Raw genomic sequence first — 130,385 nt, forward strand, 5'->3', positions numbered from 1 at the left:
AAATCCCAAAACATTGTTCTGTCAGAGAGGGAGAATTTTTCAGCAAAAGCCGGATTACTGAAAAGAGCAAAAATGTCAATTGTTGGGGAAAAGCTGGGTTAAAAAGACTCAATAGACTTCGGGAAGACAGCACAAATCTGATAGATTCTCAGAAATGAAATTGGATGGGTTTCTTTTTTTCCACTTCCTCACATCTAGGTGTCATTTTCAGTCATTGTAAATGATTGTATAGAGACCCAGGTTTTCTCTTTTGAATTAACGAAATGATCCATTTTCTGGTTTTTCACAATGCCGGAGCCGCAAGCTGAAAGACCAAGGGAGTTTGCCCAGCAACTCATGCTACAAAACACACGGACGCACACACACACACACACACACACAAAACACACACACACACATTCTGAGCTTAGCGAAAGGTGTGAACAGAGTTGCTAGGATATGCTGTGGCAAAGTGGATTGTGTGACTTGAGCCTCTTGGAAGTTAGATGGCACCGCAACTCCATCCAAGATGCCTTTGATATATACTCGTGGTGTGGCAACAGTAAGAATAGAATAGAAGGATAGAATAGAATAAGAATAATCGAATAGAATAGAAGGATAGAATAGAATAAGAATAATCGAATGGAATAGAAGCATAGAATAGAATAAGAATAATCGAATAGAATAGAAGGATAGAATAGAATAAGAATAATAGAATAGAATAGAAGGATAGAATAGAATAAGAATAATAGAATAGAATAGAAGGATAGAATAGAATAAGAATAATAGAATAGAATAGGATAGAATAGAATAAGAATAATAGAATAGAATAGAAGGATAGAATAGAATAAGAATAATAGAATAGAAGGATAGAATAGAATAAGAATAATAGAATAGAATAGAAGCATAGAATAGAATAAGAATAATCGAATAGAATAGAAGCATAGAATAGAATAAGAATAATAGAATAGAATAGAAGGATAGAATAGAATAAGAATAATAGAATAGAATAGAATAGAAGGATAGAATAGAATAAGAATAATAGAATAGAATAGAAGGATAGAATAGAATAAGAATAATAGAATAGAAGGATAGAATAGAATAAGAATAATAGAATAGAAGGATAGAATAGAATAAGAATAATAGAATAGAATAGAAGGATAGAATAGAATAGAATAGAATAGAATAATGGAAGGGACCTTGGAGGTCTTCTAGTCCAACCCCCTGCTCAGGCAGGAAACCTTACACCATTTCAGACAAATGGTTATTTAATCTCTTCTTAAAAACTTCCAGTGTTGGAGCATTCACAACTTCTGGAGGCAAGTTCTGTTCCACTGATTAATTGTTCTCACTGTCAGGAAATTTCTCCTTAGTTCAAGGTTGCTTCTCTCCTTGATTAGTTTCCACCCATTGCTTCTTGTCCTGCCTTCAGGTGCTTTGGAGAATAGTTTGACTCCCTCTTCTTTGGGGCAACTCCTCAAATATTGCAAGACTGCTATCATGTCACCCCTGGTCCTTCTTTTCATTTAATCTAGACATACCCAGTTCCAGCAACCGTTCTTTCTCCGTTTTAGGCTCCAGTCCCCTCATCATCTTGGTTGCTCTTCTCTGCACTCTTTCTAGAGTCTCAACATCATTTTTACCTTGTGGCAACCAAAACTGGATGTGATATTCCAAGTGTGGCCTTACCAATGCATTATAGAGTGGTATTAACACTTTAAGTGATCTTGATTCTATCCCCCTGTTGATGCAGCCTAGAACTGTGTTGGCTTTTTTGGCAGCTGCTGCACACGGCTGGCTCCTATTTAAATGGTTGTCCACTAGGACTCCAAGATCCCTTTCACAGTTGCTACTATTGAGCCATGTACCACATATACTGTACCTGTGCATTTCGCTTTTCTTGCCTAACTTGATCCTTAACACCAATAAGGAGCTTATAGCTTCTTCGCCCATTCACAGACGACAGTCAGACAGACTTAAAAGGAAATAACTTTATCAGTCCTGGCTCACGCTGGCTGCGAGCCCAAAATAAACATAAATAAAGTCTCTGGCAAAAAAGGTTACGCAGCAGAATGCAAAAACAAGGAGCTCTTACAGCAAAACCAGGTTTACAGAAAGAAAGCAAATCACTTCTCCAAGTGTCTCTTTGAATCAGGGTTACAGAAAGCAAATCACTTATCCAAGTGCCTCTCACAAACAAACCACGGCCGATGAACGACGAACCACTAACGAACGTTGACTTCTGCAACCAGGGCATGGCACCATCAGTCCTTTTATCTCCAGAAGACGACACTAATGAGCAACAGCTGGAGCAATATTCCTGCATCCCGACTCAACTCACAGCAAACTTCTGCTGAGTCACAACAGTGGACTATAGAAGGACTAAATCAGACACCCAGCCCTTCCTTATCCATGGAGACCGAGTGGAGCAAGTGGCCAATTTTAGGTTTCTGGGTGTTATCATAAAAGAGGACCTGATCTGCGGCACTCACATCGCAGCACTAGTCAAAAGTAGAGATGATACGACCTGAGACTTCTCGGGAAACAACAACGGAATGAAAAACCGCTGGTGACCTTCTACCGCTGCACCGTAGAGAGTATTTTAACCTACTGCACCCATGTCTGGTTTGCCAATTGCACCGTGGCAGATAGGACAGCGCTCCAGAGGGTCAACGTCATTGCCCAGAGGATCATGGGTTGCCCCCTCCCCTCTTTGGAAGAGCTTTATAGCTCCCGCTGCCTTAAGAAAGTTCAAAACATCCTTAAAAATCCATCTCATCCTGGGCACCCTTTTTTTTTGAACTATTACCATCTGGCAGCCGGTACAGGGCAATAAAAACAAGGCTGAAAAACAGCTTCTATCCCAGAGCAGTAACTATGTTGAATTCTACTCTATAGTGCAATATGAAGGCAATCTCAGGGGGGTTTCAATTCAATTGTATAGAACGTGAAGGATGGGTATTTTTTGTTTAATTTTTATAGTTGTAATGTACACTGAAGATGGCATTTAATTTTGTTGTACGAGGTGCAACGACAATCAACTAAACTAACTCTACATCTCTTGCGACTGTGTTCCTAACTGAACAATTGCAGTGATTCGCTTAACAACGGCAGCAGGAAAATGGGACAAAAACCTCACTTAACCACCATCTCACTTAGCGATAGGAATGCAGGGCTCGGTTGTGCCAGAGTCTTACTGGAGTTCTCTCAGGGTCAAAAGAAGGAGCCAAGGTGGCGCAGTGGTTAAATGCAGCACTGCAGGCTACTTCAGCTGACTGCAGTTCGGCTGTTCAAATCCCACTAGGCTCAAGGTTGACTCAGCCTTCCATCCTTCCGAGGTGGATAAAATGAGGACCCGGATTGTTGTTGAGGGCGATATGCTGACTCTGTAAACCACTTAGAGAGGGCTGAAAGCCCTATGAAGCGGTATATAAGTCTAACTGATATTGCTATTGCTATACACATACACACTCACACATTTATGCATGCTACAGACACACACACACACACACACACACCACTGTTCATTTTGAATGCATAGTATTCATAGTGTAATGCCTTCTCCTCTAGGTTTCATCCCATCTGGGGAACCCTATGAAGCGGTATATAAGTCTAACTATCGCTATTAAAAGAACCCTCAATTTCTCTTGATTCTTTGCCCTGTTTTTAATTGGATCCCTTCTGGGCCGCCTGAATTCAGAAAGAGATTTCAGCTTCAAAACTGTGTCCGTTTTTTTTTTTTTAAACAATGCCGTCCTGAAAGATGGAAGATGGGCAGCACTGAGTCACTCCCAGCTCGGCAGCTATCCGTTAATATAATCCTACAGGCGTTTTTTGCCAACCTTGTGCAACGCACGCTTAACTGGATCACACAAAGGACTCGCATTTGACACCTTGTGCCAAGCGTGGTTGCTTGTGTCAACTTCTGCTCATTAGCCGCATTTCCAGGCCTAAATAGTTAAGTTAGTGGCCTGGGGTGCTACATAAACGCAGAAAAAAAAAAGATTAATACAGAGATGGACGCTTGGAAGGGGCTTCTTGAAATAAAGCAAGCTCTCTCCCCCACAGAGGAGAGGGGAGTCAAGCTATTTCCCAAGGCACCCGAAGGCCAGACAAGGAATAATGAATGGAAACTGACCAAGGAGAGATTCAACCGGGAAATAAGGAGGAATTTTCTGACAGTGAGAGCAATCAACCCATGGAACAGAAGTTGCCTTCGGAAGTTGTGGGAGCTTCATCCCTGGAGGCTTTCAAGAAGAGACTGGACTGCCACCTGTCAGAAATGGTGTAGGGTTTCCTGCTTGGGCGGGGGGCTGGACTAGATGGCCTACAAGGTCCCTTCCAACTCTTTTAATCTGAATCTGGGAGAGAATGTGGCTAGCTGGTATTCCATTTACACTGTATCATTATATCTAGATCTAGATCTATAGATCTATAGATCTATAGATCTATAGATCTATAGATCTATAGATCTATAGATATATAGATATATAGATATATAGATATATAGATATATAGATATATAGATATATAGATATATAGATATATAGATATATAGATATATAGATATATAGATATATAGATATATAGTGTTTTTATTTGTGCTGATAAATAAATAAAGGAAGACTAGTATAGATCTATTTCAAGCTATTTAGCTCTCATCAGCTAGCCATATCCTTACTTTAAGTATATAGATATATAGATATATAGATATATAGATATATAGATATATAGATATATAGATATATAGATATATAGATATATAGATATATAGATATATAGATATATAGATATATAGATATATAGATATATAGATATATAGATATATAGATATATAGATATATAGATATATAGATATATAGATATCAAAGATAACAAAGACAACAGTAAAAATATTGCGTTTCTGTCTGGATGGTCTCTTATGACGAGCCGATGGACAGAGAATGGAAGCAGTGAACCTCCTCCCATATTTGGGCATACCAGGGGTTGTGACTTTAAATATATACCTTTCTCCCTGGCTCAGCTGATAAGGAGAGGAACTCTGTGGCTTAATGGTTAACACATCTGCCTAAGATGCAATACAGCACAGGTTCCAATCCCAGTAAGGGTATGGCTAGCTGATGAGAGCTAAATAGCTTGAAATAGATCTATACTAGTCTCCCTTTATTTATTTATCAGCACATACAACATATATATATATATATAGATAGATAGATAGATAGATAGATAGATAGATAGATAGATAGATAGATAGATAGATAGATATAGATATAGATATAGATAGATAGATAGATAGATAGATAGATAGATAGATATAGATATAGATAGATATAGATATAGATATAGATATAGATATAGATATAGATATAGATATAGATATAGATATATATAGATATAGATATATGCATATAAAAACAGTTAGCTTCCTCCCATAATTGGGGCTTACCAGGGGTTGTGACTCACTCACTCACTCTCTCTCTCTCTCTCTCTCTCTCTCTCTCTCTCTCTCTCTCTCTCTCTCTCTCTCTCTCTCTCTCTCTCTCTCTCTCTCTATATATATATATATATATATATATATATATATATATATATATATATATATATATATATATATATATATATATATATATATACATACACACACACACACACACACACACACATACACACATACATACATACATACATACATAGTGAGCAAGCTCTTGATACAAATTCATATGACGATGTGAAAGATTTTGAAGATTAATGAAGAAATCTGAATTCTGATTATCGTGACTTTGGGGCACTGAAAACACACGGACGTTCGACTGATTTTTCTGGATGGTTAATTGCAGCAAGAGTATTATATTTTTTTAAAAATACTATTATCTCCACACTTTGCAGAAATGCTGAGGCTGACCTGTTTGGTCAAGGGGAAAATAATAATAATAATAATAATGAAAAGGTTTCAGAAAGACTCAAGCTCTTTTATTAACTTTTTGCTGAAGGGAGGAAAAAAATGACACAATGATTTATGGGTTTTCGAAAATAAGAAAGATGTAGATTAAACGAGAGGATGAAGGACTTTATGTAATCCCTACAACTTGCTATAAAATTGTACGTACAATATATGTCAAAAAAAGCAAAATGTTATCATACACATGATCAATTTATTTGGTTCCGCAAAAAATTTCCATGGTTTGGCATGAACTGGGCTGCCTCTCTCCAAGGTGCTGAATCTGGGAGCTGAAATCCAGTTTTTGCCTGTTTTGTGCGAAGCTGTTCAATTAAGTTTGGCCTCTGCCCGATGGCTCCTTGCACTGGCAAGGGTAGGATTGATGGCCTCTGGGTTCCCTCCCAACCCTCCAATCTTGTCCAATCTCCCTACAGGTCTTAAAATGGCATTCAGGAACTGCCATTTCCCAAGGGAGTTGATGGTATGCATTGACCTGACCCAAGGAAGCATCTGGCCAATGATTTAAAGGTGGGAGGGATGAGTGTGGGAGAAGTTAAGAGGGCTTGTTAAAAGGAAAAAAAATACAGATAGTCAGTTTATAGTTTATTAGGATTTGTATGCCGCCCACTGTCGAGAGACTCAGGGCGGCTTACAGATAAAGGCAGGAAGGGGGAACATATAAAAATTAAAAAGAACAGACATTAAAATTTCACAACATTCATATAGCTTAGAATGGGGCGGGATAAATCAACAGCCGCAGGCCTGCCGGAACAGCCAGGTCTTAATCGCTTTGCGGAAGGCCGGAAGGGTAGTAAGGGTCCGGATCTCCACGGGAAGATCGTTCCATAGGGCCGGAGCAGCTACAGAGAAGGCCCTCCCCCGGGGAGTCGCCAGCAGACATTGACCGGCAGATGGAATCCGGAGGAGGCCTAGTCTGTGTGATCTTAGTCCTTGACTTACAACCACAATTTAACCCCCAGGTTTCTGCCGCTAAGCGAGGTGGTTGTTAAGTGAACATCACCACCTTTTACGGCCTTTCTCACCACCGTTGTTAATCAAATCACCGCAGTTGTTACGATGGCTTCCTCGCTCACTTGTCAGAAGGTTGCAAAAGGGCAAACCGTCTTAACATACATGAATTTGGCAAGCGGCCAAATTTTGATCACGTGACCATGGTCGTAAGTGCGAAAAAACAGCCCTAAGTCACCTTCCCCCCCCCAGTGTAGTTGTAACTCGGAACGGTCGCTAAACGAAAAGTTGTAGGTAGTCCAGGATCGGTGTAAAAAAAAAACAGTTTAAATGTTTGTTCTGTCACATCTGACTGTATGATTCCCATTCTCTCAAAGGTTGATCCAATCTTTGGGGGGGATCCAGATCACAGGATTGCCTGGTGATATATAAAAGCTTTCAGATCAAAATAGACTTCCTGAATCCCATTTGCACAACAAGCATGCTGACGGGGAATTCTGGGAGTTGAAATCCATGCATCTTGAAAATATCTACAAACCTCTCACATCCTGGGCATCAATTGTTTCAACTTCTACCCTCAAAACGATGCTATAGAGCACTGCACACAGAGACAACTAGACACAAGGACAGTTCCCCCCCCCCCGTCACTCTGCTAAACAACTAATTCCTTCACCACATTTCCTTCACTAAGTCTGTATTACTATTACTATTAGTCTTCTCATCCTTCCTATCACCCATCTCCTCCCACTTAGGACTGTAGGACTGTAACTCTGCTGCTTGTATCCTTACGATTTATATTGATATTGGTTGTTTCCTGATTGCTTATTTGTACCCTGTGACTATGATTAAGTGTTGTACCTTAGGATTGTTGACGAATGTATCTTGTCTTATGTACACTGAGAGCATCTGCACCAAAGACAAATTCCTTGTGTGTCCAATCACACTCTGGCCAATAAAGAATTCTATTCTGTTCTGTTCTACATTCTACATTCTCCCTCTTTCTCTTTGCCCCTCCCCTGTCTCTTTTCTATCACTCTCTTCCCACCTCCCTCTCCTTCATCTATCCATCTATCTTTCCCTATCTCCCCTTCCTTATCTCTCCGACTCTTTCCCCTTACCTTTTCTTTCTCCTTTCTATCTCTTTCCACCTCCCTCTCCTTCCTCCATCCATCAGTCCATCCATCTTTCTCTTTCCCTGTCTCCCCTTGCTTTCTCCTTTCTATCTGTCTCTCTCTCTCTTCACCTCCCCTTCCTTCCTTCCTTCCTTCCTTCCTTCCTTCCTTCCGCCAGCCTTCCTGCCTGCCTGCCTATGGCACCAGCAACGGGTAGAGAAACACCATGAAAAATTGCCACCTTTTAGCCACTACCCCCTCAAATAAACGCTAGGACATGTCCCTTCACCCCAAACCCCAACCCTCTTCAACCTTGGAGACACGTCCCCGTCCCATCACATTTCTGAGTGAGTCAGAATTGGCCCAGGACGCACAGCCAGGGGTGCGTGCGTGCAAATAAACCAGCCGAAGCCGCTTTTAGCAATATTTCCTTTTTTTCCTTTCTGGCCCACCAGAACACCCAACGAGAAAACAGCCAGGTGCAAGGACGCTGCTTTGAAGGTGCGCCCCGCCAGCAGCAGAGATCCCTGCTACCTGTCCAAGTACCCGCACTGCATAACGGGGAGGGGGAGGGGGAGGAGGAGGAAAAGGGAGACGAGACCCTCTCCCTGTGAAAGTCCGGAGGGTGAACTGTAAGACTTCCAATCGGAGAATCTGCAATTATTCAGGGAACGTAGTCTTAAAAGTCCCCCCTGCCAGCCTCGGGGGGGGGGGGGGAGTGAAATTGGAGAGGGGGGGCAGCCAATGCGCCTCCTTCCTCTGCATATGATATCTCCCCCTCGCCGCTGCCGCCGCCGCCCCCCCCACCTGCAAAACGATTTACTGTATTTGCTTTGCCACTCAGGCTCTCGGTTGACCGCGGAAAGCGTGCGTGCAACCGTCGTGAGTCAACCGGAGCAAGGAAGCCAACGAGGAAAAGAGAAGCGAGGGGGGGGGGGGCAGAGGGAAGGGAAGCCTCCCCATCTCCCCTCCAGTCAGAAACCAGCCAGGAGATCCGTAAAAAGAATCGGGTTTGTCGTTGGGGATCTGGCGGCTGGAGAAACTTCTTCTGGGGCGGACTGGAGCCCTCGACGCCCCCTTACTCACCCACCCACCCCCCTGGCCTGCCTCACTGCCTACCTGCTGCTCCTCGCGCCCCTTTAAGGAACCGACTTAGAGGGATGTTTTTTTGGTGAGGTTGCGGAGAAGCGAGAAAGCTGCTTGCGACGGACTGGCGGAGGGGCTGCAGCTTGGGGCTGGAGACCAGGAGCGCCCCCTTCCCTCCCCCTCCACACACACACACGAGGGACCGGACCGGGCAGGCGCTGACTTTCTCCCGAGTTGTCATCCCCGGGAATTGGAGCCCGGGCTGAGCGGGAACAGTCGGAGGTCTCCGCGCCCTGGACTGTCTCGGTTTGCGGCACCGAGGCGCAGGGGAGGTCGAGGCCACCTCGCTCAACCGTCCACCTGGGGCGAAGGCGATGAGCTTCTCCTGTGCCACCGCTTCCAGCCTCCGATGTCTCTTCTGCGTCGCGGGGGTCGCTTTCCACGCGAGTTCCAGTTAGGACCCGCCGGCGCGTGGAGAGGGGGAAGCGGCGGGGACCGCTAAAGGAGCTTTCAAAGCCCCCGGGGTGGGCGATTAAAGGGGTCTCGAGGGGGAAATTGGGAGGATAACCCACCCTTCTCCTCTCGCACCCCCACCGATATTTCCCGGCTGCTTCCCCCCCCCCCCCCCCCGGCGTGGCATCCAGCTCGCTTCTTTATGACCTTTGGAACTAAAGTTTGGGCTTCTGCAAACCGCCAAGATGCCGTTCCATCCCGTGACGGCCGCTTTGATGTACCGGGGCATTTATACCATCCCCAACATTTTGGCCGCGAATCCCGACCCGGTGGAGATTCCCGAAGACGAATTGGAAGGTACCCAGGAAAGGGAAGGGGTGGGGGGGCGCGTGGAGTGGGCTGGAAAGAGGGAGAGGGAGAAAAAAGAGGCGCGCGTGGGGGGGGGGGCGTCCTTAAACCCAGGGGGAGGGGGAGGGAGGCAGCGGCTTTGGGGAAGGGGCGCGGGGTTGGGTACAGGAGGGGGACGTTCCTCCCTCTCACCCACCCACCCACTCACCCACCCCACCCATCCCGGGAAAGGGAAGTCGGTAAACAAGCTCAAAAAAAAAGTGGCGAGGTGTTTTGACGCGCGCGCGTGTGTTTAGGATGCCTGGCGGGGCTTGGCGCTTATGCCGCGGTGGAAGAAGGAGGAGAGAGGTCGGGGGAGAGGGAAGGAGGAAGTGAAAGGGGCGAGTAAGGAATTCTAGAGGTCCGTAGATGTGTGTCTGTGTGTTGATCTGGTCTACCTCGCAGGGTTGTTCGGGGGAGGAGAATGCCAGGCGACGAGGACCCCAAAGAGACAAGAAAGGGGGATATAGGCTTCCAAGCACACCACCCTCTCCCCGCGGGCATTATTCATCTCGGGGAACCTGAGATTGAAATTTGGGGTGCGTTGGGGAGAACGCGTGGAAATCCGCCTGGAAACCACCGCAGCAGCGTGTCTGTGTGTATTGGGGGAGGCAAGAGACCGGCTGGAGACGTGCTGGGCATTCCGGGTTAAAGTGAGCCCAGCAGGAGTCGTTGTCGCGGGGGGGTGGGGGTGTCGGCGGAGAGGAGCTTCCCGAGACCCCCTTCCCAACCCACCCTTTCTTTTTCCCCCCCCTCCGCTGTTTTTGCAACAGCAAGAGGCATTTCCTGCAGTCTGCGCGCGGAACAGGTAGCGGCGGGGGCGGCAGTCTCCTTCCAAGCGTGTGCGTGTGTGTGTGTGTGTGTTTGTGTGTAAGGGGGGGGGGTCACCCGGTGATATAAACACCCTCTGCGGCGCCTCCAACCCGGAGTTGCAACTTGGAAAGCCAGGAGCCCCCGTCGCCCCTCTCGTCTAGCCCTTCTTCTCTCCCTGGCCACCCACCTACCCCAGCCCCTTGAGGTCGCCGATCCTAACCGACCCACCCGTCCCCCCCCCCGGAGGAGAAAGAACTCTGCTCCCTCATCCACGCGGGCGGCGAGCCTCCTCCAGCCTCCGCGCGGCTGCATCGGTGCGCCAACAGAAAAACACGCAAGACTGGGTTATATTGAGTGAGGGGAGTCCTGCCGCTACCTCGGAAGGGGGGGTTGTGTGTGCTTAGGGGGTCACATTGGGTAGAGAGGAGTGGGCATCTCTCGTCTTCCTCTCTCTCGCTTCCTCTATCTCCCTCCCTTCCTCTCTCTCTCCCTTCCTCCCTTTCTCTCTCTCCCCTTCCCCACCGCGGCAGATTTTCCCGATGGCGTCTCTGGATTGGATTTTCCGAGGGGTCCACGCGGAATTGCGGAGAGGAGGGAGGGGGGAATGTCGAGCTGTCAATCTCTCTTTCTCCGCCTTGAATGCCTTTCTCCCCCCTTCTTCTACCCCCGCCTCCCCCCCCCCACTCCGCATGGATCGATCGCTGGCCAAAGTCACGCAGGAGTGTGTTTATACATATTTTAGAAGCGATCTCGGTTGATGAGATTGGCAGCGCCTTGTTTTTAAGATGGGAAGGGATTGGGGGGGGGGAGGGAGAGAAAACGGTGCGCCCAACCCGGGGCTCAACAGGTCCGCCTCGTAAACGGCCAGGCGAAGAGCCTTTGACCGTGTCCGTGGGTTCGTCGCGCCCCGTGGAAGCTTGCCGTGGGGTCTCTCCGATCTTCGGCGTAACCAAAGAGGAAAAAGTCGCCAGGATTCAACCGAGTGGAGTTGCCACTGGACCAGACTCAGTCCGCTGCGTGGGGATCTTCCTTCCACCCGCGTCGGGGGCCGTGTCTGACCCGGGTGGGAGCAACTGTGACCTGGGAACAAGGCGCTAAGGAAGGGGGAAGGGTCCCCGAAGGGCCAAAGCGCAGATCCTAAGAAACCCTCAATTCTGCAGAAAACGGCAGCTTCCTCCCCCCTCCCCACGCCCCCCCAGGGACCACAGAAAGAGTCCTCCTTGGTACTATTCCCCCCCTGGCACATTTACCCACCGCTCTATTTGGGACGCTGTCCCCTCCACCTGCTCAGAGGGGGCTTCAGCTATACAAAAACAGTTTTTTTCTCTCGCCCCCATTCAGAAACTGTCCAAGTGTGTCTAAAAACTCTTCGGCTTGAATTGTAAATAAAAAAAAACAAATAACATTGGGGGAGGGAGGAAAAAGTTTACTCCCCGGGGGCCCTCCAAAATGAACCGAATGGCCCAGTTGACAGATTAACAGAGTTTGAAGGGACCTTGGAGGTCATCTAGTCCAACCCCCCCCACCACCCAAGCAGGAGACCCTACACCATTTCTGACAGATGGCAGTCCAGTCTCTTCTTGAAAGCCTCCAGAGATGAAGCTCCCACAACTTCTGTTCCAAGGGTTGATTGTTCTCACTGTCGGGAAATTCCTCCTTATTTCCAGGTTGAATCTCTCCTTGACTAGTTTCCATTCATTCTTCCTTGTCTGGCCTTCGGGTGCTTTGGAGAATAGCTTGAACCCCCTTCCTCTCTGGGGCAGCCCCTCAAATATTGGAAGATGCTCTCCTGTCTCCCCTGGTCCTTCTCTTCACTAGACTAGCCATGCCCAGTTCCTGCAACCATTCGTCCTATGTTTGAGCCTCCAGGCCCCTCATTCCGGTTGATCTTCTCTGCACTTTTTCTAGAGTCTCAACATCTTTTTTATAATATGGGTACCAAACGTGGATGCATTGATGTATTCGAAGTGTGGCCTTACTGAGGCTTTGTAAAGCAGTAGTAATGCTTGACGGGAACCAGGTAACAAGAGGTCTGTCCTTCCAATTTTGAGGAAGTCAGGAGAAGATAGCCCTTTAGATATTGGAAGACTGCTATCAAGTCTCCCCTGGTCCTTCTCTTCCCTAGATTATCCAGGCCCAGTTCCAGCAACCGTTCATCGTATGTTTGAGCCTCCAGTCCCCTCATCATCTTTGTTGCTCTTCTCTGCACCCTTTCTCAATATCTTTTTTACATCGTGGTGACCAAAACTGGATGCAGGATTCCAAGAGTGGCATTAATGTCTCTTTATGTTCCTTCTAGATATTGATTCGGTAGTTGAGCAATTTGTGGGGGGCGGGGTATCGAACCTTGCAGAGACATAGAGTTGCTTGGCTAGACTGTCTGCACCCTGAGTAGGCCAATAAGATCACCCGGGGGTTGCTTTTGATGCAGAAGATCTCAGCTGAGTAGAGATTGTGGTGTCCATATTTTTCGAAAGATAATAAATTCCACTTTAACCCCTGATCTGCTCTGACAACCCCCCCCCCCTCTTTTGAGGCTCATCTCCATTTCAAAGCCAAAGAGCCAGCGCTGTCCGAAGACATCTCCGTGGTTATGCGGCCGGCATGACGCATCGCCGAAGCCACACGAAACGCTGTTACCTTTCTATTTTGGGTGGGTTTTTTTAACAACAGTTCTCTGCCCTAATGACCCGCTGGGTAGGCATTGCTAGGGTAGTCATGTGACTGGGTGGGAGTGAGTGATGTCAAGCTGGCCACGCCCACTCAGCTTTTGTGGCTCCCGGTGTGTTTTTTTTCCAGTGGGAAATAGGTCCAAATGTCTCTTTGAGTGTTCACCTCCACTAGAATTCCATCTGCCGGCCAGTGTCGACTGGCGACTACCCGAAGGAGGGCCTTCTTCTCTGTGGCTGCTCCGACCCTCTGGAACGAACTCCCCGTGGAGATTCGAACCCTCACCACCCTCCAGGCCTTCCACAAAGCCCTTAAAACCTGGCTGTTTCAACAGGCCTGGGGCTAAAGAGCTGTTGCCCCCATCTCGAATGGTATGACTGTTGTGTGTTTTTAAATTATGCATTTATGTTTTGTTTTATTTTTTGTCTGTACCCCTTCCCTGATTTGAATTGTGAGCCGCCCTGAGTCCCCTTCGGGGGAAAAGGGCGGCATACAAATATAATAAATCAAATCAATCAAATCAAGGGTGCAGATCCTCCAGCTAAGCAGACAGGTGCGATCATATCATAGCCTAAATCTCAAGAAACAAAAAAAAATTACAATTATTCAGTGTTCAAGCCAACCAAGCTTACTATACTGGGAGAATATCACAGCTATGTTTCTGAACTAACCTGGTTTGAAGGTCATCATGGACGATAGTGAAGGGGTGCATGAGAATGGCTGAGTTTCTTTCACGTGGCTCATGGAACCACAGATTAACCACCCACATTTGAGGACAGAGTAACGCGAGAGTCCAGCTTGTAAGGTTCGAGTTATCAGGCACGGATCGGTGCCTTGTGTGAATCAAGATAACGGAGTAACAAGGGCTAACACGAATAAAAATACTGTATTTTGTGTAAATATATGCCCGATAGGTCTCCAGTGGCTACTTTCTCCTTACCCTACGCAGAAACGTCATTTCATGGAGGTGTCCTCCAATTTTTGATCTAAATCGATTTCCCACAACACGCTTAACCCAACTTAACCTGAACTAACCCACTCTCGGGATTCCTACAAGACTCTGAACCACAGGCTGACTAAACCAATATGCGGCATATGTAGTTACACACTCCCAGAAAGTAACTCAACTTATCTCAACTGCGAAACCTGGGCCTTAATGTGTTGTGTGAATGGAGCTCCTTGGATCTTTCTGTGACCTTGGGCAGCAGGAGGTGGGAGAGACATTGTCACTTTGCAGCAGAAGTGGGTTCCTACCAGTTCGCACCTATTCGGTAGAACCGGTTCATCAAATCTACCCAACTGGTTAGAAGAGGTTCCACCAGTGGACCCGGAAAGCAGGCCACACCTACAGAAGAGGTTCCAAACTTTTTTGAAACCCACCACTGGTCCTTGGATAGGATTATTCTACACTATCATGCTCATATTTATAGAACTCAGTGCCTCTGTGAAAGGTAAGGATGACTACTGCGTTTGTGGTGCAATCAGAACATTGCGTGTGTTGAAGTTGTTTTAACGCAAACCAAAGATGCCTTTTAAAAAACAAGTTTACATCATATTCTTATGCATGCCAGTGCTGTGTGTGAGGTAAATTAAGGTGGTTCTGACAAGTGTCGTCGGCATCTTCATATCCGGTCACATGGGTGGCAAGCCACTCCCATCCGGTCACATGGGCAGCAAGCCACTCCCGCAAAGGAGGCCACACCCACAGAGTAGGTTCGAACAATTTTTGAAACCCACCACTGCTTTGCAGTATTCTGACCAGTTTTTGTTTTTAATTTATGCTTGCACTTCTAACTTAAAAGTCTGTAGAGATTCTCCATCATCCAGGTCATGGTTGTCCCAAAAGAAAAAAATTAAAAATAAACACAAAAGTCCAGTTGCCTCTTGAAAAAAAACACCCTTGGGACAACCATGATCTGGATGACTGAGAATCTCTACAGAGTTTTAGCTAGGCAATTTGGGATGGACACCCTTGGAATGGTTGTGGGAGCAGGACTGGATTTCCAAGGAAAAATTGCAGACTACAGGACGAACCATTCGCACCACTCAGGTGACCCTGAGGACACAGAGAAACCTCCAAGTAATCTCAATGATCCCCCGAAAGGATGCAAATGACCAGCTGTCTGCAAGGAATATCAATCCTTCCATGCCCCACCATCAAGTCAGAGCTGAAGAAGCTCCTTGGATGAGAAGTGAAAGGCCTTCAAAAGGAAACAAGAAACAAGAAAGTCCAGTTGCCTGCTGAAAAAGCACCTTTGGGGCACTTTGTGTGTGTGTGTGTATAGTTAGACTTATATACCGCTTCATAGGGCTTTCAGCCCTCTCTGAGCGGTTTACAGAGTCAGCATATTGCCCCCACGGTCTGGGTCCTCATTTCACTCACCTCGGAAGGATGGAAGGCTGAGTCAACCTTGAGCCGGTGAGATTGAACTGCAGATAACAGTCAGCTGAAGTGGCCTGCAGTACTGCACCCCTAACCACTGCACCATCTCGGCACTTCTAACTTTACTTAAAGCTTTGTTCCTGTTTGATGTTTGATTTAGATCTGTTTTTTTTTCATTTAGAAGACCAAGCGGGGTCCACAGCATATATCCTTCTCTTTTGCTCCACAGCAATCCTGTGAGGTAGGACAGGCTAAGGGAGAGAATTAGCTCAGCCAATCAGTTTCTATAGCTGACTTTGGGCTGGAATCTGGTCCTCTCCAGCACCCATCTGGCACCTTAACCACTACACCACACAGCCTCTGCCTTCTTAAAGTGCGGTCAGAGTGAGGCCCAAAACTATTTAGACTCAGAATAACTGTACTGTCCACTTAATCGGCACACATTAAAGAGAATTTTTGTTGCATTTGGCTCTCAAAGGGCCACCAGCTCCAATATGCACTACATACGTAAAGGTAAAGGTTCCCCTTGCACATACGTGCTAGTCGTTCCCGACTCTAGGGCGCGCTGCTCATCTCCATTTCAAAGCCAAAGAGCCAGCGCTGCCCGAAGACGTCTCCGTGGTCATGTGGCCGGCATGGCTCAACACCGAAGGCGCACGGAACGCTGTTCCCTTCCCGCCAAAGGTGGCCCCTATTTTTCTCCTTGCATTTTTTTTACGTGCTTTGGCAGAAGCTGGGACAAGTCACGGGAGCTCCCTCCGTTAGGGATTCGAACCGCCGAACTGCCGACCACCTTTCTGATCGACAAGCTCAGCGTCTTTAGCCCACTGAGCCACCGCCTCCCTCCAAGCCCCGCACGTTTAAAACCAAGGAAGGGCTTGTGCGCATTAGCCAAACGGGGTCCGCTAGAGCTTTCAATCAAGTTAAACATAGGCCGCCCGTTCGCCCATGCGGTCCGTAATTCGAAATGGATATGTTAATGCACTTTCTTGTTTGCATTAGGTCGCTCCGGCTGTTCTATCTGGGGGAACAGTTGGCTTTAAACAGCAGTCTCCCCTTTCCTAAATAAACATGGCTTGGCTACGTGGGGTTTTTTGGGGGGGGCGCTGTGCCCTCCACAGTCGAAAACGTGTGTGTTGTGCCACCGAGGGCCCAAACTGGAATCCATGTGCATGTAGCTAGCCGGTGCATGCATGCCTGTTTTTTTTGGCTCATTTTCAGGCCAAAAAATGCCCTGAAAAACGGCCCAGAAAATGCCCCCCAAACGGCCTGTTTTTGGCCTGTTTTTGGCAGCCTCTGGCTCACAAGCCATGCAATTCCATTAGAAGCCGGCTTACTAAAGCCACACATTCATTGGCTCTCTCTCTCCCCCACCCCACAAATATTTTCCCCTTGCCGTGCCGAACCCTTGTCACAGCTTTATTTTCCCCAAACCCCCTTTGGAAAAAAAAAAACAGCAGGTATGTCAGCATTCCTTCGGCTACACTTGAATTTCCCCATTTCCTTTTTTGTTGTTGTTTCGTTTCATTTCTCGTTTCAAAATATTCCAGCAGCTGAAATCTCAAACGGTGCCATTCGTTTTGAGTCTTAAGGAGGGGGGAAAAAAAAACTCTGCAGGTTTTTTTCCCTCCCCTGAGTAGGTTTACTGCAAAAATAATAATAATAATGAAGATGTACGGCAGCCCTCCGATTGTAGAAAATATTGTAAGCATGAATGCGTGGCTTGTCACCTTCCCATCAGGCGGCTGTGATTAGGGAAAAAAAAAACACAACGAAAGAACTTGCTTGTTATAGGATGGCATGGCTAACTGCAGCAGGGGTCGGGAAATTTATTTTGGGAGGTGCGTAAGTGATCTGACCTGCTTGCAATGCTATCCGAGCCAAGGCAAGCAAATCAGAATATTTTTTTTAATGAGATTAAATATGGGTTATGTAATCAAGGGAATGCAGTGCTTTCTGAAGCCTCCGGAGATGCCTTCCGTCTCCTTAACTTGCAAATAAAAAAATAATAAATAGAGAAAAGCCCTATGAAGGGGAGATACGACCTAGAAATAAGGAGACATTTCCTGACAATGAGAATCATTAATCAATTCTATTCCCTTCCAGTCCACTCCAGTCCATTCCATTCCACTCCACTGGCCTGTTACTCTATTCTATTCCATTACAGTCCAGTCTAGTCCATTCCCTTCCCTTCCCCGTCACTCCACTCCACTCTATTCTATCCCATTACAGTCCAGTCTAGTCCATTCCTTCCCTCCCCGTCACTCCACTCCACTCTATTCTATCCCATTACAGTCCAGTCTAGTCCATTCCCTTCCCTTCCCCGTCCACTCCACTCCACTCTATTCTACCCCATTACAGTCCAGTCTAGTCCATTCCCTTCCCTTCCCCGTCACTCCACTCCACGCTATTCTACCCCATTACAGTCCAGTCTAGTCCATTCCCTTCCCCGTCACTCCACTCCACTCTATTCTACCCCATTACAGTCCAGTCTAGTCCATTCCCTTCCCTTCCCCGTCACTCCACTCCACGCTATTCTACCCCATTACAGTCCAGTCTAGTCCATTCCCTTCCTTCTAGTCCACTCCAGTCCATTCCAATCCATATTTCTGTTGCAGATTCAATTAGCAATTAATCAGCGGAACGGTTTGCCTCCAGAAGTTACGGGTGCTTCAAAACTGGAGATTTTTAAGGACAAATCGGTCAACCATTTCTCTGCAATGGTATAGGGCTTCCTGCTTCAGTAGGGGGGGGTTGGACTAGAAGACCTCCAAGGTCCCTTCCCAATCTGTCGTTCTGGTTTCAGTCCAACCTGAGCAGGTTTGGGAAGAAGGTAGAAAAATGGTGGGACCGTTGTTGTTTTTTTTCCAAGACGGAAAAAACAATTCGGAACTGCTTCTGCAAACCAACCTCTTTTAGCTGGCTGATGTTATTATTATTTTTTCCCCAGAACAAGTCCCCAGTTCGATTTCTAAGCAGTTCTCATCCAAACATTGCCCTTTATTTCATCTGCTTTGGAAGTTGCTGTATGAAATAACTGGCATTTGAGGGCAAGCAAAGAAATAAAAAAAAACCACTGTCATAAGAAAATGATTTTCATTACAAAGCTAGAACAGGATTGTAAACAGAATTTAAAGTATATTTGGGGTGGGAACGGCCATTTTTTTTCGCCCCTGAAGCTGCACCATTGATTTAAGCTAATTTTTATTTAAAAGGGAAAAAAGCAGACTTTTTTTTTTTAAAGGTGGCTTTCGGTTTAAAAAAAAAATAGTTTTATTTTTCTCGCCATGTACATTTATACATCCAAACGAGACGGTATTGTTTCTCGGTGTCCTATTATATATGCGGGTCTGTGCATTATTTATTTATTTATATTTTTGTCGTGCTCATGTAGTGCATAAAGGAACACGGTAGCTCAGTGGCTAAGAAGCTGAGCTTGCCGATCCGAAAGGTCGGCAGTTCGGCGGTTCGAATCCCTAGTGCCGCGTAATGGAGTGAGCTCCCTGTGACTTGTCCCAGCTTCTGCCAACCTAGCAGTTCGAAAGCACGTAATAAACGCAAGTAGAAAAATAGGGAGCACCTTTGGTGGGAAGGGAACAGCGTTCCGTGCGCCTTTGGTGTTTAGAAGAGACGCCTTCGGAGAGCCCTGGCTCGTTGGCTTTGTAACGGAGATGAGCAGCGCCCCCTAGAGTCGGGAACAACTAACACATATGTGCGTGGGGAACCTTTACCTTTAGGCTTGGAGAGAGAAGTCCAGCTCCTCAGGACATATTGTTATATTGTGCACAGCCCGGAAGAAAATAAAACAAAAGGATGTGTTAATTGAGTAGCCAGGGGAAGAAAAACCGCCATTGCAGCTGTATTATAAAAGAGGTATATGTATTATACATATAGTGTATATGTATAGAGGTGGCGCAGTGGTTAAATGCAGCACTGCAGGCTACTTCAGCTGACTGCAGTTCTGCAGTTCGGCTGTTCAAATCTCACCGGCTCAGGGTTGACTCAGCCTTCCATCCTTCCGAGGTGGGTAAAATGAGGACCCGGATTGTTGTTGGGGGCAATATGCTGACTCTGTAAACCGCTTAGAGAGGGCTGAAAGCCCTATGAAGCGGTATATAAGTCTAACTGCTATTGCTATTATCCAGTTCCAACTTTACAACCCTCAAAATATTCTGCTCTGACTCCTTTTCCTCATTTTCCAACCATTGATGGTTCCAAATTTCATAATATTCCATCTCGTCTCTATTTTTGATTTCTAGTATCAGTCTGTCCATTTCTGCACAGATCAACATTTTCTTTATGACCTCTTCTTCGGTGGGGGCATCTCTTCCCCCCCCCCCCATTTTGTGCCTATACCAATCTTGCTGCGGTGATCACATGCCGCATTAAATATGTCATTCCTTTACTATATTTTTCTTTTATTATTCCAAAATAGGACTAGTTCTGGTTTTAAATCTGTCTTGTGGTCTGACATCTCTTCCAACCGTGCCTTTATCTGGCGCCAAAAATGATTCTATCCCTCTTTTTTGTTTAAAAAAAAATGTTTTATTGTTGGTGCATTTAAAATAGTGCAGCTCAGCGAAGCTGTTATGGCCATACAAACACAGTATAATGCACACAGTCTCATCCATTAGTTGTCAATTTATTTAATACATTATCCATCCTTCTATCCAATAACATTATTTACAGTTTGTTCCAGTCTTTTCACCTTGTCTTATACCAATAATAAAATCTGTCCCGACTCCCCTTTATTTTTTAATTCTACGGTAAGCCCATCTGCTTCCGCCCAGGCCAAAAATTTTCTAGTTATGTCTAACTTGGATGGGATGCATTCTTTTTCCCAATACTGCTCATAGGTTATTTACGCCGCAGTCAATACATGGACAACAAGTGGTGGGATTCAAATAATTTAACAACCGGTTCTCTCCCTAATGACTACCTGGGTAGGTGGGGCTCGGCGGTCATGTGACTGGGTGGGCGTGGCCAAGTCAATGTCACTCAGGTCGATGGGCGCTTCGCCTTAGCTGTTCCAATGTAATAAGGGTCAACCGGAGAGGCAGTTTCTGTAAGCAGGTCAATAAAGATTAGGCTAGAAACAACACCAGAATGTTCCCTTCCTGCCTTCCTTACAGGATTTTATCCCTGTAAAGTGGGAAAAAACAAAAGGAGATTTCTTCCAATAATCGGTTCTCTGAACTACTTAGAAAGTTACCAACCGGTTCTCCCGAATAGGTGCGAACTGGCTGAATCCCACCACTGATGGATAACTGAATAAAGCACATCCTTCTTATACCCCTCTGGTATTATGCCTAGGAGGAAAAATTCTGGTTTGAACAGAATTTGATCTCCCACCATTTTGTTCCAGCCATAATTGAATCGTTCTCCAATATCCTTTTTGCCTCATCGAATGTCCACCACATATGGAAAAAGATGCCTGGTGTTTTGGTTTTTTTTTTTGCACTTCCAACAATTTGGAGCCAATTTTTAAAAACATTTTGGAGAGCCGTGCTGGGGGAAGATGCCTTCTGTAGAACATCTTGTACAAGGGATTCGATCCTTCTCTTGATGCATCCTAGGACTTCCTTCGTCTTTTTTTGCTGTGTCTTTTTGGTATTCCGACAAGCTGCCTGGGGAATTAGCAATAGCAGTTAGACTTATATACCGCTTCATAGGGCTTCCAGCCCTCTCTAAGCGGTTTACAGTCAGCATATTGCCCCCACATTCTGGGTCCTCATTTCACCCTCCTTGGAGGGATGGAAGGCTGAGTCAACCTTGAGCCGGTGAGATTTGAACCGCTGAACTGCAGATAACAGTCATCTGAAGTGGCCTGCAGTACTGCACCCTAATCACTGCGCCACCTCGGCTCTCTAAATTCTGGGAGTTGAAGTCCACAGGCCTTCAAGTCGCTAAGGCTGGCTACCGCTGGTTACAGTGGTACAGCCTACAGTGGTGGGTTCCGGATCCTGTCGCAACTGGTACGCTGCGACGGGGTCGGGTGTCCACCATGGGCACGCACGTACCCACTGCCCGCAACGCTCCAGCTGCTCGGCGGAGCATCGTGCAGGCGCCGTATGCTCCATGCGGGTGTGCAAATGGCCCGGTTGGGTAAAATACAGATAAGGAAGGCGGGCAGGCCTTCCGGAGCACCGTACCGGAATGGTGCTCCCAGCAGGAACCGGTACACTCGTACCGGGGTGTACCGGGTGTAACCCACCACTGGCGGGAGGGTGGGCCCTCCAAAGCACCATTCTGGTACGGAGGCGGCTGCTTCCAGCTGCCACCGGTACACCCGTACCAGGGCGTACTGGCTGAAACCCACTACTGGTTTAGCTCTTATCTCTATGGCTCTTTTCTTTTTACCTTGACGTTCTCCCTGGCCAGGAGCAATGAATTCAGGAAGGCAGAATCTTTATCTCTCTTTATCTCCTTGCTTCTTCTAAGGGAGAGCTTGAGAAGGTGACAGACTCCAAGGACATCCCTGAATTGAGCCATCTCTAAATTGCCTTTCCAGGGGGTGGTGGAGCCGCCTCTCTCTCACTGATACCATCTGCCTTTGAATGAGTTTAACATACGGTTTTTTTCCCCTCCTGCCTTTCTTTCTTTATCTGTTTCGGGCTTTGTAGGGAGCCTGATGCCAGAAGGCAGGAATTAAACTTCTGAAATTAAAAAGGAGGAGGAGGAGGAGGAGGAGGAGGAGGAGGAGGAGGAGGAGGAGGAGGAGGAGGAGGAGGAGGAGGAAAAAACAGGCACAGCCATCCTTTGCAACCACTGCCTGGGTCTTCCAAAAAAACGCTGGCTGGCTGCTCCTGTTTGTGGAGGTTTCATTTATTTTCTCTTGTTGTCTTTCCTTTTTTGGAGGATAAGATGCAGGCAAGCAAGCAATCTTCAACATGACCAAAATGGAGCCCAAAATGTCAGTTGCTAAGATGACCCCTGTTTTGGGGGTCATCTCAGCTGCCTTAAGGACTTGGCGTTATTCTTCTCTAAAGCTGCCGACAGAAAACTTTGAGTTAACTTGGATTTAAATCACACGCACAGGGAGTCTGGGCAACTGAATGGTGCTAGCAGAGTGTTTTTCATGGCCGGACACATTACCTGTCACCAGTACGGAGTTACATTCAACAGATATATATTCTCATCATGCCCAGAAAGAGAAATATCTGCCTCTACCTAGGATTGAACTCACAGCCTCCCGATTGTGAGGCAAGAGCGCCACCTCTAGGCTTTCACTAGGGAAAGTCTGCCTCTTAATGACTGTGGCCACATCCTGTTGAAATCCAGATTCCCTTAAAGGGTCCCTGAAGCCCCCTCCCCAACATTAACTCGCGGATTGAATAGCAATAGCAGTAGACTTATATACCGCTTCATAGGCCTTTCAGGCCTCTCTAAGCGGTTTACAGAGAGTCAGCATATTGCCCCCAACAATCTGGGTCCTCATTTTACCCACCTCGGAAGGATGGAAGGCTGAGTCAACCCTGAGCCGGTGAGATTTGAACCGCTGACCTGCTGATCTAGCAGTAGCCTGCAGTGCTGCATTTAACCACTGCGCCACCTTGGCTCCACCTTGAACAACAAGGATGAATCCCCTCAAATTAAATTGCGCTTTGATTTTGATTTATAGCGGTGGTGTCCCCTTTGCTTCCCTGCACACCAATAAATCGGCGAATGTCATGCAGATGTGCTTTCTCTCGTTTTAGATTCCCCCTCCCTCTCTTTCGCCGCTGCGTAAAATGATCTCCCGCTCTTAGGGCGAAACAGCGGCATAATTCGGCTGAATTAATGCCTTTTCAAGAGTTTGCTAGTGGAAATTGCTTATTTAAGGAACAGGCTAATCAAGCGTAAATTCTTAAATGAACATTTTTTAAAAAAAACAACCAAAAAAACAGATTCATCTGGGTTGTTATAGCTCCGGAATGGACTCTCTAATTATTTCTTTTTTAATTAAAGGAGCTCATATCTTCATTGCCCTAAATTGTACAGGGATGCTTGCAAGTGTTAGAAGGAACGATGCGGTGACCTAGAGGTGGCGCTCTCACCTCACAATGAGGAGGGTATGTGAGTTAAATTCTAGGTAGAGGCAGATATTTCTCTCTATATATACTGTATCTGCTGAACAAAACTCCGCTCTGGCGACAGGGAAGGGCATCCGGCCAGTAAAACAGCTCCATTCAGTGCCCAGACTCTACCCGACAAAGGATTATGGGGTCGTTAAATGAAGGTGATGATCAGGAGTCATTATGAAATGACATCAGGAATTGTGGTGCGGTGGCCTAGAGGCGGAGCTCTCGCCTTACAATCAGGAGGCTGTGAGTTCAATCCTAGGTAGAAGGCAGATATTTCTCTCTCTGGGCATACGGAGAATATATCTGCTGAGCGAAACTCCGCTCTGGTGACAGGGAAGGGCATCTGGCCAGTAAAACATCCGCTAGCTCCATTCAGTTGCCCAGACTCTACCCCGCATGGAATTATGGCTCATTAAATGAAGATGATGATGATGTGTGCAGGTGTAGAAAGACATGGGCTCTGTATGTGTGTGTGTGTGTGTGTGTGTGTGTGTGTGTGTGCTTTAACTCAGGATATAAATGGAAGAGTCTGGACCAGAGGTGGGTTCCTACCAGTACGGTACGGTTCGGCCGAATAGATAGTAACTCCGGCGGACACGTGACTGTACAGTTTTATCCTCATCGGCGCCATCTTGATTTTCTGTTCTGCACACACACAGAACAATCTTCATTGAAAAAATATAATTTCCACCCCTTTTTTAATGCGCACATGCGCAGACTGTTTTAAGTGCAAATGCACATGCACGCAGAGCATGCACGCAAATTTTTTCGAGCACCAAATCGGTAGTAATGGCGGCAGGAACCCACCTCTGGTCTGGACAGTAAGGCGAGGGTGGGGGGTGTTACCGGCTGCGATTCATCCCTAGCAAGACGGAGGGGCTGTAGGTCTTTGTCAGATGTAAAGGATCAGGGCCATAAATTAAGTCACAGCACAGAGATTTTATTGGTTCGGGTCTATCCACAAAATCTAGTCAAGGACAGTATCAGTCAGCATTCAATTGGCACTAGATAAGGGTTGATTGTTTATGGCAGCGTAAGGATTCTCAGCTAATGGCATGTTTAACTCCGCCCTCTGCCGGCTCTTCTTCTACAGGTCTTTGGACCTCCAAGGTCAGGAGAAATGAGGCCTTTGACTCTGGGTGGGGTAGCACAACCCCAGACAAAATTAATTCTGTACACCCTGGAAGTAAGGAGAAATTTTCTGAGAGTGAGAACAATCCATCAGTCCAGAATTCACTGTCTCCTGGTTTCGAGCATGGTGCCTTAACCACTAGACCAAACTGGCCTTGTGTTGAGCTGGCTGGAAACAGAGACCACAACATCCACCAAATATGTCTATTTGGCCAGTGAGCAGCAAAATTAAAAAGGACAAAAAACACACACGAAGCGAAGCAAATAAATACATTAATGTACTAAACGGATATATTGAAAGGCACGTATCTGCTAGTCGTTCCCGACTCTAGGGGGCGTTGGTGCGCTCATCTCCGTTTCAAAGCCGAAGAGCCAGCGCTGTCTGAAGATGTCTCCGTGGTCATGTGGCCAGCATGACTCAATGCCGAAGGCGCACGGAACGCCGCTCCCTTCCCACCAAAGGTGGTTCCTATTTTTCTACTTGCATTTTTTTACCTGCTTTCGAACTGCTAGGTTGGCAGAAGCTGGGACAAGTCACGGGAGCTCACTCCATTACATGGCGCTAGGGATTCGAACCGCCCAACTGCCGACCTTTCTGATCGACAAGCTCAGCGTCTTCGCCCCCGAGCCACTGTGTCCCTTGTGTCATCATACAATAGGCTAGATATTAAGGAAAACAAAATTAAAATAACTCAGGGTTCAAGACAACCACGTATGATATTATGATATCCTATGATATTACGACGTGATATTAATGGTTAATAACCTAGCAGCTCGCAAAATAAATCACACAACGCAATATTCAAGCCTCTGTTGCAGTGTTAGTACAATTGCTACCCAGGAGAGAAATCTAAAGCACCGATAGATATGAAGTAAAAGGAAAAAGCTATAAATCCTCTACAATTAACGGTCGAGATATAAGAAACCAAGTCATATTTTAACGCAAAGGTAAATTTGTCTTTGGCCAATGATATCGGGCCTTCATCATAGTGACACAATGCTCAGCTGTTGCGCAAACAATGGATGGTTTTAAATCCCGAAGGAGAAAGTTTGTGTGAAATTTATTGGGCCTCCCAGGGAATTGATCTATATGAGGGGGCACACTGTAAATTGACCTTACGCCTCGGTTAAATTTACAATGAATGGAGTATTATTCCGTGGGTTTCAACCACCTCCAACACCAGATGGGCACATAGGCTCAGCAACAGGGATTTCACAAGGTCTGCCTTGAAGAAGTGTGGGTGGAAGAATTGGGAATCTTTTAAGAAGCTGTGTCTCCATTTAGGGAAGGACAGAGAGCACAGAAATGCCTGGAATTCTGTGTTAAAGGGTGTTTTTGGCTCAACGCTCAGGCTAAAATCTCAAAGATTCTTGGTTGAGCCCTCTGTCTCTCTCTTCCCTTCTCCTTCTCCTTCCCCCTCTTACTCCCTCTCTCTTCCTGTCTGCTCCTCCCATTTCTTCTCCTCTTCTCTCTCTCCTCTCCTTCTCTCCTCCTGTCCTCCCCTCCTGTTTCCTGTCCTCTCTCCGTCTCTTTCCCGCCTCTCTCTTCCTCTCTCTCCCTCTTTCCTCCTCTCCTTCTCTTCTCTTCTCCTCCTCCTCTCCTTCCCTCTCCTCCCTTCCCCTCTCCTCCTCTTCTCTTCTCCTCTCCTTCCCTTTCCTCTTTCCCTTCTCTTCCCTCTTCTTCTCCCTCTCTTGTCCTCCCCTCCTGTTTCCTCCCCTCTCTCCTTCTCTTTCCCCCCTCTCTCTTCCTCTCTCTCCCTCTTTCCTCCTCCTCTTCTCTTCTCCTCTCCTCCTCTTCTCCTCTCCTCCCCTCTCCTCTTTCCCTTCCCTTCCCCTCTCCTTCTCCCTCTCTCCTCTTGTCCTCCCCTCTTCTCCCCCTCTCCCCCACTCTATTCCTCTCCCTCTCTCCTCTTCTCCTCTCCCTTCCCATCCCCTCTCCTTCTCCCACTCCCTCTCTCCTCCTCCCTCCCCCTCCTGTTTCCTCCTCTTCCCCTTTCTCTTTCCCTCTCCCTCTCCTCTCCTCCCTCTCTCCTTCCCTTCCATTTCCTCTTCTCCCTCTCTCCTCCTGTCCTCCCCTCCTGTTTCCTGTCCTCTCTCCCTCTCTTTCCCCCCTCTCTCTTCCTTTCTCTCCCTCTTTCCTCCTCTCCTTCTCTTCTCTTCTCCTCTCCTCCTCTCCTTTCCTCTCTTCCCTCTTTTTCCTTTCCCTCTCCTCCTCTTCTCTTCTCCTCTCCTCTCCTCCCTCTCCTCTTTCCCTTCCCTTCCCCTCTCCTTCTCCCTCTCTCCTCTTGTCCCCTCCTGTTTCCTCCCCTCTTCTCCCCCTCTCCCCCCTCTATTCCTCTCCCTCTCTCCTCTTCTCCTCTCCCTTCCCATCCCCTCTCCTTCTCCCTCTCTCCTCCTGTCATCCCCTCCCATTTCCTCCTCTTTCCCCCTCTCTCCCTCTCTTCTCCTCTCCTCCCTCTCTCCTCCCATTTCCTCCTTCCCCCTCCCCCTCTCTCCCTCTCTCTTCCTCCTCCTCTCCCAACGGAGAAAGACATTCAGACAACATCCTACCTAACTTACCAGTATAAAAAGCGAGATAAGAACATTGAGATCTTCCCAAGACAGACCAGGCAGGAAACACAACCAGACAAGCTAATTATACTCTATTATTGTACGGCCAGGTTAACAGAATCTTCTGAAAGTACAAATCTCCCACTGTCTGTTTTATGGACTGAGAAGTCAGGGAGCTTCCTCATCTGCCCTTTATGCAGCTGCAGGCTCTCTTCTCTCTTCTCTTATCCTTCCCTTACAACCTCTCTTCCTGCCCAGCTCCCGAGGATATTCGCACCTACCATTGCATTAGCCACTAGGCCAGGGGTGGGTTTCTGCCGGCGTCGCTCCTGGTTCAGTGCGCGCAAAAATGTGTGCGTGTTCATTTGCAAAACACAAAAAAAAACTCTGTGCATGCGCAAAATGTTTTTTTTTTAAAGGAAAGCAATTAAATTGCTGATACGAAAATTGCTCTGCGCATGCGCAACATTGAAAATCAAGATGGCGCCGCCGTATGAGAACCGGTTCGGGGCCGTGACCCAGGCCGCCAAACCACTGCTGGTTTGGCTGAACCAGTCTGAACCAGTAGGAACCCACCTGAGAGACCGCCTCCTGACGATCACCTCCCATAGACCGATTAGATCTCACAGGTTAGGCCTCCTCCGGATTCCATCTGCCAGCCAATGTCGGCTGGCGACTCCCCGGGGGAGAGCCTTCTCTGTCGCAGCTCCAGCCCTCTGGAACGAGCTCCCCGTGGAGATCCGGACCCTTACTACCCTCCCGGCCTTCCGCAAAGCCACCAAGTCCTGGCTGCTCCAGCAGGCCGGGGGGGGGGGGGCTTGTGAAACATCCAGCCCCACGGAAACTGTGAATGTTGCGGTTTTTTTTTTAAAGTGTTGTCTTTGTCTATTTATCCCCCTTCCCTTGTCTATTGTGAGCCGCCCGGAGTCCTTCGGGAGTGGGAAGCTTACAAATAAACTAAACTAAACCTCTGTACTAGTCTCATGTACATCTGTCCGCTAGGCCAGGGCTTCCCAATTTCTCTCTCTCCTCCCTCTCATCATGCGTTCCTCAAGGAGCATCAGCCCAAGCTGAGTTACGAATAGTAGGATATTCCTTCTTCTCCGCGCTTTCTCAGACTCTGCAACAACAGATGACAGTGAATCACCCATTTTGGTGGGGGGGGGAGCGAGGGCTTATCTCTACACTGCATGTTGCCTCCTGTAAAACCCACCACATGGGACAAATGTCCCCACATCCCAGTGCTCAAAAGAGCCCTTCTCAGCTTTCGGCCCTGGCTGTGAATCGAGAGACAGATGGAGGCTGGATGGGAAGTGCGTTGCTACCTCTGCTGTTCCCCGAATAGAACTGCAGTAGCAAATCTCACCGTCGCAGCACAATTGAAAGATTTTGAGTGACTCTCCTTACTTCTAGGTTGGATCTCTCTTTGATGAGCTTCCACGTGTTTCTTCTTGTTCTGCCCTCGGAGAACAGGTCGACACCCCTCCCTCTCTTCTCTGGGACATCCCCCTCAACTATTGGAAGAGTTTTGTCAAGTCGCCCCTAGTCCTTCTCTTTGTTACACTAGACCAGGGATCGGCAGCCTTAAACACTCAAAGAGCCATTTGGACCCGTTTCCCACACAAAAGAAAACACCGGGAGCCACAGAAACCTTCCCATGCCTGACTATTTCCTGAGTGGCCACAAAACTAGCATATGTAGTTGAATTAAACATTCCGTTTTCTTCAGAAACTTTTCTTTTCTTGGATTTAACCATGATTGAGGTTGAAAAACTTAGTAAATCACCTGCCAGCGGTGTCGCACCCTGGGGGTGTAACACATATTTTGAGCAACAGGGAGCTGAAGCAGAGGGATGAAAGAGCCACATGTGGCTCCAGACCCCTGTACTAGACATATAGGTAGTGCTTGACTTACAACCACAGTGTTCCAATGGACGCCCTAATTAAATCATGAGCCTTGAGCCAATCTTCAAAAGAAACCCAGTTATTTATTAGGAGCAATGTGTCTGCACATTCCCAAGTGAAGACAGCTCTAACCCCACATCATTTACGGCCCCAATCATGACCCTGTTTCCCCCCCCCCCCCCAGGGTGTGTCATCAATCACATTCGCCAATGGGGGAATCGTGGAACAGCTTGCCTCCTGGAGTTTTGGATGCTCCATCATTGGACATAGACTGGCGAGCCATTTTTCTGGGATGATAAAAGGTCTCCTTGTTGGAATTCATTGTTGGAATGTATTTTTATGCAAAAGCTACAGTAGTATTTAGCCAGTAGACTGCAGTGTTTAGAAGTTTGGATCTATAGTATAATATGCTCTTTTGTTCTAAGTAGAGTTTCTTGTTTCCCTTTACAGTTATACAGTTGAGCAGTAAAGCACATGGTGACTGTGCTCCTTGTTTGCTCTGTGGTGCTGTAAATATACAGATTTTCTAACACTTGTCAAGAAAGCCGCAATTTGACACCTACCTTGACCCGGGGGTTTGACTAGAAGACCTTCAAGGTCCCTTCCAACCCTATGATTCTATATTCTGTGTACTATTTTTATCCTAAATAAGGAACAGCTCTTTGCAATACGGAACTAGTGGCAAGCATCTTTCCACAATGCGCCAAACTGTATAATTTTTTTGGGGGGGGGGGATTCACAAGAGCCGAGGCACGTTCGCAGTGCAAGTTAGATCCTAATGAATTAAACCACACTAAAGGGCTTGACGTGGTCTGATCCACCCCACTTGTAGAAACAACTGGCATCTCACAGTGTAATAAACCCGGTTTTATTCAGCCTCTTCTTTCGCCCTCTCTAATGAATTGCGACAGGCCCAGAAAATTAAAATTAAGAGTGAAGACTTTTCTTGCGAATACGAGGAAGAAAATGATGCTGGTTCTTATCTCTGCAGAAATGTGCGCAGGGAGCATTTCAGTGTGTGTGTGTGTGGTGGTGGTGGGGGTTTCCCAAACTGGTTTACGGTCATTTCCATTCTCATTAACAATACCTCTGGTTCTTATTCTCTGTTATTATTAACGGAACACAGTTGGAAGGGACTTTGGAGGTCTTCTAGTCCAACCCCCTGCCTAGGCAGGAAATCCTATACCATTTTAGACAAATGATTGTCCAACATCTTCTTAAAACCTCCAGTGTTGGAGCATCCACAACTTCTGTAGGCAACTTCTTTTTTTTTAAATTTTTATTTTAAACACATAAACACATCAACAGAAACAAACACATGACTTAAAACAACATAAGAACAATAAGTTCCATCATATATCATATAGCAGTTCCGTATCAGTTTCTTTACAGTTAGTGTTTTCCCTTCTATACATTTCTATCTTGCATTCATGGTCTCCTTATTCGTTATCCATTTTTATGTACAATTCTATATTTATTTATACTTAGCTATTTATAACCAAATATTGTTTACCTATATTGTGCCTTATATTTTTACTGTCATTTATTCTCTTACATACAATTATAGGTATACATTCACATGAATATTCTTTTTTTTTTGCCATTTTTATACTATTGTTATTCCATTTAAAAGGTTATAATATACAGTTTGGGTTGCTTTGTTTACCATCCCTGGAGCCTGTTATGACACCACCTTATTTTCTCTTTCTTTTCTTTTCTCTCTCCCTTCCTTCTCTACTTCCTTCTTTCCTCCTCTCCTTCTCCTTCCCCTTCTTTCTTCCCTTACCTCTCCCCTACTCCTACCCTCTGTCTTCCCCTTCCTACCCTCTCTCCTTCTCTTTCTCTCCCTTCCACCAACCTCTCCTTACCTCTTTCTTCTTCCCTTACCTCTCCTCCACTCTTCCTCTTCCTTTCCTACTATCTCTCCTTCTCTTTCTCTCCCTTCCACCCTCTTCTCCATTCCCTTCCTTCTTTCCTCCCTTCTCTACTTCCTTCCTCTGGAGGCAACTTCTGTTCCACTGGTTAATTGTTCTCAAGATCAGGAAATTTCTCCTTAGTTCTAAGTTGCTTCTCGCCTTGATTAGTTTCCACCCATTGCTTCTTGTTCTATCCTTAGGGGCTTTGGAGAATAGCTTGACTCCCTCTTCTTTGGGGCAGCCCCTGAGATATTGGAAGACTGCTATCCTGTCTCCCCTGGTCCTTTTTTTCATTAAACTTGACATACCCAGTTCCTGCAACCGTTCTTCATATGTTTTTAGTCCTCAGTCCCCTAATCATCATTTTTTTCTTTTTTCTGCTCTCTTTCTCGAATCTCAGCATCTTTTTTGTATCACGGTGACCAAAACTGGACACAGTTTTCCTAGGGTGGTCTTACTGTCCCTTTGGGCTCCTTCTAGATATTTATTCAGTGATTGAGCAATTTTGGGGTTGAATCTGTTGTGGCAGACAGTCGGACAGTGAAGAGGTTGGGGAGGAGCATGGGCCAGTCCTAGAGGCTGGGGAAGGCTCGGACGAGGGCTCTGCATCGGAGGCCATCTGGCAGTGATCAGGTGCGTACAGAGCTAGACAGCTGTGAGGCAGAGGAACAGCTGGAGCCTGTTCCCAGTGTGTGCATGCGCAGAGCTGCCAGAAGAAAAGTCAGAAATCAGGGTCGACTTGGGAATAAAGTCACAGGTGGAAGGTGATTGGTCCTTCCCATAGGAAATAAGAGACGGGCGAAAGGGGAGTGGGCTTTTGCAGGAAACAATTCCTTCGTTCGTTAGATTCGTTTCAGGAGTGTGAAGATCTGTCCGTGAATCTCAGAGACTCTGTGCCAAGTCTTTTCTTGCACAGCACCTCACTGGGAAAATATTTACATGGCAGCTTTCCAAGCTAGATAAGGTCTGTGGTCATAAATACTCCTTTGAAAGACTGTTTGGTTTTATGCAAGTCGAGGATAATTTACTTAAACAAATAAGAGATCAAAGTCCAATGCATATAATGAGATTATATAACGTACTAATACAAATGGACTCCGAAACAGAATTAGTTAAAGACTGTATGATAAAGTGGGCTCAAAATATTGAAGAACCAATAATGCTGGATACATGGGAAAGGATTTGGGTAAGAAACGTAAAATTTACACAAGCCCAAAACTTGAGGGAAAACTTTTCCAAGATTTTTTATAGATGGCACTTAGATCCTAAAAAGCTGGCTTCTATGTATCCGAATTTACAACCTAAATGTTGGAGATGTGATTCTGTGGACGCTACATATTTTCATATATGGTGGACCTGCAAAAAGGTTAAGGCATTTTGGATAAAAATATGGTGGATTATGCAAAATGTTCTTTAAAAAAGGATAAAGTTTACCCCCCCCCCCAGTTATTTTTGTTAGGTATAATTACTGATTGTACAGCTGTAGAGATTAATTTGATTTTGCACTTAATAACTGCAGCTAGATTGTTGGTGGCGCAACACTGGAAGAAGGAAGATTTGCCTACAACTCAAGAATGGACATTGAAAGTCACAAATTTAGCCAAGATGGCTAAAATGTCTGCATATCTTAAGGACTACTCAAATGAGAGATATAAACGAGACTGGGAAAAATGGATTGATTATACTCGAAAGGCTGTTTGCCAGGCCTTGGCTGAATGTGAATGAGGGGAATTCACATTCATTTCATAAAAGGGGTTTTGTCTGGACCAGGAATCTGCTTTGTGCTTTTGGGGGAAGCCTCGGTCAAAACAGAACCTTGCAGATACATAATTTGCTTAGCTAGATATTTCTGCACTCTTCTAGAGTCTCAACATCTTTTGTACGTCGTGGCAACCAAAACTGGATGCAATATTCCAAGTGTGGCCTTATCAATGTCAGGATACCAAATAGCATCCAAAAGTAAATCAGAGTCCAAGGCAAAACATTGCTCAAAGTTCCAATTTATTAAGAGAGACACGTTGGCACATCTGGGAAAACCCGAATCTGAAAGCTTCCTGGTTTCCCCCACCCAGTTGAAAGTTCAAGATCTTGCCCTCCCCCCACACCCACAAGTCCATCCCATGGTCCAATCTCCCACTGCCACGCTGGCAGCTTCCACCTATCCAATTCTGGTCAGTTGCAGAGGTGCAGAGACAAAAGATGACCTTGGCTTTCTAGAAAGAATGTTGTTATGGCTTCATAGCATCTAACTCCGTACAATCCCATTTTCCCACCATAGAAAATGCACAGTAGAATAATAGAAAGTGTGGCAGGCCAAAGATCCAAAAGAAAAGATGGCTGCAGGCTTGACAACCAAGGCATTAACCCTTCACGTGATCTTGATTCTATCGCTCTGTCAATGCAGCCTAGAACTGTGTTGGCTTTTTTAGCAGCTGCTGCACACGGCTGGCTCACATTTAAGTGATCGTCCACTAGGACTCCAAGATCCCTCTCACAGTTCTTATGGTTGAGCCCAGTACTTAGTCCAGAAAATATACGAAAGCCTAAAAATATACAAAATCTCTAATCCTAACAGGGTAGGCGTTTCATAATTAAAATAGATGAGAGTTTCAATGTTAGCCTTAGGAGAAGATTTTCTTTATCGGCTGCTGCCAAATATATCTCTAGGTTTCGCCACGCTAATTCCTGGCTAAGCCTCTGATTTGAAAAATGAAAAGGAAGCAGGCAATATTTCAAAGTCAGACCACCTCCGTCCCTTAAAAGAAAGAAAAATGAGACAATTACAAAGCGGTAAATATCTGGATAAACGGCGCAGATTAAGAGATTCTCCCGAATGGAGTTTTGGACCTCCCTAAGATAACCAAGAAAACAGAGGGGAATCGGGATTCTCTTAATTTTGGCAACGGGAATTTCTCCTGCAAAGCCATGGATGCAATCGAGGGAATTTCGAAAGAGGCAAGGTTGTCATTGATACTGTCCGATGGTATGGGAACAGAGGTGGATTGTTCCTGGTTCAGCTCGGTTCAGACAAACTGGTAGTAAAATAGCAATAGCAATAGCAATAGCAGTTAAGACTTATATACCGCTTCATAGGGCTTTCAGCCCTCTCTAAGCGGTTTACAGAGTCAGCATATCGCCCCCAACAACAATCCGGGTCCTCATTTTACCCACCTCTGAAGGATGGAAGGCTGAGTCAACCTTGAGCCGGTGAGATTAGAACCGCTGAACTGCAGATAACCGTCAGGTGAAGTGGCCTGCAGTACTGCACCCTAACCACTGCGCCACCTCGGCTCTTCAGACCTGGGTCGCAGAACCGGCAGCAACCCAGGTCTACCAATCTCCTGAACCGGTTCCCTCACCGCCGCTGGGCCACCGCCATTTTGTGCCTGTGCCGTTCACTTTAAATTGTTCTGTGCACGCGCGGAGAACAATTTACATTGAACAGTGCATGCACACGCAGCATGCGTCTGGTGCGCGCAGGGGTTGCAAACCAGTAGTAAAATTGGCAGCAGCCCACCTTTGGTATGGGAGGAATTTATTGATTGATTACATTTATATGCCACCTATCCAGGGGTGGGCTTCAAAAATTTTAGCAACGGGTTCTCTGCCCGATTGAGGGGGGCGGCCAATTGCACCACAGTGAGGGGGGCGTTTTCACCCTCCCTGGGCTCCGGAGTCTTTCTTCGAACCTCCGGGAGGGCAAAAACAGCCTCCCCTGGGCTCCGTAGGCCGGGAACAAGCCCATTTCTGGCCTTTCGGAACTTCCGGGAAGCCCGGTTTTTGTCCTCCCTGAGCCTCCACGCGGGCCCTGTACTTATCTGGCATTGCAATTTGCAATTTGCAATTTTAATAGATTTGTATGCCGCCCAATCCCGAAGGACTCCGGGCGGCTTACATTAAAAACAGTTTAAAAGCATTTAAAAAAGTTAAAATACAAAACAAAGATGAGTTAAAGGAGGGCACAACATACACTCGATCTTAATGGGGCTGAAGATGAGTCTAGATCAACAGCCCCAGGCCTGCCGGAACAGCCAGGTCTTAACAGACTTACGGAAGGCCGAGAGAGTGGGGAGGGTCCGGATCTCAGGGGGTAGATCGTTCCATAGGGCCGGGGCAGCTACAGAGAAGGCTCTCCCCCGCGGAGCCGCCAGACGGCACTGCGCAGTCGATGGTACTCGGAGGAGGCCCGCCCTGTGCGATCCTATTGGGCGCTGGGAGGTATGTTGCAGGAGGCGGTCACGGAGATATCCAGGTCCTAGGCCATGTAGGGCTTTAAAGGTAATAACCAGCACCTTGAAGCGTCTTCGGAGACCAATGGGGAGCCAGTGCAGTTCGAGGAGGATAGGTGTAACGTGGGTGTACCTAGGTACACCCAGTATCACTCGCGCGGCTGCATTCTGGACCAATTGTAGTCTCCGAACACTCTTCAGGGGCAGCCCCATGTAGAGTGCGTTACAGTAGTCGAGCCTTGAGGTGACGAGGGCATGAGTGATCATTTGGAGTGCCTCCCAGTCCAGGCATCCCAAATGGGCCGCGTGGGGACTCCTGGGAGGGGCGGGGCATGGTAGGCGGGGCCAACCAGGGGTGGGATTGGCGGGTTCTCCGAACTGGGAAGATTCTTAGCTAGAGGTTCTCCCGAATCCGTGCGAACCCGCAGAAGCTCACCTCTGCACCTATCTCATGCCAAGAGGTGACTCTGGGCGGCTTATTTGGGGCACAAAAAAATGGGAGACTATTCCCATTTTTTCCCCAGGGATGAAGTATCAAGCTTTTGATACCCCCTCTCTTCGATTGAAAAAGTTGCTTTGATGGCTGGCAGGGAAATTCTGGGAGTCCATGCATCTCGAAGTTATTGAGGTTGAGAAACGCTGGTTGACACTATACGAATAGTAATTACAGGTCGTTCTGTAAAACTCCAGGGTTGGAGCATTCACAACTTCTGGAGGCAAGTTGTTCCACTTGTTAATTCTTCTAACTATCGGGAAATTCCTCCTTAGTTCTAAGTTGCTTCTCTCCTTGATTAGTTTCCACCCATTGCTTCTTGTTCTACCCTCAAGGTGCCTTGGAGAATAGCTTGACTCCCTCTTCTTTGTGGCAGCCCCTGAGATATCGGAAGACTGCTAGCCTCTCTCCCTTAGTCCTCCTTTTCATGAAACTAGACATACCCAATTATCTGAAATATTCTTTTATTAATTCCTGGCTGCACAGGCTGGGGAAGGTGACTGCTATATTATTCCAAGCCAGGGACGGGGAAAGTTTTGCTACAGAGAGAGAGAAAAGGACATGTTCTTGGCAGGTCATTGTTGAAGGTGGCTTTTAAAATATTGCAAGATAATGATCAGACGGAGAGCTGGAGTTGAGACAAGATATATCTGCAGACGAAAAAAGACTCATCAGTGTCAGGTCTTGGCATGTGGTAACCTGGCAGGAAGGAAGCAGATGTGATATATTGGGCATCAACAGCAGCGCATAGATGTCTTAAAGGCGTTCTTGTTTTTTTCCACTGTCAATTCCGCATTTTCTTGCCTATTTCTATAAAACTGAAACAGAGGAGCAATAAAACGTTGGACGTTGGAGAGCCATTTGTCTGAAACGGTATAAGGTTTCCTGCCTAGGCAGGGGGTTGGACTAGAAGACCTCCAAGGTCCCTTCCAACTCTGCTATTGTATTGTATTGTATTGTATTGTATTGTATTGTATTGTATTGTATTGTATTGTATTGTATTGCAACGTGACCCGTCAAAACCGCGCTCGACTAAACCGCGCCCGATTAAATCGCGTCGCTGACGTCATCAACAGGGCGACAACAGCCAGCGCGGAGAAAGAAGGGCGCTTTAAATAGTGCTTTGAAAGCAAGCCGATTCAACTTAAGGTAAGGGTTAGCTTTAGGGTTAGCTTTAGGGTTAGGTTAAGGGTTAGGGTTAGGGTTAGGGTTAGGGTTAGGGTTAGGGTTAGGTTAAGGGTTAGGTTTAGGGTTAGGTTAAGGGTTAGGGTTAGGGTTAGGTTAAGGGTTAGGTTTAGGGTTAGGTTTAGGGTTAGCTTTAGGGTTAGGTTAAGGTTTAGGGTTAGGTTTAGGGTTAGGTTAAGGGTTAGGGTTAGGGTTAGGTTAAGGGTTAGGTTTAGGGTTAGGTTAAGGGTTAGGTTTAGGGTTAGGTTAAGGGTTAGGTTTAGAGTTAGGTTAAGGGTTAGGGTTAGGGTTAGGTTTAGGTTTAGGGGTTAATCTTAGGTTTAGGGTTTACAGCGTGCTTCTGTCTCCGCGCTGTTGTCGCCCTGTTGATGACGTCAGCTACGCTGTTTAGTCGGGCGCGGTTTAGTCGAGCGCGGTTTTGTGGTGGAACCGTATTGCAAAACCACCACTTCCTACATCCAGCCAGAGGTGGGTTGCTAATTTTTTTTTACTACCGGTTCAGGTGGCCTCCTGCGCCCGCTTGATGCTTCTGCGCACGCGCAGAAGCATCCGGGTGGCTGGGCAGAGCCTCCCACTGCCACTGCTACTACCAGTTCAGCTGATCCAGGCTGAACCAGCAGCAATCCATCTCTGCACCCAGCCCTTGCTTATCAATGGAGACCGAGTGGAGTAAACGGTCAATTTTAAGTATCTGGGTGTTATCATGAAAGAGAACCTCACATTGATTGCAGCCCTGGTCCAAAGGGCCCAGCAGAGATGATACGACGTGAGACTTCTCACAAAACAACAACTGAATGAAAAACCGCTGGTGACGTTCTACCGCTGCACCGCGTAGAGAGTATTTTAACTTATTGCACCCGTGTCTGGTTTGCCAATTGCACCGTGGCAGATAGGACACCGCTCCAGAGGGTCAACGTCATTGCCCAGAGGATCATGGATTGCCCCCTCCCCTCTTTGGAAGAGCTTTATGGCTCCCGCTGCCTTAAGAAAGTTCAAAACATCCTTAAAGATCCATCTCATCCTGGGCACCCTTTTTGTTTTTGAACTATTACCATCTGGCAGCCGGTACAGGGCAATAAAAACAAGACTGAAAAACAGCTTCTATCCCAGAGCAGTAACTATGTTGAATTCTACTCTATAGTGCAATATGAATGCAAATCTCAGGGGTTTTCAATTCAATTGTATAGAACGTGAAGGTGTTTTTTGTTTTATTTTTATAGTTATAATGTACACTGAAGATGGCATTTAATTTCATTGTACGAGATGCAACGACAATAAATGAAACTAAAAAAAAAACACTCCTTCAAAATCGCAGGTAATGCTCAACTTACCAGCACAATTGAGACCAGTGTCAATTCTTCTCCTGCCTTCAGGTGTTTCAGAAAATAAGTTGACCTCCCTCTTCTTGGTGGCAGCTTCTCCAATATTGAAACATTGCTATCATGTCACCCCTGGTCCTTCTTTTCATTAAACCAGACAACTGTTCTTCGTAAACTGTAGCCTCCACTGTCAGGGTTCCAAATAACATCCAAAATTAAATCAGAGTCCGAGGCAAAGGATTCCTCAAGGTTCCAATTTATGAAGAGAGCCACGTTGGCACATCTGGGAATAGCTGAACCTGAAAGCTTCCCGGTTTTCCCCACCCAGTTGAAAGTTCAAGATCTTGCCCCCCCCCTGCCCACGTCCACAAATCCATCCCATGGTCCAATCTCCCACTGCCACGCTAGCAGTTCCACTCATCCAGTTCCGATCAGGTGCAGAAGTGCAGAGACAAAGGATGACCTTGGCTTTCTAGAAAGAATGTTGTTATGGCTACATAGCATCTAACTCCGTACAATCCCATTTTCCCACCATAGAAAATGCCTAGTAAAATAATAGAAAGTGTGGCAGGGCAGAGATCCAAAAGAAAAGATGGCTGCCGGTCCGACATCCAGTCCCCTAATAATCTTTGGGGCTCTTCTCTGCACTCTTTCCAGACTCTCAGGCTCTTGTTAATCTTGTAACGACCGGTTGTTGTTAACGGCACATTGTGTTGCACAAAGGATTTATTTTTTTTGCCCTTTTCAATCATCTGAAATGTGATTATCCGCCGCACCTCCCTCCCTCCCACTCCCTCCCTCCCTGTAGTTGCTTTTCATCACACCTCTCTGTCTTGGATGCTTGCCAAATACATTATGCATTGGATTTTAGGAGTCTGACATGCAGCAACTCCAGCAGGTGGTGAGAGGCCCGTTGTATTCATCTCTGGGTCCTTTAATGGTCTTTGTCCTTGGGGTAAGCAAGGCACTGTCGCAACAAGAGAGGGGGTGAGCATTGTGAGACATTGGCATTTTTCAGCGGGGTGTGTGTGTTAAAGTCTGCAGAGGTGGGAAGGATAAGCTGGGGAAAAGGAACGAATGAGAAAGTTGTCATGCAGTATTCAGATAAAGGTCATCCTCAACTTACGACCACTTGTGTAGTGGCCGTTCAATGGGATAGAAATAGAAATGGCTCCTCTGCCCCAAGGATTTCCTCTCCTTTTACATCGGGCCACTCAAAGTCTAACAGCTTTAATCCAGAGCGTCAGGATATGAATCCCTAAGCTGTCAACATTCATCCGGCTTCGTATTCGAATGACAGCTCCCTTTTTAACCGCTGCCCGTTCAGGGACAGTTCTGACAGGATCCTGTGCCTGCTGCCATTATTTTTTTTTGCCGATTGAAGGAAGAGTCTTCTCGGCAGGGAATGAAGCCGACAACTGCAAACTTCTTGATTGTTGTCAGTTACAAAGTCATTTCCAACCCATCGCAACCCCATGGACCACGTTCCTCCAGGCCTTCCTGTCCTCTACCATCCTCTGGAGTCCATTGAAGCTCACGCCGACTGCTTCGGTGACTCCATCCAGCCACCTCCTTCTCTGCTGTCCCCTTCTTCTTCTTTTGCCCTCCATCGTTCCCAGCATGAGGCTCTTCTCCAGGGAGTCCTTCCTCCTTCTCATTAGGTGGCCAAAGTCTTTGAGTTTCCTCTTCAGGATCTGGCCTTCTAAAGAGCAGTCAGGGTGGATCTCCTCTAGGACTGACCGGTTGGATGGCCTTGCAGTCCAAGGGACTCAATGCAGGAGTCTCCTCCAGCACCAGAGTTCAAAGGCCTCCATTCTTTGGCTTCCTTCCTTCTCATTAGGTGGCCAAAGTCTTTGAGTTTCCTCTTCAGGATCTGGCAAGAGTCCTTCTCTTTCTTTCTCTTCCTCCCTCCTCTTCTTCTTTTTCTCTCCCTTCTACCCACCTTCCCTCTTTCTTCTTCCCTTACCTCTCCTCCACACTTCTTCTTCCTCTCCTACTTCCTCTCCTTCTCTTCCTCTCTCTTCTACCCTCCACTCCTTTCCTTTCCTTCGTCCCTCCATTCTCTACTTCCTTCCTCCCCTATTTTCCTTCCTTCTTCCCTTCCTTTCTTTTTCTATTGTTATAGGTGTCTCTTTCAGATCCCAGTTCATGTTTTCTTGGGAATGGTATTTCCACACACCCAACTTTGTAAAAACTCTTGTAGTCTTACCAAGGAATGTCACAATGAATTTGTAGAGAGAGAGTCCCTTGTGACTTTTGTATCCTTGTATCCAAGATCTCTGGCGTACGCCACAGCCTAGCTCATTTTCACCTCTACGGGAAGATCAACTTTGAAAGAGAAAGCTGGAGTCTGTCTATGAAAATGGGTTTAAAAATGGAAGGAAACGTTTGTTTGGTTTGCAATAGAATCATAACTCGGGCTGAACGGCCAAACCTTGAGTTTTGAATCGCACAAACGGAGCTTCGGTCATCGTTCACAAGTTTGCGTTCTTACCATTTAGCCAGGTAATTTGTCAACAACAATGTGCAATGTTTAGAGAAGCGTCAGGGAAAGAATTACCAGAAAACAATCTCCGCGATGCATTCTTTGAGAGAAAACTGTTTTCACAGAAAATACGGGCATTGTTATAAATTTAGAAGCATGCTTGAGAAATCGGGAACAAAAGCACTCCCAAATTAGAGAGCCAGCTTTTGTTTTGTGGGTAAAAAACCACACACACACACCAAAAAAATCCTTCAGATTGAACATATTTGCAAAAACGAGAATCTAAGCACAACGCCACATGCAGACACAAAGGAAAAAGAGAAATGGACAAGGATTGTGCATCTTTACAACTGCAGGGTTTCTTTCTAATTCCTCCACCAGAAAACTGTTTCTTTATTCCCGTTCAATGTGGCTTTTTCTTTCAGGATTCGTTAGAGCTTGACCCATGTGGTTATATTTTCATAACAATCCAGTGGATTGAACAATAAATGCAAAAACCGTGTGGGTGACCCCTGAGCGACAGGATGACATTGGAGATTCGGAAGATCTGAATTCACAATCAATAGTTTTGGAGATTGTGAGTTCAGACCCTTTGCAATAAATTACGGCTGTCGTCTAAATCTCCTATTTGGGTCCCGATTGGCTGGTCTCGCCTCCACCCTCCTTGTTTATTCTTAGTTTCCTTCCCCAAGAGCGAACCCAATATGATTTGGGTTTGTGATGTGCCTTCTTTGGCCATCTGCACTGGCTCATCCACTCCTTTGGTTTTTCTAGTGGCCTGTGTTGGATTAGCACTTCTGTGGGTTCCCAGCAGCTGTGTTATGGAAGCTGGCATACTTGGTAAGGAGGAGAATAGAATAGAATAACAGAGTTGGAAGGGACCTTGGAGGTCTTCTAGTCCAACCCTACACCACTTCAGACAAATGGTTAACCAACATCAGAAGAAGAAGAGGAGGAGGAGGAGGAGGAGGAGGAGGAGGAGGAGGAGGAGGAGGAGGAGGAGGAGGAGAATGGAATAGAATAAAATAGAATAGAATAACAGAATTAGAAGGGACCTTGGAGGTCTTCCAGTCCAACCCCCTGCTCAGGCAGGAAACCCTACACAACTTCAGACAAATGGTTAACCAACATCAGAAGAAGAAGAGGAGGAGGAGGAGGAGGAGAATAGAATAGAATAGAATAGAATAGAATAGAATAGAATAGAATAGAATAGAATAACAGAGTTGGAAGGGACCTTGGAGGTCTTCCAGTCTAACCCCCCGCTCAGGCAGGAAACCCTACACCACTTCAGACAAATGGTTAACCAACATCATAAGAAGAGGAGGAGGAGGAGGAGGAGGAGGAGAATAGAATAGAATAGAATAAAATAGAATAGAATAACAGAATTAGAAGGGACCTTGGAGGTCTTCCAGTCCAACCCCCTGCTCAGGCAGGAAACCCTACACAACTTCAGACAAATGGTTAGCCAACATCTTCATAAGAAGAAGAGTAGGAGGAGGAGGAAGAAGAAAGAAAGAAAGAAAGAAAGAAAGAAAGAAAGAAAAAATGAAGAAATGAAGAAATAAAGAAATAAAGAAATGTGAATGCCAAAAATGAAAACATTTTTTATTGATTTTAAATAATTCAATAGAATTGTTAAATTGTCCCGTAGCAAGTTGTCCTGTGACAAATTGGCTGTAGCAAGTTGGCCATGTCAAGTAGTTCCGTTCCGGGCTGTTCCTATCTTCAGAGGTCTCTGGAATGACGACAGAGAATCCAGGATCTTGCCAAAACCCAGCCTGGCTGTAAATATGTAAGACTCTGGGTTTTTTTTAAGGCTTAAACAAAACTAGAAGACACCTCTTACTTCTTGGGGAAGGGTCTTTGCTCGAGGCTGGCTTTAGCCGTGCCTTGGATTCTTCCAGCAGTCCTTTCCCCTTCCTCCTTCCCCCCTCCCAATGAATGGGAGAAATTATTTAACATCCCCAGGCGCATGTCACTCTGATGCACGAGGAAGAAATACGCTTTAGGGAGCCGTGTGATGACACCAATTTTCAACTCTTCATTAAATGGAGATGGGGGAAAAAGGGGTGGGGGGGCTCTGAACCAGGCCACTCATATTTTATTTCATGTTATTTAAAGCTGTCCCGGAGGCAGAGAGATTTGTTACGAGTTGGTTGGGAAACAAAGGGCAGAGGAGAATTAACTCGTTCCTGGTCTGCTCTCCCTTCCGCCCCAAATCCCCCTCACCCCCAAAAAAATATACAGCAGGGAAAAACAGATCTCTGCGGGCGTCTTGATGAACTCACAGAGTGGCTGGGCGCATGCCAAGAGGTCAATTAAAGAATTAGCAGATGCATTAACCTTGGTACGTCGGCAGCTTAGCTAAATTAAGCGTGGGATGTGAACTGAGCCACAGGGCTAAGTATCAAAGCAGGCGCCCATTCATAAGACCACGTAAGCAGGGGTGACAACTGCTTTGAGAACCGGTTCGCCGAGCGCGCGCTTCGCCCGATGCGCCTGATGTGCGCTGCGTGCGCAGTTCGCAAGAAAACAGGGGGAAAAAATCTTAGATCGTGCAGAGATGAAACAGGTTAACTTTGAGAATAAAGGATAGAGAGGAATCGGTGTACTTCAAGACGTGGGGGAAGATTTTATGATTGGTTAGAGAAAGGCAGCTAGAAAGGAAAGCAGAAGAGAGATACAGAGCCCAGTCGAGACACTATTAAGTGGAAAAGCGGGGTAAGAAAGGCGGAAAATAGAAAGTATTAATATATAAGTATACGTTCAAGAATGAGATACAGAGGGGAAAAATAGGATAGGACAATGAAGAAAAGGGAATAGGAAAGGATAATAAAATTATAACAGGGCTTGCCGGAATGCCATCCCGAAAATGCACCGTCATAAATATGAGACAGTTGCCGAGCATTTTGATCACGTGATCATGGGGATGGAGGCTGCAATGCTCAGAAGTGTGTGGTGGGGGGGAAAACGGTCTTGAGTCACTTTAAGTGAAAACTCACTTAACTGCTTCACTTAGCAACAGAAATCTGGGGCTCCAATGTGGTCATAAGTCAAGGACTATCTATGTCTGTATTTCTGAGAACCTTCTAGCTCCTTCAACCTTCTTTGAAGTTGGTCCATCAGACGGATCCTTCCTCTTTGTGCTCCTGAACGGCTGGTGGGTCCTTGCCCCCAACTCAGCTCATATTTCCTTGTGGCCAAAATGAAATCCGTTTGATGATGAGACTTTCGCAAATCGCTTGCTCTGTAAAAAACACTTTCCTAAATGTTCTGATAGATTATATTCCAACAGATTCCCCTCATCTGTTAATTTCACAGTGCTAATTTTAACGAGCCGCCCATTACAGCTTCCTTGGCGATAGTTGGACGCGCTCACCCATGGTGCTTAATTGCTTGAAAAACCATCTTGCTAAAGTTCTCCCTCTCGGATAGATTCAAATCACGAGCGGAAATGAGACGTGTCCATCAAACGTGTGCTTCTTCGGGAAAGTCTACCTGGAAACAGAGCTTGGGTTTAGTTGCTGGCAGAAGAAGAGGAAGGGGGTCAACCTATTCTCCAAAACACCAGATGGAAACTCGTCAAGGAGAGAGAAGCAACGTGGAATTAAGGAGAAACTTCCTATCAGTGCGGACAATTAACCAGTGGACCAGCTTGCCACCAGAAAGTTTGCGTGCTCCATCACTGGAGGCTTTTAAGAAGAGATTGAACAAATAACAATAACAAGAAAAAAAGAACAAAATTAGACACAGCTAAGTTTTAATTATTAGGGCGGGAAATGATGTGATATATCACATCAATGATGTGATATAGGATATAGTTAAATAAAGAAAGGATAATAATAATAAATTATATACATGCTATGAGTATAATATAAGAGAATTGGATGTAAATGGTAAACAGGAAATTGGAGAGGAGGATTAGAAAATTTTGGTATTAAATATTATGGATGTTTAGGTAGAACAGGATATGAGGATTTAATGTTAATGGAGGATTTTATAAATAAGTAAATGAAATGCCAGTAGGTGGTTATGTATTAAATCTTGGTATATTTTATGATGAAGGACGTTTAAATAATCATAGTCAAATAAAAGTGGAGGTATGATGATGGTAATATAATAAATATCCAAGTTAAGATATTAGAGTTAATATGAACTATATTTGATGACAGTGGAAGAGATGCACAAAAGCCTTTTGTAACCAACTGATACACTTTCTACAGTATGTAAAGAAGGAGGATGTGTATGTTTGTTTTGAAAATAAAAATATATATTTTTATATAGAGATTGAACAACCCATTTGTCTGAAATAGTTTTGGGTCTCTTGCTTGAGCAGGGGGTTGGACTAGAAGACCTCCAAGGTCCCTTCCAACTCTGTTATTCTGTACTTCTGCTTCTCTCTCAATTGAAAGCCACCCAAAAAATAATAATCATGAATACAGATGAAATTTCAGTCCTTAGGACTTGCCTTGAAAAACATGCCATAGAGCGTTGTCGTTTTTTTCATTTCAACTGATCAAACTCTTCACTAATTTGCAGCCTGTGTTTTGTTCTTTTTTCATTTTCCATTGGACTTTGGTCTTTTAAAGTACTTTTTTTGAAACAACCTCTTTCCCCAGTTACGATAGCTGAAGGAACAATATGTTATTCAAAGCCCCCCAGGCTGGAGCTCAAGAGGTTTTTTTTTTTAATACTTTTATTTTACCTGACACTTTTTGTTCACTTTATTTATATATTTTGCGATGTATGAAAAAAAGGAAAGTATCCCCGAAAACTCTATCTCAATGTATGTTTATTTAATGTTACCCAATTCAGTTATGAAACGGTAAGTTCGTTTAACAGTAAAGAGAATTAAGTAGATAAAGTAATATATTGAGCCCAGAAGGTCTAATTAGCCTTTCAGAGTAGAGGCTGGGGAGCCAAAAACAGAGTTTAAAACCTTTGATCCATTGTATAATTGTTGGAGAATGAATATATTTTACAGGGTTTTGGTTAGCAGCGACAAATGTAAGATATATCAGTTGTTTCGTTTGTAAAATCACCTAATGGCCTACTTTTCATGACTCTGCTAGTGGCTGAATGGCTAAGACACTAAGCTGGTCAATTAGAAAGGTCAGCAGTTCGGCGGTTCGAACCCCTAGCGCCGCGTAACGGAGTGAGCTCCCGTGACTTGTCCCAGCTTTTGCCAACCTAGCAGTTCGAAAGCACGTCAAAAATGCAAGTAGAAAAATAGGGACCACCTTTGGTGGAAAGGAAACAGCGTTCCGTGCGCCTTCGGCGTTGAGTCATGCCGGCCACACGACCACGGAGACGTCTTCGGACAGCGCTGGCTCTTCGGCTTTGAAACGGAGATGAGCACCGCCCCCTAGAGTCGGGAACGACCAGCACATATGTGCGAGGGGAACCTTTACCTTTAAGTAATCTTTACTTTAGTCGCAGACCATTCCTTAGAAGAAGGTTCCTAAAATCAAAAGGACTTCTTGGCTTTAGGGCTACGACCAGCGGAATTTAGAAAGATTAAATCTGGATTAACCGAAGTTTTTTGGGGGGGGGGATGCCTCCTGCGAATGAGCCTCAGCATCATTTCCCCTGGTTCTGCAAAACATAAAAACCACGCTGTTGACCTCTCCCCATTCCTAAGAGGTCCGTAAGGGCCGTGCATAAGCGCACCAGAATGCCTATCGTCCCTGTCCTATTATTCCCTTGTATTTGTATCCATTCCCTGTATTCAGAATCGTGTTTATACATATATCTGTTATCTAATTCGTGCTTGACGAAATAAAATAAAATAAACAGATAAATAGACATAGGAATGTTACGCTCTCGGCTGTAACTTATGTTTTCCTTGCTTTTTGCTCGTTTTTTTTTTCTAGTTAAGTGATGTTGATGTTTGCTATTGTTTAATAAATAAGATGAGTTGCCCGCCGAACGGAGTAATGCGCTCACTCTTAACCCAGTGTTTCTCAACCTTGGCAACTTGAAGATGTCCGGACTTCAACTCCCAGAATTCCCCAGCCAGCGAATGCAGAACAGAACAGAACAGAATAACAGAATTAGAAGGGACCTTGGAGGTCTTCCAGTCCAACCCCCTGCTCAGGCAGGAAACCCTACACCACTTCAGACAAATAGTTAACGGACATCAGAAGAAGAGGAGGAGGAGGAGGAGGAGGAGGAGGAGGAGGAGGAGGAGGAGGAGGAGGAGAATAGAATAAGAGTTGGAATGGACCTTGGAGGTCTTCTAGACCAACCCCCTGCTCAGGCAGGAAACCCTACACCACTTCAGACAAATGGTTATCCAACATCTTCACAAGAAGAAGAAGAGGAGGAGGAGGAAGAAGAGGAAGAAGAAAGGAAGGAAGGAAGGAAGGAAGGAAGGAAGGAAGGAAGGAAGGAAGGACTGACTGTGAGTGTGATAGAGGTATAGAGGGCAGAGCTATAGGGAATTCATCCATTGCTATTTTGCAACAGCAAAAAGGGGGATCCGGTGCCGTTGCGGTAAAATTGCGATTCGTTTTTGTCGCTTTTCTGCTCCACGCTTTCCAGTTCTTTAAAAAAAAAATTAAAAAGGCCCTGGGGAGTATTTTACATCTTATTTTGGCTTGTCTCTAGGGATCTAAAGAGAATATAGAAACCAGCAGGATTCCAATTGCCGGAGATGATTCTGTGTGTGTGTGTACACACACACACACACACACACACACACACACACACACACACGTTAGATGCCTGCTCGGTGAGTGCAAAGACCGCACGCTTTGCCCAGGAGAATTTCAACAAACTCTCTCTTCCTCCTCCTCCTCCTCCTCTTCTTCTAAAAAAATGGATTCTTTTCATTCATCTGAGAACTGGAAAGGAAGAGGCTCTTTTTAAGCCCTGCTCAGATTTGTTTTTATTGAATTCTTTGAGGGGTTTCTTTAAAAAGGGCTTTCATCTATCTATCTATCCATCATATATACGGCATTTATTTCTATATCTATCTCTCTATATCATCTATATCTATCTATCAAATCTATCTATCTATCTATCTATCTATCTATCTATCTATCTATCTATCTATCTATCTATCTATCTATCTAGCTATCAACATCTAGCTAGCTAGCTAGCTACATCTATCTATCTATTTCTATCCATCATCTACCTATCAACTTCTATCAACAGCTATCCATCAATATCCATCTATCTATCTATCTATCTATCTATCTATCTATCTATCTATCTATCTATCTATCTATCTATCTATCTATCTATCATCTATCTACCTCTCTCTCCATCTATCATTTATATTTATTTCTATATCTCTCTCTCATCTCTATCTCCTCCCTTCTCTGTGTGTCTCTATCAATTTCTTTCACTTCTCTTTATTTTTCTCTCTATCATCAGAGAGATTATCTCTCCCACTCTCATCTCTCTTGCTAATCTCTCTTTATCTCCTCTCTCTCTCCTTCCCCCTCTTTCTCTCATCTCTTTCCTCTCATCTCCTTTTATCTCCTCTCTCCTCACTCTCCCATCTCTCTTTTTCTCCACTCTCTCTCCTCACACTCTCCTCTCTCTATCCTTAATCTCTCCTCTCTCCTCTCTTTATCTTCTCTCTCTCTCTCCATCTCCCTCTTTCTTCCTCTTTCTTCCTCTCTCTTTCTCTCTCCTCCTTCCCCCTCTCTGTGTGAAAGAGAAAATGCAGAACTAGTTTAGATCCGTTCTCATTTTAGCATCCTTGCTTTAGACATGTACCATGGAAGCCTGTACTGAGTACAGATGGTCACGCTGGATGATACACAGCTATGAGATCGCCAGCAGGAATCCTCTGAATGTACTGCTGTATGTTCCCATACCCTTGTAAGCTAATTCTGTGCAAGGCATCAGGTTGGGATCTGGGGTTAATTGCCGTTGAGCTGATATGAACGGATGGGTGATGGTGGTCAGAGAATAGCTTGCAAAAGGAAGTGTCGATTTGCAAAAATGCAGAGATCAAAGCAATGGGGTGCTTAGATTCATGGGGAAGTGGGGAATTCCATATCCCAGTGTAACAGTTTGACCTTGAAAATGGAGTCTGCCTGGCATCTATAAGATTGGCAAAGATGTTTAAAGAAAACTCAGCTAAACGTTGGAAGTGCTACCACATACCTGGATCTTATTATCATATGTGGTGGGCCTGTGGAGAGGCAAAGAAATATTGGACAAAAATTAAGACATGGTTGGAAGAGATGATACAACAACGTATTGAGCTGAATCCGGAAACATTTCTGCTGGGAATTCTACCTGAGATTTATACTAAAGAGAATGCGTATTTAATTATTCATGTACTAACTGCAGCTAGAATTGTATTTGCACAACATTGGAAAAGTGTAGAGATCCCTATCGATGAGATAAGGAAAATATTAGAATGTGCAGAAATGAATAGACTAACATTAGCAATTAAAGAGAAAGAGCAAGCGGAATATTATATGATTTGGGAAGTATTTTACCAATGGAGAACAAAAAAAAGGAGTTTGGAAATGAAGAAAACTAAAAAATAAGACAATACGCTTAGATAAAGATATAAAATGGCTAGTATGTTTGTGTATGATAAGAATAATGATGTTTAATGTTGATATATTATTGCTAGAAGATAGTAAGAAGAAAAATGAAGAGTTTTATAATGTTTAAATGCTTAATTTATTATAATACTAAATTTAGGGAAATAAGGTTAATATGAACTTGAAAGATGTGGCAAAAGACGAACGATGTTGCACAGAGATATTTGTACCCAGACAACATACCGCATAAGCGCGAGCGATCGTGGGTGCACCTCGGTTCACCCACGTAACACCTATCCTCCGCGAGCTGCAGTGGCTGCCTGTTGATCTCCGGGTGCGATTCAAGGTGCTACTTATCACCTACAAAGCCCTTCATGGTATTGGATCTGGGTACTTGAGAGACCGCCTACTGCCAATTACCTCCACTAGACCGATACGATCGCATAGATTAGGCCTCCTCCGAATTCCATCATTTAGCCAGTGTCGACTGGCGACTACTCGGAGGAGAGCCTTCTCGGTGGCTGCTCCGACCCTCTGGAACGAACTCCCCGTGGAGATTCGGACCCTCACCACCCTCCAGTCCTTCCGCGCCGCCCTAAAGATCTGGCTGTCCCGGCTGGCCTGGGGTTAAGACTCTAACCCCACTCGAATTGTGTGGCTGTTGTGTTTTTTTAATATGTTGTATTGTCTGTATGTTGGAAACTGTTTGTCCTTCCCCCCCCCTTTTTTTTGAACTGTGAGCCGCCCTGAGTCCCCCCAGGGAAAAGGGCAGCATACAAATAAAGGGAAAGGAAAAAAAGGACGCTTATAATACACTCCATAAGGACGCAGTAACGCTCTCTACATGGGGCTGCCCTTGAAGAGCACTCGGAAGCTTCAACTGGTCCAGAATGCGGCTGCGTGGGTCATCATGGGGGCACCTAGGTGCTCCCATGTTACACCCCTTTTAGGCGGCCTGCACTGGTTGTCGGTTGTCTTCCGGGTGCGATTCAAGGTACTAATTATCACCTTTAAAGCGCTCCATGGCTTAGGCCCAGGGTACCTGCGAGACCACCTACTGCCACCAGTAGCCTCCCACCGTCCAGTGCGATCCCACAGAGTTGGCCTCCTCAGGGTGCCGTCGGCCAGACAGTGTCGGCTAGCGACCCCCAGGGGGAGAGCCTTCTCTGTGGGGGTTCCACCACAAAACCGCGGTGGACAAAAGGGCGCTCGACGAAAGCGCGTACGTGACGTCATCACAGTGCGCCGAAAACATCGCGCTGTGATCGGTAAATGTAAAAATAAAGCGAAAACCTTACCCTAACCCCCCCAAACCTAACCCTAAACCTAACCCTAAACCTAACCCTAAACCTAACCCTTAACCTAACCCTAAACCTAACCCTAAACCTAACCCTTAACCTAACGCTAAACCTAACGCTAACCCTTAACCTAACGCTAAACGTATCCCTAACGCTTAACGTAACCCTAACCCTAACCCTAAACCTAACCCTTACCTTTATGTGAATCGGCTTGCTTTAATTTTATTTTTATGTCAATTTTTAATTTTTTTCGTCGCGCTGTGATGACGTCACGTACGCGCTTTCGCTGAGTGCGCTTTTGTCGACCGCGGTTTTGACGGGTCACGCTCTGTGGGAGCGCCTTCCCTCTGGAACGAGTTGCCCCCGGAGCTTCGTATAATTCCCCGACCTCCGGTCCTTCCGACGCGCCCTAAAAAGTTGGCTTTTCCAGCAAGCCAGCCTGGCCTGAACAAAACAAAAATAAATTATTGATCACTGTTAATTTTAATTCGATTTTTTAAAAATGTCATTGTAAATTTTAATTGGGTTTGGGATATTCTATTTAATTTTTTAAAAAACTTTTGTATTATGTGTTTCTTTTAATGTTGTACGCCGCCCTGAGTCCTTGGGAGAAGGGCAGCATATAAATTTAATAAACCTAAACCTAAGAAATGTTTATTTTTGTAATTGAAAAATAATAAAACTCTTAAAAAAGAAAGAAAGAAAATGGAGTCTGCCAATATTTGAGGGGCTGCCCCAAAGAAGAGGGAGTCAAGCTATTCTCCAAAGCACCTGAGGGCAGGACAGGAAACAATGGGTGGAAACTAATCAAGGACAGAAGCAACCTAGAACTAAGGAGAAATTTCCTTACGGTGAGAACAATTAATCAGTGGAGCGACTTGCCTCTAGAACTTGTGAATGCTCCAACACTGGAGAGGCTTTTAAGAACAGATTGGACAAGCATCGCTCTGAAATAGTATAGGATTTCCAGTCTCCTGCTTGAGCAGGGGGTTGGACTAGAAGATCTCCAAGATCCCTTCCACGTCTGTTATTCTGTTATTTATATTTCCAATATTGGTACCTGCCTTGGTTAGTTTCGAATCCTGTTGAGTGCTGCCCAGATTGTCCTTGGTTAGATCAAAGCAGGAGGGGCGTTATAGTGGATCGGACGCTAAATGAATCAGACCTGGGTTAGAAGTTGCCCAATCCTGGCTCCATGCAACCTCAATATCAAAGCCAAAGTCTTCTGGCCTTGCTGAGCTGTTAAAATATTCATGACTGGGAGAGACATGGGAACAAGGTCAGCCAATGAATAGGCGTAGCAACTAAGCCAGCCAATGGGAGCTTAAACAGATTTGAGTCTGTGCAGAGAATTGAAACAGAAACTTAAGCAGTCCGCTGCTCTGAAAAGTAAACTAGCAGCCTGTCTGGGCTTGTCTGCTGAAATGAAGCTAACTGCTTGTGTTTGCCTGTAACTCTCCTGCTTCGTGTTTACTTGGAAGAACCACCTGTTGGTATTGTACATTTATTATATCTATCCTTATGTCTATAAAGAAGTTAACGAATCCTGCTGCATCAGTTATCTGCGTGCTTCTAGATTTGAATTTATGCAACAAACTCTGACATGAGCTTCCCTTCTTCTTGTTCTCTCTGCAGAGATCCGTGAGGCCTTCAAAGTCTTTGACCGAGATGGCAACGGCTTCATCTCCAAGCAAGAACTCGGCACTGCCATGAGGTCTCTCGGCTACATGCCCAATGAAGTGGAGTTGGAAGTCATCATCCAGAGGTTGGATATGGATGGTAAGGTTGTCTGGAGATGGTAAGACAGGACAGACCCTTCCTTCTTCTCCCCACCTTCCCCTTTGGATGTTGTTGTTTCTCCTCATCAACCTTCTTCATCTCCAGTACTTCTTCATTCTCTAGTTTTGGGCCGACTCTGGTGGCTGGGATTGTTGGAAATCATAGCCCAACTTATCTGGATGGTGGTGTGAAGAAGCCTCCATTTCCTTCCTTCCTTCCTTCCTCCCTTTTCCTTTCTCCCTCCCTCTCTCCATCTCTCCCTCCTTTTCCTTCTTCCCTTCCTCCCTCTTTTCCTTCCTTCCTCCCTTCCTTTCCTTCCTTCCTCCCTCCCTTTTTCTTTCTCCCTCCTTCTCTCTCCCCCTCCCTCCTTCCTTTTCCTTCTTCCCTTCCTCCCTCTTTTCCTTCCTTCCTCCCTTCCTTTCCTTCCTTCCTTCCTCCCTCCCTTTTTCTTTCTCCCTCCTTCTCTCTCCCCCTCCCTCCTTCCTTTTCCTTCTTCCCTTCCTCCCTCTTTTCCTTCCTACCTTCCCCTTCCTGTCAAGATGGTGCAATGGTTAGAATACAGTACTGCAGGCTGAACTCTGCCCACTGTCAGGAGTTCAATCCTGGCCAGCTCAGGGTTGACTTCCATCCTTCTGAGGTTGGTAAAATGAGGACCTGGATTGTTGGGGGCAAGATGCTGACATTGTAAATCCCTCCCCCCCTCTCTCTATCTTTTTCTTTCTTCCTTTTTTTCTTTCTTTCTTTTCTTCCATCCTTCCTTCCTTTCCCATGGACACTGCAACCATCATGAATACATGCTTATGGCCAAGCACCCTAATTTTGATCACATGACCCTGGGGATGCTGTGATAGTCCTAAGAGCAAGGACTGGTGGTCTGTCCTTGTTAAGTAAGCTCCCTGTTCGGAGAGCGAGTGCGTTCAGAGAAGCATTGTGAGAGTTGTGTTGGATAACACACAAACCAGCATACAGAGACACTGCAGTTTAAATAGGCTTTCACTTTCGTGGAAATAGAGGTATCAGAGTCCATCAAACAGTCCAAGTCATACACGGATAAGACAGTCAGTCATCAACGTCTTTCAGTTAAGGGATAATCCAAATAACATAGACCAGTATCATACAATCAGTTCAGAACTCAAAGTTTGCTAGCAGTTGCAAAACGTACAATAGCTCACGGCACTTTCTAACAGCCAGCTTCCAAAACACTCAGATCAGATCAGCCCAGCATCTAACGAACAGGGAGAGAGCTAACAGTCATTCTGGCTCCCTCTTGTGGCCGATTGAGGAAAAACAGCAACCAATCACATTTTACAGTATGCTTTAAAGAAACAGGTACAACATTGTTAACATGATTTATATATTGTCAACCCAACTGTTAGAATTATATTCCTAACAGTCTTTTTTTTTCCCGGTGGTCTTCTTGTGATTTTGAACGGTCACTAAACGAATGGCCATAAGTCAAGGAGTGCCCGTATCCTCTTTCACAAATAAGTGACTCTTCAACTGGATGCTTCCTTCAGATCAAATGCCATTGCTCCTCTCGTTTCTAGGCGACGGGCAAGTGGACTTTGAAGAGTTTGTGACGTTACTTGGACCCAAACTTTCCACATCCGGCATCCCCGAGAAATTTCATGGCGCTGATTTCGACACTGTGTTCTGGAAGGTAAGGAGGGTCCCCATTCCAGATCTCTGTTACCCTCTTCTTAGGTTCCTTGCAGATGTTGGTACTCCAGGTATATATTTTATTATTTTTTTGCATTTTCCCTGAAGGTAGAACACCTTCGTGTCTATGGAGAGTCTCAATCATCCAGGTCATGGTTGTCCCAAATGTGTCCACCACCACCACCACCCCCAAAAAAACCAATGGGATTTTCTTGGTGTTTTTCTTTGGAAGCGTTTCACTTCTTATCTAAGAAAAGTTTGTTCAATAATTGGGAGGAAATGGAAGTCTGAAGATGTTGGGTTCTTGATGTTCTCTGAGTTTGCAACACCATGAACCCATCCACTCCACATCTAGATAGCTTCTTTGAAGGACTAAAGAGTGAAAATGTTGGGTTCTTGATGCTCTCTGAGCTTCCAATACCATGAACCCATCCACTCCATATCTAGATAGTTTCTTTGAAGGACCAAAGAGTGAAGATGTTGGGTTCTTGATGTTCTCTGAGCTTGCAACACCATGAACCCATTCACTCCACATCTAGATAGCTTCTTTGAAGGACCAAAGAGTGAAAATGTTGGGTTCTTGATGCTCTCTGAGCTTCCAATACCATGAACCTTTCCACTCCATATCTAGATAGCTTCTTTGAAAGATCAAAGAGTGAAGATGTTGGGTTCTTGATGTTCTCTGAGCTTGCAATACCACGAACCTTTCCACTCCATATCTAGATAGCTTCTTTGAAGGTCCAAAGAGTGAAAATGTTGGGTTCTTGATGTTCTCTGAGCTTGCAACACCATGAACCTTTCCACTCCATATCTAGGTAGCTTCTTTGAAGGACCAAAGAATGAAGATGTTGGGTTCTTGATGCTCTCTGAGCGTCCAATACCATGAACCTTTCCACTCCATATCTAGATAGCTTCTTTGAAGGACCAAAGAGCGAAAATGTTGGATTCTTGATGTTCTCTGAGCTTGCAATATCATGAACTCATCCACTCCATATCTAGATAGCTTCTTTGAAGGACCAAAGAGTGAAGGTGTTGGGTTCTTGATGTTCTCTGAGCTTGCAATACCACGGACCTTTCCACTCCATATCTAGATAGCTTCTTTGAAGGTCCAAAGTGTGAAAATGTTGGGTTCTTGATGTTCTCTGAGCTTGCAATATCATGAACCCATCCACTCCATATCTAGATAGTTTCTTTGAAGGACCAAAGAGTGAAGATGTTGGGTTCTTGATGCTCTCTGAGCTTCCAATACCATGAACCTTTCCACTCCATATCTAGATAGCTTCTTTGAAGGACCAAAGAGTGAAGATGTTGGGTTCTTGATGTTCTTAGCTTGCAATACCATGAACTCATCCACTCCATATCTAGATAGCTTCTTTGAAGGACCAAAGAGTGAAGATGCTGGATTCTTGATGTTCTCTGAGTCTTACAACACCATGAATCCATCCACTCCATATCTAGATAGCTTCTCTGAAGGATCGGAGAGTCAGGCTTTGCAGTGTGGAAAGCAAAGAGCGGGTTCACCAAGAAAAAAAAATCCCGACAGGTTCTCCGTCCAATATTTTTGGCACGTGCCTCCTCGACCTCAAGCTCGCCGATGGCATCGGAAGCCGTGCAATGCTCTCCCTTCCCTCTGCAGTGCGACATGCAGAAGCTGACAGTGGACGAGCTGAAACGGCTGCTGTACGACACTTTCTGCGAGCACCTCTCCATGAAGGACATCGAAAACATCATCATGACGGAGGAGGAAAGCCACATGGGAAACGCGGAGGAGTGTCCAGTCGACGTGGAAAGTAAGTGGACTTCATCTTGGGGCTCAGATCACTGGGGGGGGGTGGGGGGGGAAACAGAGACCAATTGGCCATCAAATCTCTGTTCCTCAAAAGCCCCAAAGACGCTTCTACCTTCTAGTTCAACGGGTGCCCAACCTTGGCAACTCTCCAACCAAGGGGAGTTGGTGGACTTCAACTCCCACAATTCAAAGCAAAGCTGGCTGGGGCCTTCTGGGAGTTGAAGTCTTTTGAGGAGCAGGGATTTGACGCCCTCGTCACCTCAAGGCTTGACTACTGTAATGCCCTCTACATGGGGCTGCCCCTGAAAAGTGTTCGGAGACTACAACTAGTCCAGAATGCAGACACGCGAGCAATACTGGGTGTTCCAAGATACACCCACATTACACCTATCCTCCGCGAGCTGCACTGGCTCCCCATTGGTCTCCGAGCATGATTCAAGATGCTGGTCATTACCTTTAAAGCCCTACATGGCCTAGGACCCGGATATCTGCGAGACCGTCTTCTGCCGTATACCTCCCAGCGGCCGATAAGATCGCACATGGTGGGCCTTCTCCAGGTGCCGTCAGCCAGACAATGTCGGCTGGCGGCTCCCTGGGGGAGGGCCTTCTCTGTAGCCGCTCCGACCCTATGGAATGAACTACCCCCAGAGATCCGGACCCTACCCACTCTCATGGCCTTCCGAAAGGCTATCAAAACCTGGCTGTTCCGGCAGGCCTGGGGCTGTTGACCTCATGACCGAGGTCCAGCCCCGATTAGATTGAGCGCATGATGTGGTTTTTCTTTTAATTTGTTTCCTCTGTCTTTTAACTCTTCACTTTTTAAAATTTTTACTTTCTGCAAGCCGCCCAGAGTCCTTCGGGATTGGGCGGCCTATAAATTTATTAAATCAAATCAATCAATTAAATCAAATCAAGTCCAGCCTTCTTCGACATGCCGAGAAACACGGCGATAATCTCTTCTGGTTTCTTCCTCTTCCCCGCCTTTCTCTCCCTTTCTCCTTCTCCTCTCTCTCTCTCTCTCCCTTTCTCCCCTCTTCGTCACGGCCTCGCCACCGTTCTCCTCCCTCATCCTTCCCACTCCCTCCCCAGCCTGCTCAAACCAACAGATCAGGCAGACATGCGTCCGGAAGAGCCTCATCTGCGCCTTCGCCATCGCGTTCATCATCAGCGTCATGCTTATCGCCGCCAACCAGGTTCTGAGAAGCGGGATGAAGTAGTTTCTGGGGAAGGAAACCCACGCCTGGGGTTCACGGACCGTTGGACTTCCCTGAAGAACCCAAGGGAGAAAATGATAAGACCATCTATAAATTCTCTTTGAGCCGCCAGGAGCCGTGGCTGGGAAGGGGAACTGTCCTTTCCACCATGGCAAAATTGTGTGCGTACCACACACCGACGCAAAGTCACCTTCTTCCCTTCCGCCTCTCTCGGGGGGCTTTCCCTCCACCCCCACCCCCAACTGGGGAGGCAGCTATCTTCTGAAGAGATAGCATGGTTTCCCCCAGGCAGGGTCCCCACTCGGCCAAACCGACGGCCCTTCTCGGGGGCGCGCATGGTGAACTTTTTCCCGCCCCGACAACAACATTGAAAGCATGTTAATGTGCATGGAGACCGTTTTTCCAGCACTCCCTCCCTGATCTGAGTTAATGCAATACCTTGTGCTTTTATAACCCGATAGTAGGATCCTACGAAATATATAAAATATTCTCTCTATATAAATATAGCATATATATATATAGATATATATATATTTATGATAAACCGAATAATCAGTTAAGCAATATATACAACACGCGTCAGGATTTTCTATCCAAGATTCAGGCATTTGCATGACCATCAACACAACAAGGGCTGGACTGCAAATCGAAATCGGTTTGTAGCCTCCTCCTCCTCCTCCCTCCTCTCGGGAGGCTTTTCCCTCCCCCCACCCCAGCATCTATGCACTTTTTTCTTCTGGGGTGGGGTGGGGTGGGAAGGAGGGGGTTTACAGGAGCCTGTTGAATGTCGATCCAGGGTTGTTTGGATGGAAGGCAACAGGAATGTTGGCTTCGGAGGAGTTGTTGGAGGAGGAGGAAGAGAAGTTGGAGGAGGAGGAGCAGTTGGAGGAGTTGTTAGAGGAGTTGTTGGAGGAAGAATTGGAGGAGGAGGAGTTGTTGGAGGAGGAGGAGTTAGAGGAGGAGATATTGGAGGAGTTGTTGAGGAGGAGGAGTGGTTGGAGGAGAGTTTGGGGGAGAAGGAGTGGTTGGAGGAGATGTTGGAGGAGTTGTTGGAGGAGGAGTTAGAGGAGATGTTGGAGGAGGAGTTAGAGGAGGAGATATTGGAGGAGTTGTTGGAGGAGGAGGAGTGGTTGGAGATGTTGGAGGAGTTGTTGGAGGAGAAGGAGTTAGAGGAGGAGATGTTGGAGGAGAGAGGAGGAGATGTTGGAGGAGGAGTTAGAGGAGGAGATGTTGGAGGAGGAGTTAGAGGGGGAGTTGTTGGAGGAGTTGTTGGACGAGGAGGAGTTAGAGGAGATGTTGGAGGAGGAGGAGTTAGAGGAGGAGATATTGGAGGAGTTGTTGAGGAGCAGGAGTGGTTGGAGGAGAGTTTGGGGGAGGAGGAGTGGTTGGAGGAGATGTTGGAGGAGTTGTTGGATGAGGAGGAGTTAGAAGAGATGTTGGAGGAGGAGTTAGAGGAGGAGATATTGGAGGAGTGGTTGGAGGAGGAGGAGTGGTTGGAGATGTTGGAGGAGAAGGAGTTAAAGGAGGAGATGTTGGAGGAGAGAGGAGGAGATGTTGGAGGAGGAGTTAGAGGAGGTGTTGGAGGAGGAGTTAGAGGGGCAGTTGTTGGAGGAGGAGGAGTTAGAGGAGGAGATATTGGAGTTGTTGGAGGGGAAGGAGTGGTTGGAGGAGATATTGGAGGAGTGGTTGGAGATGTTGGAGGAGCTACTGGAGGAGTTGTTGGAAGAGGAGGAGTGGTTGGAGGAGGAGTGGTTGGAGTAGTTGTTGGAAGAGGAGTGGCTGGAGGAGGAGTTGGAGGAGGAGACTGACCCACTCGGGGGTAGCCTTAATGGAGCCTTCATTACTGGTGGACTTTCCACGGCAAGCCACACAAGATGTGGAGAACGTCTGAAGTGGCCCATGGGGGGACTCTGTTACTGAAGATCTCGCCGCCTCCACTTCTGACGGAGCCTTCTACCTTCCCTTCACAACCTCAGCGGAAGCCAACATTCCTCAGCTTGGAGACTCCTCCCAACGACCTGGGACCTTCAACCCAACCGTTCTCCTGCTGGCTGAGGGACGCAGAGAACTTTGAGGTCCACGCCTCTGGACCGTTGAACCAGGTTGAGCCAAGTTGCAGCATTGTACATAAAAGATCCCAGGGCCTCCCCCCGGAGTCATTTCTTTTGCCCATCTTTAAGCCCAACATAGCGCGGTTCTGGCTAGGCCGGGGGTGTTTCTTGCGTAACCGGAGGCTTCGATGTGATGGAGGAGTTTGATCCCCTTGCTGTATCCTGGGTCCCAAGTGGGTGAAACCTTTCGAACGGACGAAACTAGCTATTGTGCCTTATTTCTCAATGGACTCGGTGCGACGTCGAATTTGCAAGCGGTTGGTTCATGTACTACTTACTAACTGTGGCCAGATGAAAAGAGACAACTGACACAATCCCCATGCTTTCTCGCCATGAATGTATCGTTGTGCCACAATGAATCAATTGTTAAACTGGAAAAAAAACAAAAAACTTGCTGATCCGAGTTTGTTTCTTAAGTCTGTCTCTAGCTCTTCTCAAATTTATTATTATTTTAAGAACGAGGGCACGAGAAACAGATTGAGGTGCGTCTAACAGCTACCACCTATGAAAACCTTCTTAAGAAAAGGAGGGCTCAGGGCTGAGCTTGTCGGTCAGAAAGGTGGGCAGTGCGGCGGTTTGAATCCCTAGCTCCGCGTAACGGAGGGAGCTCCCGTGACTTGTCCCGGCTTCTGCCAACCTAGCAGTTCGAAAGCACGTAAAAAATGCAAGTAGAAAAATAGGAACCACCTTTGGTGGGAAGGGAACAGCGTTCCGTGCACCTTCGGTGTTGAGTCATGCCGGCCACGTGACCACGGAGGCGTCTTCGGACAGCGCTGGCTCTTCGGCTTTGAAACAGAGATGAGCAGCGCCCCCTAGAGTCGGGAACGACCAGCACATACGTGCAAGGGGAACCTTTGCTTTTACCTAAGAATAGTCAAATCTCTTTCCTACCAATTTCTTGGTTACAATCACCTTAGATACAGGTAGTTACAGATTAAGAGAGTAGGGAGGGACCTTGAGGGTCATCTAGTCCAACCCCCCACCCGAGCAGGAGACCCTACACCATTTCTGACAGATGGCAGTGCCAGGAGGCTAAGAATCACGAAAATACACCAAAAGACGGCAAAATGTGGTTCGCTTCGTACATGTGCCCAGTTCACTGTAAATTGTTCTGTGCATGTGCAAAGAATGTGAAAAACTACTATAAAACATGCCAGCAATGGCTGCGGTGACTGCAAAACTAGTTTGGGGTGTGTGGCCAGTCTGGGTCGCTGCCGATTCTGCGGTCAAGGCCAAATTACCACTACCGGTTCGCCCAAACCAGTGCGAACCGGTAGAAACCCACTGTCAGGGTTCCAAATAACATCCAAAGTGAAATCAGAGTCCAAGGCAAAGGATTCCTCAAAGTTCCAATTTATTAAGAGAGCCATGTTGTTGCATCTGGGAAAACCCGAATCTGATAGCTTCACGGTTTTCCCCACCCCGTTGAAAGTTCAAGATCTTGCCCCCCCCCACCACCACACCCACAAGCCCATCCCATGGTCCAATCTCCCACTGCCACGTTGGCATCTTCCACCCATCCAGTTCCGGTCAGGTGCAGAGGTGCAAAGACAAAGGATGACCTTGGCTTCCTAGAAAGAATGTTGTTATGGCTACATATCATCTAATTGCGTACAATCCCATTTTCCCACCATAGAAAATGCCTAGTAGAATAATAGAAAGTGTGCCAGGCCAAAGACCCCCCAAAAAAGATGGCTGCAGGCCTGACACCCACCACTGCCCGAGTCCCGTGTCTGGAGAGTGATGGATGAGGGGGGCACAGGGCCATCTCCATCGCTTGGGGCTATTCCTTTTCCTTCTATCGCTTCTCCAAGCACGCGGCGCACCGATGCTGGGAAGCAATTCACAGAAATGACAAGGCATTTAAAAGAATGGGTGCAGGCACAAGATTTATGGGAAGACCAAGCCTGTGCATTATGCACGAGCTTTTTTTTTTTTAAAGGAAAATTTTTGTGTGTGTTGCTTGAAATGCACCCGATAGAGTACATAGGCAGAGCACAATGTTCCATTGTTATAGTCAAGGGACGGAATTGCTCAACAGCATTTATAATAAAAAGGAATAAATCATTCCCTTTTATGTCCTTCACACAAAACTCGGGGTCCTTCCTCCAAATTACTAAGCGCTGATTATTTTGGTCACTATTGCTCCCGTTCTGAAAAAAAAAACAAGACGCCTGTCAATCTTATAACCGAGCCGAGGTGGCGCAGAGCGTAGAGTGCAGTACTGCAGGCCACTTCAGCTGTTATCTGCAGTTCAGCGGTTCTAATCTCACCAGCTCAAGGTTGACTCAGCCTTCCATCCTTCCGAGGTGGGTGAAATGAGGACCCAGACTGTGGGGGCGATATGCTGACTCTGTAAACCGCTTAGAGAGGGCTGAAAGCCCTATGAAGCGGTATATAAGTCTAACTGCTATTGCTAATCTGATGGGCAGAGGCTGCCTGGGAAATGGGACTATAGGTAGTCCTTGACTTACGATGAAAATGGACAGCATGAACCTTCCGCTGCTAAGCGAGGCGGCGGTTAAGCGACTTTGGCCCCATTCTACAAACTTTCTTGCCGCATGAATCGCGGCTGTTGTTAAGTTCAATGAATCCGGCTTCCCAGTGGATTTCACTTGTCCGGAGGTCGCAAAACGAGACCCCGGGACACTTCAGCTGTCGTAAGTACATGCCAGTTGCTACGCCTCTGAATTTTGATCATGTGACCATGGGGGGAGGGAACGCTGCAATGGATGTGAGTGCGAAAAACAGTCGCAAGTCACTTTAACCAGAGTCGTCGTAACTTCAGTCACTAAATGAATTGTTGTTAAGTCGAGGACTCCCTGCCCTGTTTCTGAAGTCTGTTTCTGGGCCTGGCCCACCTAAAGAGTTAACCACATTAGTATCCACGCAGTTTGAGAATATTTTAGAGGCTCCATTAAATAAATCTATCTATCTAATCTATCTATCTATCTATCCATCCATCCATCATCTATCTATCCATCCATCCATTATCTATCTATCCATCCATCCATTATCTATCTATATCTATCTATCTATCTATCCATCCATTATCTATCTATCTATCTATCCATCCATTATCTATCTATCCATCCATCCATTATCTATCTATCTATCCATCTATCTATCTATCCATTATCTATCTATCCATCCATCCATCATCTATCTATCCATCCATCCATCATCTATCTATCCATCCATCCATCCATTATCTATCTATCCATCCATCCATTATCTATCTATATCTATCTATCTATCTATCTATCTATCTATCTATCTATCTATCTATCTATCTATCCATCCATCCATCCATTATCTATCTATCTATCCATCCATTATCTATCTATCCATCCATCCATTATCTATCTATCTATCCATCTATCTAGCTATCCATCCATTATCTATCCATCCATCCATCATCTATCTATATCTATCTATCTATCTATCCATCTATCTATCCATCCATTATCTATCTATATCTATCTATCTATCTATCTATCTATCTATCTATCTATCTATCTATCTATCTATCTATCTATCTATCTATCTATCTATCTATCTATCTATCATCTATCTATCATCTATCTATCCATCCATCCATCCATCCATATTTCTGTGTTTATCAATTTTATTTATTTGCTCGCTTGTTCGTCCTTTACGCCGTCGCAGTTCTGGGAAATTCTAAGCGGGCTGCTTTCTCTTATTTTCCGTGAAAAGGAAGGGAAAAAAATCATGCCTATCGCGGAAAGAAGCGGGATCGATAACAAGCAAAGGTCCCTGCATTTTGACGCTCGGTTGATGCTGTTGTCTTTATTTGAACTCCGGTACAATCGATTGGCTTAGCATAATAACAAAGTCACCTCCGAGCCAAGTGCAGATTCCGCCAGAGAAAAACTGCGGTGTGTTGCAAAATATGGGGTGTGTGTTTGTGTGTGTGTGAGAGGGAGGCTTCTATTTTGGACCAATTTCTCCCCAGACCTCTGTATTATATTGCAGATTTTTTTTTTTTACGCTGCTAAAAATAATAAAATATACAAGTGGGTTCACTTTTCAAGGCAACCCCCCCACCCCCCCCACACACACTATTTGCACCCTCAATCACTCTCGGCACCGATCCCCGCCACATCTTGGAGATAGTGAAGGGCTTATCAGTATTGTGGGCGGCCAGCGGAGCTGGTGGCAGATTCGGGCCGGAAAAATGTCTCGAAAAGAAGCCAAAAAAAAGGCCCAAAAACGGGGCATACGGAGGCCGAAAAGAGGTCAGCAGGTGGGTGGGGCAATATTCAGTCTATAAGACACACAGACATTTTCACCCACTTTGGGATGACAAAAAAGTGTGTCTTATAGTCCGGAAAATACGGTAATCCTCATTAATACGTAATTTCTCGGTCTATAAGACACACAGACATTTTCACCCACTTTGGGGTGACAAAAAAGTGTGTCTTATAGTCTGGAAAATATGGTAATCCTCATTAATACGTAATTTCTCGGTCTATAAGACACACAGACATTTTCACCCACTTTGGGGAGACAAAAAAGTGTGTCTTATAGTCTGGAAAATACGGTAATCCTCATTAATACGTAATTTTCTTTTGACGGTGCTTAAATTGAGCAACTCCTGGGGGGATGGGGAGGGGACAGAGAGGTTGCCGGGCAATAAAACACCCATCGAAAGCTACCTCTTGATAAGTGGGATTTCGGAGACGGTCCTTGATGGCTCTGGCTCAGCACCGCACATCGAAGGAAGCCCCCCGGCGCTGGGAGTCATTCACGGAGACCATTTAAATAAATTATCCTCCTGTTTGTTTCAGTCCTTTCTAAATTAGCCGGTGGGGCAGGAATTTCTGGAAACGTGTTCGGCTAAGTTGTCTCTTTTCTCCAGGGGCAGGCCGAGAATCCGCGGCCTGAAACGGCCCATCGTTTCATCTCCCGCCACTCTCAGCCCCAGTGGAGACCTGGGGGGATCGTCCATCCGCCAGGAGGGGGTGCTCTCAGGGAAGGCGGCAGTTCCTGGACCGGGGGCCAACCAGGCGGGTACTGGAAAACCAATTCTTCTTCGGGAAGAGGACTAGGGAGGGAAAACAAATGTTTTCACAACGCCATTCTTTACGCTTTGAAGCACACAAAATTTCTGTTGCTGGGCAGAACGGTTGCTAAGCGAGTCCTGTCCCACTTTATGACCTTTCTTGCCACCATTGTTAAGTGAATCGTTGCAGTTGTTCGGTTAAGTAACCTGGTGGTCCCCAAGAATGATCCCCATGATCTTGTGACACTGCAACCGTCATAAATAGGAACCAGTTTTTGAGCGTCTGAATTTTGATCATAGGATTATGGGGCTGTGAGTGGTGCGGTGGCCTAGAGCTCACCTCACAATCAGGAGGTCTGTGAGTTCAATCCTAAGTAGAGGCTGATATTTCTCTCTCTGGGCATAGTGAGGATAAATCTGCTGAACAAAACTCCGCATTGGCGACAGGGAAGAGCATCCGGCCAGTAAACACTCAGTTCCATTCAGTTGCCCAGACTCCGCCCCGCAAGGGATTATGGGGTCTTTAAAAGACGATGATGATTATGGGGCTGCTGCTAAGGTTATAACTATGAAAAAGGTTGTAGGTCCCTTTTTCCTGTTGTAACTTTGAACAGTCACTGAGTGAACGGTTGTAAATCAAGGACTACTTGTATACCATCCAACAATAAAGCCAAGTTCTGAAATTTCTTGCAGTATCCATTTTGTGGAGCTGGGATACCTCGAAAGGCTGGGCAACCTTCGGCTTCCCTTGCCGATGGCGGAGAACACATACCTGTCTGTCTCAGCTGCCCGTCGCCGTTTGGCGTGTTTCTCCAACCATTCTTCGACCGTGCCCATCGGGAGCGCCGTGCCATCCTGCTGCCCCTCTTTTGCTCTCCTCTCCTCTGTTTGGAGGATAAGGGGAGAAGATTAGATTAGATTAGAATAGGAAAGAACAGAACAGAAATTAGAATAGAATAGAATTTAGAATAGAACAGAATAATAGAATAGAATAATACAATAAAATAGAACAGAATAATAGAATAGAAGAGAAGAGAATAGAATAATAGAATAGAATAATAGAATAGAACAATAGAATGGAATAGAACAGAATAATACAATAGAATAGAACAGAATAATAGAATAGAATAATAGTATAGAATAGAATAATAGAATAGAAGAATAGAATGGAATAGAACAGAATAATACAATAGAATAGAACAGAATAATAGAATAGAACAGAATAATACAATAAAATAGAACAGAATAATAGAATAGAATAGAAGAGAATAGAATAATAGAATAGAATAATAGAATAGAATAATAGAATAGAATAGAATAGAATAATAGAATGGAATAGAACAGAATAATACAATAGAATAGAACAGAATAATACAATAGAACAGAATAATAGAATAGAATAGAATAATAGTATAGAATAGAATAATAGAATAGAATAGAAGAATAGAATAGAATGGAATAAAATAGAATAGAATAATAGAATAGAATAGAATAATAGAAAGAATAATAGAAAGAATAATAGAATAGAATAGAATAATAGAATAGAATAGAATAAAATAGAATAGAATAATAGAATAGAATAATAGAATAGAATAGAATAATAGAATAAAATAAAATAGAATAATAGAATAGAATAATAGAAAGAATAATAGAATAGAATAATATAGAATAGAATAATAGAATAGAATAGAATAAAATAGAATAGAGTAATATAATAGAATAGAATAATAGAATAGAATAATAGAATAGAATAATAGAATAGAATATAGAATAGAACAGAATTAGTTGAAAGGGACCTTGGAGGTCTTCTAGTCCAACCCCCTGCTCAGGCAGGAAACTCTGTGCCAGTGATGACTAACTTTTTTGTCGCCGCGTGCCAAAAGCACGCCCCTCCCTCCCTGCGTATGCGCACACTCCCCTGCGCTCTGGTTCAGCCCTAGCAAACCTCCCTGCAACCTTCTGGGACCAACAGGCCGCAGGGGGGAATGCACCGCCCTTCCCTCACCCCTGCGCATGCACGCGCCACCCCCCCCCCCATAGAGTCTTTCTCGCCTTTGCAATCGTGGTCCGTTGCAATCGTGGTCTGTTACAGAAGCTCCCTCCCAGCTGCTCCCTGCCTGCACTTGGGGAATAAGAGGGAGGTGGGCTTTGCTCCTGGACGGGACCAGAGTCCAGAAGAGCCCCAAAATTAGTCCCTAAGGTGGGACTAGAATTCACCCTCTCCTGGTCTTTAACCCAAAGACACCCAATTAGCTTTCAGGCCCAAGAAAAGGACTAGAATTCACCATCTCCTGGTATTTGGCCCAAAGTCACCCAGAAGCTTTCATGCTTAAGGCAGGACTAAAACTCACCGTCTCCTGCTTTCTAGTCAAGCGCCTTAACCACTAGGCCATCTGTCTCCCCCTTTCCCAACTACCAAAGTTCGGCTCGCATGCCCACTCTCAGTCTGTGTATGTGTGTGGGGGGGGGGTTCCCCTCTCCTCTTCACCCCCCCTCTTTCTCTGCCTGCCGAAGTCTGCCCACCTCCCCAATATTCCAGCCACCTGTCCGAGCCCAGCCAGGCCTGGATGTTGAAAAAATGGCAAGCATTTCCCGACAGGGTGTGAAATTAACACCGCTGTTCAAGCCCAGTGACGGATTGTGCCGGTTTGACAGTGGCAGCCAATTCATCTTCTTGCCCGTGGAATAATAATGAGAGCCAGGCACCGGGAGATCACTAGCGTGCCAGAACCCGGGAGAGGTTTTGATGGAGGAGCCAGTGGCCAGGCAGAAGTGAGGCTGAAACAGCTTTCACGCTAGAAAGTCAGGGATTCCATTCCTTGAGAGTCCTTCGGATTACGACTCCCATGGTGCTTCTCCACAGACTAGGGGTGATGGGATCTGACCCCGCATTTGCCTTCGGACCAGGATCTGGTAAAGATAAACGTTCCCCTCGCACATATGTTGCTAGTCGTTCCCGACTCTAGGGAGCGGTGCTCATCTCTGTTTCAAAGCCGAAGAGCCAGCGCTGTCCGAAGACGTCTCCGTGGTCATGTGGCCGGCGTGACTCAACGCCGAAGGCGCACGGAACGCTGTTCCCTTCCCACCAAAGGTGGTCCCTATTTTTCTACTTGCATTTTTTTAACGTGCTTTCGAACTGCTAGGTTGGCAGAAGCCGGGACGAGTCACGGGAGCTCACTCCGTTTTGCGGCGCTGGGGATTCGAACCACCGAACCGCCGACCTTTCTGGTTGACAAGCTCAGCGTCTTAGCCACTGAGCCGCCGCATCCCTTAATCTAGCAAAGGTGGGATGGGGAAGATCCCAAGGGGGCTGGGGGGGTTATTGCAAAGTTCTAACACCAATTGAAATACACCTTGTATTTCATTCCAAAACTCCATGGTTGTTATTCAGGTTGGTTTCACGCGATCAAAATTTCAGAGGCTTGGCAACTGACTTGTTCTTACGACTGTTGCTGTGTCCTGAGGTCCACATCATCTCCTTTTGCAACCTTCTGACAAGCAAAATCTGTGGGGAAGCCAAATTCGCTTAACAACCACATGACTGGACCTATCAACTGCAAGAAGGGTCATGAAACAGGGGGCAGACTCACTTGAGTTTGAGTTTGAGTTTATTGGGATTTATAGGCCGCCCTTTTCCCTGAGGGGACTTAACAAACGTCTCGCTTAACAACCAACATTTTGAGCTCAGTTATGGTCACAGGCTGAGGACTATCTGTAATGAAATAAAACAATATAAAATAATAAAAATGAATGGCTACAGTGGTGGCTCAGTGGGTAAGACGCTGAGCTTGTCAATTAGAAAGGTCGGCGGTTCGAATCCCCAGCGCCGCGTAACGGAGTGAGCTCCCGTGACTCGTCCCAGCTTCTGCCAACCGAGCAGTTCGAAAGCACGTTAAAAATGCAAGTAGAAAAATAGGAACCACCTTTGGTGGGAAGGGAACAGCGCTCCGTGCGCCTTCGGCGTTGAGTCATGCCGGCCACATGACCACGGAGACGTCTTCGGACAGCGCTGGCTCTTCGGCTTCGAAACGGAGATGAGCACCGCCCCCTAGAGTCGGGAGCGACGAGCACATACGTGCGAGGGGAACCTTTACCTTTACAGGGGTGCAACTTCATAGTAAAGCCTAACCTTCCCCCCCCCCCTGTTTTTCTCAGGAGAAATTCTATCTGCTTCTTAGTGGGCTAGGGATTAGGGGAAGGCGAACCAGCGTGTCTCTGTTTTAATGACTGCCACAGTTTTATCGATTTCTGTTCTAGCAACAGTTCCCTGGGTGGCTTGCAACCCAGAGCCGTAAAAATTAAAATGCAACCATCAATCAGGGGGGGAAAAAAACACACACACACACGCAGCCTATAAATTGTTAGCAGCAGGCAGTAAAATCAAGCCATCGAAACCACCTTCCTGGCCCAGAGGAGAAATAAAAGCAATGGGGAAAAGAACGAGGGGAAGAAGGAAGCTTAGCTGCTTAAAAACTGGAAGAGGTTTGAAGAGTAGATAAGAAACGAGTCAATCTAGATTAAAACCATTCGGGAATGTAAGTTTGTCCGTGATTTAAAGCAATCTCCTTCCCAATGATTTCTGATATTATATTAAGTGAGTGGTTCCTAGGTGGCGCAGTGGTTAGAGTGCTGTACTGCAGGCCACTTCAGCTGATTGTTATCTGCAGTTCAGTGGTTCTAATCCCACCAGGCTCAAGGTTGACTCAGCCTTCCATCCTTCCGAGGTGGGTGAAATGAGGACCTAGACTGTGGGGGTGATATGCTGACTCTGTAAACCGCTTAGAGAGGGCTGAAAGCCCTATAAAGCGGTATATAAGTCTAACTGCTAATATATTTTAACATGCCATGTAAAATATTAACGGTTCAAAGGTAGGCTCTGAGTGAGGCAGAAGAACAGCTGGAGCCTGTTCCCAGTCTGTGCATACACAGAGTTGCCAGAGGAAGGGAACAGCTGAGAGACCGCCTCCTGCCGATTACCTTCCAAAGACCGATTCGATCACACAGGCTCGGCTTTCTCCGGGTCCCCATCTGCCAGCCAATGTCGGCTGGCGACCCCCCTGGGGGAGGGCCTTCTCTGTTGCTGCTCCGGCCCTCTGGAACGAGCTCCCCGTGGAGATCCGGACCCTCACTACCCTCCCGGCCTTCCGCAAAGCCACTAAGATCTGGCTGTTCCAGCAGGCTGGGGGCTGTTGAAATAGCCAGCCCCGCTCCATTTGTGACTGTTGTTTATTTTAATACGTGGCACGACAAAACCGCACTCGACTAAAGCGCGCCTGATTAAACCGCGTCGCTGATGTCATCAACAGGGCGACAACAGCGAGCGCGGAGAAAGAAGGGCGCTTTAAATAGCGCTTTGAAAGCAAGCCGATTCAACTTAAGGTAAGGGTTAGCTTTAGGGTTAGGTTAAGGGTTAGGGTTAGGTTTAGGGTTAGGTTAAGGGTTAGGTTAAGGGTTAGGATTAGGTTAAGGGTTAGGTTAAGGGTTAGGGTTAGGTTTAGGGTTAGGTTTAGAGTTAGGTTAAGGGTTAGGGTTAGGTTTAGGTTTAGGTTAAGGGGTAGGATTAGGTTTAGCGTTAGATTAAGGGTTAGGGTTAGGGTTAGGTTTAGGATTAGGTTTAGGGGGGTTAGGTTTAGAGGTTAATTTTAGGTTTAGCGTTTACAGCGTGCTTTTTTCTCCGCACTGTTGTTGCGCTGTGATGACGTCAGCTACGCAGTTTCGTCGAGCACCCTTTAGTCGAACGCGGTTTTGTGGTGGAACCATTTTAATATTGTTTGTATTGTCTTATTTATCTCCTCCCCCGTTTTATTGTGAACCGCCCGGAGTCCTTCGGGATTGGGCAGCATACAAAACCAATAAACGACGACGACAAACGACAGCTAAAGAACAGGGGTCGACTTGGAAGTAAGGCCGCAGGGGGACGATGAATGTCCCCTCCCAAAGGGAATAAAAGAGGAGCGACAGGGGAGTGGAGTTTGCAGGAGACCATTAGTTCGCTTCATTGGTTCGTGACTCTCCAAGACTCCTTGAGAAGTTTTGCAGAGATCGGCCTGACAGCTCTCCAAGCCAGATAAGGTCTGTGACTGTAAATCCTCCCTCGAAAGACTTCGCTGGATGTGAATGAGCGGAATTCACAGCCAATTAATAAAAGGGGATTTGGCAGGACGAGGCGTTTGCTTCAGGCTCTCGGGAAGCCTTGGTCAGAACATACTGTGGGATAGCGGGGAGGGTTTAACATTGGACTGGATTAAAATATAAAGAATGAAAACTTTCACTTGGAATGCTGCGACCAGTTTCAATCAGTGCGATATAAAAACGATGTGGAGATTCTGGAAAGAGTGCAGAGAAGAGCAACAAAGAGGATTAGGGGACTGGAGGCTAAAACATATGAAGAACGGTTGCAGGAACTGGATCTAGTGTGATGAAAAGAAGGACTAGGGGAGACATGATAGCAGTCTTCCAATATCTCACGGGTTGCCCCAAAGAAGAGGGAGTCAAGCTATTCTCCAAAGCACCTGAGGGCAGGAGAAGAAGCAATGGGTGGAAACTAATCAAGGAGAGAAGCAACTTAGAACTAATGAGAAATTTCCTGACAGTTATAACAATTAATCAGTTGAACAATTTACCTCCAGAAGTTGTGAATGCTCCAACAGTGGAAATTTTTAAGATGTTGGATAACCATTGGTCCGAAGTGGTGTAAGGCTTCCTGCCTAAGCAGGGGGTTGGACTAGAAGACCTCCAAGATCCCTTCCAACTCTGTTATTCTGTCACGTGTTTCTCGCTTCACCTTCTCTTACCTTGTACATGCATGTTCAGCTTCTCGAGATCCAACCCCGTCATGTGAGAAAATCTACAGTTGGAGCCAAAATCGCAGTGGCCTGCAAGGAAGCGATGAAGGGAAGCCTTAAGTCCTTCTCAAACTTTTGCCTCCATTAACCTCAAATCACTTATCAAAAAATCTTATCAGACTTGAAGGACTGGTAAGCACCTTCCTTCAGCCCCATCGAAGACCACATCTTCTATATATATAAAAATGGCTTTGTTTATGTTCCTCTGGAACACCTCAAGCATTTTCAACCAAACTTGGTACACAGATTACTTACTCTCTGGCGACAAATACTGTGGGGGGTAACACACCCCTAATACCCCGCAGGGTGGTGGTGTTCTGTTAAGATACATCCTGTTGTGCCTTAAAATGGCTTTGACTGTACTCCCGTAAAATGGCTTCTACTCTACAGCGCGGTGGAGGTGCCATGGTAACGGCTTCACAGCCCTCCACAAATAGGCTCCCTCTGGTAAAGGGAAAATCCAACATTATAAATAATATTTGGTCCAGGCATTTTCCCCGTATAAATAAATACTTGGGTTATCAGGTGGGGTATTATAAAAAAAAAAGACGACAATCAAAAAAAATTCAACTGTTAACATGACATTATCTCGTTCTGCATATCCCAAGTGTTTTTTTGTCAAGGGGCATAACTGGATTTTCTGGTTTTGAAGACATTTCATTTCTCATCCAAGAAGCTTCTTCAGCTCTGACTTGGATGGTGGGGAATGGAAAGATTTATACTCCTCGCAGGCAGCTGGTCATTTGCATCCTTTGAGAGGGTCATTGAGGCCACTTGGAGGATTTATACTCCTTGCAGACTGCTGGTCATTTGTGTCCTTTTAGAGGGTCATTGAGGCCACTTGGAGGATTTATATTCCTTGCATGCAGCTGGTCATTTGCATCCTTTGAGAGAGTCATTGAGGCCACCTGGAGTTTTATACTCCTTGCAGACTGCTGGTCATTTGCATCCTTTGAGAGAGTCATTGAGGCCACTTGGAGTTTTATACTCCTTGCAGACTGCTGGTCATTTGCATCCTTTTAGAGGGTCATTGAGGCCACTTGGAGGATTTATATTCCTTGCATGCAGCTGGTCATTTGCATCCTTTGAGAGGGTCATTGAGGCCACTTGGAGGTTTTATACTCCTCGCAGGCAGCTGGTCATTTGCATCCTTTTAGAGGGTCATTGAGGCCACTTGGAGGTTTTATACTCCTTGCATGCAGCTGGTCATTTGCATCCTTTGAGAGGGTCATTGAGGCCACTTGGGAGGATTTATCTGTGTCCTCGGAGGATTAGAATCTCCATAGACCCTTTCTTGGCATACCTGTTTGCAAAAATTTCCGACAGGGTTTTTTCATCTGTTCCTCCTGTAAGATGGTTGCAGCATCTGTAAAGAATAAAAATAATCAACAAGAGGAGGAGGAGGAGTTTACTTGGGTTAAAAAATAAAAGTCAAGAAAACAACTGTGATTCCTAGGACAAACTCTCATGGCCTTCAGGAAAGCCGTTAAAACCTGGCTGTTCTGGCAGGCCTGGGGCTGTTGACCTTAGTGTTAAGGTCCAGCCCCAATTAGAACGTATGTGTGTTGTGAATGTTTAAACTATTTTTTACTTATTTTGCTTTTCTTTTTTTCTTCTTCTTTCGTTGTAAGCCGCCCGGAGTCCTCCGGGATTGGGCGGCCTATAAATTTAATAAATGAAATGAATTCTCTTTCTGGGTGTAAAAGCAGGGGGAGTTACACACCGTTGTAAGTTCAGGGCTACAGGTAGCCCTCGACTTACAACTCTGGAATCCCAAATCCCCGTTGCTAAGTGAAACATTGGTTGAGTTCTGCCTCGTCTTACAACCTTTCTTGCCAGAGTTGTTAACAAGAAACGCTGCAGAGGTTCAGTTAGTCACATGTTGGATAAAGTGAATCTGCCTTCACTTGACTTGGCTTGGCAATATGGTTGCCAAACAGGATCGCGGAAACTTGGGGGTTGTAGCCAGAAGATTCGGACAGTGAGGAGGGTTGGGGAGGAACCTGGGCCAGTCCTGGAGTCTGGGGAAGGCTCGGACGAGGTCTCTGTGTCGGAGGCAGAGATGGGGCCAGGGCCGTCTGACAGTTATCAGCTGCCTTCAGAATCAGATATCGGTGAGCAATAGCAGTAGACTTATATACCGCTTCATAGGGCTTTCAGCCCTCTCTAAGCGGTTTACAGAGAGTCAGCATATTGCCCCCAACAATCTGGGTCCTCATTTTACCCACCTCAGAAGGATGGAAGGCTGAGTCAACCCTGAGCCGGTGAGATTTGAACCGCTGAACTGCTGATCTAGCAGTAGCCTGCAGTGCTGCATTTAACCACTGCGCCACCTTGGCTCTTAGTGAGGCAGAAGAACAGCTGGAGCCTGTTCCCAGTGTGCTCATGCGCAGAGCTGCCAGACGAAGGGAACAGCCAAAGAACAGGGGTTTGATTTGGGAGTCAGGCCACAGGTGGACGGTGAATGGCCCCTCCCAGAGGGAATAAAAGAGGAGCGAAAGGGGAGTGGAGTTTGCAGGAGACAATTAGTTCGCTTCATTGGTTTGTGACTCTCCGAGACTCCTTGCCAAGTTTTGCAGATATCGGCCTGGCAGCTCTCCAAGCCAGATAAGGTCTGTGACTGTAAATCCTCCCTTGAAAGACTTTGCTGGAGGTGAATGAGCAGAATTCACAGTCAATTAATAAAAAGGGGTTTTTCTCCTCTGGCCTCTCCCAGAGGGAATAAAAGAGGGGAGAAAGGGGAGTGGAGTTTGCAGGAGACAATTAGTTCGCTTCATTGGTTCCTGACCCTCCGAGACTCCTTGCCAAGTTCTGCAGATCTCGGCCTGGCAGCTCTCCAAGCCAGATAAGGTCTGTGACTGTAAATCCTCCCTGGAAAGATTTTGCTGGATGTGAATGAGCAGAATTCACAGTCAATTAATAAAAGTTTTTTTTTGTCGGGACAAGGAGTTTGCTTCAGGCTCTCGAGAAGCCTCGGTCAGAGCACTGGGACACTGCAAACCTTCATAAATATGAGTCAGTTGCCAAGCGAAGATGCTGCAATGGTGTGAAAAACGACGTCGTGTTTCTCAGCGCTGCTGTAACTTTGAATGGTAACTAAACGAAGGATTGCAAGTTAAGGACTCTCGGTACCTGTACATCCAATATTTTTTTTATTATGGGGAGGGCTGCACGCCCTGCCTCCCAGTTGCAGGAGAAGGATGCATGGCTATCCCGTCCCACCACCACCATCCGGTTCCTACTGACAAAATCTGCTGAGCCAGATGTCTGTACGGAGAGACAAGAGAAGAAGGAACATCTGGAGCACCCAACAGCTCTCCTTCAACCCCCGCAGCTCTCCTTCTTCTGCCAGAACGAGAGAAGCTGTTCGGTTCCTTACCTCGGAAGAGATCGTACCAGACTTTCTTGGCTCTTAAATGCTGCACCCCGTTCAAGTGTTTTTTCCTGTTGTGAAGATTGTCCTGGAAGGTCCGGTTGCAGTAATCGCAAAAGTACCGCTTCCCCATTCTGAATCTGTGAATAGCAATAGCCCTTAATCTGGGTCCTCATTTGACCTACCTCGGAAGGCTGAGCCAACCTTGAGCCTGGTGAGATTTGAACTGCCAAATTGCAGGGAACCAACAATCAGCTGAAGTAGCCTGCAGAACTGCACTCTAACCACTGCGCCACCATGGCCCTTCCTTCCTTCCTTCCTTCCTTCCTTCCTTCCTTCCTTCCCACTTAAACTTATATACCACTTCACAGTGCTTTCCAGCCCTCTCTAAGCGGTTTACAGAGTCAGCCTCTCTTTCCCCCAACAATCTGGGTCCTCATTTTACCCACCTTGGAAGAATGGAAGGCTGAGTCAGGAGAGAGAAAGAAAGAAAGAAAGAAAGAAAGAAAGAAAGAAAGAAAGAAAGAAAGAGGAAGGAAGGAAGGAAAGAAGGAAGGAAAGCCAATAGCAATAGCACTTAGTCTTATATACCACTTCATAGTGCTTTTACAGCCCTCTCTAAGCAGTTTACCGAGTCAGCCTCTCTTTCCCCCAACAATCTGGGTCCTCATTTTACCCACCTTGGAAGAATGGAAGGCTGAGTCAGAAGAAAGAAAGAAAGAAAGAAAGAAAGAAGGAAGGAAGGAAGGAAGGAAGGAAGGAAGGAAGGAAGGAAGGAAGGAAGGAAGGAAAGAAAGAGAAAGGAAGGAAGGAAGGAAGGAAGGAAGAAAGGAAAGAAGGAAGGAAAGCCAATAGCAATAGCACTTAGACTTATATACCACTTCATAGTGCTTTTACAGCCCTCTTTAAGCAGTTTACAGAGTCAGCCTCTTGCCCCCAACAATCTGGGTCCTCATTTGACCCACCTCAGAAGGAGGGAAGGCTGAGTCGACCTTGAGCCTGGTGAGATTTGAACTGACAAATTGCAGGCAGTTAGCTGGCAGTCCGCAGAAGTACCCCGCAGTACAGCACTCTAACCCCTGCACCATCGAGGCTAAAGAAAATATACCATGGGAAAAGTGTCTTTTCCAACCGCACCAGCTTTTAAGATGGACTTCGACTCCCAAAAGTCAACATTTTAAGCTTTCTTTCTTTCTTTTTTCCTCATTGCCTATCTGTGTGTTTTTTCTACCTGTACACTTTGATTGTAAAATTCTGATAGAATTTTTTAAAAAAAAGTCCACACAAATACGGTGGCTCAGTGGCTAAGATGCTGAGCTTGTCGATCAGAAAGATCGGCAATTCGGCGGTTCGAATCCCTAGTGCCACGTAACGGAGTGAGCTCCCATTCCTTGTCCCAGCTTCTGCCAACCTAGCAGTTCAAAAGCACATAAAAAATGCAAGTAGAAAAATAGGAACCACCTTTGGTGGGAAGGGAACAGCGTTCCATGCACCTTTGGCGTTGAGTCATGCCGGCCACATGACCACGGAGATGCCTTCGGACACCGCTGGCTCTTCGGCTTTGAAACAGAGAGGAGCACACTCCTCCCCCTAGAGTCGGGAACGGCTGGCACAGATGTGCGAGGGGAACCTTTATCTTTACCTTACCCCACAAATGCATTCAACCAGTTTTGGCTGCCTCAGCTCGGAAATCATTAGCTAACCCAAGTGTGATTGTGCTCCAATTTGTTGGGTTTTGATATAAGTGGCAAGTCTGGGATTTGAAGTGTAGGAAGGTTGCTCCTAATTGACTGCAGCGCAGAGAAGAATTTTTCGCTAACCACCTGCAGGGCTGAAAATTGAATCTGGAACTTCCTGCAGGCAAAAACGAGGAACTACATAGAACTCTTTGTCAGGATGACATGTTAACAACTATTCCTGTGAACGGAGGCCCTGTTTTGCTTTCACTAAGCATTTACCGCATGTGTCAGTTAGCTTGGTGCAAAAGGTAAGTAGAGCGGATAGTTTTGTATTATCATCCTTTTTTTCTAATTGTTCGGAGAATTTACGGTGTGTATTATAGCAGCCTAAATTTCAATTTGATGGGTAAATAAAGACAATGGTGCATTTCAGCCCTGACGCTGCTCCTATTTAATCACTGCATCCAAGTGGAGACTTGCAGAAATTAATATGGATTGGGCAAAAATATAAAACAAGCAGATCCATAGGTCAAGAATTCAATGAGCACCCAGGACCCCACAGTCCTCCTCCTCCTCCTAGCACTGATGACGTTATCTAGTTGGGTCATGAAACATCTGCAAGAAAACAGCCTAGCTTAAAGCGCATCCAGGACCTCGCAGTCCTCTTCCTCCTCCTCCTTCTCCTCTTATATAATAGTCTTTATTGTCATTGTACAAAATAATAGCAATAGCAATAGCAGTTAGACTTATATACCGCTTCATAGGGCTTTCAGCCCTCTCTAAGCAGTTTACAGAGTCAGCATATCGCCCCCAACAATCCGGGTCCTCATTTTACCCACCTCGGAAGAATGGAAGGCTGAGTCAACCTTGAGCCGGTGAGATTTGAACCGCCGAACTGCAAGTAACAGTCAGCTGAAGTAGCCTGCAGTGCTGCACTCTAACCATTGTGCCACCTCGGCTTGTGTTGTAAATACAACACAATTGGTTTCTTCTTCTTCTTCCTCCTCCTCCTCCTCCTCCCCGCAGAGGAGAGCATCCAGGACCCCACAGTCCTCCTCTTCCTAGCACTAATGTTGCCTAGATGGGCCATGAAACATCTGCAAGAAAACCCCACCAAGCTCAGAGAGATCAAGGACGCCCCCCCCCCCCCAGTCCTCCTCCACTCTACAAACCTCACTCCCTACTAGCACTGATGATGTTATCTCCTATGGGTCGTGAAACGCCTGCAAGGAAACTAGCAAGCTCAGAGAGCACCCAGGACCCCCCCACAGTCTTCCTCCCCTCTGCTCCCTTCTAGCACTGATGATGTTGTCTAGCTGGGTCATGAAACGTCTGCAAGAAAACCACCAAGCTCAGAGAGCATCAAGGACCCCCCCCCCACAGTCCTCCTCCTCCTAACCCTGATGATATAACCTAGCTGGGTCATGAAACGCCTGCAAGAAAACCCCACCAAGCTCGGAGAGCATCCAGGACCCCAGTCCTCTTCCTTTCTGCAAACCCCACTCCCTCCTAGCACTGATGGTGTTACCTAGTTGGGTCATGAAACGTCTGCAAAACAAGCCCACCAAGTCAACCCTGAGCTACTCATATTCTCCTTAATTAATGATGGGGACTGTAGTACCTGCCCTGCCTCTCCCCAGGACCCTGGATAACCCACAAAGGGGGTCGCCCAAGCAGCAGCAGCCCCAACTCACCCTCTCGCCCTGCGCTCCGCATTCCTCCCTCCGCCCGTTTCAGGAATTCATACCTCAAGCCTCCCAGAGGCCTCCGCGGTCGGGCCTGAGAGCCAACGGGCGGCGGGGCATCTTGGGAAGCGTAGTTCAGCGCCCCTAAGGAAGAGCGCGCCGCCTGCCGGCACCCGGACTTCAAAGCCCAGAATTCAGCGCGGCGCAGAGGACGCTTCTGTTTCCCTCCCGCCCCACCGAAGGCAGCAGCGCGCCTGCGCGGTAGCCTCAAGCGTCCAAGATGGCGTTGGTGCAGCAGCTGTACCGGTTCGTCTTCCGCCGCACGTCCACGCTGGTTCTCACGGTCGTGGTGGGCGCCGTGATCTTCGAGCGGGGCTTCGACCAGGCCACGGAGGCGATTTTCTGCCGCCTCAACGAGGGGGTAAGTCGGCCCCGGAGGGCGCGCAGGCCCCAGCCGGGGACTTGCGTGAAAGGCGGCCGGGAGTTAGTTGAAGGTCAGGCGGGCTGGCGCCCCACTCGAGGCCGCGGCTTCGGCCTGCCGCGCGGCTTCTAGGTAGAGAGGGCAAACGCGCCTTTTGGAAAGCAGGGGCTTCGCTGCGGCCTGCCTTTCTGGGCTTGCCAAGCTGTTCGGCTTTGGGCTCCTGCAGCCCGCATTGCAAACCTGCGGAGGCCGGGCGTCTTGGGGTGAAACGGGGCATGGGTGGGTATCACCTCTGCGCACCCAGGACCTCCACAGTCGTCCTCTAAGCACTGATGGGTCATGAAACGTCTGCAAGAAAACAACCAAGGTCAGAGAGCACCCAGGGTCCTCCTCCTCCTCCTCCTAGCACTGATGATGTTGCCTACCTGGGTCACGAAACGTCTGCAAGAAGAAGCTAGAGCCGAGGTGGCGCAGTGGTTAGGGTGCAGTACTGCAGGCCACTTCAGCTGACTGCTATCTGCAGTTCAGTGGTTCAAATCTCACCGGCTCAAGGTTGACTCAGCCTTCCATCCTTCCGAGGTGGGTGAAATGAGGACCCGGATTGTTGGGGACAATATGCTGACTCTGTAAACCGCTTAGAGAGGGCTGAAAGCCCCATGAAGCAGTATATAAGTCTAACTGCTATTAACTGCTATTAAGCTCAGAGAGCACCAAGGACCCTTCACTTCAACCCTGAACTACACATATTTTCCTTGATCGGAGATTGCTTAGCTATGGCTCTGCGGTTTTTTTGGCAAGATTTCGAATTGCCTTGCTGTTGCCTTCTTCCTGAGGTTAAAAGAAAGTCGCTGGCTGGAGGTCACCCAGCTGACCTTGTGCCCGAGGCCGAATTAGAACTCATGGCCTCGTTCGTTTTAAAGCTGGGTGCTTTAACTGGCTCTCTCTCTCACATACGTACACACAGATACACAACAATGTAGTATATGTGCACGTCTGAAATGGTATAGGGTTTCCTAAAAGCCTGAGCCAGAGGGTGGACTAGAAGACCTCCAAGGTCCCTTCCAAGGAATTCTATGCATGCGTATATAGATGTACCGAAATGCACCTAGACTGTACATATACACACTCGCCCATAATCTTTTTAACCTTGAAGGTACTTTCCTCTTTTAGGTACCTGAAGAACTTTGGGGGAGGCAATGAATTCTATTCTGCGTCCTGAGTGGGCTGCTATGCAGGAATTACGTTTTTGCTTAGTTATAAGCAAGCATTTCCCCACGTGTCCTCCGTATCTTAACTCCATGCTTGTTCGTGTCTCTCGCCCTGCAGAGACTGTGGAAAGACATCAAGCACAAATACGAAATCAAGCAGGACTGAGGCGCAGCAAGCAGAGCCTGGATTCCGGTCGGATCCTCCTGCATCTTCACCCAACAGCCCCTTTTGGTTTGTGGCCAGCTGTTTGTCTGTCTGCCAGATGTTCATCCTTGGACGATGGCCCGGCGTGCGCTACTCCCAAGTGATGAAAAGATTCAAAGGACACTTTTGTTTCGGCTGAAAAACCGCTTAATAAAATGCACTCTCTAAGACAAGTCTATGCTGAACTCCTCTGCTTGGTTGTGGGGTTTGTGTGGGGTTACTTGAGAGACCGCCTGCTGCCAATTACCTCCCAAAGACCCATTAGATCACACAGGGTTGGCCTCCTCCGGGTTCCGTCTACCAGCCAATGCCATCTGGCTACTACCCAGGGGAGGGCCTTCTCTGTGGCAGCTCCAGCCCTCTGGAACGAACTCCCTGCAGGGATTTGGACCCTCGCCTCTCTCCAGGCCTTCCGAAAAGCTGTCAAAACCTGGCTTTGCTGGCAGGCCTGGGGTTGATGAGTTCCCCTCCCCTCTCGGCTTGTGTGGTTGTGTGATTCTTGGTTATTTTAATTACTTGTATTCTGTTCTATGTTCCCCTTTTCCCCTTTTGAGTTGTTCGCCGCCCTGAGTCCCTCCCAGAGAAGGGCGGCATACAAATAATAAAATTCAATTCAAGTCCCCCCCCCCCTTTCAATCCAGTCATCCTGCACTCAAGTTGTAGCCCAGGATGCCACAAAAGTTATCCTATGTCTTGCTTACAGCTTTGGGTTGGAATGGCAGCGAGAGAGAACCCCACTGGTCATACCACATTTTGATTTGATTCACTTTAGGGTCACAGGTAATCGTCAACTTGCAACTGATTTGTTTAGTGACCCAAATTACAACGACATGCCGGGGGGGTGGGGTGAGGGGGGAAATAACTTAAGCCAGTTTCACCCCCTTAATAACTTTCGTAGCATCTCCGTAATCGTGATCAAAATCCAGGTGCTTTAGCAACTGGCATGTTTTTTTTAATTCAGTGACGGCGAATCTTTCCGGCCAAAATGGCCCTGTGTGCATCGCAGCACCAGACAGCTGCATTTAATAGCAATAGCAATAGCAGTTAGAGTTATATACCCCTTCATGGGGTTTTCAGCCCTCTGAAACATAGTCCTCAGATGCTAATAAATTCTGTGTAGTTTGGGTGGAAGATTAGGAAAGATCGGCCCTCGTATGTGTTACTAAGAACCCCAAATCAGTAAGTCCGCGTCACTTTTGAGGACCTTTGGCCCCTGGGTTTTCAGTTAGGTTGCAGGAGGATGTGCAGTGAAGCAAAGATAATCTCCAGAAGGGAATTGAATGCAATTTGCTTGTTGGGAAGCCATTTGAGCCAAGGGAAACACATCCCCATCCCACTCATGATCACAATGTTTGAATGTATTTATTTACTCACCTTAGGGCTTACAAATGTGGCCACCAGAAGCCAAAATGTTGCAGTGCGATATCAAGTTAAGTGGAAGTTTCACTCTGCTAGAAAAGACACACACAGGCGCGCGCACACGCAGGAAGAAAAATGATTCAGCAAAGCAGTTGGCTGCTGAGCGGGAGTGGTACCTTGCTGGCGTCCTGCCGTCAATCGGGGACGGGAGGGCGGGGGAACAAATGGGCAACAAAGCTGTATGATTATGACGATGGGAAATGTGGGAAGTGGGGTTGACAGTTGAGGAAGAAGAGAGCAGTTTGGGATCTGGTTCGTGTTGGCACACTGGCATCTTCAAGGATTCAAGAATTTCACCAGCCCAAACACCTCAGTGTTTCCCAAAACATCTCTGGGTTGGCTACACAGAGGTGGACTGGGGATGGGGGGGAGGGTTAGGGGGAACTAGGGGTTTCTATATCGGCTCACGGGAACTTTAGGTTCCGCCTGACTCTGCTGCCATCAGCATCTCTTCATAAAAGAGCCTTTCCACTTCTATCAAATGGGAGTCGAGGGTTTCACTTTCCTGGGAGACCAGACTGAGGTGGGTCTGACAGTTGAACGTATAAGGACAACTCAAAACAGCAAAGGTTTCCAGAGGAGCGATTTAAAAGAAAAGCATTTTTCAACACCACACAATTTCCACAACCCAGCCCTATTGCAGGTCTGTAATCCTTTGTTCTTGTGTGTAGATTTGTGCTTTCCTAGGAAACTCCTTTACAAAAGGCAAGGTGCTTTCTCTCTCTGTCTCTCTCTCTCCTGGGAGGAGGGGGACACAGGCCTCCCTGGCGCACCACTGTTTCAAGACGGAATCATGCCCTTGTTGCGCTTCCGGTCGGCCATTGCGCGTCTGTTGTGGTTCGCCCTCGCCCCTTTGCTGGCTTCTTTCTTCCGTCTCTCCTGCACGGTCTCTCGGCTTTGGCCACGGCCCTTGGCAGCGCCCGTCACGGCTGCTGAAGTATCTGGCTTTTGCCTGGAAGAGAAAACCGGGGAAAGCTGGTTAACTTCAACCAGCGAACTTTCACTGGGCTGACATGATAGCAGCATTCCAATATTTGAGGGACTGCCACAAAGAAGAAGAGAGAAGAGATAATAGAAAAGAATAGAATTAGAATTAATAGTATTAGAACGGAAGGGAAGAGAAGAGGGGAAGGGAAGAGAAGAGGGGAAGGGAACAGAAGGGGAAGCGAAGAGAAGAGGGGAAGGGAAGAGGGGAAGGGAAGAGAGGAGAAGAGGGGAAGGAAAAGAGAGAGGAAGGAAAGAGAAGAGGGGAAGGGAAGAGAGGAGAAGGGGAGAGATGAGGGGAAAGGAAGAGAAGAGGGGAAGGGAAGAGGGGAAAAGAGAGGGGAAGAGATGAGGGAAATGGAAGAGAAGGGAAGGGAAGAGGAGAAGGAAAGGGAAGAGGGGAAGGGAAGAGAAGGGGGAAGAGATGAGGGGAAGGGAAGAGAAGGGAAGGGAAGGGAAGAGAGGGGAAGGAAAGGGAAGGGAAGAGAGGGGAAGAGATGAGGGGAATGGAAAAGAAGGGAAGGGAAGAGAAGAGGGGAAGAGAGGAGAAGGAAAGGGGAAGGGAAGGGAAGAAGGGAAGAGATGAGGGGAAGGGAAGAGATGAGGGAAAGGGAAGGGAAGAGGGGAAGGGAACAGAAGAGAAGAGAGGGGAAGGGAAGAGAAGAAGGGAAGAGAAGAGAAGGGAATTCTTTATTGGCCAAGGGTGAATGGGCCCAATCCCTAGTATTCCATGATCTAAATATCTGGTGCCCTCTAATTTGCGTGGGAACCGCTCCTCCGAGCCAGCTTGGCAAATCGCAATCCTTGGCTGGACGCCTGGAACACGGCGCGAAGGTCAGGAGAGGGTGGGGTGGGGGGCTCTTGGGGGACCCTTACCCTTTTCTCGCCAGGAAGGTCGCCCGCCTGGCCTCAGCTCGCTCCCGCAGCACTGCTGGGTCTTGAACGAAGTGATCCTGTTCACAAAGGAAAAGAAAGAACATTGAGAAGCTTTGAGGCTCCTCTCCCTCCAATGTCCAAGGAAAAGATCGGGAGTGTTTCACGGTTTGGGACAGTGGCGCCATCCTGAAGGTGAGGATAGGGCGGGAATCTTGAGGCATTGATACCTGAAAATCGGTCATGGTGCATATTTCACTTGACTGCATCTCTGGATCTGGGTTCCTATCTGTAGACCAGGGATCCGCAACCTTTCGGACCTCAAGGACCACGAAATTCATAATTTTAAATCCCGCGGACCACTAATAGGATCTGCCGAATGACCAGGCAGGTGGGCGTGGCTAGGTGGTCATGTGACTGGGTGGGTGTGGCCAACTCGCTGTCACTCACATCGAGGGGCGCCTTGCCAGCCTCTACTGGCCCCTCCCCTCCCAGCCACTCCTCGCCTGCCCTCCTGGCCTCCTTAGGGCCCCCAACAGGGAGCAGTTGCTGGAGCTAAGCAGCCCCCAGGAGAAAGAGTTGGCAAAACAGCTCAATTCACATTGGATCTGACCAAGAAGGAGGCTCAGCAGAAGCACCTCACTGAGGACTAGGAGCATAGGCCTTCCAAGCAGAGGGAAGACCTGCGGGAGGGCAAGGCCAGGTGCCGGCGCCTGGAGGCTCAGCGGGCTGAGATGGTCAGCCAGTTCCAGGCCAGGATGCAGTCCCATTGGAACGAGGCCCTCCGGCTCTTTGCCATCAGCAATGCTTCCCTCCAGCCTTTGCCCAAAGCCCCCCAACAGGAGGCCAAAGCAGAACCCAAATTGGAATTCCTTCCCCCCTCCGACCCACACAAAAAGACCCCAAAGGGGGAGACTCCCTGCAACAACACAAGCGTTCATTGCACGTATCCATCCCAGGGGCCGCAGTTTGAGGACCCCTGATTTAGTGCAATATAAAAAAACGCAAATAATTTTTCTGCGGAGCACCAAACTTTCTTTTTCGTATCTACCGGTTCCTCCAGAGACATAGCAATCTTGAGAACAGGGGACTTGGTAAAATGTTAAGTGGCAGCCTTTGAGTGTCTACCATTAAACATTCTCCCTCCACGGATTGGAGCTGTCAACTCCATGGCATGTGGACACCTGACACCGGGACCCAAGGGACACCTGTATGGCCACCCACTGAGCCAGCTGCCTCGCGTTCTGGAAATGCAAACTTTCCCCAGGCTGATGGCACCGGAGGTTTCGTTCTGCAAGAGGAAACACCTTGACGACGGCTTTGTCAGGCTGGCCACCAGAGACAGGAGGGGGAAAACAGACATGGGGAACCAGGTATGTTCTGACCGAGGCTCCCCGAGAGCCTGAAGCAAACTCCTGATTGCAACGAAAAACCCTTTTATTAATTGACTGTGAATTCTGCTCATTCACATCCAGCCAAGTCTTTCGAGGGAGGATTTACGGTCACAGACCTTATCAGGCTTGGAGAGCTGCCAGGCCGATCTCTGCAGAACCTGGCAAGGAGTCTCGGAGAGTCACGAACCAATGAAGCGAACTAATGGTCTCCTGCAAACTCCACTCCCCTGTCGCTCCTCTTTTATTCCGTCTGGGAGGGGCCATTCATCGTCCACCTGTGGCCTGACTCCCAAATCAAACCCCTGTTCTTTAGCTCTTTCCTTCGTCTAGCCGCTCTGCGCTTGTGCACACTGGGAACAGGCTCCAGCTGTTCCTCTGCCTCACTGATGTCTGACTCCAAAGGCAGCTGATAACTGTCGGACGGCTCTGGCCCCCTCTCTGCCTCCGACACAGAGCCCTCCTCAGAGCCTTCCCCAGACTCCAGAACTGGCCCAGGTTCCTCCCCAACCCTCCTCACTCTCTGACTCTGCTGCCGCTGGCAGGCCACAACAGGGTCTTTCAATGCTCCTCCTTGTATGGTCAGGAAAGTTTCAGCCATGTCCCAAGTTATTCCTACTGCCAAGCTCCTGCCTTACCAGGGTCCAGTAAGGATTTTGTGCTGTGGCTACTTAAAAGAGACCCTAACGAAAGGGAAGAGGACCATTCTTAGAACATGGGGAAAGGCTCCTCATTTTGGAGTTCGCCAAAGTTCTCGCTCCAAATAAACCTCCGTTCTCGTCCGATCTCTCAGCGTCCGCCTCTCCTTTTTCCCGTCCAAAGAGCGCAGGATTGCTCCGTCACCTCCCTCCCTCCCTCCCGAATTCCAGACCATCACCTTGGTCGCCTCTTTGTCCTCCACCTCCTCTTCTTCCTCCTCCTCTTCCTCCTGCTCCTCCTCTTTGGGCCTCAGGACTTGAGGAATGGTGAACGGCCTTCAGGAAGATGGGAAGAACCCGCACCGTTAGACTCATCGCGAGCGGAATGGGAGATGACGCGCCGCGGCCCATGAGCCACAGCCAGTTTGCCACGAGCCGCCTTGTGCTGGGACAACCCGCCGTGCGACAATTCAACAATTTAAAATAGTTTTTTAAAAAATATTTTCACTTTTGTCGTTCCCATTTGGCTTCCTTTCTTTAATGGTTCTTTTACAGCATTTCTAATATTCCAGTACTTCAATATTAGTGTAATTCTTGTCCTGTGGCGAATTGGCTGTGGCAAATTGTCATAGAAACACCCCTCCCCCACACACACACCAACCCCCCCCCCCATTCATTTCTACTCCACATTCTTGGCTTTGTATGGCTAACTTGGCAAGGAGCCTCAGAGAATCACGAACCAATGAAGCGAACTAATGGTCTCCTGCAAACTCCACTCCCCTGTTGCTCCTCTTTTATTCCCTCTGGGAGGGGCCATTCACCGTCCGTCTGTGGGCTTACTCCCAAGGCAACCCGTTCTTTAGCTCTTCCCTTCGTCTGGCAACTCTGCGCATGTGCACACTGGGAACAGGCTCCAGCTGTTCCTCTGCCTCACTGATGTCCGACTCCGAAGGCAGCTGGTAACTGACATACGGCTCTGGCCCCCTCTCTGCCTCCGACACAGAGCCCTCAGCAGAGCCTTCCCCAGACTCCAGGACTGGCCCAGGTTCCTCCCCAACCCTCCCCACTGTCTGACTCTGCTGCCACAACAGTACGTGGCACAGATAGTCCCTCGCTTACCTTCTGCTGATCAGCTCATCGTCGGAGTCCACGTCATTTGCTCCCACCTGGTTGCCATCGTAGGTGTCATCGTATTCGTCCTCGTAATCCTCCTGGGAGAAGAGGCGGCCCCCGCTCGGTTCGGGGACCTCCTCGACCACCACGGAATATTGGCTGTAGCGTTCCCTCTGCTCCTGCACCAGGCGCTTGTCATTCAACAAGCTTTTTGTGGTGGCTTTGTCGCTCCTGGAAAAAAAACAGGAGAGGAATGCGAACAAAACTCGGATACAAAACTTGGGGGGACGAAAGGCCTCCTTTTATTTAAACATCTGACTTCTACCAACTGGAAAAGAAGAGCTCAGGGTTGAACTATGGGCTCCTTGGTGCTGTGCTGAGCTTGGTTGTTTTCTTGCAGATGTTTCGTTGCTCAAATTAGGCCACATCATTAGTGCTAGGAGGGAGTGGGGAGGGAGTGAAGAAGAGGAGGAGGAGGAGGGCTGTGGGCTCCTTGGTGCTCTCTGAGCTTGGTTGCTTTCTTTCAGGCGTTTCATTACCCAACTAAGTAACATCATCAGTGGTAGAAGGCAATGAGGTTCGTAGAAAAAAGGAGGAGGAGGAAGAGGGAGGACTGTGGGGTCCTTGGTGCTCTCTGAGCTTGATGGTTTTCTTGCAGACGTTTCATTACCAAATTAGGTAACATCGTCAGTGCTAGGAGTGGGGAGTGAGTGAAGAGGAGGAGGAGTATGGGTGTGTCTAGTCTGATGAAAAGAAGGACTAGGGGAGACATGATAGCAGTCTTCCAGTATCTCAGGGGCTGCCCCAAAGAAGAGGGAGTCAAGCTATTCTCCAAAGCACCTGAGGGCAGGACAAGAAGCAACGGGTGGAAACTAATCAAGGGAAGAAGCAACTTAGAAATAAGGAGGAATTTCCTGACCGTGAGAATAATTAATCAGTGGAACAGAATTTGCCTCCAGAAGTTGTGAATGCTCCAACACTGGACGTTTTTAAGAAGAATGTTGGATAACCATTTGTCTGACGTGGTGTAGGGTTTCCTGCCTAAGTGGGGGGGTTGGACTAGAAGACCTCCGAGGTCTCTTCCAACTCTGTTATTCTATATTCTATCTGTGGGACTTTGGGATTCTGGGAGCTGAACCTCCCCCTATCTGGATTGGATGGGAAACAGCGCAAAACTCACCTTTTGCCTTTCTGGATCCGAGAGACATCCACTGCGTCCTTGCTGAAAACATCAAACTCATCATCCTGGAACACGTTACATCGGGAAGTGACAAGCGGAGTCGGGTCTGGTTTCACAGGCCTGGCAGAAAGAGATTTTTTTAAAAAAAAGAAGGAGGAGGAAAAACAGCAGCAAAAGCCTTTCTTTTCCAGAAATACAAGACACGAATCTCTCAGGAAACACACTGCCGTTTTAGGGGTGCAAAACAGGTCCCTGAACGGGAGCCTGTGAGATGGAGTGCCGTAAGGAGGTGGATCTGCATATCCAAGAGAGGAAGAGGCAATTCAGCTGAGATATCAAGTGTGTGAGACAGAGGGAGAGGACAGTTCCTCCTCAAGAGTACCCAGAGTACCATATTTTTCAGCGTATAAGACGCACCAGAGTATAAGACGCACCAAGATTTTGAAGAGGCAAATTTTAAAAAAAAAAAGGTTTTGCACTCTGCAGACCTCCCGAAGATGGGCCCATTTTTTGTCAAAAAAAGGTCATGCATAGCCTTTAGGAGGCTTATAGAGTGCTCCTGAGGTCTGCCCCCCCCCCAAAACGAGCAAAAAAACGGCCCACTTTTTCACTTGTTTTTGCCCTCCCCAGCCCCCAGGAGCACTCTGGAAGCCTCCTAAAGGCTACGCACGGCCATTTTGCAAAGGGGGCGGGGTTTCAGGAGGCTAAAAATGCTGTTATCAGTCTATAAGACGCACCCAGATTTTCAACCTTTTTTGGGGGGGAGGTGTGTCTTATAGCAGTAGACTTATATACCGCTTCATAGGGCTTTCAGCCCTCTCTAAGCGGTTTACAGGGAGTCAGCATATTGCCCCCAACAATCTGGGTCCTCATTTTACCCACCTCGGAAGGATGGAAGGCTGAGTCAACCCTGAGCCGGTGAGATTTGAACCGCTGAACTGCTGATCTGCTGATCTAGCAGTAGCCTGCAGTGCTGCATTTAACCACTGCGCCACCTCAGCTTATACTCCGAAAATTACAGTAAGTTCTCATGTGTGGACAGGATGGGAGAAAGGGCTTCCTCAACATGTTCCAATGGGAAGACATGAGTTCTAATTGGGACTCTGTAGTTTCCTTCATCCTGCCCGCCGTTACTAGCAGATCCATTGGCTAAACTGTCCTAAGATTCCTTTGTATAACGACCGGGTTGCGATGCTAAGGAGCTCGAGGTTTGCCTGCTGCTGTCTCCGCTCTTGGCCGGAGTAAGTGTTAAGGAGCTCGGCTTGGAAGAATCACCCTGTGTGCTTCTTGGTTTGGGGACTGACACATGGGGGACTGAGGAATCCTGGGTGTTTGAAGTCCACACATGGCAGCTGAAGAATTTTGGGAGTTGAAGTCCACCCATGATGTGATGGAATGTGTTAAGGAGGTGGATCCCCAGGAAGGAGGGGCTGCATTCCAGAGGAGGAAGAGGCAACTCAGTCTGGATATTATGTGTGAGAGAAAGAAGGTGAGGGCAGCTCCTCCTCAAGAGTTCCCAGTGCATACTGTAGATGCAGAGAATAGAACTCTCCGTCTGGCAGGGATTCTGCCTACAGGTGTCAAACAATAAAGTGCCTGTTGATGAACACCAACTAGTAGTCAGAAGACATGATGAAATCTCCTTGATTTCACAACACATGGACAGACTCAATTGTAGTTTCCACTGGGAAACTGAGACCAGCCTAGATCAAACCAAGTCCGAAACCTTCAGAGAATTGCTGGAGGCCTGGCGTTCAGACAAATTCGTTTCGTTTCGTTTCCGTTTAATTTATTTGTATGCCGCCCTTTTCCCTGAAGGGACTCAGGGCGGCTCACAACTCAAAAGGGAGGGGAAATACAAACAGAGTAACAAAACATAAAACCATACATAGTTAAAAGCACAACAATCATACCATTCGAAGTGGGGCAACGAGCCTTTAGCCCCAGGCCTGTCGGAACAGCCAGGTTTTAAGGGCTATGCGGAAGGCCTGGAGGGTGGTGAGGGTACGAATCTCCACGGGGAGTTCGTTCCAGAGGGTCGGAGCAGCCACAGAGAAGGCTCTCCTCCGGGTAGTCGCCAGTCGACACTGGCCGGCTGATGGAATTCGGAGGAGGCCTCCGAACAGGCACACAGCCATCAACAGGCACACAGAGATCAAGGACATCTCCATGCTACTCAAAAGAGATTCACATCCTTGAATTAAAACAAACGACGCCCTTCCAACTTTACCGAGGCATGGTTCTGTCGAGCGTCTGTAGGGAGGCCGCCAACCTGTCCTCGAGAAGGTTGTTGATGACGTGCTCCACGTTGTAGCTGTACTCCTCCAAGCAAGCCAGGACAAAGCCTTCTCCAAGGTCAGGGAGCAGATCCTTCACCTGAGAGATCAGGGAATCCAGCTCTACGCCAGAGACGGTGGCGACGGGAGCTGCGGCTGCTCCTGCACACTAGAGAGATCAAATCAATAAGCCACGTTACATACACAAAGAGGATGAAAAAGTCCAACCGAGAAGCACCGGGAATCCATCTAAATCAAATGCAGCAACCATCCGCTACCACAAATTCTGATTTTCTGCCCCACTGCAAACCAGCGTCCATCCTTGGATGGACTTTTTCGCTCCGTAAAGTTATGGTAGATGCCTTCAGGGAGAAGGCATGCATTATTTCCTCTAAGACCCACACAAACTTTCATATATATTTCAAGCCTCCTCCTCTGGCCTGGCATCCTGTTCGAAATGGCCCTTCCAAAATTCTCAGTTGGCCAATGGCTGGCTTAGATAGGTCTCCTCCCTAGGTAAAAGGTTCCTCTCGCACATATGTGCTGGTTGTTCCTGACTCTAGGGAAGGATGTAGCATCAAGAGAACCACATCTCCAACATTTGGGTTGTAAATTCGGATACACAGAAGCCAATTTACTTGCATTTTTTACGTGCTTCCGAACTGCTAGGTTGGCAGAAGCTGGGACAAGTCACGGGAGCTCACTCCGTTACACGGCGCTGGGGATTCAAACAACCTTTCTGATTGACAAGCTCAGCGTCTTAGCCCCCGCCTCCCAAGGAGAAGGGCCTAAACCATCCATCTTTCTTGTAGGCTGATGCTCTGCTCCAAACAACTTACCTCCAAGTTATCCAGTTCCTCAAATTGTTCCGTTCGCTCTGAGGCCCCGGGGAGTGTAACGGTCCCGGATGTGGATTCAGAGATGGGTGGGTCTTGGGCCGTTTTTCTCCTCCTACCAGTTTTATCCCAGGCACTTTCCACGGCTTGCAAAATGTAAGAGGTTCGAGTTTCATCTCTGTCCAATGGCGTCAAGGGCAGATTCCTGATTCTCCATAGACACAGAACGTCCTATAGCCAATAGCGCTTAGACTTATATACCACTTCGCAGTGCTTTTCCAGCCCCTCTCTAAGTGGTTTACAGTCAGCCTCTTGGCCCCCCAACAATCTGGGTCCTCATTTGACCCACCTCGGAAGGAGGGAAGGCTGAGTCAACCTTGAGCCAGTCAGGATCGAACTCCTGGCAGTGGGCAGAGAGCCTGCAATACTCCTTTCTAATTACTGCATAGGAAGGAAGGGAAGGCGGGAAGGAAGGAAGGAAGGAAGGAAGGAAGGAAGGAAGGAAGGAAGGAGGGGAAGGCAGGAAGGAAGGGAAGGTGGGAAGGAAGGAAAAGGAAAAAGAAGTGCAAAGCAATAGCACTTAAACTTATATACCGCTTTACAGTCCTTTCCAGCCCTCTCTAAGCTATTTACAGAGTCAGCCTCTTGTCCCCCAACAATCTGGGTCCTCATTTGACCCACCTCGGAAGGAGGGAAGGCTGAGTCAACCTTGCACTGGTCAGGATCAAACTCCTGGCAGTCGGCAGAGTACGTCTGCAATACTGCATTCTAACAGGAAGGAAGGGAGGGAGGGAGGGGAAAGGAAAGAAAAGGAAGAAGGGAGGGAGGAAGGAAGGAAGGACACCCAGATTTATACACCGCTTCACAGTGCTTTCCAGCCCTTTCTAAGCGGTTTGCAGAGTCAGCCTTTTGCCCCCAACCATCTGGGTCCTCCTTTTACCCACCTCGGAAGGATGGAAGGCTGAGTCAACCGGAAGGAAGGAAGGGAGGGAGGGAGAGAGGGAGGGAGGGGGTGAGGGAGAGAGGGAGGGAGGAAGGACAATAGCACTTAGACTTATATATCACTTCACAGTACTTTCCGCCCCTCTCTAAGCAGTTTACAGAATCAGCCTCTTGCCCCCAACCATCTGGGTCCTCATTTTATCCACCTCGGAAGGACAGAAGGCTGAGTCAACCTTGAGCCGATCAGGATCAAACTCTTGGCAGTGGGCAGAGTTAGCCTGCAATGCTGCATTTTAACCACTGCCCCACCAAGGCTTCAATAGTAGCTCTGTTGCTACAGGTAGCTCTCGACTTAACAACTGTTCATTTAGTGACCAACGTTACAACAGCACAAAAGAGACTTATGACCGTTTCCCCACACTTATGACCACCGCAGCATCCCCATGGTCACGTGATGGAAATGGACAGAGCTAAGCATTCACATCCGTGCCAAAGGATACAGGGCTGAAGAGGCTTGTTGGAGGAGGCTGACATCATCTGCCAGAGGGAACATCTCATCATAATCTCGGAGGAATCTGAAATAGCAGAGTAACAGAATAACAAAAGGGATCATAGAGACTTTCTACTCCAACCATATGTCCTTTCAGACAAAGGGCTGTCCAATCTCTTCTTAAAAACCTCCAGTGTTGGACATCCACAACTTCTGGAAGAAAACCATTCCACTGATTTAACTGATTTCTCCTGAAGTACACTGAGAGCATCTGCACCAAAGACAAATTCCTTGTATGTCCAATCACACTTTGGCCAATAAAGAATTCTACTCTTTCTAATTCTGTTCTTATTCTATTCTATCCCATTCCATTCCCCTTCCTTCTTTCCTTATTCTATTCTGTTCTATTCCTATTCCATTCCATTCCATTCTGTTCTATATCTATTCCATTCCATTCTCCTTCCTTTTTTCCTTATTCTATTCCGTTCAATTCTCCTTCTTTCCTTCCTTATTCTATTGTATTCTGCTCTGTTCTGTTCCATTCCATTCTCTACTTTCCTTATTCTATTCTATTCCATTCTATTTTCTTTCCTTATTCTATTCCATTCCATTCCATTCTCTTATTTCCTTATTCTATTCCATTCCATTCTTTCCTTATTCTATTCTATTCTATTCTATTCTATTCTTTCCTTGTCTTCTCTTCCATTCTCTTCTTTCCTTATTCTATTCTATCCCATTCCATTCTATTTTCTTTCCTTATTCTATTCTATTCCATTCCATTTTTTCCTTATTCTATTCTATTCCATTCTATTTTCTTTCCTTATTCTATTCCATTCCATTCCATTCTCTTATTTCCTTATTCTATTCCATTCCATTCTTTCCTTATTCTATTCTATTCTATTCTTTCCTTGTCTTCTCTTCCATTCTCTTCTTTCCTTATTCTATTCTATCCCATTCCATTCTATTTTCTTTCCTTATTCTATTCTATCCCATTCCATTCTATTTTCTTTCCTTATTCTATTCTATTCCATTCCATTTTTTCCTTATTCTATTCTATTCCATTCTCTTCTTTCCTTATTCTCTTCTCTTCCATTCCCTTCTTTCCTTATTCTATTCTATTCCATTCTATTCCATTCTCTTCTTTCCTTATTCTATTCTATTCTATTCCATTCCATTCTCTTCTTTCCTTATTCTCTTCTATTCCATTCTCTTCTTTCCTTATTCTCTTCTCTTCCATTCCATTCTCTTCTTTCCTTATTCTCTTCTATTCCATTCCATTCTCTTCTTTCCTTATTCTATTCTATTCCATTCCATTCTTTCCTTATTCTATTCTATTCTATTCCATTCCATTCTCTTCTTTCCTTATTCTATTCTATTCCATTCTATTCCATTCTCTTCTTTCCTTATTCTCTTCTCTTCCATTCCATTCTCTTCTTTCCTTATTCTATTCTATTCCATTCCATTCTTTCCTTATTCTATTCTATTCTATTCCATTCTCTTCTTTCCTTATTCTATTCTATTCTATTCTATTCTATTCCATTCCATTCTATTTTCTTTCCTTATTCTATTCTATTCCATTCCATTCTCTTCTTTCCTTATTCTATTCTATTCCATTCTATTCCATTCTCTTCTTTCCTTATTCTCTTCTCTTCCATTCCATTCTCTTCTTTCCTTATTCTATTCTATTCTATTCTATTCTATTCACTGGCTTTTTTGAGTGGAGTGTGGCTTCTCATGTTTTATGAACTCAGCCTTTTTTAATTCATCGGTTTGCACACATTTAAGAAAGGGATTCATTTAAGGATGTGGCATATACAGGGTCATATTAATCTCCCGAGACCGAAAGGGCGGCACGGCAGAAAATTTGCAGTTAAACAATGTTCCAGAGTTGCATCCAGATCTCTCACCTCGTCTCCTGAAGCACGGAGGTGAAGATCTGCAGGAACTCTTCAATGTACGCCTGGATGTTGTCACAGCTGTAAGAACAAGGTCCATGGGGGCAGATAATCGGTTAAAATGATCCAGGCAGAGAATTCATGTTGACCTACTTCTAATGCTTGAAGCAAAGTTAACGGTTCCCCTTGCACATATGTGCTAGTCATTCCCGAATCTAGGGGGCGGCGCTCATCTCCATTTCAAAGCCGAAGAGCCAGCGCTGTCTGAAGACGTCTCTGTGGTCATGTGGCCGGCATGACTCAACACCGAAGGCGCACGGAACGCTGTTCCCTTCCCACCAAAGGTGGTCCCTATTTTTCTACCTGCATTTTTTACGTGCTTTTGAACTGCTAGGTTGGCAGAAGCTGGGACAAGTAACGGGAGCTCACTCCGTTACGCGGCGCTAGGGATTCGAACTGCTGAACTGCCGATCTTTCTGATCGATAAGCTCAGTGTCTTAGCCCCTGAGCCCCCGCGTCTCATTCAGAGGTGGGTTCCTACCAGTTCGCACCAGTTCGATAGAACCGGTTCGTCAAATCTACCGAACCGGTTAGAAGAGGTTCCACCAGAAAGCAGGCCACACCTACAGAAGAGGCTCCAAAATTTTTTGAAACCCACCACTGACGCGCACACACACACACACACACACACACACACACACATAGACAGACACACAGAGAAAGAGAAAGAAAGGAAGAAAGAAAGAAATAAAAAAAGAAAAAAGGAAGAAAAAGTGAGAGAGAGACGAAAGAAAAAAAGGAAAAAGGAACAGAGACAAAAGGAAGAGAGAGAGAGAGAAAGGAAGAAAGAAATAAAAAAAGAAAAAAGAAAGAAAAAGTGAGAGAGAGACGAAAGAAAAAAGGGAAAAAGGGACAGAGAGACAAAAGTAAGGAAAGAGAGAAAGAGAAAGAGAAAGAAAGAAATAAAGAAAAAAGAAAAAGTGAGAGAGAGACAAAAGAAAAAAAGGAAAAAGGGACAGAGAGACAAAAGGAAGGAAAGAGAGAGAGAGAAAGCGAAAGAAAGGAAGAAAGAAACAAATAAAAAAAGAAAAAAGAAAGAAAAAGTGAGAGAGACAAAAGAAAAAAAGGAAAAAGGGGCAGAGAGACAAAAGGAAGGAAAGAGAGAAAGCGAAAGAAAGGAAGAAAGAAAAAAAGAAAAAAAGAAAGGAAAAGTGAGAGAGAGACAAAAGAAAAAAAGGAAAAAGGGACAGACAAAAGGAAGGAAAGAGAGAGAGAAAGAGAAAGAAAGGAAGAAAGAAAGAAATAAAAAAAGAAAAAGTGAGAGAGACAAAAGAAAAAAAGGAAAAAGGGACAGACAAAAGGAAGAAAAGAAAGAGAGAGAGAGAGAGAGAGAGAGAGAGAGAGAGAGAGAAAACACATGGCCGGCAAGCCACTCCCACCAGGTCACATGGCCAGCAAGCCACTCCCACAAAGGAGGCCACACCCACAGAGTAGGTTCGAAAAATTTTTGAAACCCACCACTGGTCCCATTGCTTTAAGGAAAAGGGGATTCTAAAACGGAGGTCAGTGCAGCTCCTGGTTTTGGTTTTTTCACCCTGACTGCTAAACTAATCCATGAAGTTACTTAAAGCCACGACTCCCAGAATCCCCAGCTGCGCTGTTCGTCATAGGATTTATCCTCCAGACCCCTTATCCTCTTCATTCCTCTCCTCCGCACTCTTTCTGGGGCGTCAACATCTGCTTCGTATCATTTCGTGTTGCTTCTTCGACGGGGGGAAAAGGGGACATCCCCCAACTTCGGGGCGAGTTTCGGCGAGGTGGAATACCTGCTTTCCAAAATGGGCTGGAGGCACAGCTGGTGGATCACCAGGTGAAACATCTCCACCATCTTCTTCCGTGAGTGAGACAGCCTCCTCCATAAATCCGACAGTGTCCTGTAAAGGGCAGAAATGGCTCGGTTGTTGTTGTTTTTTTGGCAGGCGTTTCATCACCCAACTAAGTAACGTCATCAGTGCTAGAAGAGAATGGGCAGAGAGGAAGAGGGAGGAGGAGCAGGAGGAGGAAAAGGATTGTGGGGGACTTAGTATTCTCTGAGTTTTCTTGTTTTCTTGCAGATGTTTCTTCACCCAACTAGGTAACGTCATCAGTGAGAACACCTCCTGATGTTACCTAGGTGGGTGATGAAATCCTTGCAAGAAATGCACTAAATTCACAGAGCACCAAAGGGTGGGGAGGAAGAGGAGGAGGAGGAGGAGGAGGAGGAGGAGGAGGAGGAGGAAGAAGAAGAAGAAGACTAGAGTCCTCATTGCTCTCTGAGCTTGGTTCTTTCACCATCACTGATCTAGACAGTCATGGACATGACTCCAAGACCTTCGAGGCTTTAAAAGGTAGGAGAACCGGATCAAAATGTGTGCCCCAAAACCCACCCCCCACCCCCAAGCTGGCTCAAACACATCCCCGGTACCCTTCAAAGCCGGGCAGAGCGAAAAACGACAGGGAAGGATGAAAAACGAGGCTGTTGCGCCCAACCACGGACCTGATATTTTCAGGGTGCCGTTTCTTGATAGCGGATTCCAGCTCGGGGATCACCAGCTCGTAAAAAGCAGCCAGCCTGCCAACACAAGGAACGAAGGAGGCTTTTAACGAACGGCCAATCGAATGGCCAGAGGTAGGTGGGGTGGGGGGAGGGGAGATGGGGAGGGGGAATGTTATGATGGATCTCAGAAGATTCCAGAGAAACCAAGAGCACTGTGCCCTACGGGCAGCAAAGTTCAGATTCAACTCCAAAACATAAAAAAATAAAGCTGCTGGTTCTGTTCTACAGAGGAAGGATTGAGTCTCTCATCTGCACCTCTAAAACTGTCTGGTTTGGCTCTGCAACCCAACAAGACAGACGGAGACGTCAGAGGAGAATCAGAATGGCAGAAAGAAACAATGGCTGCCAACCTGCCTTCTGTTGAGGACCTGCGCACTGCAGGAGTCAAAAAGAGGGCTGTGAAAATATCTACAGACCCCTCGCATCCTGGACGTAAATTGTTTCAACTCCTGCCCTCAAAATGATGCTATAGAGCACTGCACACCAGAACAACTAGACACAAGGACAGTTTTCCCCCGAATGCCATCACTCTGCTTAACAACGAATTCCCACAACGCTGTCAATAATTTACTATTCTTCTCTCCCTTCCTGGTATCTATCTGTCCCCACTTCTGCCTATAACCATGTTGCCTGAAACCATCTTTCAATTTATATTATTTGTTTCCTGGTAAGATTTGATAGCTTATTACTAACCTTGACTATCACTAAGTGTTGTATCTTTTTATTCTTGATGAATGTATTTTTATTCGCCTTATGTACACTGAGAGCATCTGCACCAGAGACAAATTCCTTGTGTGTCTAACCACACTTGGCCAATAAAGAATTTTATTCTATTCCATTCCATTCTCCTTCATTCTATTCTATTCTATTCTCCTTCTTTCTATTCTATTCTATTCTTTTTCTATATTCTATTCTATTCTATTCTTTTTCTATATTCTATTCTATTCCATTCTATTCTGTTCTCCTTCATTCTATTCTATTCTATTTCTATATTTGATTCTATTCCATTCTATTGTTCTCCTTCATTCTATTCTATTCTCCTTCTTTCTATTCTATTCTATTCTTTTTCTATATTCTATTCTATTCCATTCTATTCTGATCTCCTTCATTCTATTCTATTCTTTTTCTCTATTCTATTCCATTCTTTTCTGTTCTCCTTCATTCTATTCTATTCTTTTTCTATATTCTATTCTATTCCATTCTATTCTGATCTCCTTCATTCTATTCTATTCTATTCTATTCTTTTTCTATATTCTATTCTATTCCATTCTATTCTGTTCTATTCTTTTTCTATATTCTATTCTATTTCATTCTATTCTATTCTCCTTCATTCTATTCTATTCTTTTTCTATATTCTATTCTATTCTTTTTCTATTCTATTCTCCATTCTATTCTATTCTATTCTTTTTCTATATTCTGTCCTACTCCATTCTATTCTATTCTCCTTTATTCAATTCTATTCTTTTTCTATATTCTCTTCTATTCTTTTTCTATTCTATTCTATTCTTTTTCTATATTCTATTCCATTCTATTCTATTTTCCTTCATTCTATTCTATTCTAAAAAAGAAAAAAGTCGCTGTGGATTGAGACCAACCAGCCCAAGGAGGTCTGTTTCCCCTCAAATGAAAACCACCCCACTTTGAAAAGGGGCTCCATACAAAAGGCTTCAGAGGGACATATGGGAACCCCACGGCTTGGATATTTCTCAAACCGGCCTTTTCTGCCGAAAGAAAGAAACACCCCCGAGGCAGCCTAACAGAATACCTGAAACAGAAGTCGTGCTTCTGGAAAGTCTGGGAAGCCGAGGGAAAGATATCGAGAAAGGCCCACAGGGTGATGCAGCTGTCGCACACGTAGAGGATGATATCTTTCAGCTCCTAGGAGGGGAGAGAGAGAGAAAAAGGGCATTTCCTGAATTTGGGCTCCAAATAGAAGGGAACAGGACTGGTGTTCACTTACCTTCCCCGACGGTTTGCAAATGGGAGGGCACATCCCCACGTCCGCACATGCGCTCAGCCTTCCACGCATGCACTTTGGCTAAAAAAGGGGCTTGAATGGGATGGCATAGAGCCGGGGCGTACAGCATCCTAAAAAGCAGAGACATCCCCCTGCCAACACAAGTGCGTCTATTCAAGGCTGTGGTTTTCCCTGTTGCAATGGATGGCTGTGAAGGTTGGACCCTAAGGAAGGCTGAGCACCAAAGAATGGAGGCCTTTGAGCTCTGGTGCTGGAGAAGAAGACTCCTGCACTGAGTCCCTTGGACTGCAAGGCCATCCAACCGGTCAGTCCTAGAGGAGATCAACCCTGGCTGCTCTTTAGAAGGCCAGATCCTGAAGAGGAAACTCAAAGACTTTGGCCACCTAATGAGAAGGAAGGAAGCCAAAGAATGGAGGCCTTTGAACTCTGGTGCTGGAGAAGACTCCTGCATTGAGTCCCTTGGACTCCAAGGCCATCCAACCGGTCAGTCCTAGAGGAGGTCAACCCTGGCCGCTCTTTAGAAGGCCAGATCCTGAAGAGGAAACTCAAAAGACTTTGGCCACCTAATGAGAAGGTGGAAGGACTCCCTGGAGAAGAGCCTCGTGCTGGGAACGATGGAGGGCAAAAGAAGATAGATAGATCACAATGGACAACAACATAGGAAAGATGAGATGATAGATAGATAGATAGATAGATAGATAGATAGATAGATAGATAGATAGATTAGATGGAAAGAAAGAAAGAAAGAAAGAAAGAAAGAAGAAAGAAAGAAAGAAAGAAAGAAAGAAAGAAAGAAAGAAAGAAAGAAAGAAAGAAAGAAAGAAAAAAAGATGGACTGCAAGGCCATCCAAGCGGTCAGTCCTAGAGGAGATCAACCCTGGCCGCTCTTTAGAAGGCCAGATCCTGAAGAGGAAACTCAAAAGACTTTGGCCACCTAATGAGAAGGTGGAAGGACTCCCTGGAGAAGAGCCTCGTGCTGGGAACGATGGAGGGCAAAAGAAGAAGAAGGAGACGGCGGAGAAGGAGGTGGCTGGATGGAGTCACCGAAGCAGCCAGCTTGAGCTTCAATGGACTCCAGAGAATAGGAGAGGACAGGAAGGCCTGGAGGAACGTTGTCCATGGGGTCACGATGGGTCGGACACAACTTCACAACTAACAACAACAACATAGAAAAGATGAGATGAGAAGATAGATAGATAGATAGATAGATAGATAGATAGATAGATAGATACATACATAGATAGATAGAAAGGAAAGAAAGAAAGAAAGAAAGAAAGAAAGAAAGAAAGAAAGAAAGAAAGAAAGAAAGAAAAAGAAAGAAGGAAAGAAAAGAAAAGAAAAGATGGACTGCAAGGCCATCCAACCGATCAGTCCTAGAGGAGATCAACCCTGGCTGCTCTTTAGAAGGCCAGATCCTGAAGAGGAAACTCAGATACTGGATGTATTTGGGGGTAGAAAGGAAGACGGCCCTCACCTGCAAAGGGAGTCCCTTGGGAGTCATCCTGACTCTCTCCTCCAACTTCTGTGGACTAGCTGAAGCTCCTTCGCCTTGCAAGCCACAGGCACTCTGGATGTTGCTGAACACCTGGAAGGCAAAGGACAAGTGGGTCACGAGAGAAAGAGAATATGGGTAGCTGAGGGTTGAACTGTGGGGTCCCTGGTGTGCTCTGAGCTGGGTGGTTTTCTTGCAGATGCTTCATTACCTTGCTAGGTAATATCATCAGTGCCAGAAGGAGGAGGAGGAGGGGGAGGAGAATGACTGTGGGGGTGCTCTCTGAGCTTGGTTCTTTTTTGTGTAGATGTTTCATTACCCTGCTAGGTAACATCATCAGTGCTAGGAGGAGGAGGAGGAGGAGCCATAAACAGCAGGTATTATATATTGTCTCTGAGTAGCTCTCAAATATCCCCAGAGAAGCCAACTAACCTGAAGAATTGTAGGCATGGTTTCATCCAAATCACTGAAGTAACTTGACTGTTGGTTAAAGATGTTTCCTGTGAACAGGGTGGAGAGGGAGAGGGAGGGAGGGAGGGAGGGAGGGAGGGAGGGAGAGCGAGAGAGCGAGAGAGCGAGAGAGCGAGAGAGAGAGAGAGAGAGAGAGAGAGAGAGAGAGAGAGAGAGAGAGAGAGAGAGAAAGGCTGCTCATTCACATCCAGCAAAGTCTTTCCAGGGAGGATTTACGGTCACAGACCTTATCTGGCTTGGAGAGCTGCCAGGATGATCTCTGCAGAACTTGGCAAGGAGTCCCAGAGAGTCACGAACCAATTAAGTGAACTAATTGTCTCCTGCAAACTCCACTCCCTTTTCGCTCCTCTTTTATTTCCTCTGGGAGGGGTGCGAGGGTCTTGTAACTTGACAGCTTTAAGACTTGCGTGTTTCAAATGCCAGAGTTCCTGAGACAACATGACTGGAGGAGGAATTCTGGGAGTTGAAGTCCACAAGTCTTAAAGCTGTCAACTTTGAACACCCCTGGGGTGTGTTTTTTTCTAAAGGGTTAGGGGTGCAAGGATCTTGTAACTTGACAGCTTTAAGACCTGCGTGCTTCAAATACCAGAGTTCCTGAGCCAACATGACTGGAGGAGGAATTCTGGGAGTTGAAGTCCACAAGTCTTAAAGCTGTCAAGTTTGAACACCCCTTGCGGTTTTTTTTTCTAAAGGGTTAGGGGTACAAGGGTCTTGTAACTGGACAGCCAGAGATCCTGAGCCAACATTTTGGTTGCTAAGAAAGAGCGTCGTTAAGTGAGTTTCACCACATTTTACAAGTTGGCCACGCCCACCCAGTCACATGGCTGGCAAGCCACTCCCACAAAGCAGGTCACAACTACAGAAGAGGTTCTAAAACATTTTGAAACCCACCACTGGCCTACGCTGACTTCCCAAAATGAGCAACGTTATCCGATGTTCGACGCATGACTGAACAGTACCTTGAAAAGGTCGGTCAGTATTAATTCTCTTTTGAAAATCATCTCCAGGTAGGGAGCCAAACTAATAATTGAAAGAGGTGGTTCCTTTAGTTCAGTGAGGGATATTCAAATATTCCGTCTCATTGAATTGAATAATCATGCATTTCGCTGAGCGATAGGTGGTGTGTGTGTGTTTTAATGATGCCTGGGTTTAATTTTCATCAGGATATTCCAGAAGGTGTACAAAATCCTTATTAAACTAAGCAAATATTCACTGGGCCAACGTATTCCAGGCAAGAAGCTGCCTTCCATGATCAGTACAGATATGTACGTAAAACTATAATTACACTGTGTTCTTTTTTTAAACAATCATCTCAAGATAGGGAGCCAAACAAATAATTGAAGAAGAGTAAGGTAGCTACTTTAATTCAGTGAGTGATATCCAAATATTCCGTCTCACTGAACTGAATAATCATGCATTCCGCTGAGCGATAGGTGATGTTTTTAAATGATCCCTAGGTTTAATTTTCATCAGGATATTCCAGAAGGTGTACAAAATCCTTATTAAACTAAACAAATATTCACTGGGCCAACGTATTCCAGGCAAGAAGCTGCCTTCTGTGATCAGTACAGATATGTACATAAAAATATAACTATACTATGTTCTTTTTGAAAAATCATCTAAAGATAGGGAGTCAGACAAATAATTGAAAAAGGGTAAGGTAGCTACTGTAATCTAGAAAGACTCTAGACTCTAGAAAGAGTGCAGAGAAGAGCAACAAAGAGGATTAGGGGACTGGAGACTAAAACATATGAAGAACGGTTGCAGGAACTGGGTAGGTCTGGTTTAATAGAAATAAGGACTAGCGGAGACATGATAGCAGTCTTCCAATATCTCAGGGGTTGCCACAAAGAAGAGGGAGTCAAGCTATTCTCCAAGGCACCTGAAGGCAGAACAAGAAGCAATGGGTGGAAACTAATCAAGGAGAGAAGCAACTTAGAACTGAGGAGGAATTTCCTGACAGTGAGAACAATTAATCAGTGGAACAGAAGTTGCCTCCAGAAGTTGTGAATGCCCCAACACTGGAAGACTTTAAGATGATGTTGGATATCCATTTGTCTGAAACGGTATAGGGTTTCCTGCCTAGGCAGGGGGTTGGACTAGAAGACCTCCAAGGTCCCTTCCAACTCTGCTATTGTATTGTATTGTATTGTATTGTATTGTATTGTATTGTATTGTATTGTATTGTATTGTATTGTATTGTATTGTATTGTATTGTATTGTAAAACCACCACTTCCTACATCCAGCCAGAGGTGGGTTGCTAGCAGAGTTGGAAGGGACCTTGGAGGCCTTCTAGTCCAACCCCCCGCCTAGGCAGGAAACCCTACACCACTTCAGACAAAATGGCTATCCAACCTCTTCTTAAAGACTTCCAGTGTTGGGGCATTCACAACTTCTGGAGGCAATTTCTGTTCCACTGATTAATTGTTCTCACTGTCAGGAAATTCCTCCTCAGTTCTAAGTTGCTTCTCTCCTTGATTAGTTTCCCCCCATTGCTTCTTGTTCTACCCTCAGGTGCCTTGGAGAATAGCTTGACTCCCTCTTCTTTGTGGCAGCCCCTGAGATATTGGAAGACTGCTATCATGCCTCCCCTGGTCCTTCTTTTCATTAAACTAGACATACCCAGTTCCTGCAACCGTTCTTCATACGTTTTAGCCTCCAGTCCCCTAATCCTCTTTGTTGCTCTTCTCTGCACTCTTTTTAGAGTCTCGACATCGTGGCGATGTAATGCCTTGTGTGTGTGTGTGTGTGTGAATTTGTTACACAAAGGCTGTTGCTGACTGCTACTTCGTAGTACAGGAGGATTAAAGCTGCAAACTGCTTTGACAAACGAGGGTTTTAAAAAAAACCAAATATATCTAGTATCTTTTGGATAGATCGGGCCTGTTTTAAGAGACAGTCCCCTTCCCATAGACTTTCGCCCTTGTCCCCCCTTCCCCACCACCCGCTAAATCCTGTGAACCAACCAATCATCTTCTGCAGCAGGGAACCATTGCCTTTCCCAAACAGCACGCAGAGATCCAAGATCTTGGGGATGTCGAATAAGAAGTTGTTGTAAAGGACCTCACCAAATACCGACGGGGTGATGAAATGATCCTGCAGGAGAAAGGAATAGCAATAGCAGCTAGACTTATATACCGCTTCATAGGGCTTTCAGCCCTCTCTAAGCGGTTTACAGAGTCAGCATATCGCCCCCAACAGTCTGGGTCCTCATTTTACCCCGTGACCCGTCAAAACCGCGGAGGACAAAATCGCGCTCGACGAAAGCGCGCATTTGACGTCATCACAGCGCGACGAAAAAAATTAAAAATTGAAATAAAATTAAAATTGAAGCAAGCCGATTCACATAAAGGTAAGGGTTAGGGTTAGGTTAAGGGTTAGGGTTAGGTTTAGAGCGTTAGGGTTACGTTTAGCGTTAGGTTAAGGGTTAGCGTTAGGTTTAGCGTTACGTTAAGGGTTACGTTTAGGGTTAGATTTAGGGTTAGGTTTAGGGTTAGGTTTGGGGGGGTTAGGGTAAGGTTTTCGCTTTATTTTTACATTTTTCGATCACAGCGCGATGTTTTCATCGCGCTGTGATGACGTCAAATGCGCACTTTTGTCGAGCGCGATTTTGTCCTCCGCGGTTTTGTGGTGGAACCATTTTACCCACCTCGGAAGGATGGAAGGCTGAGTCAACCCTGAGCCAGTGAGATTTGAACCACTGAACTGCAGCTAACAGTCAGCTGAAGTGGCCTGCAGTACTGCACTCTAACCAGAGCGCCACCTCGGAAGGGAGGGAAGGGAGAGAAAGAGAGATCGGAAAATAAAAAAGTAGGAGATGTTGTAATATAGTTCCTTGTGTAGGTGTAGCTGTCACCCATGGCCCAGTGGATAACGGGGCATGCAGAGCCACGCTGAACCACACAGGAGAAAACAAACTCCTAAAACTCCATAACATCCTGATAGTGCATAACATAACATTCTGAGATGTGCCCTACCATTGACGTCCAGGATTTAACCATATATAGACTGAGCAGTAGATTAGAAATTGTACTTTTACAGGCTGTTTTTAACCACATGCTATTGCTCCTCCTGCCTTTGTCCTATCTCAATAAAAGGGGCTACCAGACCCCCAATCTGGGTCGCTCCATCCCGAGAAAGGTTGTCTCCTGTCTTTTCTCAACATTGGCCTCATGGGCGAACCATGGGAACGTTACATTCATCCATTTATTCATTATTCAATATCATAATATACACTTCTGGTATAAGTGTAAAGTTTCTTTCTGTCTGTCTTTCTTTTCTTTTTCTTTCTTTCTCTTTCCTTCCTTTCCATCTGTCTGTCTTTCTGTCTTTTTCTTTCTTTCTCTTTCCTTCTTTTCTTCCTTTCTCTGTCTGTTTGTCTTTCATCTGTTGTAATATAGTTCCTTGTGTAGGTGTGTGTCCCCCATGGCCCAGTTCATACTAGGGCTTGCAGAGTCACGCTGAACCACACAGGAGAAAACAAACTCCTAGAACGCCATAACATCCTGATAGTGCATAACATAACATTCTGATATGTGTCCTACCATTGACGTCCAGGATTTAACCATATCTAGACTGAGCAGTAGATTAGAAATTGTACTTTTACAGGCTGTTTGTAACCACATGCTATTGCTCCTCCTGCCTTTGTCCTATCTCAATAAAAGGGGCTCTCAGACCCTCAATCTGGGTCGCTCCATCCCGAGAAAGGTTGTCTCCTGTCTTTTCTCAACATTGGCCTCATGGGCGAACCACGGGAACGTTACAATCAACAGCTACAAAAATGGCCTCTGTTGTCGTGATCGGGGCAGGAGGATGTCTGCTCAACGGAAGGGAATATTTGTAGCTCGGGGGGGTTGAACTGTGGGGTCCTCGGTGCTCTCTGAACCTGGTGGTTTTCCTTGGGGACATTCCGTGACCCAACTAGGTAACTTCATCAGCGCAAGGGAGGGTGGGGCTTGCTCCTGAGCACTGTCTGCAAAACAGCCACCAAACTCAGAGAGAACCGAGGATTCCGCAGAGGGGAATATCGGTAGCTCCGGGTTGAACGGTGGAGTCTTTGGTGCTCTGTGAATTTGGTGCATTTCTTGCGAGGATTTCATCACCCACCTAGGTAGCATCAGGAGGTGTTCGAACTGATGATGTTACCTAGTTGGGTGACGAAACGTCTGCAAGGAAACAAGAAAGCTCAGAGAGCACCAAGGACCCCACAGTCCTTTTCCTCCTCCTCCTCCTCCCTGCCCCATTCTCTTCTTGCACTGATGACGTTACTTAGTTGGGTAATGAAACGCCTGCAAAAATAGAACCAAGCTCAGAGAGCATCAAGGACCCCACAGTCCCCCTCCTCCCTGTAAACCCCACTCCCCTCTAGCACTGATGATGTTACCTAGTTGGGCGCTGAAACATCTGGAAGCAAACAACCAAGCTCAGAAAGCAACAGTAAACCGTAACAGTGTTGGAAGGGACCTTGGAAGTCATATAGTCCATCCCCTTGCTCACGCAGGAGACCCGTGCGAGGGAAGGCACATGGAACGCTGTTTCCTTCCCACCAAAGGTGGTTCCTATTTTTCTACTTGCATTTTTTTTAACGTGCTTTCGAACTGCTAATGTTGGCAGAAGCTGGGACGAGTCACGGGAGCTCACTCCGTTACGCGGCACTGGGGATTCGAACCGCCGAGCTGCCAACCTTTCTAATTGAGCAGCTTAGTGTCTTAGCCACTCAGCCACTAGCAGGAGTCATGAAAAGTAGGCCATTAGGTGATTTTACAAACGAAACAACTGGTATATAGAGCCGAGGTGGCGCAGTGGTTAGGGTGCAGTACTACAGGCCACTTTAGCTGACTGTGATCTACAGTTCAGCGGTTCAAATCTCACCGGCTCAAGGTCGACTCAGCCTTCCATCCTTCTGAGGTGGGTGAAATGAGGACCCGGACTGTGGGGGCAAGTTGCTGACTCAATTTGCTAAAAAATTTGTAAACCGCTTAGAGAGGGCTGAAAGCCCTATGAAGCGGTATATAAGTCTAATAAATAAATAAATAAATAAATAAATATATCTTACATTTGTCGCTGCTAACCAAAACCCTGTAAAATATATTCATTCTCCATCAATTATACAATGGATCAAAGGTTTTAAATTCTGTTTTTGGCTCCCCAGCCTCTACTCTGAAAGGCTAATTAGACCTTCTGGGCTCAATATATTACTTTATCTACTTAATTCTCTTTACTGTTAAACAAACTTACTGTTTCATAACTGTATTGGGTAACATTAAATAAACATACATTGAGATAGAGTTTTCGGGGATACTTTCCTTTTTTTCATACATCGCAAAATATATAAATAAAGTGAACAAAAAGTGTCAGGTAAAATAAAAGTATTAAAAAACAACAACTCTTGAGCTCCAGCCTGGGGGGCTTTGAATAACGTATTGTTCCTTCAGCTATCGTAACTGGGGAAAGAGGTTGTTTCAGAAAAAGTACTTTAAAAGACCAATGTCCAATGGAAAATGAAAAAAGAACACGGGCTGCAAATTAGTGGAGAGTTTGATCCGTTGAAATGCAAAAAACGGATTCGAACCGCCAAACTGCCGACCTTTCTGATCGACAAGCTCAGTGTCTTTAGCCACTGAGCCACTTAGTCAGGACCCCACAAGGGAACAAGGCTGGGCTGAGTCAGCCACTGTAGCTAGAAAGCATCTTAAGGCCCAAGGCCGGGGATCTCTCAAAGGATTCTGTGAATCCGAGGACTCTTCCAGGGCAACCTTTTGATCGGAACAAAATAATGCTCCGGACTCTTCCGGGGGTTGATTACCACGGGATTTGCAAATGACATGCTTCCACATGCCTCTGAAAAAGAGTCCTCGGGGCGGTTCGCGGGCATGACTAATCCATAAAACAATAACCGACAGAGATGTCAAACATGTGACGGGCCGGTTGTTGGGAGTATACTCCTAGTGTTGGGTAGGCAATATTTATCTATCTACAACAACAAATGGTCGTTGTTGCTTTAAATGAGTGGATGTACTTATCAGGTGTAATTAACTTTACTATAAGGAGGAGTCGAGAGAGCTCACTCCCTCTCTCTGCTTGTCCTGGTTCCACCACAAAACCGCGTTCAACTAAACCGCGCTCGACGAAACCGCGTAGCTGACGTCATCAACAGGGCGACAACAGCGCGGAGACAGAAGCACGCTGTAAACGCTAAACCTAAAATTAACCCCTAAACCTAAACCTAACCCCACTAAACCTAATCCTAAACCTAACCCTAAACCTAACCCTTAATCTAACCCTAAACCTAACCCTAAACCTAACCCTTAACCTAATCCTAACCCTTAACCTAACCCTAAACCTAACCCTAACCCTTAACCTAACCTTAAACCTAACCCTAACCCTTAACCTAACCCTAAACCTAACCCTAACCCTAAACCTAACCCTTACCTTAAGTTGAATCGGCTTGCTTTCAAAGCGCTATTTAAAGCGCCCTTCTTTCTCCGCGCTCACTGTTGTTGCCCTGTTGATGACGTCAGCGACGCGGTTTAATCGGACGCGGCTTAGTCGAGCGCGGTTTTGTCGTGCCACGGCTTGTCCTATGCTTGATGACTTGATAACTGGAATGTGAACTGCGACTGTAAGCTATTGTTTGTTCTTTGAATTGTCTCTGGACTAATATCTACTATCACTGCTTGTGAAGCAATTATCAGTAGTAAAGCTACTTGATTTTACTAGCAGTGTCTGAAACTCTATTCGTGTGCTTCTACTAGCAACATTCTTTCTCTCTAGCTGCAACATTCCGCTGCACTACTTTCTGTCTCCCAACGGAGATACCCCTAAAACGGTCGTGGGAATGTGGGCCTTTCGACTTTTCCCAAACGAGGCTGGACTCCGCAAGGGAGGACTTTTGAGAAGGGCAAACAGAAAAACTGTCCTTCCTTCCCCCCTTCTTCCTCCTCTCCACCCTCTTTATCCAAACAGAAGCATCCCTAGCTCTTTAAAAAGAAAGAAGGAAAAGGAAGTTGCATTTACTCTGGATTCCTTGTGGGTGGACATTCGGAGGAAGGTCAGGAAAACGCTCCGATGGAGACGCTTCTCCAGGTCTTTCACCTCCGCAGGGAGGTCCGTCCTGGTGTCGAACTTGCGCGGGGCGTAGCGGAGGTACGAATCCAGGCATTTCTGGAGCGACTCGTCAAAAATGACCTGTTGGGAGAAAGCAGATGTTTTCTGACTGATGCTTCCCGAGAGCAGGAAGCCAACTCCTTGTTCCGACAAAAACCCCTTTTATTCATTGACTGTGGATCCTGCTCATTCACATCCAGCAAAGTCTTTCGAGGGAGGATTTATAGTCACAGACCTTATCTGGCTTGGAGAGCTGCCGAGATCTGCAAAATGTGGCAAGGAGCCTCGGAGAGTCATGAACCAATGAAGCGAACGAATTGTCTCCTGCAAACTCTACTCCCCTGTCGCTCCTCTTTTATTCCCTCTGGGAGGGGCCATTCACTATCCACCTGTGGCCTTACTCCCAAGTCGACCCCTGTTCTTTAGCTGTTCCCTTCGTCTGGCAGCTCTGCGCATGCGCACACTGGGAACAGGCTCCAGCTGTTCTTCTGCCTCACTGATGTCCGACTCTGAAGGCAGCTGATAACTGTCGGACGTCCCTGGCCCCCTCTCTGCCTCCGACACAGAGCCCTCATCCGAGCCTTCCCCAGACTCCAGGACTGGCCCAGGTTCCTCCCCAACCTCCTCACTGTCCGAATCTGCCGCCAGCTCCACTGGACGCTGGCAGGCTATAACACAAAATCTTCCAGGGAATTTGGCCAGGGAGCAAAACAACAACAACAACTAGCCAAGTGAGGTTCCCATCTTGAATCTCCCTTCCTCCTTTCGTGTCACTGATTAACTTGCCTCTTTCGTTCTATCTGAAAATCCTCCCTAACCCACCTTTCTTCATTTACAACAAAGAGGAAAATAGTACCTGGCACCAGAATTTATCATGAGGCAGGGCCAGCAGCCAATCCAGATCGCCCGCAATAAATCTGGCTCGTTCCGAAAACTCCTCCACCAAGGCTGGATCTTCGGCGCTCGGGAGGGGCTTGTACACCAGAAAAGATCGCTCTGTTTTATTTCGGGGATGCTGAAAGACAAAATGGTATTGTGTGGGTGTCAAGAGCCCTCAAGACAAAACAGTAGTCCTTGAACTTGTGCCAGGGTAAAGATTTTAAGAGCTGCCCAGCTGCTACAATGATGTAATGCTGAGAATGAGTCAGCAAGGTTTTTGGGCTCATATCACTTTAAGAGCCTGTAATAAGAAGAGGCCCTGCTGGGCCATATCTCCCTCTCTCCTTGTGTGCCTTCCTGCTGTAATTGCTGATTGTTTGAGATGCTGACTAAAGAATGTGTATGTATATATCCTCTGTGGATAAAACCACTATTTAAATACAGATCTCTATTTGCTGTATTTGCTCCTGGGTTGACTCATAGTCAAACTGTGCGCACTCTTGCTTTCTCAGAGAGCTTGTCCGCCAAGGATAGTTTGCATGTTTGCAGGAAAATTTGGCCGGGTTTAGGTTAACCAGCAATCTGGTGTTTGGTCTTTTTGAGATGCTGGCAAATACTGCCTTTCAGCCTCATCCCAAGGGCCCTGCTGATTAGCACTTTAAGGTGACAGATTAACAGAGTTGGAAGGGACCTTGTAGGTCATCTAGTCCAACCCCACGCCCAAGCAGGAAATCCTACATCATTTCTGACAGATGGCAGTCCAATCCTCTTCTTGAAAGCCTCCAGGGATGAAATTCCCACAACTTCTGAAGGCAACTTCTGTTCCATGGGTTGATTCTTCTCACTGTCAGAAAATTCCTCCTTATTTCCAGGTTGAATCTCTCCTTGGTCAGTTTCCATCCATTATTCCTTGTCTGGCCTTCGGGTGCTTTGGAGAATAGCTTGATCCCCCCCCTCCTCTCTGTGGCAGCTCCTCAAATATTGGAAGACTGGTCTCATGTCTCCCCTGGTCCTTCTCTTCTCTAGACTAGCCATGCCCAGTTCCTGCAGCCGTTCTTCATATGTTTGAGCCTCCAGGCCTTTGATCATCTTGGATAGATTCAGATTAACAGAGTTGGAAGGGACCTTGTAGGTCATCTAGTCCAACCCCCCACCCAAGCAGGAGACCCTACACCATTTCTGACAGATGGCAGTCCAGTCTCTTCTTGAAAGCTTCCAGGGATGAAGCTCCCACAACTTCTGTTCCATGGGTTGATTGTTCTCATTGTCAGGAAATTCCTCCTTATTTCCAGGTTGAATCTCTCCTTGGTTAGTTTCCATCCATTATTATTTTTTCTCTGTCATGTTGCCAAAATACAGGCAGTCCTCAACTTACAACAGTTTGTTTATTGACCATTTGAAGAACTGAAAAAGGGACTTATGACCGCTTTCATACTTACGCCCATTATAGCAGTCCCAGTGATCAAAATTCAAACACTTGGCAACTGACTCAGATTTATGATGGTAGAAGCGTCCCGGGGTTATGTGATCTCCGATAAGCGAAGTCAATAGGGAAGCCGGATTCACTTAATGACTTAACAACAGCAGTGATTCACTTAACAACCATGTTACTGACTTAACAACCCTGTCGAGAAAGGCTATAATATGGAGCAAAACTCCCTTAACAATGGAACAATAGAAATTTTGTGACCAACCACAGTCGTAAACCGAGGACTACCTGTGTTTATGTCCAGGAACACCACAAAACCCGGTTCCACCACAAAACCGCGGTCGTCTAAAGCGCGCTCGACGAAACCGCGTACCTGACGTCATCACAGCGCGACGAAAAAAGCACGCTGTGAGCGGTAAAGGTAAAATTAACGCGTAAACCTAAACCTAACCCCCCCAAACCTAACCCTAAACCTAACCCTAAACCTAACCCTTAACCTAACGCTAAACCTAACGCTAACCCTTAACCTAACCCTAACCCTTAACCTAACCCTAAACCTAACCCTAACCCTTAACCTAACGCTAAACCTAACGCTAACCCTTAACCTAACCCTAAACCTAACCCTAACCCTTAACCTAACCCTAAACCTAAACCTAAACCTAACCCTAACCCTAACCCTTAACCTAACCCTAACCCTAACCCTAACCCTTACCTTTACGTGAATCGGCTTGCTTTAAAAGCGCTTTTTAAAGCGCCCTTTTTTCTCCGCGGTCGTTGTTGTCGCGCTGCTGATGACGTCAGCGACACGCTTTAATCGGGCGTGCTTTAGTGGACCGCGGTTTTGTCGTGCCACGCAAAACCCAGCTCAAACTCGAGAGAACCGAAGACTCGGATTCCATGATGGCTTACAAACTGGGAGCTGGCAACAGGGACTATATAAATCCCGGCTCCTAAAAATACAGATGTCTATTTGTCCTTTACATTTTTTTTTTTAACCTGAGGCAGTGGCTTCGGCTCAAATTTTGGCAGCTCCCCCCTCCCCAATTTATGGCTAAATAGAAGTCAACAGAACGTAATTGCCGTTTGAATCAACGGCTCCTTCAGTCTGCAGCCTGCAAAACAACCCCCGGCGGGACGCTGAAGTGTTTTCAAGGTTTGTAAGCTGGGATTCACTTTTTCCTGCGTCTCATCCAGCACAAATGTACATCAGAGCCAGAGAAGATGTTTTGCAGCTTGTCTTGTCCTGTTTTTAAATTAAAAAAAACATGGCTAAAGAGGAGCAAAAGGGATTGCTCTTTAATTAACAGAATAACAAGACTTGGAAGGGACCTTGGAGGTCCTCTAGTCTAACGCCCTGCTCGAGCAGGAGACTCCAAGGATGGCGAACCTTTTCGGCTGACGCTCGTCGGGGGCCGCACTCTGGCAAAGCCGAACTTCCAGGTTCTAGCCTGCATGCGCGCCCAATGATCAGCCAGCCTGCGCGCACGCGGAAGGCGGTTTTCAGCCCTGCCGACAGCTGGGGAATTCTGGGAGTTGAAGTCCACTGATCTTGATGTTGCCAAGGTTAGGAAACATGCGCTCGATGGTTGAAATTACTTTCTGAATTCTTCATTTAGAGACCTTGAGGACTGAGGGTGGTTCAGTGGCTAAGAGGCTGAGCTTGTCGATCAGAAAGGTCAGCAGCTCGGCGGTTCGAATCCTCAGCGCCGTGTAACGGAGGGAGCTCCCGTGACTTGTCCCGGCTTCTGCCAACCGAGCAGTTCGAAAGCACGTTAGAAAATGCAAGTAGAAAAATAGGGACCACCTTTGGTGGGAAGGGAACGGCGTTCCGTGTGCCTTCGGTGTTGAGTCATGCCGGCCACATGACCATGGAGACGTCTTCGGACAGCGCTGGCTCTTCGGCTTTGAAACGGAGAGGAGCACCGCCCCCTAGAGTCGGGAACGACTACTACACAGGTGCAAGGTGCGAGGGGAACCTTTACCTACACCGTAGAATTCAATATAGCTACTGCCTGGGATAGAAGCTCTTTTTCAGCCTATTTGTCCATGTTTTTATTGTCCTGTACCGGCTGCCAGATGGTAATAGTTAAAAAAAAAAAAAAACAACAACAACAGGGCAACCTTGATCTTTTTTGACTGGGGGAAATTCTGTAATGGCAAGATTGGTGACATCCCCACTAAGGCATAAACCAGATCTAAAAAGCAATTTGCTGAAATTGTTTTTTTTTAAAAAATCTGTTAATTGAAATAAAAAGAGAAAGTAAACACGGTTAAGGGTTCACACCCCATTGTCATTTCAGATTGACCTTAATCCCAAAGAGGCTCATAGTTAGAAGCCGCCGAACGGCTGAGCAATGGGGCTGCAAAGCAGTGGTGAAATCTAATTTTTTTTAAACTACCGATTCTGTGGGCGGGGCTTGGTGGGCGGGGCTTGGTGGGGTCATGTGACTATGTAGTCATGTAACTGGGGGATCAAAAGACAGAAACTCACTTTAACAAAATGTCCTGCTGGAGCGGGGTTGAACTAGATGACCTCCAGGTCCCTACCAGCCCTGGATTATGCTCTGAATCTGTTTCTAGTGCCAGGTTTGTAGTCCTTCCTTCCTCTCCTTTTTCCCTCCCTCCCTCCCTTTCTTTCTTTCTCCTTTCTTTCTTTCTCTCTCTCTATTTCTTTCCTTCCTTCCTTCCTTCCTTCTTTCTTTCTTTCTTTCTTTTTTTCTTTCCCTCTCTATTTCTTTCCTTCCTTCCTTCTTTCTCTATTTCTTTCTCTTTCTCTTTCTTTCTTTCTCTCTCTCTCTATTTCTTTCCTTCTTTCTTTCTTTCTCTTTCTCTCTATTTCTTTCCTTCCTTCCTTCTTTCTCTATTTCTCTTTCTATTTCTTTCTTTCTCTCTCTCTCTATTTCTTTCCTTCTTTCTTTCTTTCTCTTTCTCTCTATTTCTTTCCTTCCTTCCTTCTTTCTTTCTTTCTCTCTATTTCTTTCTTTCTCTTTCTATTTCTTTCCTTCTTTTTCTTTCTCTTTCTCTCTATTTCTTTCCTTCCTTCCTTCTTTCTTTCTTTCTCTCTATTTCTTTCTTTCTCTTTCTCTCTCTCTATTTCTTTCCTTCTTTCTTTCTTTCTCTTTCTTTCTTTCTTTCCCTTTCTCTCTCTCTATTTCTTTCCTTCTTCCTTTCTCAGCACCCCCCGCTTTTATCCTAGCAGGCTTAAGGGAAGCCTGCTGGGAGCAAAAACGGACCCCCACCCACCCACCCCGTTTTTGGCTGTGTGACGTGCAATCGTCAGAACTTTTTTTTTTTAATTACTTTTTTTTTTAGTATTAACGAACCGGCCCGAACGGTAAACATTTCACCCCTGCTTTAAACTCTGCTTACCAGCGCTGGCAAAGTTTTTATCTTCCCTGTCAGGGAATCTTTTTCCGTAAACTGGAGTTCGTCCAGAGGGAGGTTTGGCATGGTGGCGAGCTCTTTTCGCCTGAAATGACATAACATGCACAAGGTCAGATCAGGAGGCGCTTCAGGAATTCACAACCCAAAACCCATGTTGATCCTGGTACAGGAACCGCGCCTAGAGACTCAGAACTGTTTTTGTACAAGCAAAGAACATGAGAGAAAAATAAAATTCTCAAGGATTTTTGGCACGAAGCTTGCAGAGCGAAAGGTCAACCACTACAGTAGAGCAGAGCAGAGCATAGCATAGTATAGGATAGCATAGCATAGAGGTCACAAATTGGTGGTCTGTGGACCACTGGTGGTCCGTGAGAAAATTTTGGTGGCCTGCAGAAAACTTATTTGCGTTTTTTATATTGCACTAAATCAGGGGTCCTCAAACTGCGGCCCCTGGGAGAGATACGTGCAATGAATGCTTGTGTTGCTGCAGAGTCTCCCCCTTCGGGGTCTTTTTGTGGGGGTCGGAGGGGGGCAGAAATTCTGACTTGGGGTCTGCTTCGGCCTCCTGGTGGGGGGCTTTGGGCGAAGGCTGGAGGGAAGCGACGCTGGTGGGGAAGAGCCGGAGGGCCTCGTTCCAGTGGGACTGCATCGTGGCCTGGAACTGGCTGACCATCTCAGCCCGCTGAGCCTCCAGCCGCCGGCACCTGGCCTTGCACTCCCGCAGGTCTTCCCTCTGCTTGGAAAGCCCATGCTCCTAGTCCTCAGTGAGGTGCTTCTGATGAGCCTCCTTCTCGGTCGGATCCAATTTGAACTGAGCTGTTTTGCCAACTCTTTCTCCTGGGGGCTGCTTAGCTCCAGCAACTGCTCCCTGTTGGGGCCCTAAGGAGCCCGGGCGGGCAGGCGAGGAGGGGCTGGGAGGGGAGGGGCCAGTAGAGGCCGACGAGGCACCCCTCAATGTGAGTGACATCGAGTTGGCCACACCCACCCAGTCACATGACCACCTAGCCACGCGCACCCAGCAGGCCATTAGGCAGATCATATCAGTGGTCCGCGGGATTTAAAATTATGAATTTAGTGATCCCTGAGGTCTGAAAGGTTGGTGACCCCTGTAGTGTGATATAGTGTAGTGTAGTATAGTTTATGTATGTACTGTATACATATGTATATCTATATACATACATCATATATACATTATATACATACAGAGAGAGAGAGAGAGAGAGAGAGAGGGAGGGAGGGAGGGAAGGAGGGAGGGAGGGAGAGGGAATAGCAATGTTTCTCAACCTCAACCGTTACAGCATCCCCCGCAGTCGCACGATTTACATTCGGATGCTTGACAACTGACTCATAGTTATCTGTGTCCCGTGTGTTTGTGCGTCTCATTTAACAACAACAGAGATTCACTTAACAAACATGGCAAGGAATGTCGTAAAATGGGGAGATCCAGATTGTTGGGGTTTGCAAGAGGCCAACTCTGTAAAGCCGCTTAGAGGGGGCTGTAAAAAGCCCTGTGAAGCGGTCTATAAGAGTCTTAAATGCTATTGCTAAAATTTCTCACTTAGCAACGAATTCTAGGCTCCGTTATGGTCGTAAGCCGAGGACTGCCTGCATAATTCCACCATTCATTTCTGTTCCAGAGGAGAAAATGCTACATCCTGATCTCGTATGCTCAGTCCAAAGAGCAGAATATCATATGATGGCCAATTTGGCATCAGACCTCAGGCCATTGGTTAAATTTGGACGTTATATGAAATGTTTTTTCTCCATGTGGCCGAGCATGCATGGATTTTGCCACAGGTTTGCATTCATTATTTAGCATTTTGTCTGAACCGTACAAGGGCGACCCACGTCCCATGAGTGTAGATGGTCTGGCTCTCTCGGTCCCAGTTTTTCCAAATCGACCTGACGTACAGGTGAGTCCTCGACTTACGACCCCAACCGAGCCCGACGTTCCTGCTGTGAAGTGAAACGTTGGTCAAGTGGGTTTCGCCCCGTTTTACGACTTGCCTTGCCCCAGTGGTTCAGTGAATCCCTGCAGTTGTTAGTCACACGGCTTTTAAGTGAATCCGTGGGGATCGCGTGACCCCGGGACACGTCGTAAGTGTGAGTCAGTTTGCCAAGCACCTGAATGTTGACCGTGGGTTTGCTGCAAACGTTGTCACTGTGGGGAAAATAAAAGGGTCATGAGTCACAATTTCTTTCAGCACCGTTGTAACTTGGAACGGTCGCTAAATGATCTGTTGTTAAATCGAGGACTACCTGTATCTGGATTGACCTTTATATCCAAGGCAAACATTTGTCTCTCAGAGTCTAGGCCTTCCTCTGGGTTGCTCTGGCTGGCTCAGCTTCAGAGGAAGATGGGTACTGTAGTCTCTCTGCCTTCATTCATGGGAACTGTAGTCCTAGGAAGCCTTCCCCTCCACTAACGGCCCTTCAAACGTTCATCATTTCATAATTCCCCCCTCCACCTTCTTAGAGGAGCAGAGCGAGTAAATCAGATCACCTGGCCAACAAGTCTCCGCTACACAACAACCCTGCAAGACGGACGGAGGAAGCACCAGCTGGCGTTCACCCCCCAGGACCACGCCCTCCCGCAGCCAACCAATCATCTTTCAGAGCTATGATGTCACCGCGCCAGCTGGCGTTAATTCCCGCCCGTTAGCCTCGCCCGGACCACGCCCTCTCCCGTAGCCAACCAATCCCCTTCCAGATCCATGACGTCACCACGCAACGTCCGGCCCGCTCAGCCACGTCGCGTCAGAGCAGGCCCGCCCTACATCCGTGTCTGCTGGCTCCAGCCTCGTTTACTTACTCCAGGCCGAGTCCGGAGTTATGGAAGCCGGGCCCGGGAGGGAGGGAGGGGGACACGCTGGCCGCGCCACCAAGCCCTTTAGTTTTTTTCTCCGCCGGTTCTCCTTCTTCCCGACGGGGCACTCGAGAAAACCCCCGCAATTAATTGGCACCGCCTCGGTGATAGTGTCCCGTTGGCTTCTCACTTCCGGTACTGGGTAAAGTACTTCCGGGTTGAGAAGGCTGTCAGTCCGTTCCGAGGCGACACCGGTTGCTTAGTTACGGGGGGGTTCGGGCCTATTTTATGAAGTTATAGTTCTTTTTATGTTTTTTATTATCATTCATGTTTATATTTATATTATTATTTATATTTCTCATATTATTTTATTGTTTATCATTATATACGTTATTCATTAAACATGAAGTTTATAATAATAATAATAATAATAATAATGAGTTGACTGAGTTTATTATTATATACTTTATTCATTAAACATGAAACTCAGTCAACTGAACATTCAAAAATGCATCACAAATACAATTGTTTATTATTATTATTTTTATGATGATGATGATGATGAAGAAATGGTATAGGTTTTCCTGCTTGAGCAGGGGGCTGGACTAGAAGACCTCCAAGGTCCCTTCCAGCTCTATTCTATGCTAAAAATATTTTATTTTATTCAGGCATGATTATTATCTGCGGTTCTTCCTAGCCCTTTTTTCCTGGTGGGATTGGGGAAGAAGGGAGATTGGGACTACAAGGCCCATTGTCCTGGGCCTTTCTTAAGTTTCCTGATGCGTCAATGACGAGAATCCTCTTTTTAATTTTCAAAATTAAAAGCTAAAAATGATACAGAATTTAAAGGCAAAAGAAGACAAAGCTATGTTTTTTTCCCCTTTTAAATGAAAGGAATAGTAATATGGGTGGGGCAATAGGAATACGGATAACATCCTGGGAGTGCACATCTAATCTCTGTTCTTTATAGTTATATCTATATGAAATGCATTTCTACATACAGCATTAAGCAATATATAATAATTCTAATTATACTATTTTATCTTGAATATTGTACATCGTAGGCAGATGTACATTTTATGTGGACAGATAGATCTCCATACAATATCTAATATAAGTATACAAATGCATGCACATACAGGGTTACTAATTATATAATAAATAGCATTCTCCATTAGTTGAGTTAACATCCTTCCAAATAATCTCCTCTTCCTTGGTAAGCAGGCAAAACAATGAGATAAAAAAACCAAAGTTACAGAGAGAAAAAACAATGATTTTTGTCTCCCATATTTAAAACACACTTAAGAGTCTCTGAACCAGAAAAGCAGGTTCACTCAATTTCAACACTTTATATCTTTGAGCTGCATCAAGAGCAAATTCCCATGAATTGTACGTGTTGGAGTTTTATATGTCCTCTCCTTTAAGAACATCCCTGGCTAAAGTTGCTCACTCTGCTGGCTTGGTTTTTCTTTAATTCAAACAGCTTGCTAGACATTTCTAATTACCATTTCCCCATTCCAATTTCCCATCTAATTATCTCAGTAAGTCACACGGATACCAATGTGGAGATGGCTGATTTAATTTTTCAATTTCAAGTAATCCTCTCGTTCTGAAGCTCCATATTCTCCAAGCTAAGCTGACTGAGAGGCGGCTTCACCATTTTTACACCTGCCCGACATAAAACACATGTACAATGGGAAAACAAAGTTTTCTGGGTGGTTTAAAGTCTTAATACAAACATAATTCACCACAAGATGCTTGAACTAGTCTTAATCATAAAGTTGCAAATCTAGTGACTGTCTTACCTGCTCATCAACTTCTAACTTCAATTAGTTTTTCTGAGATTTACCATGTGGTGCAAACCCATCTGACGGCTATTTCAGTGCAACATGTGAGACTTTAAAACATAATTTAACCGAGTTAAGTGTGATGTATAAATCCTAATTTTGTCTCACAGTAATAGAAAAAAAAAAGGGGGGGGAGTAATAGTAGAGGAAAATTTACTTTTAGCACTTCAGCATGGAGCAGGCTGTCCCTGAATGCAAAATCGTAAAATTTATTATGCTCTGAACAATCAAAAAGACAAGTATTTCTGCTCCTCCGAGGATTTGTTGGTAGAGAAGATTGTGTCGAGAATTGAACATTAGTATATTAGAAAAAAAAGGATGAGTTATGTTCTCTCTCTCTGAGAATCTTAAAAGTAATTTATTTCATCCTATATCCTCAAATTTCCCCCATCCTTAATTTACACTTAACACGCCTTAGTTTTAGAATGTGCCTGCTCTAAAAGGCACTTCTTCCTCGTTTTTAATTGACTGGATTTTAATCAAGATCAGTTTGCAGTTGACAGGTGAGAAAAAAAAATATTTTCACTTTTAATTCCCTGTTGTTTGATTGAAAGGCAACTGGACTTTCTTAGTTGTTTCCTTGAAAATGTTTTGCTTCTTAACCAAGGAGCTTCTTCAGTTCTATTACTGGGTGTTTCGCATCCTGGACTTTGCGAAGAACTTTGGTGTGCCTAAACTTGGGAAAGGATTGGTTGTTTGAATTGCCTCCCTCTTTAAGAAATGGGATCATTACTACCTTAAGGATATTCTGTCACTAATTTGATTCTCACGTAACGCCTTTTAGATAACATTGAATAGACAAAAGCCTTGATTGATTTCTTAACAGATTAACAGAGTTGGCAGGTCATCTAGTCCACCCCACCTTATCTATTTATTTATATCCCATCTTTATCTTCATGACTCAAGGTGACTCAAGGTGGTAAACATATCCAACGTATCTTCTTCTTCCTATTTTCCGCAGGACAATCCCTGTGAGAGGGATTGGGTTGAGAGAGAGGGATTACTCCAACATTCAAAGTCAACCAGCTGGATTTCATACCTAAGGCAGGACTAGAACTCACAACCTGCTCGTGATTGGCCCAAAGTCACCCAGCCATCTTTCATAGCTAAGACAGGACTGGAACTCTTGGCCCCCTGCTTTTTTTTCTTTTTCTTTTTTTTTGATGCCTTAACCCCCAGACCAAACTGACCGTATGAAAGTATTATTATTATACAATTGTATCACAGCGGCCAGTTGTTTCGCCGGATTTGGCATTGGTTACTAGTCGGGCCCCACCCAGGGGCCTAGGACGTCGTAACGTATTTTCGTAATATGCGTGCGAATCCAAGCAGTGCAGCTTTTTGCATTTGACTGATGGTGATTTTGTCAATTTTTAACTGTTTTAAATGTAATTCCAGTGCTTTTGGAATAGCACCCAGTGTGCCAATTACCACTGGAATTACCACTGCTGGTTTGTGCCTTAGTCGTTGAATTTCGATTTTTAAGTCCTGGTATCTTGCGATTTTTTCATGTTCCTTCTCGGTGACCCTGCTATCACCTGGTATTGTGATGTCTATGATTGTGACCTTATTTTTCTCAACCAGTGTGATGTCTGGTGTATTATGCGCCAGTATTTTGTCCGTTTGTATACGGAAATCCCACAAGATCTTGACCATCTGATTTTCGGTGACTTCTTCAGGCTGATGTTCCCACCAGTTTGTTGCTGTTTTAATATTATAATTTTTGCACAAATTCCAATGGATCATTTGTGCTATTGAATTGTGCCGCAATTTATAATCAGTCTGCGTGATGATGATGATGATGATGATGATGATGATTAAATAACTAAATGATTTGAACCCCAGTGTGGCTAGCTTGCCCCAAGAAATGGCACAGAACCATTGTACAATTTTTCCAAAAGAAGGCTTAACGCAATATTTAGAGGAGAGATGTTCACGCATCTCATATTTGGGTATGAATCAGGCTTGGCCAGAATTTTAATAGCGTTTAAATAAATGCACTATAGACAACAGCACAATTGATATAAAATCTCTTCTTGGGGATGGGTAGGTTTTGGGAAGTTTTGGGGCACAGCAAATGGCAACTCTTGAGTTTTTAGTCACGCTTCTGCCAGTGAATGCTTCCAATAATGCCTCGTTGGGCTGGCTTGACAGATGCATGCCACTAATCTTGGCTGGGTTTTAAGTGTCGGGAGAAACTTCCTGGCACAGCCGGTAACAGGGTACAAAGCGGCATTTTCCTTCCAAAGACTATCAAGAGCAGAAACACAGAACTGGCAGACTTGATTTAATGCATTATCTGCTAACGAAAAGAAGCCCCCCCCCAAACATTCAAACTCTATAGGGACATTTCAAGTGTCAGAAGAATCCGCAAGGCCCATTTCCATCATCTTAAGATATAAACCTCATTTTCTGTGCCCGTGCTTCAAACTGTCACTAAACAAATTCTTGTAAGTTGAGTGTTAGGAAAGCTCCCCATTGGGAGAGCGAGTACGTTCAGTGAAGTGTTGTGAGAGTTGTGTTGGAGAACACACAAACCAGCATGCAGAGAGACTGCAGTTTAAATAGGCTTTTACTGACTGTATTTTGGGAACACGACAGAGCAGGAGCAAAGGGAAAAAGTGGAAGCCCCCTAATTTAAAAGGCTTCTCAAGAGTATTGTAAAGCAAGCCCTCTCCCCACAGAGAGGAAGGGGGTACAGCTATTTTCCAAGGCACCCGAAGGCCAGACAAGGAAGAATGGATGGAAACTGACCAAGGAGAGATTCAACTTAGAAACAAGGAGGAATTTTCTGACAGTGAGAACAATCAACCCATGGAACAGAAGTTGCCTTTGGAAGTTGTGGGAGCTTCATCACTGGAGGCTTTCAAGAAGAGACTGGGTGCCATCTGTCAGAAATGGTGTAGGGTCTCCTGCTTGAGTGAGGGGTTGGAGTATAAGATCTACAAGGTCCTTTCCAACTGTTATAATCTGAATCTATCTAAGATGATCAAAGGCCTGGAGGCTCAAATACGATGAACGGTTGCAGGAACTGGGCATGGCTAGTCTAGTGTAGAGAAGGACCAGGGGAGACAGGAGAGCATCTTCCAACATTTGAGTGGGTGCCACAGAGAGGAGGGGAGTCAAACTATTCTCCAAAGCACCCGAAGTCCAGACAAGGAAGAATGGATGGAAACTGACCAAGGAGAGATTCAACCTGGAAACAAGGAGGAATTTTCTGACAGTGAGAACAATCAACCCATGGAACAGAAGTTGCCTTCGAAAGTTGCGGGAGCTTCATCACTGGAGACTTTCAAGAAGAGACTGGACTGCCATCTGTCAGAAATGGTGTAGGGTCTCCTGCTTGGGCAGAGGGTTAGACTAGATGACCTACAAGGTCCCTTCCAACTCTGTTAATCTGAATCTATCTAAGATGGTCAAAGGTCTGGAGACTAAAACATATGAAGAACAGTTGCAGGAACTGGGCATGGCTAGTCTAGTGAAGAGAAGGACCAGGGGAGACAGGAGATCAGGCTTCCAATATTTGAGGGGCTGCCACAGAGATGAGGTTGGTCAAGCTATTCTCCAAAGCACCTGAAGGCCAGACAAGGAAGAATGGATGGAAACTGACCAAGGAGAGATTCAACCTGGAAATAAGGAAGAATTTCTTGATGGTGAGAACAATCAACCCATGGAACAGAAGTTGTGGGAGCTTCATCCCTGGAGGCTTTCAAGAAGAGACTGGACTGCCATCTCTCAGAAATGGTGTAGGGTCTCCTGCTTGGGTGGGGTTTGGACTAGATGACCTTACAAGCTCCCTTCCAACTCTGTTAATCTGTCATCTCTCTTTCTCTCTCTCCTGTTTTGGCTGACCTTGGCTGCGCTCAGAAGTTCCTGAATGCACAGAAGCCACCATCGATTTGGCTCTGGCTTCTCCTCTTCCTCTTGCTTTTATTTTCAAGGGAAATGGCAGAGCAGTAGGGTTGTGAGTCATGGGGAGAAGGCTTTGTCCCCCCTCCCCATCCCACTTTCCCCCCCCTTCCTCTTTCCACAAAGTAGGTCGGGGGGGGGGAACCTGGAAAGCATAAACAAGTCAAGCTGTACACCCACCGGCAATCTAGGTTATAAAACACCACTCATTCAACAACGAAGGGAGACAAATTCCATGGAATTACCGGAGCTTTTCCATGGTTAGCTGGGCGTTTGCCAGGCGGGGTGGGGGAGCCTAGCGGGAAACCATTGGCCAAAGGCAAAAGGTTATTTTTGCTACCGTTTTTTTTTCCAGGGACCCCCAAAGGGGAAGGAAATTAACAATGCTACACCTGGAGGGCTGCATAGTTTGTTGGTCCTTTTTCATTACACAGGTATGTGCAGCAGGGGAGGGGCGTTGCATTCTCTGGCATGCCTCTGGTTTTGTAATGCCGTGTTCCCCCCGAAAATAAGACAGGGTCCTATTTTCTTTGCAACCCCGAAATAAGCACTTGGCCTTAAGTTCGGGGAGGTCTTGTTATTTTTGAGGTGCAGGAGGCAGCGAGCGTGGTCACCTCGTGGCTGTTGCGATGTTGCAATATTTTCAGGGAGGGTTTATTTTAATGCATGTGCTCAAAAGCCCCGATTGGGTTTATTATCCAGGGAGGGCTTATTTTCAGGGAAACAGGGTAAAACAATGAAAGGGAGCTACGTGGCTTAGGAACTCATAAATGTTTCCCCCCTTTCTATCTCTTTCTTTCTTCCTTCCTTCCCTTCTTTCTTTCTTTCCTTTCTTCCTATCTTTCTCTTTATTGCTTTCAATTCTTCTTTCTGTTTTTCTCCTATTCCTCCCTCCCTTCCTCCCTTCCCTTCTTTCCTTTCTTTTCCTTCCTTTCTTCCTTCCTTCCTATCTTTCTCTTTATTGCTTTCAATTCTTTCTGTTTTTCTCCTATTCCTCCTTTCCTTCCTTCATTTCTTCCTTTCATCCTTTCTTTTCCTTCCTTTCTTCCTTCCTTCCTATCTTTCTCTTTATTGCTTTCAATTCTTTCTGTTTTTCTCCTATTCCTCCTTTCCTTCCTTCATTTCTTCCTTTCATCCTTTGTTTCCCTTCCTTTCTTCCTTCCTTCCTCTTTATTGCTTTCAATTTTTCTTTCTGTTTTTCTCCTATTCCTCCTTCCCTTCCTTCATTTCTTCCTTTCATCCTTTGTTTCCCTTCCTTTCTTCCTTCCTTCCTTTCTCTTTATTGCTTTCAATTCTTCTTTCTGTTTTTCTCCTATTCCTCCTTCCCTTCCTTCATTTCTTCCTTTCATCCTTTCTTTTCCTTCCTTCCTTCCTTTCTCTTTATTGCTTTCAATTCTTCTTTCTGTTTTTCTCCTATTCCTCCCTCCCTTCCCCCCTTCCCTTCCTTCCTTCCTTCCATCCTTTCTTTTCCTTCCTTCATTTCTTCCTTCCTTCCTATCTTTCTCTTTATTGCTTTCAATTCTTCTTTCTGTTTTTCTCCCATTCCTCCCTTCCATCCTTTCTCTTCCTTCCTTTTCCTTCCTTCCTTTTGAGCATGCGCTCAAAAGCCCAATTGGACTTATTCTCCGGGGAGGTCTTATTTTCAGGGAAACAGGGTAAGACTGTACCAATGGTGAAAGTTGTATGTGCGGGTTTATGGGGGTATAATATGAGCCGAAGAGCCAGCGCTGTCCGAAGACGTCTCCGTGGTCATGTGGCCGGCATGACTCAATGCCGAAGGCACACAGAACGCTGTTCCCTTCCCACCAAAGGTGGTCCCTATTTTTCTACTTGCATTTTTTACGTGCTTTCGAACTGCTAGGTTGGCAGAAGCCGGGACAAGTGACAGGAACTCACTCCGTTATGCGGCACTGGGGATTCGAACTGCCGAATTGCCGATCTTTCTGATTAACAAGCTCAGCCTCTTAGCCACTGAGCCACCGCTTGCATCAATGCGGTAGCTTAAAAGCCTTACTTTTAACTTCTGAAAGAGTTTCTTGCATTTTTCTGAAGCTCCAAGAGATACCCATCAGATCCAGCCACCAGAATTCCCCTGGCATCACGAGCAGGATCGTCTTTGAAAAATCTCATTTCGTTTCCTATCAAGCGTGGCCGTATCTCTTTGCAGAAATGCTTTTTAAGGGCCTTTTGCTCCTCGCTCTGGGCTTTTCTGAAAGTGTTTTGAAATCTGCTCTTGCAAGGAATCTGAGTCACCTTGGGCAATACGGAGCTGTGTTCCTTTTTCTGTCTTCAGCCGCTTTCTAAAGAGCGGTGAATTTTAAGCGTTCCCAGGTTGTTAGCTGCATCCTCACTTTATGGAGGAGGGCAGAAAGGCTGAAAGAGCAGGTTGGTTCCTTTCTGGACTGCTTTCTAGAAGCAGCTTAACACAGTGCTCTTCCAGAAGGGATTCGAGAACCATTTGTCTAAAAGGGTACAGGGTCTCCTGCTTGTGCAGGGGGTTGGCCTAGATGACCTCCAAGGTCCCTGTTCTGACTGAGGCTTCCCAAGAGCCTGAAGCAAACTCCTTGTGCTGACAAAAAAACCCATTTATGAATTGACCGTGAATTCTGCTCCTTCACATCCAGCAAAATCTTTCGAGGGAGGATTTACAGTCACAGACCTTATCTGGCTTGACCGATCTCTGCAAAACTTGGCCAGGAGTCTCAGCGAGTCATGAACCAATGAAGCAAACTGATTGTCTCCTGCAAACTCCACTCCCCTTTCGCTCCTTTTATTTCCTCTGGGAGGGGCCATTCACCATCCACCTTACTCCCAAGTTGACCCCTGTTCCTTAGCTGTTCCCTTCGTCTGGCAACTCTGTTTATGCGCACACTGGGAAAAGGCTCCAGCTGTTCTTCTGCCTCACTGATGTCTGACTCCGAAGGCAGCTGATAACTGGCATATGGCCCTGTCCCCCTCTCTGCCTCCGACACAGAGCCCTCACCAGAGCCTTCCCCAGACTATAGCAATAGCAGTTAGACTTATATACCACTTCATAGGGCTTTCAGCCCTCTCTAAGTGGTTTACAGAGTCAGCATATTGCCCCCCAACAACAATCCGGGTCCTCATTTTACCCACCTCGGAAGGATGGAAGGCTGAGTCAACGTTGAGCCGGTGAGATTTGAACAGCCGAACTGCAGAACTGCAGTCAGCTGAAGTAGCCTGCAGTGCTGCACTCTAACCACTGCGCCACCTCGGCCCTGTACAATGCCTTCCAACTCGGTTATTCTATAGATCCCTTGGCTGTAATACCTTTTGGACTGGGGATACAAGTCAGTGTTGGGTCTATCGTTGGTAATGTAAAGCTTATTTCGCTGGGCTGTGGATGTTTTGTGTATTTTAATTGCATATTATTGTCTTCGTTTAACTGCTGGGAATCCTTTCAGACCGCAGCAGTCTGTAAATGGGATTAACGAATAAATGAAGCCAACATTAACCATGCAGTATAACATGGAGATAAGTTCCATCTTGCTCTCATGCACATAACTTGGGAGTAAACGCCAGCGTTATTTTTTTTCTCAGTCAACCTTCAAAGGAAAACCAATTAGCAATTGAGTTAGGCATGAAATGAAAGAACAGGGATGGGCGCTCGGTCAATTCGTGGTTAAAAAAATGGTAAATGTCATGTCAATAATTTCAAGTTGAGTTTGAGCATGTCCGTGCAGTTTTCTTGGCAAGGATGCCGTAATATTGTCTTCTAAGGTGTGTTTTTGACTTCCCACTCCTGCCCTGGTATTTTCTGGAGGGTTCCCATCAACCTCTAAGCAGCTCTAATCCCATTTAATATCTCGTCCCCAGTGAGAATCCGGCCAATGTTGCAATCTGATTCAAAATAGAATAGACAATTGGAGAGATACAGGTTGATAGATGGAAGAGTATAATTCAAAATTAGCTAAACTTAGTGAAATCCATTGGTAATAGGTATAGTTAAATAAAAACTGATAATGATAGTAATGTATATAATGTTGAGCTGTTATGATAAGTAATAATTGGATATGAGAAGGGAAGGTTAGAAATATTTTTGGACTATATATAAAGATTGTTAATAACTAATAATTATAATAAAAAAATAAAACTATATACAGTTAAATTTTAACTAATAGTGATATAGGATATAGTTAGATAAATAAAGGATAATGATAATAAATTATATACATGGAGGATTAGAAAACTTTGGTATCAAATATTATGGATGTTTAGCTAAAACAGGATATGAGGATTTAATGTTAATGGAGGATTTTATAAATAAGTAAATGAAATTCCAGCATGCGGTTATGGATTGAATCTTGGTATATGTAAGGATGAAGGATGTTTAAATAACCGTAGTCAAATAAAAGTGGAGGTATGATGATGTCAATATAGTAAATATTTGAGTTAAGATATTAGAATTAATATGAGTTATATTTGATGATGGTGGAAGAGATGCACAAAAGCTTTTTGTAACCAGCTGACATACTTTTTACAACATGTTTGTTTTGAAAATAAATAAATAAATAAATAATTTATAAAAAAAAAAGAATAGACAATTGGAGAGATACAGGTTGATAGATGGAAGAGTATAATTCAAAATTAGCTAAACTTAGTTAAATCCATTGGTAATAGGTATAGTTAAATAAAAATTGATAATGATAGTAATGTATACAATGTTGAGCTGTTATGATAAGCAATAATTGGAGATGAGAAGGGAAGGTTAGAAATATTTTTGGACTATATATAAAGATTATTAATAACAATAATAATTATAATAAAAAAATAAAACTATATACAGTTAAATTTTAACTAATAGTGATATAGGATATAGTTAAATAAAGAAAGGATAATGATAATAAATTATATACATGGAGGATTAGATTATATACATTGGTATTAAATATTATGGATGTTTAGCTAAAACAGGATATGAGGATCTAATGTTAATGGAGGATTTTATAAATAAGTAAATGAAATTCCAGCATGTGGTTATGGATTGAATCTTGGTATACGTAAGGATGAAGGATGTTTAAATAACTGTAGTCAAATAAAAGTGGAGGTATGATGATGTCAATATAGTAAATATTTGAGTTAAGATATTTGAATTAACATGAATTATATTTGATGACGGTGGAAGAGATGCACAAAAGCTTTTTGTAACCAGCTGATATACTTTTTACAACATATGTTTGTTTTGGAAATAAATAAATAAATAAATAATTTATATAAAAAAAATAGAATAGACAAGATTAAAAAAAAAAAGTCTGGGAGAATAAACTGTATGGTGAAATAAAGAGAATTTAGGAAAGGGACCACCTTCCTATGTCCAGTATTATTATCAAAGGGCTCAGGTGAATTGCGTCAGTGGTGGGTTTCAAATAATTTACCAACCAGTTCTCTGCCCTAATGACCAGCTGGGTAGGTGGGGCTCGGTGGTCATGTGATCATGTGGGCGTGGCCTAGTCAATGTCACTCAGGTCGATGGGCACTTCGCCTTAGTTGTTACAACGGTAATAAGGGTCAACCAGAGAGGCAGTTTCTGTAAGCAGGGCAATAAAGATTAGGCTAGAAACAACACCAGGATGTTTCCTTCCTGCCTTCCTTACAGGATTAGCCCTGGAAAGTGGGGAAAAAAAACAAAAGGAGATTTCTTCCAACTACCGGTTCTCCGAACTGCTTAGAAAGTTACCAACCGGTTCTCCCAGATCGGTGCGAACCGGCTGAATCCCACCATTGAATTGCATGCATGGCATACCTCCTGGTAGGTATGAGTAATGAAGCAGGTCATTTGAAAATGGAAGAGATGGGGAAGTGATAAACACGAAGCCAATGACAGCAAGGAGGAAAACAGCTCCCACTTCCTTTCAAGTGCATAACTGATTTACCTGCCTACTCCATTGGTTGGGCAACGCAGGATGTACGTCACTTCCCTTGTGACCTCTAGGCTGGAGTACTGCAATGTGCTCTACATGGGGCTGCCCTTGAAGAGTATTCGGCGACTTCAGCTAGTCCAGAATGCGGCCGCGCGAGCGATCGTGGGTGCACCTCGTTTCACCCACATAACACCTATCCTCCGCAAGCTGCACTGGCTACCTGTCGATCTCCGGGTGCGCTTCAAGGTGCTACTTGCCACCCATAAAGCCCTCCATGGTAGTGGATCTGGGTACTTGAGAGACCACCTACTGCCAATTACCTCCACACGACCTATTAGATCTCACCGGTTAGGCCTCCTCCGAGTCCCATCTGCCGGTCAATGTCGACTGGCAACTACGCGGAGGAGAGCCTTCTCGGTGGCAGCTCCGACCCTGTGGAACGATCTCCCCGTGGAAATTCGTACCCTCACCACCCTCCAGACCTTCCGCACAGCCCTCAGAACCTGGCTATCCCGTCAGGCCTGGGGTTAAGACTACAGCCCGCCTGAATAGTATGAATGTTGTGTTTTAATTATGTATTTGTCTTATATGTTAAAAATTTGTCTCCCCCCCCCCTTTTTAAGTTGTAAGCCGCCCTGAGTCCCCCCAGGGAAAAGGGCGGCATATAAATAAACTTTAAATCTACAAAATCTAAACCTATCTCTCCTTCCTTCCTTCCTTCCTTCCTTCCTTCCTTCCTTCCTTCCTTCCTTCCCTCCCACACTTTCCTTCCAGATGGGCAGTCCTTGACTTTTGCTTATTTAGGATAGAATAGAGCTGGAAGGGATCTTGGAGGTCTTCTAGTCCAACCCCCTGCTCAAGCAGGAGACCCTAGACCACTCCAGGCAAAGCAACCGCCCAGCCTCTCCTTAAACCAGTGATGGAACAACCACAACTTCTGGAGGCCAGCTGTTCCACAGGCTCATTGTCCTGTCAGGAAATTTCCTTCTTATTTCCAGGTTGCTTCTCTCCTTGATTAGTTGCCATCCGTTGCTTCTTGTCCTGCCCTCCGGTGCTTTGGAGAACAGCTTGACCCCACCTCTTCTTTGTGGCAGCCCCCCAAATATTAGAAGATTGCTATCATGTCATCCCTAGTCCTTCTTTTCATTAAAGGTAAAGATTCCCCTCGCCCATGCGTACTAGTCAATCTTGACTCTAGGGGGCGGTGCTCATCTGTTCCAAAGCCGAAGAGCCAGCGCTGTCCGAGGACGTCTCCGTGGTCATGTGGCCGGCATGACTCAACGCCGAAGGTGCACGGAAACGCTGTTCCCTTCCCACCAAAGGTGGTTCCTATTTTTCTACTTGCATTTGTTACGTGCTTTTGAACTGCTAGGTTGGCAGAAGCTGGGACAAGTCACGGGAGCTCACTCTGTTACGCGGTGCTGGGGATTCGAACTGCCAAACTGCTGACCTTTCAGATCGACAAGCTCAGTGTCTTAGCCGCTGAGCCACCGCGTCCCCTCATTCATTCAATCAGACACCCCCAATTCCAGCAACCGTTCTTCATCATGATTTAGCCTCATCTTTGTTGCTCAACTACTATGGAATTCCCTTAAATCAGTGGTCTCCAACCTTGGTAACTTTAAGACCTGTGGACTTCAACTCCCAGAGTTCCTCAGCCAGCTGGCTGAGGAACTCTGGGAGTTGAAGTCCACAGGT

The 130,385-nt window shown here is 46.0% G+C and overlaps 4 protein-coding genes across 9 annotated transcripts; 2 read left to right on the plus strand and 2 right to left on the minus strand.

The window, feature by feature from the left end:
* The first annotated feature begins 9,782 nt into the window (after positions 1-9,782).
* On the plus strand, positions 9,783-58,431 carry CABP7 (calcium binding protein 7). The gene is made up of 5 exons (XM_087703746.1): positions 9,783-9,894; positions 52,512-52,655; positions 54,203-54,315; positions 55,951-56,104; positions 57,193-58,431. Exons 1-5 carry the CDS (start codon positions 9,783-9,785, stop codon positions 57,318-57,320), a joined length of 651 nt encoding a protein of 216 aa, XP_087559872.1. The 3' UTR covers positions 57,321-58,431.
* Positions 58,432-63,201: 4,770 nt separating this feature from the next.
* ZMAT5 (zinc finger matrin-type 5) lies at positions 63,202-78,189 on the minus strand. 2 transcript variants are annotated; one of them, XM_087705617.1, is made up of 6 exons: positions 78,099-78,189; positions 74,679-74,812; positions 72,603-72,665; positions 71,249-71,329; positions 65,227-65,338; positions 63,202-64,496 (listed from the first exon to the last, which is right to left on the minus strand). In XM_087705617.1, the coding sequence occupies exons 2-6, from the start codon at positions 74,803-74,805 to the stop codon at positions 64,367-64,369; spliced, it is 513 nt and encodes a 170-aa protein (XP_087561743.1). In that variant the 5' UTR covers positions 74,806-74,812; positions 78,099-78,189; the 3' UTR covers positions 63,202-64,366. The 2 variants fall into 2 exon arrangements, with proteins under 2 accessions (XP_087561743.1, XP_087561742.1); XM_087705616.1 differs by having other exon boundaries at positions 78,046-78,160.
* Positions 78,190-78,282: 93 nt separating this feature from the next.
* Positions 78,283-80,043, plus strand: UQCR10 (ubiquinol-cytochrome c reductase, complex III subunit X). The gene is made up of 2 exons (XM_087705618.1): positions 78,283-78,457; positions 79,784-80,043. The coding sequence occupies exons 1-2, from the start codon at positions 78,317-78,319 to the stop codon at positions 79,829-79,831; spliced, it is 189 nt and encodes a 62-aa protein (XP_087561744.1). The 5' UTR covers positions 78,283-78,316; the 3' UTR covers positions 79,832-80,043.
* A 1,816-nt stretch (positions 80,044-81,859) lies between these two features.
* Positions 81,860-117,249, minus strand: ASCC2 (activating signal cointegrator 1 complex subunit 2). 5 transcript variants are annotated; one of them, XM_087705620.1, is made up of 20 exons: positions 117,056-117,249; positions 116,251-116,404; positions 114,229-114,328; positions 109,408-109,566; positions 108,462-108,632; positions 103,412-103,541; positions 100,406-100,473; positions 99,956-100,066; positions 98,269-98,381; positions 96,444-96,518; positions 95,734-95,841; positions 93,920-93,988; positions 92,023-92,097; positions 90,584-90,758; positions 89,699-89,913; positions 87,469-87,588; positions 86,295-86,519; positions 85,415-85,511; positions 83,150-83,226; positions 81,860-82,241 (listed from the first exon to the last, which is right to left on the minus strand). In XM_087705620.1, the coding sequence occupies exons 3-20, from the start codon at positions 114,307-114,309 to the stop codon at positions 82,070-82,072; spliced, it is 2,241 nt and encodes a 746-aa protein (XP_087561746.1). In that variant the 5' UTR covers positions 114,310-114,328; positions 116,251-116,404; positions 117,056-117,249; the 3' UTR covers positions 81,860-82,069. The 5 variants fall into 5 exon arrangements, with proteins under 5 accessions (XP_087561746.1, XP_087561747.1, XP_087561745.1 ...); XM_087705621.1 differs by lacking the exon at positions 117,056-117,249 and adding an exon at positions 116,503-116,691; XM_087705619.1 differs by lacking the exon at positions 116,251-116,404.
* Between the last annotated feature and the right edge of the window lie 13,136 nt (positions 117,250-130,385).

This window comes from Thamnophis sirtalis, unplaced genomic scaffold (genome assembly GCF_051295495.1).
Source record: "Thamnophis sirtalis isolate CommonGarterSnake01/CBP01778 unplaced genomic scaffold, rThaSir2_p1.2 scaffold_2, whole genome shotgun sequence".
Classification (NCBI taxonomy): Eukaryota; Metazoa; Chordata; class Lepidosauria; order Squamata; family Natricidae; genus Thamnophis; species Thamnophis sirtalis.

Bases quoted from the DNA above. Each gene is read 5' to 3' on its own strand.
- CABP7 (XM_087703746.1), top strand. From the start codon at position 9,783: ATGCCGTTCCATCCCGTGACGGCCGCTTTGATGTACCGGGGCATTTAT. The intron at 54,316-55,950 runs GTAAGGAGGGTC...TTCCCTCTGCAG, and splicing joins TCGACACTGTGTTCTGGAAG to TGCGACATGCAGAAGCTGAC. The intron at 56,105-57,192 runs GTAAGTGGACTT...CTCCCTCCCCAG, and splicing joins GTGTCCAGTCGACGTGGAAA to CCTGCTCAAACCAACAGATC.
- ZMAT5 (XM_087705617.1), bottom strand. From the start codon at position 74,805: ATGGGGAAGCGGTACTTTTGCGATTACTGCAACCGGACCTTCCAGGAC. The intron at 71,330-72,602 runs GTATGCCAAGAA...GCTTCCTTGCAG, and splicing joins TCGGAAATTTTTGCAAACAG to GCCACTGCGATTTTGGCTCC. The intron at 65,339-71,248 runs GTAAGAGAAGGT...TCCTCCAAACAG, and splicing joins GCTGAACATGCATGTACAAG to AGGAGAGGAGAGCAAAAGAG.
- UQCR10 (XM_087705618.1), top strand. From the start codon at position 78,317: ATGGCGTTGGTGCAGCAGCTGTACCGGTTCGTCTTCCGCCGCACGTCC. The intron at 78,458-79,783 runs GTAAGTCGGCCC...CTCGCCCTGCAG, and splicing joins TCTGCCGCCTCAACGAGGGG to AGACTGTGGAAAGACATCAA.
- ASCC2 (XM_087705619.1), bottom strand. From the start codon at position 114,309: ATGCCAAACCTCCCTCTGGACGAACTCCAGTTTACGGAAAAAGATTCC. The intron at 95,842-96,443 runs GTCCGTGGTTGG...TGCCCTTTACAG, and splicing joins CGGCACCCTGAAAATATCAG to GACACTGTCGGATTTATGGA. The intron at 87,589-89,698 runs GTAAAGTTGGAA...TCTTTCTGCCAG, and splicing joins CTCGACAGAACCATGCCTCG to GCCTGTGAAACCAGACCCGA.